The 111,552-nt window shown below is 43.0% G+C and overlaps 2 protein-coding genes and 1 long non-coding RNA gene across 6 annotated transcripts; 2 read left to right on the top strand and 1 right to left on the bottom strand.

Annotated features, from left to right (window-relative positions):
- Nucleotides 1-9,941: 9,941 nt before the first annotated feature.
- On the top strand, nucleotides 9,942-53,366 carry TOPAZ1 (testis and ovary specific TOPAZ 1). Of its 3 annotated transcripts, none has more exons than XM_077302989.1 (20): nucleotides 9,942-11,611; nucleotides 12,987-15,342; nucleotides 18,252-18,319; nucleotides 21,672-21,793; nucleotides 22,367-22,428; nucleotides 24,012-24,124; nucleotides 27,160-27,245; nucleotides 29,517-29,633; nucleotides 31,204-31,267; nucleotides 34,033-34,184; nucleotides 34,912-35,004; nucleotides 36,026-36,132; nucleotides 39,148-39,214; nucleotides 41,640-41,814; nucleotides 43,873-43,973; nucleotides 46,453-46,618; nucleotides 47,309-47,473; nucleotides 49,961-50,164; nucleotides 50,915-51,098; nucleotides 52,678-53,366. In XM_077302989.1, the coding sequence occupies exons 1-20, from the start codon at nucleotides 10,426-10,428 to the stop codon at nucleotides 52,889-52,891; spliced, it is 5,802 nt and encodes a 1,933-aa protein (XP_077159104.1). In that variant the 5' UTR covers nucleotides 9,942-10,425; the 3' UTR covers nucleotides 52,892-53,366. The 3 variants fall into 3 exon arrangements, with proteins under 3 accessions (XP_077159104.1, XP_077159103.1, XP_077159105.1); XM_077302988.1 differs by having other exon boundaries at nucleotides 9,942-11,707; XM_077302990.1 differs by having other exon boundaries at nucleotides 9,942-11,707; nucleotides 50,915-50,962; nucleotides 52,678-52,886.
- A 1,637-nt stretch (nucleotides 53,367-55,003) lies between these two features.
- TCAIM (T cell activation inhibitor, mitochondrial) lies at nucleotides 55,004-74,777 on the top strand. 2 transcript variants are annotated; one of them, XR_013225290.1, is made up of 12 exons: nucleotides 55,004-55,137; nucleotides 58,354-58,421; nucleotides 59,151-59,286; nucleotides 60,543-60,696; nucleotides 62,381-62,633; nucleotides 64,133-64,255; nucleotides 66,152-66,249; nucleotides 67,291-67,382; nucleotides 69,475-69,707; nucleotides 71,399-71,530; nucleotides 72,605-73,603; nucleotides 73,721-74,777. XR_013225290.1 is itself a non-coding variant. In XM_077302849.1 (11 exons), the coding sequence occupies exons 2-11, from the start codon at nucleotides 58,393-58,395 to the stop codon at nucleotides 72,828-72,830; spliced, it is 1,476 nt and encodes a 491-aa protein (XP_077158964.1). In that variant the 5' UTR covers nucleotides 55,004-55,137; nucleotides 58,354-58,392; the 3' UTR covers nucleotides 72,831-74,777. The 2 variants fall into 2 exon arrangements, 1 of the variants encoding a protein (XP_077158964.1); XM_077302849.1 differs by having other exon boundaries at nucleotides 72,605-74,777.
- A 10,028-nt stretch (nucleotides 74,778-84,805) lies between these two features.
- LOC143820260 (uncharacterized) lies at nucleotides 84,806-97,533 on the bottom strand. The gene is made up of 4 exons (XR_013225291.1): nucleotides 97,398-97,533; nucleotides 89,994-90,081; nucleotides 87,985-88,076; nucleotides 84,806-85,476 (listed from the first exon to the last, which is right to left on the bottom strand). It is a non-coding gene; the product is annotated as an uncharacterized LOC143820260 (long non-coding RNA).
- Between the last annotated feature and the right edge of the window lie 14,019 nt (nucleotides 97,534-111,552).

Raw genomic sequence — 111,552 nt, 5'->3', positions numbered from 1 at the left:
ACCATCTAACAAACCCACGATTGGTCAGATCTGTCATATGGGGTCGTGGGATGGAGTGAAATTCAGGGGCCCAGTAGATGCTGTTTTGTTTTGGTTGACCTTCTGACATTACAAAAATACTGGTCTAAGATCTTTGGACTGAGAGGACTCATAACTCTTGGGTTGCCTTCATCAAACTCACCTTTCAATTGGACTGTTGTTCATATAAAATTATATGCATACCTTTAATCCCTGATAAGAGTTTAGACAAGGCAGTTGAGAAATCATGCCCAAATCAGGGCTACCTCACATACTGTTTTAAAAATTGTAACTATCCAGCACATAAACACACCTTGGCCCCCATGTCTTGTAAACACTGGCCCACTGATTAGATCAGGGGTAATCAAACTGTGGACCTCCAGATGTCCATGGACTACAATTCCCATGAGCCCCTGCCAGCAAAAGCTGGCAGGGGCTCATGCGAATCATAATCCATGGACATCTAGACGGCCGCAGTTTGGCTACCCCTGGATTAGATTAACCAGGTTTATTGTCCTATGCTCCCCCTTTTTCTGTTGTATCAAAATTCTGTGCTATTCCTAATATATCAAAGCTACAGCATTATGCCTCTTCTGGGGAGACCCAACCCCTTTGTTCTTATAAATGTAATTCCCTGTGCCTTTGCATTTGAAATCTGATTTATCTGAGATTGGATTAATCTGCTTGAAAACAAGGCAGATTGCTTGCCTCTTAAAGTCAGTTTAAATTCTGCTAAGCAGTCTATTATTTAAGATTTGTAAATAAAATGACATTATTTGAAATGAGCATTTTAAGGGTGGCATATGTTTCTTAAGATATATGCCATTTAAAAATGCTCCCAAATGCTCCCAAAGAGCTTGATAGGCTTACCTCCAAACATTGTCACCCCTATCACTGACTACACATGGAAAGGCTAGGAACCCAAAGTCAATGTGTTGGCAAGGATCTTGTTTTATCTTAGCAGCATATGCAACAGGGATTCCTAACCAGGGGTCCTTGGTAGCTCTGAAGGGAGTCTACGGCCTTTCCTCTCTTGCCTTAACAGACTTAGCCACAAGCTAAGGAACTAGCTGCCTCCAACCAGAGGGCTCGGTGGGTAGGATACAGGTATAAAAGTCAAAGCGGGGAGGAGTTGGCTATGGCAGGATCCAGGGGTCCAGGCTGGCTTCTCAGCTCCTACCTTTCTACCCAGTCTATATGAGGCGGAGTCGCTATACTAGTAGTAAAGGCAGGGGGAGTGAAGGAGGGTGTGGGCGGTGATGTCATTTCCGGTGACATGTCACTTCTGAGAGGCATGACAAGGAAGGCCAGTTGGCATCACTTCCGGGGATGCTTGAAGCCCGAACATTTATTGCAGGGGCACCTCCACAGTCAAAAGTCTGAAAAAGTGTGGCGTACAATGTCATATATGTCAGGAAGTTCCTTTCCCATTGACTGGCCTCAAGCCAGTTAGTGAAGTGTCAATCAAATCCAAGAAGCTTGTGGGAGACAGAAAGATGGATTACATATGCAAACAGTTCTGAGGAATTCCACAGGGAACGTTTCCAGTCACAGTCAGGTTCCAAATAAGTTTTTTTAAATGCTTGCCACACTGATGACTTCAGAAACATGCTACGTTCTTGTCATCTCCTCTCCAGGCTAAACAGACCAAGCTCCCCCAACCTTTCCTCATACATCTTGGTCTCCAAATCTCTCACCATCTTTGTTGCCCTCCTCTGGACATGCTCCAGTTTGTCTCCATCCCACTTCAATTGTGGTGCCCAAAACTGAACTTAGTACTCCAAGTGAGGCCGAACCAGAGCAGAGTAAAGCGGTGCCATCACCCCCCCCCCCCGTGATCTGGACACGATACTCCATTTGATACAGCCTTAAATCCCATTTGTTGACTCATGTTCAATGTATTGTCTACTAAGACTCCTAGATCCTTTTTGCACATACTACTGCCAATACAAGTCTCCCCCATCATGTATTGGTGTAAATGGTTTTTCCTACCTAAATGCAGAACTTTACATTTGTCCCTACTGAATTTCATTTTATTTCGTTTAGCCCAGTTGTCGAGCCTATCCCTCATCCAAATCATTTATAAATATGTTGAAAAACATAGGCCTCAGGACAGATCCCTGGGGCACTCCACTTGTCACTCTTCTCCAAGAGGATGCTGAACCATTAACAAGTATCCTTTGGGTACAATCTGTCAACCAGTTATTGATCCACCTGACAGAATTAGGATCCATACCACATTTTACCAACTTGTCAGCAAGAATATCATGTGGAACCTTATCAAAAGCTTTACTGAAATCCAGATAAACTATGTCCATGGCATTCCCCTGATCCAGCAAGGTAGTCATTTTGTTGGAAAAAGATGAGGTTGGTCTGACATGACTTGTTCTTGCAAAACCCATGCTGAATCTTCGAAATGACAGCTCTCTGTTCCAGCTGCTCAAGGACCGACTGTTTGATGATCTGTTGCCAGCCACAGATGTCAAGCTGATGGGTGGTAGTTAACCAGATTCTCCTTTTTCCCATTCTTGAAGATGGGGACAACATTCGCTCACCTCCAATCATCTGGCACCTCACCTGTTATCCAAGAAGTGTCAAAAATAATGGACTGAGGTTCAGAGATGACATCTGCAAGTTCTTTTAGTATCTTTGGATGCAGTTCATATGGCCCAGAAGACTTGGTTTCATTTAAAGAAACTAGGTGTTTATATTTTGCCTCCACAGTGATCCTAGCCCACCATTCCCATCCCGCCTGTTGTGATCTTTTTGCCACACTGAGCATTATTTCCCTCACTAGGGAAGACTGAGGAGAAATAGTAGTTAAGCAGTTCAGCTCTCTCTTCATCATCCCCTACAATTTCACCCTCTTGGCCTTGCAGTGGTCCTACAGAGTCCCTACTCTTTTTCTTATTTGAAATATAACTAAAGAGCCCTTTTTTGCTATGTTTAGCACTTCTTGCTTGCTCACATTGACCTTTAGCTTTTCTAACTCTCCCTACAGTCATTGGTTATTTGTTTTTACTCATCCTTGGTAATAAGGCAATAATCTTTCCTTTGTCACCTTTCATTTCCTTCCTTCCTTCCCCTTTTCCCTGTTCTCTATTCCTCTTTCTTGAATCTCTTTGTCCTGTATCTCATGCTGGTTCTCCAGCTGCTTTTGAGATGCTAAAGACTATGGGAGGGTGAAGAATCTGTAAAGGTGGAGATGAGTTCTACCCACCTCTCATTAGGTCGAGTCCATTGTTGCCACTTAAAGAATAATGGTCATCAGAATGCAGTAGAAAGAAATCATGGTGGTTGGCAGGGACCCTCATTATAAAAGGTAAGTACAAGACAACTTGGGAGAGACAGAGAGAATGGAGGATTTGTGCCTTCCCAGCCTCAATCAGAGCAAGCTACCTGACAAAAATGCATTGCATTGAGGCTGCACATAGGTCCCGTATATATCCCCCACCACTTGCTGGTGATAAGTCCACAAACTAATATGATCTGGACAACAAATAGACAATGCATAAATATACCTGACATACATTCAAAAAAGTTTTGCTTTTAGCAGAAATAACCATAAAAACACGTACAGACAGACATTAACAATTCTAAGATTTTTAAAATCATTACAATATAATTTGTTCACTGAATGCTAGCAGGGTTTGTTTTAAAGGTGATAAAACATTGTTCATAGGCAAGCAAGATGCTGAAGGTCGTTCTGGTTACTTTATAGATAAAGGGATACTGTTAGTGGCACGTGGGCAAATTGAGAATGCTTCAGCTTTTCCGTGTGAAAAAAAACTTTACAGTATTCCTGCTGTGAAGACAAGAAGTTTTAAAGTCACAGGCTCTTTGGAGTTCATCTTGGAATAATCAAGTCTGGTTTAATCTATTCATCAAGTAATCAGTAATAGTTTAATGTATTCAAATTCACTCTGTGTAAATAGGATGGTAAAGAAAAATTAATCAATCAGAATAATTCTAGCATTTCAATGTACTCTATTATTGCATACACTGTCCTATTTAAACATATTGGCTGTAATCCAGAAGCCAATTAAAACATAAATATCTAAATTTAAACAGATTATAATATATCCGATTTGATCATTTCCCCTCAAATTGTCCCAGCTGGAAAAGAAATGACCACGATCTTTTCAGATCTTTTCAAGAGCTGAACAGAAATGCTAGCCAGAGAATTCCTAAAAGTGTAGCAGCCTAAACCCACACCTCTACAAGACCATTATTTTAAAAAGAATTTTACGTCAGCCTTTCTCCTGAGCATCTCAGGATGCTCTGAGCATTATACTACTATGCTGTGAAAATCTGGTGTAGGAAAGCGACAAAGTTAATAAAGTAGGTTTTAGAGATACTATAGCAGGTGTTTCCTGCAGAAAATGGGAGGGATGAAGAACATAAATCTAATTTTCAATGTTTATAACCCCAGGGGTGATATTCTGTCATTTCTATTGCCAACTGTGCTAAAGCTCAGTTTAAAGTCAAACTGTATCACACTTGATCCTGCAGAGTGTGTCCAAGCCTTCGCATTCTTACACAAATGCAATGTGTTAATGGCCGCCTTCCGGCAAAGCAAATGCTTAGCCTGTGCCCTTCAAAGGGTTTGTGAGAGAACCTTACCCTGCTGTCTTCATCCTTAATTGGCCTCCACTGTGGGGAGCAATTAAAAATAAATGGCAGCTTGCTGAGCTGCTAGGAGGAACGTTCAGCAGTTCTGAACACGACTCTGCTTACTTTGGTCCAGAATCTATAACACAGACAGAGAAACAAAAAGAAATAATTGTGTCAATGCTGTTCTTCGGAGACCTGTAAGATTGGCCTTAAAAAGAATTATAGAACGCTTGTCCAATGGAAGTGAAATAATGTTTTTTTTTAAAGATCAAGGTATACTCCCTCTGTCGATGATGGGGTCGAGTTCAACATGAGTTCAAAGGTATGCTCAGCTGCTCACTCACTGGTCTGACGCTTGCACTCGAAAGCTCACGCCCTGAATAAATCTTTGTTGGTCTTAAAGGTGCTACTGGACACTGATTTTGTTGTGCTACTTCAGACCAACACGGCTACCCATTTGAATCTGGCTGATCTTAGGCAGGCTAAATTTCCAAAAGCCCAGTGTCGCCTTAAACATGAAAAACATTAATTCAGTTATGAGCTTTGTTGAATCACAGCTCACTTCTTTAAACACATAAGAGAGCCTGTGTAAGTGGGAAGATCACATGAGGGTGGGAAGAAGGTGTTAAGGCGGACAGGGAATTTCATCATGACCTTTTCAAGTATAAACAGTGTAGAGGGAAAAGAGGGAGAAACATAGGTATGAATCTAGTCATAAAACAGCCAAAGTCTGAGATGGAACTGCAGGTACAAATAACAGACTGTGAGAGAGATCAGAGGTTCGAACTGGTAAGCATGGAGGTAATTTTAAGTGAACACTTATAGATACTGGTATAAAGTTATAGTCTAGTAAAACATGCTAAGAACAGCCAGTCACAATTTCCCCTGCTGGTGGAAATGCACATGCACGGCAACTCTGTGCATACGCGTTAGCATCATCTGGTGGCCAAAATGCACATGCGTGTTTACGCGCAGCTGCCGTGCATGCGCAGCGCCCGGGCCGCCAGCTCTCCCCCATCCCCAGAAGTGGTCCTCAACCAGAAGAAGGTTGGGGACCACTGCTCTATATGGCAGCCTTTTAAATACTTGAAGATGGTTATCAAATCCCCTCTCAGTCGTCTCCTCCCCAGGCTAAACAGACCAAGATCCTCCAATGTTTCTTCATACGTCTTAGTCTCCAAACTATATGGATAAGGTAATACTAAGCCCTTTTCTGTCTGAGCACCAAATATACCATTTCTTTGGTTTTGGGAATTCTTTTAATACCATATTTGGGTGATTTTGAAGATCTGCTCAGTCCCCAAACATTTACCTCTAATTAGAATACACTCTTAACCATTGCCACAGCCATTGAGTATCCAGTAAAACTTTTGAATAAAAAGGTTTTAAGACTAAGACTTTAAGATAGGACTCTGGTGGGCATTTTAAAGAAAGGAGATAAAAGTTTGGATGCTACTCCATAGAAATCTCCATTCTGTGCCTTTACAGGGTTGGATCCAGCCACGCTTTTCATTCAAAGTATACCCAGAGCCATCTTGGTGTAGTGGTTAGGAGCGCTGACTTCTAATATGGAAAGCCAGCTTTGATTCCCTGCTCCTCCTCCACATGCAGCCAGCTGGGTGACCTTTGGCTCACCACAGCACTGTTAGAGCTGTTCTGATCAAGCAGTAATATTAGGGCTTTCTCAGCCTCACCTACCCCACAGGATGTCTGTTGTCGGGAGAGGAATGGAATGAGATTGTAAGACGCTTTGAGACTCCATCTGGTAGAGAAAAGCGACATATGAGAACCAACTCTTCTTCCCAAGTTGATGAAATTAATAGCACAATACTCCCTTTAACCTGAATTAACTATTGGGTTCCATAAGATATAAGGGACTTTCATGGCATTACAGAGTAAATTGCAGCTAATTATATTATTGTGGAGTCAAATATTATAGTAAGGTATAGTGAAGATTGCATTCAGATTAATAAAGGGCATTGTTCAAGTAAAAAATGAAGCTAAGGTATGAAGCACTGTGAGTATATAAAGATTCATACGTGCAAGACTGCCATGGTGTTTTATTCACTCATGGAATAAAAAGTTCATTCTTTTCTTCAGAATTTTGAATAAGCACATTTGTGATTCGTGGGGGGGGCCAACTCCTACATGGCACACCAGTATGGCACCATCTAGTGGCACCCTGGTAAAACTATTGGAAGAGTTCTTTTAAAATAATGTAACATGCCCTTTGAAATCAGAATTCAAGAGTTGTTTCTACTCAACAAAAGAAATTCAAGAGTGATCGTTCAATTGCTCTCTTTGTTTATGCAGCATAATAAAAAGAAATCCTCTAAAAGAGATACTGGATTGGATCCAGCCAGCTTTTTCACTCAGTTCATCTCTCTGCTGCAGCTCCATCCCACATGCAGTCTCATCATCCCCAGAATTGCCTTTTTGGGTGGTCCAAGACTACCCCATACATCTTTGTTTGCCAGTAGAAAAGCTAGTTGCATCCATTCACATGGGTTTGAAGTGTATGCATTGGCTGCGGTGGCATGGTACCTCTCTGCTTTTAATTGTTTCTGTGTTTGCTTACAGTCGATGCATGTAATAGTAAAACAGCAACAAAATTGTTACTATCAATTTCACCTTTCAAGTGGCAAGGCATGAATAAGGACAATGGTTTCAGGTGGGGCTATGTGACAGGTGGAGCTATGTTGACTGCCACAGAAGATGACCTTCATCTAAATGTAAACAAAAGCTAATGTGTCTCTTTAGCTTTTGACACAACAGATCATGCCATCCTGTGGAAATGTTTGTAGGTAGTAGGATTTAAGGCAGTGGTCCCCAACCTTTTTACCACCGGGGACCACTCAATGCCTTTTACTGAGGCCCGGTGGGGGGGGGGGTAGTTTACTCCTCTACTCTCAACCACTGCCTAACACTCTCTGATCACTATGGTAATGTTTAAAATGTTTATGGTAATCCCTTCAAAATAAGATACAGACACGCCACAACAATGAACATAAGGAACATTTTATTTTCATGGACATTTTAATTCATGACAATGACAAATCAATGGGAACCCTGAGCTTGTTTCTCTGCAACGAGATAGTCCCATCTGGGAGTGATGGGAGACAATGACACCCGAAGTGTGTTGTAAAGGCCCAGGGGGGGGGGGGGAGAAGGCGTCCTTCGGGGCCCACCTCCAATTAGTCGAAGGACCACATGTGGTCCACGGCCCACAGGTTGGGGATCGCTAGTTTAAGGGATGTGCTTTGGAGGAAACATTGGTGGGTTTAGAGCTTTGAGCAAGGATGTGAGTTATTTACTTATACCCTACTTTTCTCCTCAAAGCTTATAGCAGTTTCCTCCCAACAATTTTATTTATTCTTTGATTTATATACTGCCGCTCTCAAAGACTCATGGTGGTTTACAATAAAATAGTAAAAACACAGAACCCTTAAAATCCCTTAAAAAAAACCCTTAAAAAAACACAGAACCCTTAAAACACATTAAAACACGTTAAAAGATGGCTATTCACTGGAGTGAACTCTCCATCTCCTCCAACCCACCCACCCACCCTACAATAAGCCTGTGAGGCTGACTGACTAACACAAGTTGGTCCAGTTAGTTTCCATGGCAGAGTAGGGATTTGAACCTGGCTTTCCCAGAACTCAGCCCAACACTGTCTCTCAAAGTGAATGAGAATAGGAAATACATACAGTGGATGGTCTCATGGCATAATTGGATAAGCCAGTCTTTTTCAGCCTTTTGACCATGGGGATATCTTTACCTTTTATACTCCTTTACTTCAAAATAAGCCTAAATTTCTTATAATATACTGCAACAAAACATTGACTTCTTGCATATTCAGACTTCTAAATCATACTGAGAGCCTAATGTCAGTGCTGAAACCCAGGTTTGATGTTATACCCATTTTTCTCCCTAATGTGGACCCAAAACAGATTACAACATTCTTCTTCCTCCACCATTTTACCTTAACAGCAACCCTGTAAAGTAAGCTGTAGTCAAGAGAGTGTGACTCGGCCAAGATCCATGGCTGACTGGACATTCAAACCTAGGTCTCCCAGACCAGCAAACCTTAATTCCTATTGCTCAAGAGCACAGGTTTCTTTGTAATTTGGGGGAGGAGATCCATGGGACCTATTCACAAGCAACGCAGCAAAATCAGAGTCCTGTAGCACCTTTAAGACCAACAAAGATTTATTCAAGTTGTGAGCTTCCAAGTGCAAACACTCTTCCTCAGACTAGTGCTTGCACTTGAAAGTTCACACCTTGAATAAATCTTTGTTGGTCTTAAAGGTGCCACTGGACTCTGATTTTGTTGTGCTGCTTCAGACCAACACGGCTACCCACTTGAATCCACAAGCAACACATTTATTTGTCAAGAATTTGCATTTCATCAGTACTCAAAACGCTGAGCAATAAATGTTGTAATTATGACATGAAATGTGCTTGTGCCACTTCCAACCCCCTGAGGCCTGCAGATTCCCCCTCCCACCATTCACACAACCATCAGAAGCTGGGGATAAAGTCGCTGAGCTCTTTCGCCAAAGCACAAGGCGCGGAACGTACATTTATGCTGTTAAAACTACGGGGGGAGGTACGGAAAAACGGTTGCACGGCTCTCGCTGCGCAGAATGCCCTTTTCTGGACACCCTTCCCTCCAATTAATTGCAGGCGCAACTTTGCGAGACCACCGCATAAAAAAAATGGGAAAGTCCTTGTGCATAGCACAAAAGCATAATCCATTCCCACGTGCCGCCGCGAGACGAGGGCTTAACAAAGCAGCCTCATATTAGCCCTTCTAAACAGAGAAGAGAGCAATGTTTGCTACTATTTGGGGCGGGGGGAAGAGAGAGAAAGCCCTTCATCGGCGCTCCCTCCCTGGAAACAAGCGCCGAGGCAGGTTTCTAAAGCAGCCCACCCTGCAAGGATGCGGGTCGAGGACGGCCAAGTCATCCCTTCCCCCTCCGCGCAGTTTCCAGCGCGCGCCGAAAAACGACCGCCAGGCCCCCGACGGCCGCCCTTTCCCCGCAGCTCGGCTCCCTGAGGCGCCTGCGTGCGCCGCCCCTCGCCGCCCCTTTCCTTCATGCGCTTCCCCGATTCGGCCCCTGGCAAAGTGAGTGTGGGACGCCGAGGGGTGGGGTTACAAAAGGCGGGCGGAGAAATCCTCCCCGGCTCGTGGGAGGCGTCGGGCGTCTGTGGGGCTCCGCCGGGGTGGGCCTGCGCCGTCGTGAGGGAGGGGAGGCCGCGGGGGGCTTTGCCTTGTGGGGGAGGGAGATTAGTTGGGCCGAGGGGCAGTGAGGAGGGGCGGCGTGGGTGCCGCTGCTGGGCGTGGTCCGGCCCTTCCTTGGGAAAAGAAGGCGCTCCAGTCGGCCTCGGCGGCCCCAAAGCGGGTCAGTGTGCTGGGAAGCGCCTCGCTCGTGCTGGGGCGCAGGGCCCGTGTGCATGGGCTTCTTGGCTTATGCAAGGTCTTTGCGGGCAGGCGAGGCTTGAGGGGCTCCAGTGTTGTGCGCTAAAGTCCTTGGGCGTTTATAGCTGCCGCTGTGGGGGTTTTTTTTGTTTGTTTTTTTAAGTCTCAAAATTGAATTTTAAGTTGAGTCCCCCTGGGGAATGCTGGGAGTTCCTATTGGTTTTAGCTGAGACAGTTTGCATGTACTCAGTAAGCAAAAAAGGGGTTTTTTTTTAAGGAATAAGTTGCAAGTGAGAAAAGCACGCAAGAGGGAAAACTCATTTGGTCTGAGATTTCCTCAAGAGTGTAATGCTCCATCTATTGCCTCCAAGATGGTACAGAAAGGGCAGAAGGGTAAGCAGGAGCAGACTTCTTTCTGCCTAGTGCCAGGCTTAGGTGTGGGAGTTCCAACTAAGCAGCTATTGGCCTGTTTTGAGGAGTGTCAAAAAGAGCAGTCTGTACTAGAGCAGCCTAGTGACTTGGCTGAGCCACCTACTCCTAATTCTGAGGGTTCTTTAGTAGGGAAGGAGGAGGAACAAAACAAGGGGCTTTTCTCTAAAAGAAGTAAAGTGAGAAGCTGTGGGGAAGCTGTACCAAGAGTACAGGACTATGAAGCAAAGGTAAACTTTGCTGTGGACGCAAACCTGAAGCTAGAGGAGAGCTTGGTAGAAGAAAGACATTCAGAAAAAGCCACCCAGAGCATGGGGGGAGAGCAGCATTGTGCTGCTTCTAAAACTGCTTTGCAAAAAAAAATTGCATCGCGCCGTAGAGAGAAAAGGTGTAGCTCCTTACCGGAAATGAGGGCCTGTGGAAAAGATACTGCCTCAAAGAAAAATCGTACATGCTCCTTGCTGGAACCTAAACCAAGCATTTCAAGTTGTTTGGAGAGAGGAAATAAATACGAGAAAAAAAGGAAGAGAGCCTTGTCAGAAGCTTGCACAGAAATAAAAAATAATATAGAAATGGATGGGGGGAGCCCAGCAATAGAACCAGACACTCCGGAAGCAATAGGGAAAAGCAAGAAGCGGTCTGTCTCAAAACTGGGATCTTGGCAGATATCACAATATGTCAGAGAAAGGAGTAGATTGGCTCACCCAGAGCAGGAGTCTGTTAGGAACCAGGACACAAGACAAAGGGCAAAGAGGACCCATAGATTGGCAAATTTGGGACTGGTGGTGCCTTGGAGGAAAGAACAAGCCTTGCAGCAGACATATAAACGTTCTGTGGAACTGGCGCAAACAAAATCTTGTGAGGATTTAGAATCTCTGAAAAAAACCAGTAGTTGTTTGTTGGACAGTGTAGGATGTTTAGAAGACAGTAAAAAGTGTGGAAGCGTAGCAGTACAGAGAAGGCATAAGATGGTAACCAGAGCTTTACTGAAATCAAAGATATGTGAAAATGATAGTGAGAAGCTAGACTGGAAGGAGGAAAAGTCTGTGGCTATGGAGATTCCCAGGATAGGGACACTAGAAAAGACAATGGTTATGGGACAGATAATGGATTCTGCACCTACAGAAGGTCAGTTAATTGCCAGGGTAACAGACAGCAATGAGAAACATGGGAAAGATGGCATTGTGACTTCACCTGAACTAAAAATAAAGATCAAAACATCTAGTAAGAACACGTTCCCTATTCCCTCTATAGTTGTTTATCTTTTCCTAATTGGGCTTGTATTTTCCCTCTGTTATATTGTATTTTTATCAATCTATCTTACTGTCTTTTCAGAATCATAAAGCTGTAAGGAAAAATCACTTGGATTCTTGACTTGGGACAGTGTCATTAGGAAAAATTAATGGAACTAGCTTATGAAATTTTGTTGAAACATTTCAGAAAGTGATGTTTTTTTCTGCAGGAGACAGTAAAATGCCATTCAGATGTGTGAAAAACCAACTTAGAGCTCATATTGGGAAGTTATGCTTTTTGCATTTGCAAAGAAGCCATTAAACTGATCACTACTTCAATTTTTTTCATGTTAAAATTAATTTTGAAGGTGGCTGAATTTCTGGCTAGACTTTTTCAAGACAAAATTTGCATCTGTACGGAATAATGTGCTTCTCTTGCCAACCCCCAAGTATGGGGGCCTTTTTTGGATTATGATTTTCCTTTTAACCAATCAGTAGTAGTTTTTTCTTCTGTTTTAAATTTGTTTAATTTATGTCTTAATCAGTTTGATGTATGGTTTATGTCCAGGTCCTGTCACTTCTATTACCTCAAATACCTGCATTTTTAGAGTAGATAGGACATTTCTGTTTCCTGTGTATCTGGATGAGAATATTACTATGTCATTAAAAGTCTGACGTTTGAATTTGTTAAGATTAATTAATTTAAGAAAACGAGAGGCATAAATTATCCTGAAAATGCTATTGGAACAGATGAGTAAATGTTGGATATGAAACACAGGCAAACCCAGTGGTTATACTTGGTCCAGGCTTGTACATGGTGTGCTTGCTACCTTTTGCTAATATTTATTTGCATTGAAAAATAGTCTAATTCAAATTTTCCTGGGAAAAGCACATTGCTGTTGGTTTTTCAGCTATACAATAAGAATAACAGTGTGAAAATGTATTTGATTTTGGTTTCAACTAAGTTGTCTTGATGTACAAAATTTAAGCATCAGTTGGTTGACTGTTCTGAAAAAGCTTGTAAAATTGTTCTGTTAAATCTTTATTTACCAAATATCATCTAGCCGTAAAAATATTGCTTACTAATTAATGCCACCCCTATAGGTTTGAAGCTGGTGCTTTAGATATAAGCTAGCTGCTATTAAAATTTGTAGTTCATGACATACCTTTATAAAATGTGTATATATATGTAAACATGTCTAATTTTGGTGACTTTGTATACTAGAAGATTTGCATTACTCATTAGATACTTCTCCTTTTTTTAAAACCAGGAGAGCAAGAGGCAGAAATTTCAAATAGACAGTATGGAAAGCTGCCAAAGATTGATCTAAGTGTTTCTCAAGATTTCAGTTTACCGAAACTGCTTGTGCAGTCTGCATGTCTTCAGATAACTAACTTAAATGAACCTGAACACAAGGATCCTGTCTACTATCGTTGTGAAAGGGAGGCTGCAATACACTGTGGTAGTAGTTCCTTTCCTGTTACGAACTCCAAATGTCCACAACTTTGGGATATACAAATAACTGAAAAGAAAGTGGGAAAGGGCACACTGGTGGTGTACCAGGATGACAAACTCAGATGCCTTACTAAGCTGAATGACTCCCCTTGCAGAGTAATAAAGAACCCAGTAGTGATATTACTTGATTGCAGTTACATAAAGGCACTGTTAAATTCTACAAGTAACCAAACATTTCAAAGTTATAAACTTCATTGTGAATTCCTGCATGTTACACCGAGTCAAAGGAAGGATCTGTGTCTTAATCGAGGCATGGGACAGAATGATTTGAATAGTACCTCTAACATAATGCAAGCTGGAAGATCATTCTTTCAGACAAACATATTGGTTGGAAAAGGAATGCACCAAAACAGGAATACGACCCAAAGATGTCAAAATGGAAAGAAGCGATTTAGGGAAAGTGAATGGAGTTTGGAATATAAAAAAAACAGTAAGAAGATAAAAATAACCGAGGACCTGGAAAGATCAGCAGTCCAGGAAGTTCTTTCAGACATGGACCTCTGCAATGAATACAGACTACAAATAGATGAAAATGCCGTAGCAGATCCTTCAATAATTAAAGAAGAACTGAACTATAAAACTATTTCCTTATCTTCATTTGGCATGCCTGATTTCCTTCTACAGAGACATGCTCAAGGACATCAAAATCAACTTGTTTCCTTGCCTAGTAATAAACAAAAGAGGAAATCACACTTTGCCTTGTACAATGCAAATGACTTGAAGTCAGAGTTTCAGAAGGAAAATGGTGATCTTGTGTCAAAGACCATAGAACCACACACAGACTTCACTAGAGTGAAGGATGATTCTGTAGTGGATAAACTGGTTGGTGAAAGAATCACCAACTGCAGCAATAATGTTGGCTACCCGCAAAGTGGGAAAGCAGCACCCAAAGGGAAAACAGTGAGTAAAACTGGGAAGATACTACAGTTCAGCTGTCAAAGAATAGTGCCATTTTCAGGTAAAAATATTTGGCCTCGTGAATCATGTGCGAGAACCTCCTTGTGGTTTTGTAAAGATCATGTGTCTGGCTCAGAATTTTTAAGAGGTACGGATTCTTTTGCTAACACTGCCCAAATGGAGCTTCATAAACTGTTGGTAGACACTAGCAAAGTGTCTGCAATTGAAGCAGAGATTTGTAAAACAGATCTTTCTGTTGTAATTCCGGATGCAGAATCTCAAACTGATACACCCAAACATTTCTCAGGGATTGGAAATAAGAATAGAAATCTCTCTAATACGGGAAGGCCTAAACAGTGCCTATCTAGGGTGACTAAAAATGCAAAGAAATGCAAAATGACTTTGAATTCAGTGAAAGATATTAAAAATGAAGAAAGTGTGGCCAAGATAAATGTTTCCACAGGTACTCAGAATGACATATTTGTAGACAATAGTAAAAATAAGACAAAGTCATTGGTGCTTAAACAAGAAACTGCAATTCCACAAGTATTAAAACTATCGAGCACGGGGAACTTGTCAAAATACAGAATACCTCTGCTTAAGGACAAGGGTGCATTGAGAAAGGAAAAAAATTGTTATAATCCTCAGAACATAAGTGCTGCTACTGTAAAGAAAGACAGAAGTAAGAGGAGTTCATTTGGTTCTGAGCATCAGTTCCACTCTGAAAAGATTAATGGCATTACTGTGGTTGCAGCGGAAGAACATGCAGACCGATTTGGCAGTAGTGTTTCCGGAAGCTTTCCTAGGGCGAATAGTGTTTGTAACAAAAATCTGGCAACTTCTCTTGAGAATGATATAGAATCATCAACTTTGAAAGATATTTCTAACTCTTTGAGTATTGGATGTACAAAGAAACCAACAGAGATCCCTGTATCTTCTGAAATAAATAAAGATAATTGGAGCAATACCTTGGTGCAGGACAAAGATAAGTTTTGTGCAGATGTTCTTAAGGCTTATGAAGATGATGCTCTTGTGCTTGATGTAATTCAGGATGATCCTGAACTATTTGGAAATACTGATGAACTGTCAGTCATGGGTTCAAACGTGCATGTTACTGACAACAATTGTAGCATTACCACTTTCTCAGGAAAACTGGAGGTAAAGTTAGAACTCCCTCCACTTTCAAGAAGCAGCCTCTCGAAATTCAGACCCAAGTGAGCATATTTCAGTTGTTTTTATGAATAATTTGTATACATAATTAGTATATATATATCAAATCATAAAGTTGAACTCTGGTTAAAGCACACTTCCGTTCCAGGCCTTGTAAGGAGGCCATTCCTAGTAACAAGATTTTCTTGTCACTGATTTGAGGCTGTAAAAAGATTTCCACTGGATGTAGGTAGCAGCTAGGGACTACCATTAAATAATTGATCTTACTGTTTTTATTGTTGGTTACAAATGTATTACTAACTGCTGATATAAACAAAATCTGATTCTCCAGTGACAACAAATTATGAAATCCAAAATCCATCAGACTGGAGGGGGGGCAGGATTGTAGAAAAGTCCCTAAAATGGGTCTTGTAGCCTATATGATTACATTAAATTGTTTTGACAAAGTTAGTACTTAATGATGCTGTGACATTTAGAAATACTTTTAATACAGAAGGGAGGAAATAGTTACTTTCATATAATGATATGAAAGGGAAAACTGCTTTCTTATTCCATTTCCTCAGTTATTTTTATCTTAATGTTACATGCATTTGTTTTGTACCAGTTTTTCATTTGAGCACTTAAGTCAATACAGTATATGCAGCGCTGGTCTAGTCCAGGGGTGGTCAAACTGTGGCACTCCAGTTGCTGATGGACTATAGTTCCCATGAGCCCCTGCCAGTATGTCCATAGATACCTGGGAAGCCACATTTTGGCCACTGCTAGTCTAAGATCTGTTGGTCTGTTATGGAGACATGGAAAAAGATGGTATAAGCTGTTTGGGGTCCACATTGGTAAGAAAGGGGAGATAATTGAAGTAAATCAGGAGGGAAAGTAAAAGTCAATCTATATGCTATCCATTATTTTGCACTGGGAATCAGCTTTTGTGTCATTCAGTCGTTTTTATTGCTCTGATATTTCCCTTATCTTAATATATTCAAGATTTTCTTCTTGAATGACTAACTCACTGCAGACAGGCAAAATGAAGTATGCATCTTACAAGCAAAACTTAATGCATATTTTTAAATCCTGAATCTGCTTCTCCAGCTTTAAAATGGTTGTTCTTCTGACAGTCAGATGATAATCTTTGGTTAAGTTTGTGTTAATTTACTGTGCCAGTTGCAGGAAACAAATACGCAGTTACCTTTAATAGTTTTATATGAACGTAGCCATTAGCTGAGCACTGTTTATTAGTCAATGTTGAGAAGTGGGATTCTCTTCACACAGAAATGGCAAGTTTATTTAGTATATTTATACATTTTAAGATATAGTTTCTATGATTCTCCTAGGCCCATGACTTCAAATTAATTTTTTTTAATTTTAAGATTCTACTATAGCCATGTGTATGGAATTGAGAGTTGGAACTAATATTAGTCTTTGCAAATTTCAGTAATATAATAGTTAAGAGAGCCAGCATGGTGTAATGGTTAAAAACTGTGGCCTCTAATCTGGATAACCAGATTTGATTCCCCACTCCACAAATAATCAGCTGGGTGACCATAAGCTAGTCGCAGTTCTCTTATGGCTGTTCTCGCACAGCAGTTCTCTCAGAGCTCTCAGCTCCACCTATGCCACTGGGTGTCTGTTCTTGGAAGACGAAGGGAAAAGTGTTCATAAGACACTTTGAATCTCTTTTGGGTAGTGAAAATCAGCTCTTCTAGATGAAGGCTAGAAATGGCCAATAAAACTTAATATCTGCTGCTCTGAATTGCATTGACTTCTTATTAGCCCTTGTGGGAACATTTCTCAGTGAACATTTCTTTATCCTCCTTGGTGAAAGTTGGAAAAGTGACACTGCAGGAATCATTTGCAGTGTATAATTGATTGATGGATTATGGAGTCATCAGGACTGTATGTTTTTTGACAACTTAGTAGTAAACAGTTGCTGTTTGACAAGTGTACAGTTAATTGTACTGAAAAGACTTTTAGTGATACTTGACATTCTGCTTTTCTGTTTGCTAATCTTGAGTTTTACTAGGCTCAGTAGGCAATTACAAAGTGATGAGAGCTTAATGGAAACCACAAAGAGTTGCATGTATTTGAAACACAGAATATTTTGCAATGTGTGTAGTGTAAAAAATATTTCAAGTTCTTAAGCACTAGGTTACTAGATGTAAATATTGTACATTCTTAACAATAGTTAATGCCTTTAGTTTGAAGCTGAAGTCCCAGGAGAAAAAGAGACTTCTTTAACATGGCTACCCATTTGAATGTTCCAGTAAGATTTCCTTTTGCAAGTGGGACTGAAGATTCTTGTTGCTGGATACTTTATTCAGCATGATAAAATATGGAAGAGTGCAAGGAAGCAAAGTGAAAGAATATGTGCTGGGATTGAGATTTATGGACATAGAGTGCTTACTGTAAATTATGTAACATATAATTTGATCTCTTCAGAAGTTTCTAAGAAATTTTTGGCCCTCATATATCCCTTTCCAGCCAGTTACCCATTTTCTAGTGATTGGATTGTGCTGTACAAATTGGCTAAAAAGCTGAGTGCAATTGAAGTCTACTTGCAGCGCAACTATTTAATTCTGATACTGCCATCCTTCACAAAGTTACCCCAGTCTAAACCAACTAACATCAATATGATGAGACTAGTTTGCATAGGATTCCATTGTGAGGCACCTTCTTAGCTGGTGTTCCTACCTGCAAGATTTTGGTAGTTATCAATGTTTGCCATAATGACTGCTGATAGTGGGGAACCTGTTGTGGGATCGTGGCTGCCACAGCCTAAGTAAACAATAGAGGGAATAATCCCCAGGAGAAAAACTGGGAATACAGATTATGACATAGCCATCCTCAGCAGAGAATTTTTGTGCACTGCTCAGAATGTTTTAACTAGTTTAACCTTATCTGGTTTAGAAAAATTCTTTTCCCCCTTCATTTGTACTTTATAAAATGTACTTGTTTGCAGAGAGAGTCCTGTTCAAGTGCATGATACGCAGAGGTCTACTACAGAGGTCTCTGCTTCATTGACAGAAGGTAAGAACACGAGTTTTATAAATGCAGAATTTGAGAGAATGTAGAAGCCTAAAGGATTAGATTCATCATGCCAAATAGTTCTTTTACATGGTGCTCTTTCATTATCTGATTTAGGGAAATCAAAAGATGTAGCACCCCCCCACACACACACACACACACAAACGTGAAATTAAATATTAACATGTCTGTTTTTCTAAAAAAAACTCAAACACTTTTTTTGGTTTTTTTCCAGCTTTGGCATATACTGGAACAAATCTGGGTTTTTCAGTTGGATGTCCTAGAGCTAGAATATACATGCATTGTTCTGTTTAGCTATCAGAAGAAGGTCACAGATATTGCTGTCTGTTCTTCTGCATAATTCGAGTGCCAAAAATTGTAAAAGCAAAAATATTTCACAGGAAAAAATTTATACAGGTCATTCCGATCATAGCTAATTGACTGCATAGTACCAGTGTTATTGAAATGATTTAGTGGTAATTAAGTGTATGCAAAACGTTCTGTAACTGCATAGATAGTAGCTTAGAGGCTTCAACAAAGTTCTGTATTGCAGCTTCTTTGGACTTCTGTACTGCATTCCTATCCACTCAGTAGTGTCCACGCAGCCAGTAGTTAAGGTGGAACTCACAGGCTAATCAATAATTGCTAGACAGTTGATATTTATTGTAAATGTAACAGATAAAAAGGTGTATCACTGCTGAGGTAGAACATTTCACATCTCAAGCGTCAGTATAATAAAAGCTATATGATGAGAACTTGAGGCTTTGGCACGTGAACAACAAGATGGCAATAGGATATAGATATAAAGACACAAAAGGACATGGGGTAGAGCAGCAAAAGCCACAATTTGGCCTCTGAAGCAGAAAATTTTATTCATTTTTGTCATGCATCACTTCTGTATTTTAATGATGCAAAGTAAATCCCTACTGATTTATAAATTGTATTTCAGATCTTTTAGATCCAAAGCACAGTTCGATCAGACCAGTGCAAAAATTTAAATATCTGGTTCAGAGACCTGAAATGTTTGTGACAAATTCAAAAGGCTACTGTATATAAGAAAACAAGCTCAGTTTCAACCCAGCAAGCAAGAAATTGCTAATCGCTTGGAGTTTATCTTCTTACTTGATTAGACTACAGTCAGCCTATATAATTCAGTGCTGAATTACACATCCATGGTAGATCCATGATTTGATCTAAAGTTTTCTCTTAAAAGCAATAACATTCCCTTAACATTTAGATTGGAACCACAGTGCTGGGCAGGGGGAACAGGGCTGTAATCTTTATCCTTTTACCATCCTACTTCCCCCTTAGAAATCACCTGCCTTCCAGCTTCTATTAGCATTGCGGATGGGGGTGGGAAGAAGTACAATAAACCCTCCTCACAGTGCTGATTCTTCTCCACCCTCACCTCCCCAAGCAGGTATTTTTGTTGATAATGATAATGTCAAATTAGTTTGCAGATTTCTCACATAACATGTGGTTTGGCTCTCTGACACAATGCCAAATCATGGTTTTGGCATTACATGGACAAATGAGAGGGGGAGAACTTTTATTTATTTTATTTCTAGTTTGCTTTATAAGACTACTTTGGGCTTTGAAAGGGGCAGCAGGCAGGAGGGCGTGAGAGGGTGGCCGTGGCTCCCTTTGGCCCACAAAGGGAGTGGGAAACCCCCCCCCCGGCGGCGGCACTGCTGCAGGAGGCTCCCTTTGGCCCAGGAAGCACTGTTGCTGCAGTGAGAGTGCTTCCCAGGCTAAAGGGAGTGGGAAGTTAGCTCCCCCCCACCGGTGGCAACAGGCCTTTGCAGCCTGCAGGGAGGCTCCAAACTCCCCCCTCCCTTGGCTCCCTCCCAGCAGGAGTGTACCTGTGGGCCGCAAATCCCTGTTGCTATCTCTCTCCTCGTGGGCGACAATGGAGGCCGCAGCCACACGGCTTCTAGCAGGCAAGGAGGGAGGGTGGGAGCTGGAGGGGGAGGGCCAATCAGGGTGGACCTGGACGGACAGGGCCCCGGACAGTCTCCTCCCAGGAGGATCTTTCCCTAACAAACAAAATATTTAATTCTAATGTTAGGACACCCTTGGTCCATTCATAATGTACAAGCTTTTTGACGCTTGATGCCATCAGGTGTATGATGAACAATTGGGCAGTATCAGTCAGTGGTTTATTATTATCCTAGATCAGCAGACAAAAACAACTGTAGCAGAATTGCACACCATTCATTCAGACAGCCATTTAATAAAATCATATCATTTATATAAATATATAAATAAAACAGTAAAAGAGTACTGTAAGTCAGATAATTTCTTCTCCTGTGATAACACATGCTGCAGCACAGAAACTGTCACCAAGGAGAAGAGAAGTGTAAAAGTGATCAGTTTTACCTGAGAATTTTAAAAATATTGGCATAATATATTGAGTGCGAATATCCTGGTAAAAATGACAACATAGAAGCACACGTTCAATAGATGCTACCATTCCTGACTGGCATGGACATAAGCATAACGTATAGGGAATACATGCATACCTTCCTTCTAATAAAGCAGATGGAATGGCATTGAACCGAGCTCAAGTGAAAAATCTAGTGTTTTGAAGAGCCCTGCTTCCAACCTAAGTAAGGCATTAGATATACAGCGAGGCACTCCAAACAAAGATCTAAAATTTTTAGATTGAAGTACTTCTATTTTTCTATAATTGTACAAATATACCTGTGCACTGTATATAAGCCGTGATATTACCTTTCCTTGCAAGACTTTCGAAGCATAAGGTGTATGTAAACATGCTTTTGTGGAAAAGATTCTTAAAGTTGCTGTGGACCTTGTTTGAGCTTGGTCATTTACTTGTGTTAGCTGTTTTTTCCACAAGCCAGTTAACTGGAATACTACTCTTAGATATTGGAACGGTTCAACTGCTTGCCATCTGTGCTTTTTGAGAAGACATTTTGTTTTTTGAGAAGTTAATGGTTAAGCGCTCCTTGTCACGGTATTCCATGAATGCCGGAAGAGCTCTTCTGAGCCCTACTTCAGTGTATGAGTATAGCTGTATCATCAGCATACAATAACGTGGACCTTGTTCTTCCTATTATATTGGGCAGATGGAAATCTGGGTTTGTTAGATACTGCACCATGGAGTAATTGTGCAGTAATGTGTACAATTTTAGCTGTAGCCCAACAATAAATTCCACATTCAGTTACAATGTTGTTTAGGAAATGGACCCTTTCTAAATACTGATAAAATATTATGGCTGACCTCAAGTTAATCACTTCTTAATTTTGCTATAATTTAGCAATATTGGGGGGGAAGCTCTACAGAAAACTCTGTATAACATATTGCATTTCATTTTCCCCTCCCCTGATTTAGGTGATGGAGCTAAATCAGATTCTCTAAGCAGAACCAGTTTAACAAGAGATGCAAAAGAGTTGTCTTTTAAAGATGGACAGTTGACTGAATTGGAGGATCTTAGCAGGAGTTCTGACGTAAAGGTACATAGGCCATTTGTTGCTGTGGCAGTAGCTGACTTCCTTGAAGAGATTTTAGAAGTTTCAGTAAATCTGTTTCTTGAACCCAGGGATTCATTAGGAGGCCAGTTATAAACCCTAGTCAGAATATAATCTAGAGTGATTCCTTACTTTCTGCTCTAGGAGAGCACGTGTGTGTAGCTGTACTGTCAATTTAAATTGTTCTCTGTAAATCCAAATTAAGCAGTATGTGGAAATTAAAGTTTAATAAAAGCAGATAACTATGGTTCAGGATTTCTTGACTAGATGAGGTCATAAATAGACCCAAAATTGTAAGAAAAGACAAATAACTTTCCTTCTACATCTGTGGGTGTAACAGGATGGAGTAACTCTTAATGTATTTGTGCAAAAAAACAGTACAGTAAAGAAAGTATAATATAATGTTTGCTCTTACTAATGTGTTAGAGTAATTTTGCAGTACAGGGAATTGGTTGAAAATAAGTTACACAGTAAACAGGACTGGTATAAATTGTGTGATACAGTATGGAAATTCATTCTCGTTCATTTTTAACTGAATTTGTATTTTTCATTTTACAGTACAAATTTTCAGAAGAAATGACTGCTGTAAAAGAAAAAGAGATTCAGGAAACTAACAAGATGTATGTATTCTTTCAAGCAATAATACTTAAGTAGACTAATTTGCATGCCGAGAGCAGCATGTAACAGCTTTATCCTACCAAAACATTCTTCAATCTAAATGTCAACATTAGATAAGTAACTGTTGACTGTGTGACTGCTTGTTGCATCTGTCTAGTTCAGGGGTAGTCAAACTACATCCCTCCAGATATCCATGGACTCATTCCCATGAGCTCCTGCCAGCAAACGCTGCCAGGGGCTTATGGGAATTGTAGTCCATGGACATCTGGAGGGACACAGTTTGACTACCCCTGGTCTAGTTGCTTCATTTATAACCTCCATTCTCCTCTTGCTCCTTATCAGCTATGGATGGAGGCAAGCAGGAAAGGAAGCACGAGGCATTGTTGCCCACCTGCTCGCTACCTCATTCACTCTCCATAACTCTAAGTCTCTTTTCATCAAAGGATTTGTGGCTTCTGACCTCCGGGAAGGGAATGGCAAAACACCCTGTATTGAGTCTGCCAAAAAAACGCTAGAGGGCGTCACCCCAAGGGTCAGACATGACCCGGTGCTTGCACAGGGGATTCCTTTACCTTTATTGTCTTTTAATGTTTTATTCTGTGAACCGCCGTGGGTTCCTAGGAAATGCGGCGGTATACAAATATGAATGAATGAATGAATGATCATCAGAAGTAGACCTCTGCAGGGAGTAAGTCATGGCAGATGCCAAACTCTGTTAAAATATGATGATGAGCATGAGAAGAGCATCATCGGCATCCCCTCACCTGTAGAGGACTTTTGATCAACAGCGCTTTAGCCCAGGGGCTATGAGAAGCAGACAGCAATAGGTCATCTTTGCTTTAACGGAGGTCGCATGATGTTCAGTTCAGTGCAGTCCACAGTTTAAATGCTTGGGGTTGCACAGTATTCCAACATTTTTGTATTGGAAAGATCTAGGACCTTAGACCCAAACAGAGAAGTAGCTGCAGATAGGAGTGTAGGTGGGGTAGCTGCTTACTCATGCTGCCCTTCAAGTACAGTCATGCTGGTCACTTCATGTAAATTAAACACATCCCACATTCTACCACACAGGTTGTGCTGCTGTGTAATCTTTTCTCATAATTCATGAATGGAAAGTTTAGAGTTCATAAGGTGAGCTTAGTAAATAACTGGATTAGATATTATAATTAAAGTAACAGTTCTGTACTAAGGCAAGTGTGAAAGATTAATTCTAGGAATCACTCCAAAAGCCTCTAATACATCTGACTGAAGAGGGTTTCTATTGACTCCACCTGTTTAGTCAGGTGAAGAGATGCTTGGACCATTGGTTATCTTGCCTAGAAGAGGCCAAAAGAAACTATTAAAACACAGGGTAGATAGAACCTTGTGTATGGCAACTTCACCATCTCTGGTTTATCAAGGGCAGCTAGGAGGAACTCCAGCCCAAAACGTTGGCACCTGTCACTAGAAAATACTGGTCCAAGGGACCAGTGGTCTGAACCCCTTTTAGCTCATGGGCAGGTGATTTGTTTGCAAATATATTGTCCTTCAGATTTGAATGCAGAGCATAAAGTTCCTGTGTTTACATGAGGTGTTTTTTTGTTAGTGAGAATCCTGAACATCAACATGTAAACCTTGATCAACCAGAGTTGCCACTTCCTCCTGTGAAAACAGCTGCTCCCCAATGGCAAGGCACAGTAGCAAAACCATGGATGAATGGTATTGTATTGTATTGTATTATTTCCCTATACCCCAATGCTTAGTTTGCTATGGTGGATATTTTGTTATTCATGTGCTTTACCCATCCGGAACAAGCTGTGGATTAGTGTGCTCTCTTCTCTGCCGCTCATGTATTTCGGCCTAAGGTTTAGAGTCGTCTTAGTTTGCCATGATGTCCAAAGCCAAAATGGGATACTAATTAGCAGCAATCATAAGTTCTGTGCAGATGAACCACTTGTGTGTTAACACAACATGCAGGGAGGGAAACCAGGCTCCAGAAGCTCATCAAGCTTTCTACAGTGTGCACGTGTGTGTGGAGGGAAAGCCCATATGTGAGTGCTGTGCCCTGTCATCAGCACTGCTTAGAAAATAACATTTCTGTTGGAAGGGTATATGCACAAGCACTTAATCCATGTGTTTGCACCATCCAGAGTGCGCTTTTGCCCGCTCTCCCTCCTTGCATTGTGAGTCAACATACAGATGTTCTATGAAGAAGAGTTGGGTTTTATACTCCACATTTCACTACCCAGAGAAGTCTCAAAGTGGCTTCCCGTCCTCTCCGCTCAACAGACACACTGTGAGATGGGTGGGACTGAGAGAGCTCTAAGAACAGCTCTAAGAGAGCCATGACTGTTCCAAGGTCATCCAGCTGGCTGCATGTGAAGGAGTGTGGAATCAAGCCCAGCTCTTCAGATTAGAGACTGCTGCTATTAGCCTCTACACCAAACTAGCTTGCTTGTTTCAGATTCACAACAAACATTGATTGCTGTGGATCAGAAAATGGCAAAAAGAATCCATTTGTAAATGGGGATAAGGAAACATGAGGCCATAGCACATTTCAGGTAGGCAGATTAACCTGTGAGCTGTGCCAAAGGGTGTGTGGGCTTTAAATTGCTGTCAGATAAGTGAAATACAACTGAAAAACACTTCCACCTGACTCCTCATCCTCTTTACTAGAAATGTTTTTTGCACCTATATTTTGTTTTCTTCTAAAGGCTCTTGTACTCTGTGGTTGTTCCTGAGTTCTGGACTTTGCTGTTACTAGTCTGGAATAGCTTGATAATTGGTTGGGAAATATAATACATGCCTTTGGATTATATTAGATCTCAGAAGTGTAAGCAGGGTCGACTAGGGTTGTGCACGGCGTCCTCTAAATTGGCTGCTCCGGGCTGCCACAGCCAGCACCTCACCACAGGGGGGGGGGAGGGAGGGTGTGCAGCTGCGCATCCTCCCTCCCCTGCGCGGAGGCGCTGGCTGCAGCAGCCCGGAGCAGCCGATTTGGAGGACGCCATGCGCAACCCTAAGGTCGACCTTGGCAAGAATTTGAATGGGAGACCTCCAAGGAGCATGAGGAGTCACGATGTGGAGGCAGGCAATGGCCAACCACCTCCGGATGTGCCTTGCCTGCCTGCGTGACAATCCTTGGCTCGCCCGGCTACACTGCACACGCCATACGATACATGAATAATAGTAAAATAAATGACTGCACAATAAACTACATTGTTGGCTTTCCTCTAGCTCAGTGGGAGGGCAGTATAGAAATTAAATAAATAATAAGATTAAATATGTTGCATAAATTATCAGGATTATCATTACCGAGTCAGATGCACATAGCTAGTTTAATGGGCTAAGGGAATTGAATTCAGATTTATTCATGGAAAGCCCTTCACCCCAAGGCTTTTGAAAGAAAAGTGTTTTAACAGCTGTATTATACAGCATGTGAGTGCACTTTTTAAATAAGAGCTCCACAAGCTGAAAAGCTAAGCAGCTCAGGGGATCCTAGTTACTGTTGTTTTTTGTTTTTGTTTTTTTTTTTTGCAAAGTTCTGTTTTCCTAATTAGACAGTTATTTGACTAAAAGTACTCTTGCACAAATTTGGGGTGTGGTCCAGCTTGGTGTAGTGCTTAGGAGTGCCGATTTCTAATCTGGTGAGCTAGGTTTGATTCCCCACTTCTCCACATGCAGCCATATGGGTGACCTAGCAGCCTCACTGGATGTCTGTTCGAGAAAAGCAGCACATATAAGTAACAAATCTTCTTTTAACGTTCTTAGGAAAAAGTAGCAAAATGTCCATTGCTTTTATATTGTATCCTAAGTACTTGAAACAGAGCTCTGGATCATGCAATGAATTTCAAAATCTTAACAGTCTCTCAGGTCCAGTTAGTATTGATTGAATTATCAAAGCTATTGTTCATACCTTGTCATATTTCTAAGATGTGAAATTACAGAATTCCATGATTATTCTTTTGATAAACACAGAAGTGTGGCATCAAGGGGCCTGTGTGAAAATACATGACTGGCAAACAGGAAGCTTAGAGGCTACTCTGGCATCTCCAATTAAAGAGAAGCCGATAGATGGTGATAGACCTCTGCCCCTGGAGAGCTGCTGCCAGTCTGAGTAGACAATACTGAGTTTGATGGATGCAGTATGAAGCAGCTTCATATGTACCATGTCACTTGGAGGAGGGCAGGATGCTGTTTCCATTGGCTGCAGAGGAGAGGACATGCAGTAATTGGTTTAAACTACAAGTACAACGATATAGGCTAGATATCAGGGGGGGAAAATTTCACAGTCAGAGTAGTTCAGCAGTGGAATAGGCTGCCTAAGGAGGTGGTGAGTTCCCCCTCACTGGCAGTCTTCAAGCAAAGGTTGGATACACACTTTTCTTGGATGCTTTGGGCTGATCCTGCGTTGAGCAGGGGGTTGGATTAGATGGCCTGTATGGCCCCTTCCAACACTATGATTCTATGAAATTCACCTGCATTAAATGACCTCAGCCGCCATAGTTTTGAGGAGGACTCACTTTGTTTCTTTGGGTAGGGTTGGCTGCATTCTTTGGAATCCTGATAATGTTGCCACTTCTAAAGTTTTTTTTTTATCACTCATGGTGATTGAAGAGTTTAAAACCTCAGTAAGACAGAAATTAAAACAAATTGTCAGGTTATTTCTGGGGGGAAATTATTGAAAATCAGGAGTAACTTTTGCAACTAAGTAATAAATTTGGCGATTTTATTCAGCATGGCATTTATCTTAGATTTCAGATTCTCCTGGAAGGGTCCTCTTACCCCTTCAACTTATCCCAGTAGTAGTGGATCTTTGCAAGCAGAGAAGAATACAACAGTAAGTCCTAAATGCATTAATTCTTATACCATAAACTTCTGGCAACTCTAAACATTTCAAATTTTAACAAATGCTTAACTTGCGGAACAATTTTAAACTGGTAAATACAATTAACTTGATACAATGTCACTGTCGGCTTGTAGTATTTCCCCCCTCCTTCCAGTGACTGTAATTTGTTATCTCATTTTTAAGATTATATTTCTGGGTATTGGGATATAGTTGTGAATTATTTCTATTTTTTTTTTACGTTTACTGGTCTAACCATTTAGGAATCCTGCTTCCCCATGTTAATGATTACAAGACATTAGACGTGTCTCCTATCCTTTGAGCCTGACATTCCTATTCTAGCAAAAGGCAACCTCATTTGCTCCTTTCATCCTATCAGAAAAAGCACTTTAGACATGCACAGTAAGACTTTTGAGCATGCAACAGGGGAAATATCATGCTTGCTCACACAGGTGTCTTCACAGTGGCTTGTTAGACATGGGGGAAGACTGCTTTTGCAGGAATGAAACTTGTCAGAAGTCCAGCTTGCCACATTCAAAGTTAGTTCTAGCTGTCTGCCAAAGTCTCTCACCAAACTGATAATGGAGGTTCAGACTAGGATGTCATCAATATGCTGATGGCACCCAGCTTTTCTTCATGGTGGACAGCCAGCCTGACTTACCCTCAGACTCATTACCCGGATGTCTGGAAGCAGTGACGGACTGGCATAAGCAGAGCTGTCTGAAGTGTAATCCTTCAAAGACCGAGGTCCTGTGGTTTGGTAGGAAAGGTCCAGGTGAGGAAGCGGGACTGCCCTACCTGGAAGGAGTACAACTATGAGTTGCACACTTAGCCAGGAACCTTGGCATGATCTTTTGACACTTTCCTTTCTATGGAGGAACTGGTCACAACAGCTTGGCCCCAGAACACCAAGCCACAGAAATTCAGGCAACGATCACTTCTAAGATGGATTTCTGCAATTTGCTCTACACAGGGCTACCCTTATCCCTATCTGGAAACTTCAACTGGTACAGAATGCAGCAGCCAGGGTTTTACAGGAACACCTTGGAGGGCCCACATCCAGCCCACACTCCCAACAGCTGCACTGGTTACCAGTTGACTACCGGATCACGCTTAAGGTTCTGGTAATCACCTTCAAGGCCATATGGCTTGCCATTGCCTGTCTCCACATCGTGACTCCTTGTGCTCCCTGGAGATTCACTGGTGGGTTTAAGTGAATGGAATTAAAGGTGATTTTTACGGATTTCCCCTTCCTGCAGACATCCAGCTCCCCTGTTGTCCAGGAACAGCATTTCAGGAGGCTTTTTGCATTGCAGCAGGAGTTGGGAGGCGAGGGAATCATGCATCAAACAGCTTCCTTTAATGGAGATATTCCATAGGACCTAAATTAAAGTGTCCCCAATTCCAAAGAATACAGACAAGCATGTGTAGCAAATGTCACAGGTATTCCCTCCACCGACTAATGTGCAGCAAGAGTTAGCAAATCACCTCCGGATGTGCCTTGCCTGGCTGCATGACAATCCTTGGATCTCCCGGCTACACTGCACACGCCATATGATACATGAATAATACTAAAATAAATTACTACACAATAAACTGCATTGTTAGCTTTCCATATCAAGTTCAGTCTCTTAAATATACTTACAATGTACTTTTTTTTTGCTGAGCAATGGTTTTTCTAAATAGAAAAGTTATTTTTAGGACTGCTTTCTGAAAACAGCATCTAACAGGACTGTGACGAGCCCAAGGTCTCCCAGCTGGATGCATGTGAAGGAGCGGGGAATCAAACCCGGCTAGCCAGATTAGAAGTCACTGCTCTTAAACACTACACCGAGTAATGGAATGTTGCTAAAGGAAGAAATCAAAATGGCAATAATTAAAAGTTCACCTTGAACACCCCCTCCCAGTATTTTCAAGTTTTTTTAGGTATAGATCCCAGTTCTCTTAAGATATTACATACATGTGTCCCCAATTCCAAAGAGTACAGATAAGCATGTGTAGCTCTTTCTTGCTGTATTTTCCCAACAAACCTATGATGTATGTTAGGCTGGGAAAGTTGACTGGCCCAAGGTCACACAAAATGCTTTAGTGGGTAGGTGGGTAAGCGATTTGAGCACATGTCTCTCAGGTCCTAGTCTCCCACTCCATTCCACTCCACTGTGGGTTGTGCATCCAAGAGGCACCTGAAGCATAAAGAACAAGTATTGCTTTTCAAGTATAAACTCTGAGAGAAAACCTGGATTCTTCTGTTCTCTTGTGTTTCAGACTTGTTTGGGGCTGACTCTACCCCGTGGATATTGCCGGTTTTATTTCAATTCATTGAATGGCTGTGTGAAAACAAAGTGCTGGTATGCACATGTTCTAGAAGCTGGAGATGCAAAGGTAAAAATATTCTTGAGAGAAGGTGAAAATTTAAAGACTTTGTTCTTTGTATAAAATACTTCCTTCCACTGAGAAAGCACCAAAACAGAGTACAATTAAAAGTCACAAGATGGTAGGCCAAGATCCAAACTTCATTAGCCCTGTAGCACTTGAATCTGAGAAATCTTCAAGTTTAACATACAAAGTATGGTTTGCTTTCTCCTTTCTTTAAAGGAAGAGAACAAACCATAGTTTGTCAGGGGGGGAATTAGAAACTATGATTTGCCATGGAATTGGAGTGTAAGTAGGAAGCAGAGAGGCAGTACTCGAGACCTGTTCATGTAAATAACAATCTATGGCTGTAATTGCATCTAGACCATGTGTCAGGCAAACCAGTTTACAGCTGCCATATAATTTGGTCAGATTCCATAGTCTACGTACAATGGCCCTCTGTTATAGCTATGATTTGTCAATTCAGATATTATCATATAATACTAAATACCATATTTAATCTTCCTTAATCATGGTTTGACATGATAATCTGAATTGAGCTTGATTCTTTAATGTTAGTATTTCCCAAATTGGCAAGCAGCTGTAATAGGAAGTGAGTTTGGCCAGTAAATACAGAGCTGAATGTGGGAGTGCCAGATTTAGAACTTCAGTGATAAAGGTGGCATTAGAAAAGCAAATCATGATCTTTTAGCCTAATTATGTCAGATAGTGATGATAATGTTGGTCTGCACACTAGTAGAAATGATTTATTCTTTACACCTCAACATATGTACTTCTGTTAGTATCTAATATGTCTCAGATTTTCAACACAGCTTCATCTGTGGTTACATAAACCCACAGATCAGGGCCATGCAGAGGAAGCAGTTATTCCTACAAACTTGGTGGAGCACCCAGGTTTGCAGAAAAATCTGAGAACAGTAAACAAAAGGAAGGGTAAAATGCCCCAATCCCATGCCTCCGTCAGTCCATTGTCATTTGTAGAGGCCATATGTGGGAGACAAAGGAGGTGGAGGGGAGAAGACAGTCCTATAGGTGTCTGGAGAAGAGTAAAAACTACCACCACTCTGCTGAGTACTGGGGAAGAAGATAGGCAGAGTGGGGGTGAATGGGAAGAGAACAAACAAGTTTCCCTCCCCCATGGGCAGGTGAGCAAGTGAAGGCGGGCAGGATTGCCCTGGAGCTACCGCTGTCCCCTTCCTGCTGTGAGGCAATGCTGTATATGTGTGGGGAGGGAAGCTTAATGGGGAGGCATGAGAGTACACTGCCAAGGCAGATGGGTGACATCTGCAGCAGTAGGGGGCAGTGGGACAGGAAGACAGGTGTCAGGCAAGTGATTGAGCAGAGCTGTGCCCAGAAAGCCTTGTCCCCTGTAAGTTGCTTGTGGGTTTCTGCCTGTTTGGATATAATAATGAGCCCAGCCATTTCTTTAGTGAACGTGGCAGCATGCTCTTTGTTTGCTAGCTAACCTATGAATTGATGTTCGTAATTATAAACCAGGATCAGTGAACGTTAAATTGTAATAATATGTTTCTGTATAGTACAAGCTTGTAATATATTTGTTTCCCCCCCCCCTTTCTAGCTATGCAATAAAATACTTAAGAAATATATAAGTATGGGTGAAAAAGTTCTTCTGCAACGGGCAGGTATGATACAATGCATATATTTACTGTTTCAGGATGAGCAGTATTTTGGGCTTGAAGGTTAATGTACTAAAGGGGGCTTTGTGTTATGGCGGCGGACTAAGGAGCTTCTTTAGTAAGCTCCACCATCTGTTCTGTTCTGGGGCTGATAAGCCAGGCGACAATAAAGTTTATCTTTAACTCCCACCTGCTGGAAAGCAGGTGCTCAAGCAAAAGATGCTATTTGAGGCGGAAGAGTCATTCTTTTGCTCCCAGTTAGCTGAAGACACTATCACAAGAAGGGAGGAGGCTCGCTTTGAATAAGCATTAACGGCTGCCCACCCAACTACTCTATTTTACTATATTTCTTTTACTTTTATACAACTTGCTGTATTTTGTCTAAGCTTATTTCTGCATGCTTTCCTCTTTTGAAAACCTTTTAAAACTTTGGAATTCAAATGAACCATCTCAAGCTTTTAGAATATAGCCAAATACGTATCTGAATGTTGCAATTGGATTAATTCTTCAAACAGGGAGTGAACTATTCATTGAATAACTCATTTTTATATCACGAATTGTGACTCTCAGAAGCACAGTTAGTTGTACTGAATTTCTGAACTTTGGCCAAAGCTATGCAACTATTCACATCTTAAGGCTTATTGACTTCCTTTATAGAACAACATTAGAGTCCCGTGACACCTTTACGACCAAAACCTTAGCATGCACACTTCTTCAGATGCATTGAAATGGAAGTTACCAGTCCATACATATAGGTAGAATGCTAGCAAATTAGCATACAAAATAATTAAGATGTTTAACACATGCAAGGACCAAACAGGAATAACAAGCTAGTTCATTTGGATCTAATTCCCTAGGGAGGAGGGCTGTGAAGCAAATAAATATATCAAAATTGGAGATGGATATGTAAATGTACCCTTATTAATTATGGAACCAGCAGAGATTTATTCAAGGTATAAGTGTGAATGTACACAAAAGCTTATGCCTTGAATAAATCTTTGTTGGTCTTAAAAGTGCCACTGTACTCAGACTTGTTGCTTTAGACGAATGCAACTACCCCCCTGAACCTTATTAATTGTTGAATACTTAATTGTGAAATGGACTAAAATTTTGTTCTGTTGCTGCAGACCAACACAGCTACCCCCTTGAATTTATTTACTTGTTATTGAGACCCACAGGGGATTGTGCTAGTAAAATTAATAGAGCAGTACAATACATTCCGTCAACCATGCAATGATATGGGATTCCAGAATTAGAGAGTTTAGCACCCTAGGCACAATAGACTACATACCATAAACTTTATTTAGAGAAATGTTAAGCTGTCTCTCCAGGCACCTGCCCACGGTGGATTATGAAACATTAAGCCTATACTTCTGTATATAGTAGGGGTGGCTCATGTTGCTGGCAGGAGCTCCAGTGAACTGTAGTCCATGGACATCTGGAGAGCCACAGTTTGGCCACCCCTGGTATATAGCTTATTATGTAGTTTCCTTAACACTCAGTGTGTCACGTTAATACTTGTACTGTGCTTATGTTCGTTCTGGTGGGTCCAGGTTTTTAAACTCTTAATGCATTGGTTATTGAATTCCCTGTTGATTTTTTTCTGGGCTGAAATAGTCTTTGTATCCTACACCTGACAATAGCGAGGCTGCTGCATTTTAGATGAGATGAAGTTTCCTGACAGTCCAGTATAGAGCACACTACAGTAATCTAATCTGGATGTAATCAGGGCATGGATCACGGTGGCCAGATCACACTTTTCAAGGAACAGCCAAAACTTTTAGAAGGCACTAAATGCTCTAGAGAAGATCTGGTTCTCCAATTGTAGGCTAGGATTCAGCAGTACCTCCAAGCAACGAATGAGCCCCTCCAGGGCAGTGCATCCCCCTCCAGGACAGGCTTACCCCTCAGGTTGAGCAGCCTTGTCACCGTACAGCAGAACACACCACAAACAATACTCTTATTACAAAATCAGAGGAATGGTGTAGCATATACAACAAGGAAAGGAATGAAAGCTGCCTAAAATGTCCAAGCATTAACGATGACCCTGTTATAAAAAGACCTTCCCAAATAATTCCAGAATGTTAAAAGGGTAGGAGATTTCTTGACCATGTCAGGCAGTCCATTTCACCAGGTGGAAGCCATAGCAGAAAATTTTTATCTTATCTATTGGCAGGGAACATCTCCAAAAGGCTTTGCACACTGAATGAGAGTATCGGGGGGGGGGGGGGCAACAGCAAACAGAGCACAGACTCTTTGAATTGAGTAGAAATATTGCTGTTAAAATTGGTCTCTAAATTTCTGTCTGAAAACATCTGTTCCTAGGTAGCATGCAAAGGAACTTCGTACATATAAAACTCTTGGGTAGACATGTTGGCACATTTATTTCATTCCTTGAACAAGGCTGGAAACACTTGAGTAGATTGGTGCATATTTGATTCAGTTTGATTCAGTTTATGATATTAACTGTTATCACTTCCTGAGTTTGGGCAATATTACGAAACAATAAAAATTAAATTGGCATGAGAGGCTGAGAGGTTCAGTTAATTCATCGCTTGAGTGAGCTAGAGCTACTTATTTTAAAATCAAGAATATACTAGAAAAGTTGCTGTAATTTTCTTTAAAAAAAGATGAATCTGACATGGTTGTTGCTTACAATGAGCATTGAAATATTGCTGATTTACAGGAAATAACCTGGACTTGTGAATGAATGGGGAGTGTTGCTGTAAGCACTAAAGTCCTCTCATATGTAAATTGCTTATTTTCTTTAGTTCAAATATTTACAGATTACTACAAAGACGTTACTCAAGGGGTGCAGTTGGATTCACAAATACTAAATGACTTGTTAATATCTGTGCTTCAGTGCTGTTTGTTGAAAGAATTATTTCATATACTCCGTACCTGCCTACTGATTAAAGTTCTGGTAAGAGATCTTCTGTAACACTTTAAAAGTCTTTCTGACTCATTTTCGGTTACCATAATAAACGCTTACTTCTATTTATTTGGGTATTCAGTTCTAACTTTAAGACAAGTTTTAAAAATAACTTGCTTTTTTATTTGTGAATGCAGCTCCAAACTAGTCAAAGTTGAAGGGTGGGTTTCTGTAATTTGCAACCTGATTTCTTTGACATTGAATAATCTCTTAGAAATAAGTCTCTAGACCCTTCTGTTGAAATATAAAGGGAGAGGCATTTATCTGCAGTAAAAGGGACTAGACTTTTAGAATGAAAGCTGGGAACTTTAAAAATACTATGCATGGATCCAACTGCAGATTTTTTTAAAAAAATGAAAAAAATTCAGTGGCTGGAAGGGGGGGGGTGGCATCTGCAAAAATAATGGGGCAGGGAAACTGCAGGAAGCCCCCTCTTACTGCTGTGCTGTATCTGGCACCCACAGAAACAGTGTTGAAACCATACAGCGCTGTTTTCCTCTGGAACCTACTCATGTCATGCTCCAGAGCAATACTTGCTCTGTATGGAAACCTTATAGCTTACGTGAATGTAGTTATTTCCCACAGCTTGCAAATGGCATAAATCCTCAGTATGGCATAAATCCTCAGCTACCTCAAAAATGTTGCTACTTTAAATTAGGGTGCTTAGTTGCTTATACTTCATCTTTAGCTCTAATGTCCAGGCTTTGTTTTTGTCCAGCCCACCGTAGACGTGTTCCTCAAAGTGTTCGAGCACGTGGCTTCCATGAAATTAAAAGAAGTAATCCCTGAGTTAATTGACATCTCTTCTAAGGTATGACAGATTGTTTGAGTTCTTCATAAGAGTTGTAAAACTTTCTGCTCTAGTGATTCTGCTATTTCTACTCATATCTGTTTCTACTCACCCTCCAAAATGACATTTACAATGATATTGCCATCTTCCCTCCCTCACACTCAGAAGTGACTCCTGCTAGGCCATGTGTCTGGTGCCCATTACAGTCCATGTAGTTAGGGTTACCCCAGCCCTGTTTGTTGTGGCCAAGCAGAGGCAGCTAGATGGCTGGCCTAACCTTTTCAAGCCCCCCTCCTCCCCTTTTGTAGTTTGGAACCGATACTGATCTCTCCTGCCACATGAGGCTTGGGCAAGAAAAAAAGCTTGTACTTTATAGTCTTTGTATTTGCTCTGCTAACTGGATTCAGTTATTGTATTGTGTCACGCAAGACAGTGTATCCAGTAGGAAAAGAGAAAGTTCTTTGAATATGGGTAGGAATATTTATCTTGTTTTGCAATATGGCTTGACAGACCAGAGAGATTGCTCTATTAAAGTTTTAGGTCCCCAAGGTAAGGGGAGGTGTTTTTCTGAGGAATGAAAGGGTGGGGAAATGTTGGACTGCTGCTGTATAGTATTTTATATTGGCAATGAATTTGAAAACACAGTTCAGCTACAGGGAGCCAGGTTTGTGTGCAGAGCTTAGGCAGATTTCATTGGAGCTGTCTGTACCATGTTTTTAAAAGTCCACACAGATATGCATATTGGAAAGAAAGAAATTGGAATGCACTATATCTACAGTACCTGTTTCCTATCACTTTATGATGAATTCAGCCTTGGCTTTATGCTAGTCATGGTACAATTGGCATTAGTTAAGAGCAAGTTGCTAGAATCCGTGCTGGGCACTTGATTGATATTGTCGCTAAAGTCCGTGCAAATTTATGCATGTAATTCAGCCACCAGGCTTTCCACATCTTTTGACACGACTCAGGACACTCTGAGCACTAATTTTTAGTATTTCAGGAATGTTTATATTAATTCACCTTGTTTTGTTTGATACAATAGTTTGCTGACAATGGAATGGTTCTTGAATATGAGCATTTTGGCTGTATCACTAAGTTCCTTAACCAGCTACAAATATCCAGTCAAGAAATAACTATTTTTATATCCAGGTATGTACTTAATGCAGTTGTATTGCAGCTAAACTAAAATGTATTTAGACTAGCTAAAGATGTAACTTCGTTTATATTTTCCAGCTCTCTGTGTATGTGTGTGCACACACATGCAGTGCTCTCATGTTGCTTCTGACATATCGTGAACTAGTGAATTAATGTTCTCATAAATGTGACCAAAGTATGATAGACTTAGTTGGTGGTCTTAGCTTCCTGGGAGGTTTATTTAGATCTAGAGCCCACTGGTGTGTCTTTTTTATGGTCTGTGGTACCCATAAAACCCTTCTTGACACCATATTTCAGACAAATCCACTTTCTTCCTGTCCACATTCTCCATTGTCCAATTTTCACAGACATCCTCTTTCTCCATGTTCTGTCCTCACAGTAACCTCCTATCCAGAGTTTAGGTTGCGCATCAAAACATTTAGATATTGTTTTGATAGATAGGTTTAGATAGATAAGTTGCACATCAAAACATTCCTTTTAAATGGTGTGGTACACCATTTTCATGATCCTCACACTTAACAGCTATGCTATAATTATGAAACAAGATGTTTTTCTTAAATTCTCCCATAGCCCCAGTAATCAATGTGAATTTAAAGTATAATCTCTGATGCCTCTTCCTTTTGTGAGTCCCACATCTGGCATTTCTTTATCGATATGGATTAACAGTCTTGATTATAAGATTTTGAGCACCACTTTATTTGCATGATAAATTGATGCAGTCTTTGACTTCTCCTTTTTCATCATAGGGTTTTTGAGGTAAGAGATGTTCAAAACTGGTTTACCATTGCTGCCTTCTGCACGGTATTAACCAGGGTTAGATGAAGTGGCACTGCTGTATGAAATAGTCTCTGCCTGTGTCAACCTTCCACAATTGCTGCTGCTCGGTAGCTACCCTTCAAGAATTCCTCTGCCCTGTCTCCATTGATATTGTCTATTCTCTTCTGCTGATGTGCCGTTGATGCCTGTAGGGACTGGATGCATCTTCTCGTGATGTCTCAGCTGTGACCATTCCACCTTGACTGTGCTAGGAGTTTAGCTTCTTGACAATATTGCTCTCAGCTTTGCTGACACACACAAAACCCCTCACTACATTAAAGTATGGTTCCAAGGGGGAGTAAAACCTTGGGGAAATGTCTTTCCATACTTTGTTACGAGCTATTCTCATCTAAGTACATTTTAGTATAATAATAAATTTATTTTTATAGCCTGCCCCTCTCTGGTTGACTCAAGGTGTGTAGCATCAGATAAAATAACAATACCAATACAATAATGCATATGTTACAATTTAACAATTAAATAATTAAGTTTTAATTTTTAAAAAATCTTTATTAAAACCACCTACTTTATTGTTTTAGACTACTGAAGGGGAATCCTGTTAAATTGGTGGAAGGTGGGTTCTTGAGCAGAGAGGCCAGCGTCTTCATGGTGCTATTCCAGGCCTCAACTATTTTGCAATTTGGTGCTTTACTGTGTTAGGAATATGATATTGATGGTATGATGATATAACTTGAAGTTTTAAAACACCCTGAGGATTCACGTGAGCCTTATTTGGGGTGCAACTTTCAAAAATAAATAAAATGTGCATGTTATAAAATGAATTATTTGAAAGGGAAATAAATTCTCTTTGATTATTTTTGGAGCAATTTACTTTTGAAGCAGTGGGAAGTGAAAACTCTGAATTAGAGGAAGAACCTAACAAAGTAATTGTCAAGAGCTGTATATAATTTCCTGCTGTTGTCTCAAAGAGATCTAGAACATCTCATGGAAACAGGTGTGCAGGAAGCAGACAGGGCAGGTATTTCAAAAACAGGCATCTTCTTTTCTCCACACCAAAAAAATAAAAAAAATAAAATAAATTACAGAAATAGACTTCTCACCCTATGTCCTTCAAAACTGCTGTTTAGAGAAACTCTAAGCACCATTAAGAGCCTCTTGTGGCGCAGAGTGGTAAGTCAGCCGTCTGAAAGCTCTGCCCATAAGGCTGGGAGTTCAATCCCAGCAGCCGGCTCAAGGTTGACTCAGCCTTCCATCCTTCCGAGGTCGGTAAAATGAGTACCCAGCTTGCTGGGGGGTAAACGGTCATGACTGGGGAAGGCACTGGCAAACCACCCCGTATTGAGTCTGCCATGAAAACGCTGGAGGGCGTCACCCCAAGGGTCAGACATGACTCGGTGCTTGCACAGGGGATACCTTTACCTTTACCTTTAAGCACCATTATGTAGTGACATCCCAGAATATCTTTTACATTAGTAATATTTGGAAGTACACTTCTAAAAGTTACTATAATCACTGTCCTGTAGCTAACCACTTATGTTTCCCTAAAAACAAGAGTTTTCATTGTAATTCTCAGCAGTACATACTTGGGCATGTGTATTATCTTGTAGTATGTGCTATTTGTGAGATGGGTAGCATTTTTATGGATTTCTGTAATTCATTGCAAGTGCAAATCTTGTGGAAGTCCATCACACTATGAAGTAGGAATTAAAAATCTACATTGGCTTATGCTCAGTGAACTACCAGCTGAGCACTGATTATTTTCTACATGGCTGCATTCGTCCATGAGGAAGGTTATTTGTGGGACCACAGAACCCACATAGATGAGCTGCTGTGCAGGCTATGGAGTTGCAATTTGCAGAGGCAAAGCTTCCTCCTCTCTCTTCAATCAGTGCAGAATCACTGACAGAAGGAAAAGGAGGGGGTAATCTCACTTTCTCCTCACGGCAACATCCAGTCCACACGTCTGTTCATGCAGATCCCTGGACTCTAAGAATAATCTTTCCAGCCGATCAAAAAAGACTGAATGGGAAATGAGAGGAACACAAAGGAAACCAATTTCCTTTCTCTTGGCAGATCCTTGAGAAACAAGCAACACAATGCTTGCAGCTGGGATTTTTTTCAGAAATTTCTTGCCTTAGTATGAAAAAATCTTCCGTGTCATGTTCTCATGGTTTATGTAGAACCCTAATGTAAGAATTCACAACAGCAGGTGATACATGTTGTATTCTTAAGATTTCAGGCAAGACGTGTGTTCAGGGCTGGCATTTGTGACTTCACTTCAGCAATAGCAGAATTTCAGGTAACATATTTCTTGTTTCTAAACAGACTGAAAAAATGTTATTAAAATATTGGCCAAATTATAGGGAAGAAGGATCTACTTCTGTGTAATACACTGGAGTGTTAAAAATAATTGGCCAAGATAGTGGTTCTGATTAGTTCAGAATGTATTTGTAAAAATTGGGGGAGTGTATTTTTCCTTTCGCAGATGTATTTTGTGAAGATCAAAGTAACTGGAAAACAAGATGTCTTTCCCTGACTCAGGACCAAACTAGAAATGACAGTATCCCCATGTCTGACCCAGGGATGCCATCCCCATTTTAAATCTGTCCCCCCCCCCTCCCATTTTGGGGGAAACAAGTCCCTTTGGTGTAGTGGTTAGGAGTGGCAGCCTCTAAACTGATGAGCTGCATTTGATTCCCTGCTCTTCCACGTGCAGCCAGCTGGGGAATGCAGTCCTGTTAAAGCTAGGGTTGGGCACTTCGACAGCTGTTCCAGCCCGAAGCAGCCAGTGCCGCGGCACGGGGGGGGAGGGTGGCGCCTGTGCCGCGGCACTTGATGCTTCGGGCTGCAACAGTCACTTTGGCGGCTGAAGCACCCAACCCTAGTTAGAGCAGTCCTGTCAGAGGTCTCTCATCCCCACCTGCCTCACAGAGTATCTGTTATGAGGAGAGGAAAGGAAAAGTGCTTGTAAATTGTTATAAGACTCTTTTGCATATTGAAAAACGGGGTATAAAAACCAGCATCGGGTTTTAAAATGGCAGCTGTGTCCCCAGGTTAGAGCTGAGGAAACTATCAAACCTAGCCTGCCTCTCATTATTAAAGCCTTTGTTGTTAAGGGTACAGGCGTGTGCAAGTACTCAAGAGCAAGAGTACAAAACGAGTCAGGTCAGCATGTCATTAAAATCAGTCCATTTCATCTTTCTACGGATACTTGTTGACTCAGTTGTAGGAGCAGGTTCACCTGATTTCTACCATAATTCCAGGTTATTCAGCCTTTGCTTTCGTGATCATAGCTTTATTCTAAATGTTTGTACTCCTGTGTGTGAGATGGGTGCCACTTGTGCTTTGGTGACTCTTGTGCAAGTGGATTTTGTTCATCTTGTTCTTAGTTGTTAAACAGGAGCTTGAAGGTGATTTTTTTTAGTATGCATGAACTGTCCCTCTTGAGAGTCTGGCCTGCTGGAAGCTTCTTTGGAAATATTAGGTTGCATATATTGGTAAAATTTGAGGGGAAAAAAGAAATAAAATATAAAAATAATAAATGAAACTTGCATTTGACATTATTACATTTTTCTTCTACATCCATAAAAAAGAAATTAACAACTCTACCTTCTGAATTAAATTTTTATAATACAACATATTTAATTGCTTCCCAAGATTACCTATTTTAACCATTTAAAACTTTTCAATATTTAGTAATTCCCAATTGAGTTGTTAAAAATATTGATTTGATGCATTTGCCGATTTCATGGGATTGTGGAACAGGGTAGGGGGGACTATTGTTTGAGGTGACAGAACAGTCAGTGTAGGAAGGACCTTATAAAAGTAGCTTTGGGGAGAGAAAAGGGAATGTGATTGTAAGCTGCTTTGAGACTCCTTCAGGTAGAAAAAAGCGGCATATAAGAACCAACTCTTCTTGTGAGCTGAACCATTTAATTGTGGCATTGCTCCTTTGGGAAGTAATCCTTCCTGAACAGCTCTGTTTTGCAGTCAAATGACAGAAGTGTGGGGTGTCCTAATAGCTTCAGGCCGATTGTCCCCCAATGTCAGAGCCCATTCCGAAAGGTAGGAGTTTTCAGGGAGGACCTGAGGCAACAGAGAGCCACCTTGGTGTAATGGTTAGGAATACAGACTTCTAATGAGCCGGGTTTCATTCCATGCTCCCCTACATGCAGCCAGCTGGGTGACCTTGAGCTCGATAAAACTGTACTGACTGAGCAGTGATATTAAGGCTCTCTCAGCCTCTCCTCCGTCACAGGTTGTCTGTTGTAGGGAGAGGAAAGGGGAGGCGAATGTAAGCCGCTTTGAGACTCCCTTCGGGTACAGAAAAGCGGCATATAAGAACCAAGTCTTCTTCTTCAATTAAAAGTCTTTCTTTAGACATTCTCCCTATTCTTTATATGGTTAAGTATTTGGAATGCTGCTTTTGTGAACGTTTTGATTACAATGATTCTTATATAGTCATAATTTTCCATTTCTCAGAAACAAGTTTGTTGCAAATGTATTATATTTTGGGACGATGTTGAACAGATTGTATAAGACCGTGAGAGGTTTTGTGAAGTTTGCTAGCAATATACTAACTAAGAAGGAATTAAAAGCTAGTTATTGAATTCAGTTTCTTGTTTCAGTTTCAAAGTGCAATTGAACTGTTTATTTTGTCACATTGGTTTTAAAGCTACAATATATGTATACAATTCCTTAAACATTTTGTCATTTATGAACAGCATTGTAAAGAAAAAGGAGACTGGGCAAAACTGGGAACTGTGTACATCCATGTGAAGAGAGATAGTGAAAATGTTGATGATCGTGAAAAGTATTCGCTGTTCGTTACTGACATCCTGATCAATGCCGTGAAGGAAGGAAGGCCAGGTGTTCCTTTTTGTGAATTTGCAGCTGCAGGTATAGCTTGTATAAAAATTACAAATTGTTCATTGAGCAGTTATTTTTAGAATGGAGGAGGGGTGCATACTGAAGCATAAATCATCCAAAGGCTACATTGCCCTTTATTACTGGTAGTCTGCCTGGGCTTTATCCCCAGCCAGGAAATCACTTGGTGGTAGTGATGGAAGGAGTCAGGATCCTTCATAAATTCTGATTCTTTGCCTGCTTTATTCCATTCATAGAATCATAGAGTTGGATGGCACCTCCAGGGTCCTCTAATCCAGGGGTAGTCAACCTGTGGTCTTCCAGATGTCCATGGAGTACCGATTACCATGACCATTTGCTGTAAGGGGCTCATGGGAATTGTAGTCCATGGACATCTGGCGGGCCACAGGTTGACTACCCCTGCTCTAATCCAACTCCCCTGCAGAATGCAGGATGCTGATCATTTAAAAATCCAGGGGAAACTCCTTTCAATTAGGCCATGACTGTTGGGAAGAAACCAACATTTGCCCTGCCTAAAGTCTCTATGAGATACCAGCAACAGCTGATACAGCCTCCACCTTGTTGATGTCAGTGGTGTGATGAAACCTCATGCAATACGAAACCAACCATGGCCAAAATACTTACTCCCAGATTTACTCCTGCACCTGTAAAAGGAATATTTGAGGGACTGTTGCTGTGGCACATTGTTGCTGCCATAACTAATATATAATCTCTCTACAAATGATGTGGTGGTTGTTATTCTGAAAATAGTTGGATTGTGGTTAAGGCATCACAGGCTGTATTGGAGATCTCAAAGAGCTTGAGAGCGCCCCAGGGTCTAAAAGAAATCCTTTCAATTTTAAAAGTGGAAAATAACCTCAAAATTATTGTTACATTGGCTCTGACATTAGAATACTGTCTAACAAGAGGAATACTTGAAAGGCATGACACAAAGAAGGATAATAGTACAAAGAAGGATCTGCTTTTGTGATGACCTCTAGTTTTGTAGTGCTAAAAAAGTCACCTTGTCCTCATGAGTTTTGTATGATTTGATCTAATTTACAAGTTCTGGCTTGCAGTATTTGCTCTTTAAAGCTGGCCCTATCTTAAGAGAAAAGCAGCCATGCCTTTTAGCCTCCAGAACTAAAAAAAATATGGATCCAAAACATTTAATAAAATGAGCCTTCCTTATAAACTCAGACATGCAACTAAAGGTAAAGGTATCCCCTGTGCAAGCACCGAGTCATGTCTGACCCTTGGGGTGACACCCTCCAGCGTTTTCTTGGCAGACTCAATACGGGGTGGTTTGCCAGTGCCTTCCCCAGTCATTACCGTTTACCCCCCAGCAAGCTGGGTACTCATTTTACCGACCTTGGAAGGATGGAAGGCTGAGTCAACCTTGAGCCAGCTGCTGGGATCGAACTCCCAGCCTCATGGTCAGAGCTTCAGACAGCATGTTGGCTGCCTTACCACCCTGCGCTACAAGAGGCAACTATAAAGCAGCTAATTCAGACATAAGCCTAACACCAGCCCAAAGCCAAATAAACATATTTTCCCCCCTTAACACCAGTAGCAAGTGTTCTAAATATCCCCCCCCCCCCAGGGATCACGTTTGGCACAGAAAAGAACTTTCTAGTCTGAAACTCTTCTCCTTTGATGGCGAGGGAACTCAGAAAGGGGTCTTTGATGCAGATCTTACTGAATAGGCATGTTTGTACAACAAGAGGAAGTCCTTCATCTATTCTAGACCAAGCGAACCGGAGTGGTGCCATAGCTAGATGGTCGGAATAGGATCTGGGAGACCCAGGTTCAAGTACCCACTCTGCCATGTGAGCTCACTGGGTGACCTTGGGCACCCTATGACAAAAAAATAGGGTTATTGTGAGTTTAACATGGAGAGAAGGAGAATCACAGAAACCATTTTGGATCCCTATTGGAGAGAAGGACAGGATATAAGATGAAATGAGGGTTCAGCACAAGGAACTTTGTAGTTTCAAGTAACTGGTTTTACAAATATATAAACCATTCATGAAAAATATTTTCAAAAAAGCAACACCTAGTGACCTTGTTTTGTTTTGTTTCTCCTTCTAGTAAATGCAGAGCTACGGCATAATGAAGCAGACAAAACATTATTGGGAAGGATTGGTATCAGTGTTTTATATGCTTATTATAAAATACATCTATGGCTAAAGGTACTTTAGTAAACTACAGTTATAGCTGAAAGTTCTACATTGAAAAAAAGTAGCCATTACTCTTGAGATGTGACCACTTGAGATTTGGCCCCAGTGCGCAAAACTTTTAAAAATACACTTTAAGGCTGTTTCTGCATGGTAAGGATCCTTGGTGCTGCAGAGGCATGCATATTAATTAATTAAAATATTGGCAGTGGAGCCTCTAAATGTAGGAGGAATTTGGTGTCCCAGCATAACAGATGCAGGGTTAGAAGATGTATATACTACTTATAGTCTTCATATAAGCAGGTCAACAGGTCAAATTTTCTGCGTTTTTCCTACATCCTTTGGGATATTTGTGATTAGTAATGTGTTATATTTTATCTAAGGAAAGTATTTTTGGGATTGTGCAGGTATGTTTCTATGATGTTTGCATGTGCATGCAATGAGTTTTATAACATTTGATGCTTTTCTTAGCATATCCTTGCTCTTAAAATTCAATCCCACTGTTTTTTCCATTCAGTTATGCCCAGCTTTCTTCCTTACCACAGCCCCTGTCTCACATGGCTTTTGCCCTCATCATAATCTTTTTGAGTTTTCAAAGGGGGTCCTTCCTTCGGTTATCCTAGGGGGTAGCTGTGTTTGTCTCTTGCAGCCAAAATAAACTGTAATCTCGTGGCAGCTTAAAGACGTAAAAATATTTTATTTCAGCATCAGCAATTGTGGGCTCTATACCAGAAAAAATGTATGCTGCCATGACATTGTATTGCTTTTCAAAGTGCCTCTAAGCTCCTGTTTGTTAAAGTCTATATTTGCATATGCTGATGCTTTAGGATGTTGCTAATCTCATGCAAATTTAATGTGACTCAGAATAATGCTACTGGACTGTACTTATAAAACATTTCATTTATGAAACTAGCAGTCAGAGATTCTAATTTCTGAAGGAGAGATTGAGAATCATGTTGGAAGTAGATATCCATGTTGGAACTTATTACTTTATGGGATGGACATTAGGTCCTTAAATTATCCTTTTGTATGTCAAAAGAGCTGTGATGACAAGATCACCATACTTTCCCTACCCTAATGTGTGTACCTCCCAAAATTATTCCCAGATAGCTTTGCTCAACCTTTGATCTCCGGAAGAAAACAAAAAATGTATCTTGCCAGGCTTGCAATTTTGACTTAAGGAGAGGGAGAAACTGACCAAAAGCTGTAAACCTAGACACAGTTGCTGAGTTTGAATAATTTTAATATCAGAACAAACTCTTGTCTTCATATGAAGCAAAATAGAAATTTTGGGCACAATCTAGTAAAGTTAGGCAATTTTAATTCCCCTTAGCTTAGATGGGCAAAGTTTAAACACATGTATGAAGCCAGTGGGGTAAAGGCACTTAACTATGGTTGAAGCTTTCTCAGATGTAGAAAAAAATGTACAAATATATCTTGACAGAAACAGTAATTTGAAATAATGGTGTGCTGAGATATTGCCAAGACAAGAAACTTTTGTATTACATCACAGATAACACTGTGGGCCATTTTGCACGGGGATCTTTGTTGCAAATTGGTCACTGAATGAAAAATCGCCATTTAAAATAGTGGAATTCGTCGTTTTGCACACCTGGCTTTGTAGTGGAATCAGTTGCGTTTTTTAGCGTTTCCCACAGGCTTCCGGTCTCGGCAGAAATCGCTAGAAAGGAAGCGCTATTGCCAAGCTCGTCCCGCCCCTGGCCGTCAAGCAGCCAATGGGCAGCCGTTAGCATGCTCCCAAACAGCCCCTTTCCCTTTAAGAAAGGTTTTTTAAAAAAAAACAGACCCATAGCAACGAATCTGTGTAGATTCGTTGCTACGGAGAGACCCATCCAGCTGCCTAATGTGAGCTGTCGTTTGATTGTATGATCGTTTGCACGCTGCCTCGAGTGATAAAAAAAAATCCCCCCCCCCTTCTCACGGGCTCGATTTTCGGCTGAATTTATGTGTAAAAAATAAAGGGACTTTATTTCAGCAAACGGGCTTTTAAGTGGTTTGTGCTTAGTGACTAAAGGTGAAGGACTGAAGCCAGGGAAGCCTCTAAACAGAAAGAGGCTCGCCGGTGCGTTTATCCCCGCTCGCTCCGAGAAAAAAAAATGGCGATCGCTTCGCCGGAAGTTTGGAGTAGAGAGCCAGGGGGAGGGACTTTGAAGAACCAGCAACAATGGTAACGCACAGGTCTTTAGCGCTAGTGTTGCAGATTGGTTGCAGGAGTGTATCGCTATCCGGAGGGTGAATCCACTTTTCTGGATTCCCCTGAAAGCGCCACAACGAAGCGCTTTTGGCGGATCGGTTTCAGGATTGTTGCAGATTGTCTACGACGTCGTGGGTTATGGCAAATTAGTAGCGTTTCCAATTAGCAACCATTGTGCTATTTTGAAGCCGTGCGAAATGGCCCTGTATATTCTTAAGGGAAACAACTGATGTTATAGTAATTTTCATTGTATGTCCTGCTTTGCCCCTTTTATCTTAGGCCAGAAAGGTACTGGACACACTTCATGCTTTACAGATACATTTCACATATTTGAAAGGGCTTATTGGGCCAGAGCGATCTGCACCACGATGTGAAATTGTTAATATAGCTGTGGAAGTCTTTCTCAACAGTGGGAGCCTGGATGGGGCAGTGTGGATACTGAAAGGCAAGTTGCTGGGTTTTAACAAATGTAATGAGGCTTGCAATTTCATTGTGTGTTTAGATTTAATAGCAATTCCATAAGGTTGCTTACACATTTGTAGCTGAAGCAGATGCTAAAAAATGCACCCGCTTTCTGTTTCTCATTGCTGACCTAGGTTTGGAAAATAGTTAAAATACATTGAAAAGACTATAGTTAAAAGGAAGTGGGGGGAACAACTCAGTCATTCAGAGAAACCCATATAATGTAATGGGTGGTGTGTCTGATCTAAATAGGTTGGTCCTAATAAATGTTGCATATGCAAGGATTTCATTCTTGAGTTTGGTCTCAATGGAGCCAGGAAATACAGGTTTAAATCTCCATTTTGTGATCAATAGCTGTCTGTCAAACTGTCTCCTAAGGTGGTTGTGAAAACTATTGTGGAGACCCTAGATTATTTGGAAGAATAAAAGACTGGTACTGAATGTTCGAAATGAATAAAAGGCTGGTATTGCATGTATTTTATGTTTGTTGGGTGGAGGAGTGTTGGGTCCAGGACACTTCTAGAAAAGAAAAAGGTCTTTCCAGTGTTTTCCTAATCAGTTACGATTCAGTGAGATTAATTCACAATTCAGTGGGATTAGTGCTATATAGTATGCAAAGTACCATGTGCACATGTCCCCTTGACATATTTTAAGGTAGTATTAATCTCTCTAGAATCAGAATGGGTGATCAACACACTGTCATGGCCTTGTGACAGAATAGATGTCCTGAATAGACATAACCTGCTGTGTAAGATAGCATCTGAGTACATCACTAAAAACCGTTGCAGAGAAGCATTTGAAGTCTTGCGAAATCTGCCAGGCTTTCAGAATTCTTGTGGTAAGTGCTATTTTATGTTTTCAGTAGCTAGTGAGTCTGTATGGCTTTCATTCAGCTGTCACTTTGACTAATGCTAAAACAGGATGATATTATTTTTATGTTGCAATTGCTTGTCCTGGATTGGTTTATTTCATTAGATGGAATTTGGCAATTACGTTCCTTCCTCCGCTTCTAACTTTATCTCTACTTTCTTGAAGTTTATAGAATTAGGAAGAATTGGGAAGTAACATTCATACATTTTCTAGAAGCCAACAAAACAGCACACACTTGACAACACCTTGAACAAGATACGGAGAACAAAGGCAGAAAAACCCTTTGAATGGCAGTAAAGTGTATGTGATGGACTGTTGCTTCACTGCCACTGATAGAGGGGGTTTCTGCCTCTGTTCCCTCTATCATGTCTTGTTCTCAAGTCCCATCCGTTAGAAAGGCAAGCAGCCCTTCAAGGGGAGGAGCGTCTCCACAAGAAAACTGATGTCTGAAAGGGCAGATGACATACTCCAATGGGTTCTTAAAAGAACTCAAATGTGAAACTGTTGCTTATAACTTGTTGCTTATAACTTATAACAAGTACTTATAACTTGTTAAAATCAGCTACCAGGTTGGATGCTGGGAACTAGCAAATCTCACCCCAATTTTAAAAAACTGATCCAGAGGGAATCCTAGAAATTATACACTAGTTAGTCTAACATCTATTCCAGGTAAATTAGTTGAAGTGTTATTAAAGGAGATTATTAAGCACATTTAAGAACAAAATCTGCTGAGGGGAAATCATGGCTTCTGCAAAGGGAAGTCCTGATTCCGCTACCTCTTGGGGGTTCTTGGAGCAAGTTAACAAGCAGGTGTCTGACTAGGAATCTGCAAAACTTAGGTTTGAATCCTCCCTCTGCCATGGAAGGTTGCTGGGTGACCTCGGGTCAGTCATGTACTGTCGGCCTGGCCTACCTCACCAAGTTGTTGTGAGGATAAAAAAGAATGGGAGAATGATGGAAGCAGCTTTGGGTCCTCATTGGGGAGGAAGGTGGGATGTAATAAATGCATAATAAAATATCAGTGTGGAAACCAGTGCTGTTTAATTTGTTTATAAATTATTTAGAATTGGGGCTGAGCAGTGCAAGAGGTTGTGAAGATCTCTTTAAATTGGGTGAATAGGCAAGAATGTGTCAAATGCAGTTAAATGTGAATAAGTGTAGCATATTGGAACAAGAGATCCTAATTTTAAATATGTATGTAAATTATGTCTGAACTAACTGGGACCAGCATTGAAAGAGATCTTGGAGCTCTGGTGATACTTGCTTTTCCTGTCCTGTATTACACTGCTAGTAGAACTTAAGAACAAGATCTGAATTCAGTAGCACCTTAGAGACCCATACGTTTTCCAGGTATAAACATTTGACACTCAAAGCTCTCTTGGTTGCTGTTATTAAGAAGCACAGAAGGATAAGAACTTGGGGGATCAGGGAAGCTCCACAGGGCAGAGACAGAAGTTAGAAGAACAGCTGGGGACACCCATTCAAGGGAATGGTGCCCAAAGTTCAGTAATCAATCAAGTTTACCTGAAGTGGGTGCCAGCTTCTTAGTATTGAGGGCAGAACTGGAAGCCAACGTGGTATAATGAGTCCTCAACAGAAAATCAGGGCACAAATCTGCTCAGCCATGAAGTCTGCTGAGTTGCTCTGGGGCATACTGGCTAGCTTAATGTATAAGCCCCAGGTGAGTAAGGAGGGAAATGGGATCTTCCCATGTACATTGCCCTAAATTCCTTAAGGAGAAGGAAAGATGAAAGTGTGATAAATTCACTAGTTCTGTATACCAGAATGGGAAGTACTGTTTTATTGCAGAGCCAGTTTGGTGTAGGGGTTAGGAGTGTGGACTTCTAATCTGGTGAGCCAGGTTCAATTCTGCACTCCCTCACATGCTGCCAACTGGGTGACCGTGGGCTCGCCACAGCACTGATAAAGCTGTTCTGACCGAGCAGTGATATCAGGGCTCTCTCAGCCTCACCTACCTCACAGGGTGTCTGTTGTGGGGAGAGGAAAGGTGACTGTAAGCCATTTTGAGGCTCCTTTGAGTAAAGAAAAGCGGCATATAAGAACCAACTCTTCTTCTTCTATATCTTTGTATTTTTCACCAAAACTTGCTTCCATTTAGCATGTATAATGACATGAAAATATGTAGTGTGTACGTACATGCAGTCCTTCAACACATCAGTGATGTGTCCAGAAATCAAATAATATCCCAAGTACAAGGAACAAGACTTTGTTGTGATCCATTCATGAGGATTCATGAAGTGTCTGAAGGAAATAACTTCATGATAGAGTGCAAACTGTATGCTGTAGTTGCTGCTGTAGTTTCTGCCATTATGTTTTAAAACCAGGAGTTTTTTCTTAGAAAAATACTCATTGGTGTTACTTATGGAATGATCTCCATAACTGGTGCATTTCAGTGTTAACATGTTTACATCATTAACATGATTTCCTCTTGCAGATAGTCTGGATGTGTCCCAGTACAGCTTTCTGTTTAACAAACTTTTAGGAGCTAGTACAGAAAGCAAGAGCCTTGTAATATCTTCAGCTGTAATAGATTTTATGCTTGCGAAGAACATCCCTGTTGACTTTGAATTACTTAGAGCATTCATCACAGCACTGGGAAGAAGTAATCTTTGGCTTAAAGCAAGGACATACTATAAAAGTAAGATCTGTTTAAAACAATGCTTACTACCCTGAGTGATTTGAAAAACCTTACTTTAAAAAAAGCTGAGATTGCAGTGTGATCTACAGTTGTGCATAGATAGCTATCAGTATTGAAGGATATTGCACCTATTATGATGTTGATGACCTAGTTGAGTGTTCTAAAGTAACAACTACTGAGATAGGGTGGAATATAAGTTCCAATATAAATAAATAATAAAGTGACTGAACCACTGAAAAACAATATCTATTGTGATAGATTTTTTGCGATTAATTTGTTAAGGGTTTTTATGGCTTCTTCTAGGAAGCATTTCATATACATGACATTGCCCGACAGACCCATATGTTTTCACCTGCCCTTTTAGATTAGATCTACTGTCTGATCAAAGTTGAAGAGAGGAAGAGACCAAATGGCACATTATGAAAAAGCAAGGAAGTTACTCCTATTTCCATCTGCTAAGAACATTAAATTAGCTGCTAAGATAAAACTGTTCTGTGTTCACTAGAAGCCCATGTCCTTCAGTGATAGAAAAAATTAAGTTTCTATTCTAAAATCGCTTAAATATTTTAGAAGACTTATATCCCAACCCTTGTATATTAGTCAGAGACATCAAGGTAGCCAAAAACAGACTACTATAAAAACAAAAAGTAAATTACATCATATTTTAAAAGAGATTTAATTGAAAACAGATGTGTGGTGTTGAGGTAGTACAACATTGACTTTTCCTTTCACTATTTTCCTAATTTTTAGGTGCTTCAGCATTGGGTTGCTACCCACCCCTGGAAGGAAACCTGTACCGTAAGCTTCTCTTGATTCCATCTTATGTAACGGAGGTTGAGATGCTGTTAGCAATTGAAATCTTTTTGGTTTCAAACGCTAGTAGTATACAGAGTCCTGGTGCTTCTAATCAGATACTTCAAATAGTATTGAAGAGGTTAGTACGAGACCTGAACATGTGATTGGCAATGTCCCAATGACGTCTTGTTGCTTGTGTGTCAGTTTGCGTAACCCACTGAAAACAATCTTGTAAAATGAATTTACACTAGCACTTTGTATGAAGGCAATAATGTGATAGATGCATAAGGATTTGGGGGGGGACACCCAAGAACACCAGCATTTTAAGAGTGAGCTAGTCATTTTGATTGACAGTAAAATGACTGTACATGCCTTAGCACAATTGCAGTAGTAAGCATAAAAGGCCTGCTATACTGGAAAGCTTGAAGGTTGCCATTGCCAATTAACTCTCCCAGTAAGGTGTAGTCTAAGCACTTCCTTTTGTCTATCTTACATGAAAGATGCTTACCGAGGGAGCCACATACAGATAGTACTTCAGGATACAAATGGCAAGACATCTTGGTGGTAATATAACCTGCTACGCTAAATATGCAGCAGTTCCTTTAAACTTTAGCTTCCATTAAATGGAAGCGCTCCGTCATTTGCATGACTTGTTTGTACAGCCTCAGATTGTACATCATAAAAACAAATGCTGCAATCAATTTGTCCAGGACGGTGTTTACACCTCTAGACTACTGTGTTCATGCACAATTCTTGACTCATGAAAACTTATTCTTCAAGAAATCCATTAACCTTTAAGGTGCCACAATACTTTTTTGTCTTGGTGCTCACAGTAACCTTCTCCTCAGCAATCTTACTGCCAATAGACTTGTCAGATTCAGGTGGGTAGACATGTTGGTCTGAAGTAACAGAACAGATTTTACATCCAAAGTTACTGATAGGCTGTGTTGTTCCGTTGAAAATTGTATAATGTTAGAGTGTTATAATGTTCCATGTAAAGTTATGCAGTGTTCTGTGTAAACCGCCCAGAGCTGTAAAGCAACGGCCCCCAACCTTTTTCTGGCCGGGGATTAGTCTGTGAGGGGGGGGGGAGGGCCGATCGATCCCAGTGCAGCGAGCACCGTGCTGCGGGGGGGGAGAGGTAGGCACAGGCACCAGCGGGCACAAACGCAGGCGCAGAGCTTGAATAAAACTGTATTGGTCTTAAAGGTGTCATTGGATGCAAGACTTGTCAGGGTTAGTGCTCATTGCTAGTATCCCTCTCTTCCTTTCTAGTCATTTTTTAGTACTTAATGGTAAGTGCTGAACTAGACATTAAAATATTCTGAACTACGAATGATTTATCATCCGCAGCAAATACCCAGTTATGTGAGGCAGGGGAGGGGAAAATACAGTACTAGGTGATATAATACATTTTACCAGCAAGACAAGGCAGCTAAAGCATGTTTTAGGCAGTGCCTAGTTCTTCCTTCAGCTGCTGATACGTCACAAAAACTTTCTAAAGTGTTTTAATTTGAGAGAGACAAGAACAATTCATTCCTTTGAATCATTTAGTCCCTGCTAACTAAGAAGGTTGTGTTGCATTAGTTAAAATTTGTTTTTAGCTGTTTTCACAAATATGGATTTTAGAGAACAAGATCTACCATTCCGAAAGATTGACAAATAAGAACATTGACACACAGGTCCTCATTTTTGTGACTCTGAAAAATCTCTTGCAGATGCGAAAGCAACAGTGTGCGAACCAAAGATGACTATCAAAGTGCCGTGGAAAGGTTAATTCAAGCTACTCAATTAGCTACACCAAAGCTTTTCTTAAAGCATTTGACTGTAAACGTTAACCAGGAGGAAGTTTATAGTTTGGAACATTCATGGGTACTTAAATGGTTGAAAGAGAATATGAAATGGGCAGGGAAAGTTTGGCTTTTTCCGTAGTCATTGGTGTAAAAACTTCAGTTAAAGTTAATCGTTCAGCAAAATGAATCAATAAATGCAAATTCTGTTGTGTTCAGTGTCTTGTATTTTATTTCTATACTTTGACCTTTCAAGTTCTAACACTTGCATAGATGACAGTTTTAACAGTATCTTGGCAATGCATAAGCAGTGTCTGAAAGGAGCCCCCCTCCCCATTTAACGTCACCATGTATATTTGTATGATTCTATCAGGAAATCTGATACTGGCACACTGCTAATGATAACACGGCATAAAATATAGAATTAAAAAGGCTTTTGTCATGGCATCTTTGTCCTAATAGTAAGCATGCAAAACATATAGCCAACTCTAGATAATTTAACCTCTTTTCATCATTTGGTAAAGATAAATTGGTAGCAGGAACTGAGGCACTGCTGGCTGAAATCTCAGTTCTTTTATGAATTTGCTAATCTCAGATTAGCCCTACCCCTCCTCTATAATATAGATTACATCAGCGGTCGGCAATCTTCCGGCTGCCATGGCCTGCTGCTTCTGAGTAAGGGGAGAGGGCGGCCCAGGGCCCCGCACACGCGTGGCAGCCCCAGCACAAAAGCGCATGTGCGGACTTGCCGCATGCGCGTTTGCGTCTGGTGGCGCAAACGTGCACGTGCGGCAGAACTGCAGCGTGTGCACATTTGTGGTCCCGCCGGACACAAACACGCATGCGCGGCAGTCCGCACGTGTGCATTTGCGCCGCCCGCGGCTCCCTCTCCTCGCACCACCAGGCTGCCAGCAAATCGGCCGCCAAAGCAAGAAGGTTGAAGGTTGCAAGAAGGCTGCCGGGGCCGCAAGCTAATTGGCCGCTTTGGCAGCCAATTTGCTTGCGGCCTGGCGAGCTTCTCGCTGCGGGGAGGGGGGAGGGGGGAGGGGGGGAGGAGTCAAGGCCTTTGCGGCCTGGCGCCAGGCCACATGGCCCAGGGGTTGGGGACCATTGGATTACATAATTGAGCTACCTTGCAGAATTGTTGTTGGATCATAGAATATTTATGTGTTCAATGCGCCTTATACATAATATGCGAAAACCATCCTGTTAAGTCTCATACACAAAGGAAATTGGTCTCTAACAACTATATTTTATGTAGCCTATGCCCATTTTCACTGCTAGGTGAGATCTTTTAGACACCATTGAAGTTATACTACTTTTTGGATTATTTGGAGATTTTACCAAGATATTAGTTATGGGCATTTCCACACATCGAAAAAAATAGTGTTACACTAGTGTAATGGCGTAGCACTAAATATTAGCGCACACCTCCAGCCATTCCTCACCTTGCTGTCTCGCTTCCATCTGCCACCTTTTCACACTCCTTACACTTCACATTGACTGCTGGAAATGGTGGAAGAGAGCAGCGTGCTTTACACACAACTCTCTTCCACCTGTCAATCAATCGTGGCAACAATTTGTCAAAACATTTCAATGGTACTTCAAAAGTATGTTAACCTGCAGCAAAGTAAAGTGGAAGGTCAGTCAAATTTATTCCTACATAAGCTTAGGTGAATTAGATCTCACTGTGCAAGTTGCATGCTATGAAATGCGAACTTTTCACAAAGATTTTATACCAATGGAAGGGGCTGAAATCACAATGTTGAAAAAAATGAATCCATGCATGAAGGACCCCCAGAGCTGTGGCTGAAAGTTCCAGGCCAGTCTCAAAGGTGATGCTGCTGGGCTGGGGGGCTGAGGTTGACAATCATTGCTTAGGGCTACCAGTCAGCTTAAAGGCAGAAGAGAGCATGCTTGGCCCTACCGTGTATCACCTTGCTCCCAAAGGAAACTGGGGTTAAGCACTGGCTTGGAAATAGCGGTAGGTTTCTAGGACTGGAGGCTTGCCCTGGAGCGTGGTCGAAATTTTATAACGTGAAGGGCGATGCTGTCCTCCTGGGCTTTCCTTTTTGGAATCTCTGCTAAAGTAATCAAAACCTATATCCGCGTGAAGCAGCGGCCCCAAAACACCCTCCAGGGACCCAGCGGCCGAGGGGGCTCCTGCCCACGCGCAGCGCGTGCAACTGAGACGCCCGTTCCCCCCCCTCCCCGCGTGCCGGCGGTGACGTCAAGGTAGGAGGGGCCGTGACGCCATCGGCCCCGCCCGCTGGGAACCTCCCGCAGCTCAGGTGCTCCTGCGGGCCGAGGGGAGGCAGCGCCGCCCCTCCCGGGGGAGGCGATGGGGGGGCAGCCCCTCCAAGCAGCGGCGGCCCGTCGCCGGAGGAGGTAGGCTGGCTGGCTGGCTGGCTGGCTGGCTGCCGTGAGGGGCAAGGGGAGGAGGAGTGGGGTCAGTCGCTGGGGAAAACAGAGCCTGAAGTCGTGTCATTTCGACCCTTGCCTCATTCCTGCTTTATCTCTATGACAGTTTTCTATGTTAATCTGCCCATCACTGAGGCTCACCCTGCACGAAACCCCCCAAAGGACATTTGTTTTAAGCAGGCCTCTCGCCTCGTAGCCCCTCCTCACGCTGTTTGGGAAGGTCCACGCCCCGTGGAAATAATTGCCTGAAACTTGGAATCAGGCAGCATATTATTATTATTTTTCGCATGGAAATGCTTGTGTAGTGATGATTGACGTGGAAATATGCTTAGGCACCAGCGTAGTCGTTCAGGGGTCCGGCCCTGTGCTGGGAAGCTGCTGCTCTGTTAAAATGTAACTTGTTGCCCAGCAAAACAGGGTGTGCTGCTGCTGCTGCTGCCTCTTGCCAAGTCTGAGAGGCTAACATAAGATTCCCTTAAGGTCTCTTTTCCCACAGGGGACTGATTGGCTTTGTTCTGGGCCTGTATTTGCTTGAGCGTCTCTCTGTCATGCCCAGTAAAGTCTCTAGAAGGCAGAGTGGCACTTGTTTACAATGCGATCTGATTGCATAAAGGCCGCTTTTCACACTTCCCTGTTTGCACTCATGGCCAGAGTCTGGCCTCTTGCTCCAGTTTTGAGCCATAGCAAAACTTTTTATGTTGAGGAAGGTTGGGCTGGCATGGGGAGTCAGTACAGCACTGGTGTTCTTGTTCATTTAAAAGCCAAGGTTTCTCTTTTGTCTCTCACTCACCCGGTTTAAATGGAATTGCTTAGTCTGTTCACTGAGTATTTGAGAATCGTTTTGTTACATGTTGGTCAGTGAGGTGGTTATTGCGTAAAGGGGAACTAAAGCAAGTAAAAAGGATTTGACTAAATTTATGGGATGCAATTCCTAGATGTGTAAAATCTTGTCCTTTGCAAGCTGTAAAGAAATCTGATTCTGTTGTGTTACCTTATAGTATTTAACGATTCAGCTGTGAATACTTTTTATATTAAGACTCGGTTTGTTCTGCATGGCATTTTCCCATTCTGGGAGATGTGGTCAGAAGCATCCGACTTGGGAAACCTGGTTCTGCCAGATTTTCACTGCCAGAGCAGTCTTATGCAGGATACTCTAGATCAGGGGTAGTCAAACTGCGGCCCTCCAGATGTCCATGGACTACAATTCCCAGGAGCCCCCTGCCAGCATTGGCAGGGGGCTCCTGGGAATTGTAGTCCATGGACATCTGGAGGGCCGCAGTTTGACTACCCCTGCTCTAGATAGGATCTCTTTAAACTGCCTTTGGTGAAATAAGGATTAAAATGTTCTCTTGTGGCGATTGGAAGATACACTGTTGCACATCACATGTTCTGAGGATATGGAATATGGTGCCTTCCATTTTAAGAGGCCAGATTCAGAGTTGTGGAGTTGCATTGTGGAGATGCTCCACTCATCTCTGTTCAACACAGATTTGTTCTGCTGACCAGAAAGGTCACGCTGGAGCTCATGTTAGGATTGTTTGATGCTAACAGGAGTTCACCCTTGAGAAATAAAACTAGGATGTAAAGTTGGTTTTTAAAATGTCACCTAAGCCTCTGAGTATCTGGGCACGGGGATTTTCTTTCCCTTTTAGATTGGACTTGATAGGGAAAAAATTCTCATTAAAAACTTTTCAATATTAAAATTGAAACAGAAATGTAGTAGATAGCATGTCAGATTAGTATCTGAAGGGGCCTAGTTTTGAATCCCTGTTCTGCCCCAGAAGATTGCTGGGTGACCTTGGGCCATTCACATACTCTCCACTTAACCTACCTTGCAGGGTTGTTGTGCAGGTCAAATGAGGAATAAGAGAATTATGTAAACCTCTTTAGGTCCTCCTACTGCAGAGGAATGTGGTTTTTAAATGATGAATTTGGTTTTTGTTTTGTTTTCAAAATTATGGCATGTCAGGAAATAACATTTGAAGGATTCCCAGGGGAATGCAGCATTTTCTGATTAATGCAGAGTTCTACCTTGTGGCACCAGTGTGTAACTCATACTCTTTGTATATATTAAAAAGTAATTCAGTAGTACCTATTCCATGGGGAATAGCTCTCCAGGATCTCAGACACAGAAGGGTCTTTCCCAAGCCTTTAACTGAAGATGCCTTGCAGTGGAACCCCCTTGTGTGAGGGGGGCTGTGTAAGGACAGTAGCAGTTCAGAAGTGTAGAGGTGTCATTGTCTTCTGTTCATTTATTTTTTTTTCCTCCAATGCTCACTGGTAAATCAAACTTAACCTTGGAAAGCCCCAAATTGCCTTTGAGAAACCCAATTCGGCTCTGATATATATATGGGGTTTCTCAGCATCATCAGATGAAGTGTAGATGGTTCTAAACACTTGAGGTGGTAGATTATAAACCAGTGGTTCTCAACCTGGAGGTCGGCACCCCTTTGGGGGTCGAACGACCCTCTCACAGGGGTTGCAGCAGGGTGAGCAGCTTGGCCGGCAGGTGGGAGGGGGGAGCTCCACTGTTGCCACTCCTCCTGAAGACACCCGCCAATTTATATACAATCATGAACAATGGATCTTCACTCCAATAGTCAGCTTCAGTTTAATTTCTATGAAAGAACACTTGCATAATTGTATGGTTGGGGGTCACCACAACACGAGGAACTGGATTAAAGGGTCACGGTATTAGGAAAGTTGAGAACCACGGTTATAAACAGTTACCTGGGGGGGGGGGGTCGTAATGGCTGGACAAGGACCAGTGAACTGCAGCCCACTCCAGTTAAGATGGAGGTTGGTTTTATATCAAATGAGAGAGAGCAGAGTCACAGCTGTCTAATAGCAACTCTGCAGGGCTTCCAAGGCAAGAGACAGACAAAGGGGGTTAGCCATTGCTTGCCTCAGCATAGCAACCTTGGACTTTCTCGGCAGTCTCCCATCCAAGTACTGAGCAGAGCAGACCCTTCTTCACTTTAAAGATCTAATGAGATTGTGCTAGTTTGGGCCATCTAGGTAAGCATGGTTGCCCACAGGGAAACTGACTAGACTGAACAGTGCTTTCCTTCTAGTCTTGTCAGATCCTCATTGTAATTGTATGGGGCAGCACTTTGCTGCTATAAGCATGAACACTGTTTTTAAAACATATATTAACATAAAATATATTACTATTTCTTATAGAAATTTAATGACAGTTTGGAAGCAAGATTAAATACTGAGATGTTTTACCATTGGGGAATGGTGAGAAGGTAAGATGCAAGTATTCCTCAATTTTTTGAAAATCTGGATATTTATTTGTATGTTTATTTGGGAAAGTGTAAACTTTGTTATTTTGATTTTGTTAATTAATTTTGTAAACTAGAAATACTGCTTGAGGGCCAGATGGAAATGCTTTCTCACAGTCCATGTTTTTTCTCTTCTTTCTTTATTTCAGGGTTTCGTGAAACCCTGCGGATTCTTGATGGCCCTGGAAGGGTTTCTCAAATGGGTGGCAGTTAATTTATAATATATTTTTAACATTTGTTAAACATCTATTGGGTGATATTACTATATATGGTCATGTTGACCCACCCAGCCCTCCCAAAATGGCCAATGATAGACCTAAGGGGGGTGGGAAGGGGTGGGGGCCCAGGTGGGCATGTACACAGCTAAGTTTCCTAAATATATTCTGTACTAAACTGATTTTAGTCAGTCCATCAGTTCCCCAGGCTAGGTCAACATTTATAACATGTGTTAAAAACAGGATAGGACAGTCAGTGAAACAAAGAACAAGTAAAAGGGAATTTGGAAAATGGGGAATCGTTGTAGCCACATTTGGGAACAGTGCTCAGGAGAGCCACAGCTAGCTTATTTGACAGCCACATATGTCTCCTAAGCTACTGAGGGGCTATCACTGTACAAGGCCAACCATGACTATGGCCGGAATGTGTTGTTGATTGAAGTGGCTAAGTTGTTTACTTAGGCTCTTGTTTACTTAGGTTGTCTCTCGAGAAATTACCTTTGCGGGCTTTTATCCAGGTGAGAGCTTTATCAGGGGCGGATGCTGTCAATGCCCTGCGGCCGTTCTATTTTGCTGTACATCCAGACTTCTTTGGCCAGCATCCAAGAGAGAGGGTAAAAACACTTTTTCCTTGTGGTTTGACAGTGTTTGATACCGTATAAGCATCTAATTTATAACGTAGGAGTCTTCGTATGCTGGTGGTGAATTTGAAAGTTATGACCACAAGTTTTGGTAAAAATGCTTTTGTAAGGACTTAGTGAGGAGAAATGTACTAAGAAAGTCACATACTTCCATCTGCTGCCAAATATTAACATCAGGGGTCATTATTATATGTTGTACCTTCCTGCCTGAAATTTTATCTAGTTCTATCTGTTCAGTACTCTAAAAATGAGCAAACATGAATATGTTTCATGTTATCACTAGGGGCAAAGCCTGTTGCATTCAGGAATAAATGGGTGCTAGATTGGGGGGGGGGTTGAAGAACTCTTCGGACAGCCTCCCCCTCCCCCCAGGACCTGGAAAGGCTGCAGGCAGCTGCTAGGGAACTCACCAGCAGGGGCAGCTCTCGTGCAGCAGGGAACTCCAGCCTCCAAGCCTCAGAGCGAAGTGGAAGGAGGAGGGGGTGGTCAGGGGTGGGGGACAGAAAGCCATTGGCTGGCTAATGGACAGACAGGTAAGTTGGATGGAGGAGGAGGCACCCAGGGGCGGGACAGCCACCCTGTGTGTGTGTTAAACACTGAGTGGCACTCAAGCCATGAGACACGCTCCTCCTCCAAGCCCTTACCAGAAATATATTATGTGGAACAGCTGGTAGTTTTCAAACTGTGCCTCATTTTACCTTGGAAGCTTATGTGGGGCTTCTCGGTAATATATATGTATTATTCAGTAATATTATGTATAGGCAGGCAAGGTTCCCTGGAAGTGAGCTAATTTACAAATCTTATCTTGCAATACAAATGTTAGAGGGGTGTGTTTTATATGTTTTTTGATGTGGAGGCATAGTGCGGTTCAGCAGGACTGGCCAGTGTTTTGTATGAATTTTGGGTATTTGGGACATCCACCAGAATTCTTGGCAACACACTGGGTCTCTGTGGCAAATAAATTAATATGCAAAGTATTTTCTGAAGGTAATACTGTCATAGTTGTCACACAGATAAGTAATTTAAATCTTGTCTTCATTGCACTGAGTACCTCTCTGGTACGGTAGGATACAGTATGGAGTATACAGAAATGACAAGATGCAATTGCGGAAAATCTTGTTAAACAGAGTAGTTGTTTACATCTTAATATATTATGATGCGAGTCCTGCTTGCTTGAACATACTTGATGTTCACATCAAAGTAATTTGTTTTCGGTGGTTTATTTTCAGGAAGTCAATGAAAATTCTTTGAAGAGGTTAAACGGATATTTGGAGAATCTCCAGAAGCCAGGCTTCAGTTCTTTTAAACCAACCCAACTCACTTTTTATGTACGAGAGAGAGAGCAAAACCCTTCCAATGCCCAAGAATCATTTGGGACTTCAGGTTGGTTTTGTTGTTGTTTTTGATTTTTTTTCCCCTCTTGTGAAATTAATGTTACATGACCCTTTAATAACTTTTGAATCCCTGGACCTCATAAGGCACAAATAGAGATTGTTTGATTGTCATCAAAGTCAGTAGGCACTAGAAGGCTCTGTGAATGAGATCAGTCCCCTGCAGCAGTGGTCCCCAACCTTTTTATCGCCGGGGACCACTCAACGCCGGGGACCACTCACCGGGGACCACTCAACGCCTTTTACTGAGGCCCGGTGGGGGAGGGGTAGTTTACTCCTCTACTCTCAACCACTGCCCTAATGCTCTCTGATCGCTATGGTTATGTTTAAACATCCCTTCAAAATAAGATACAGACACGCCACAACAATGAAGTGTGTTGTAAAGGGCTGGGGGGGGGATGAAGTAAAGGGCCGGGGGGGGGGGGGATCCCCACAGGTTGGGGATCGCTACCCTGCAGGACCTCAGACCGTTCCATAGAATTGCAAGACAGAGCTTGTTCCACCAGGCCTGGAAATAACATCCAGAACATGCTGGCCTCCCTGCCTAAAATCCACCCAATTAATCTTTCAAGGATTTACTATATAGCAACCCCCTCCCCAGTTCTAATGGGAGTAGGCAGCTTTTAGGTAATCTAAATCTTATATTGTAAAGTCTGAACTTCATTTATTTATTTATTACATCTATATACCACCCTCCTCCGGGGCTCAGAACAGTTTACATGAAACAGAGGGGAACAGGAACAATACAGTCAACTCAGTAACAATATTATTGTTATTGTTATGTTATTATTATTAGAATTAGAATTTATTGCTCACCACTCTCAGCAAAGCTGGCTTGTGGTGGGCTGCAAGATAAAATAAGTAAAATACAAATCTCCTAAAAGCCCCCCTAAAACACAACAGTTAATAGAATGCAACCCAGCAAGAACACAATGGCAGACCAACTCCCCCCTCCCCACCTACCCCTACTGGGGGCCAGGGGGAAAGAGCTGGCCACCATTGTTAGAATATGGTGGAATACCTTCCCTCCTTATATATCAGATGAATGACAATAATAACAGCAATAACAGAGAGAACAGTAATTAATAACCTCAAAATTTTAACAGTCCCATGTTTTTTGGGGTCAGGGCACTTGATTCACTGGGTGGGGGGAAATTCAGGGGCCCAGTAGACATTAGTTTCGGCCGACCTCAACCAAGTGCCTGGCAGAAGAGCTCCTTTTTGCAGGCCTTGCGGAATTGTTTTAGCTCAGTTGGGGATTGGTGGTATACATATATAAAGGCAGTTTGTATATTATTTCTCCCCTTTTTTGATAGTACAGTACATGAAACTTCAGTATGGCTGTTAGGTAAACTAATCGAGCTTTGCTAGGAAAGCAAAAGTATGGACTTGGAATATTCATCCAGCCTAAGGCTGCCAGGTCCACAGCTGAAAATTGGTGGGGAGAGATAGATGATTTGAGGTTTGGTCTGCTCCTGACTGCCAGAAGCCCACCAAGAGTTTTCCTAATAGATTAAAAGGCCAGTCTGTCCATGAACTTAGTGGTTGAATTACAGTAGAGGGTTAATCAGTAGCTGGGTTTGCACTGGTTGTTACCTAAGGATAAAGACAATATCATTGTCCTCTGTTGACTATTGCCTTGTTTGTGTATTGCGTGCTGTGATTGTGTATTGCAGGATTTCGAGCAGTCAGTTTTACTTTGCAAACCAGGGACTTGCTAAGTACAGTATTGGACATCCTGAACTCTTGCAGCTTATCTACTGAGCATGTGCAAAGCTTATATGGCAATGTGGAGACTCTGTCTAACCAGGGAGCACAGAGAGCGTTCCAAAGGCCTATCAGATGGGACAAGACGTATTACTCTTTTACTGGGTTCAAAGATCCAGAGGAAGAGCTTGAACAAGCTCAGAGGATGGAAACTACTCTGAGGTATCAGGTTTTTTTATAACAAATATTTTGCATTTTGTACATTTGACTTACCATTGTCAAAAATGAAAAAAGAATTTAACTTGCCATTAATTCTTACCCCTTTCACATTAAGATTGATTTGATGAGAAAAGTAGAGTATATTTTAATAAATTTTCCCCACCCCAATATCATTAGTGTTCAATGAGAGAGCTGTGACAGGACTGCTCTGTGAGAACAACTCTATCAGGACTGTGATGAGCCCAAGGTTACCCAGCTGGCTGCATGTGGAGGAGGAGTAGGGAATCAAACCCAGCTCTCCAGATTAGAGGTCACTACTCTTAACCACTACTCTCTGCACACAGCTGGCTATGGGAGACCGGGGCTGAAATCCCAACTGTGCCATGGAGCTTGCTAGAAGACACCGAGTCAGTTTCACCCTCTTGGTTGTAAAGCCAAACAGAGGGGAAGAGAGTGATGCAAGATACCTTGAGCTCCTTGGATAGGGAAGGGATAAAAATGTGCTAAACCAGTGGTTCTCCACCTTCCTAATGCTGCGACCCTCTAATCCAGTTCCTCATGTTGTTGTGAGCCTCAACCATAAAATTATGCAAGGGTTCTTTCACAGGAATTAAACCGAATGGCATGAAGAGCTATTGTTCATGATTGTATACAAATTGGTTTTTTTCCGGGGTTTCTCAGTTCAGTTCTGCCTCTTGTCCCACCAAACTGTGATGCCACCTGGAGCGCCTGGCGGGAGACTGCACTGTGCTGGAGGCACTGCTGGAGTGGCTGGCGGCCGAGCATGAGCACCTGCAGGAGCAGCAGCAACAGGGGCAGCACCCCACCCCCGCCAAGCTGCTCGCCCTGCCGCGACCCCTGTGAAAAGGGTCATTCGACCCCCAAAGGGGTCCCAACCCCCAGGCTGAGAACCACTGTGCTAAACTAATAGGGAAGGACCACCATGCATTTTGTCATAAGACATAGCCACGTGTACAATGTGAAGGGCAATGGCAAATTGGGATTTACCCTAAAGAGTGTGACGACATGGTATGGGCTTCTGCTTCTTTTTATTAGCTGTGTTCCCAACAGCAGCATAAGCATCATGAACTGAGGCAGAAATGAGCAGGGGGGAAAGAGGGAAAGCTTCACCTGCTTTATTTCTGCCTGTTGGACTGCTATTAAAGGCAGAACAGCAGAGGCATCAAGCATGTTTGTGCCTCCCCTTTTCATACAAGCGCTTTTGAGGAAGAGCACAAGATGGAATACAGAAATTGCCAGAAAAGCAAAACACTGCCGACCTCAAAGGCTGTAGCTGAATATCAGAATAAAAACCACATAAATGTTTCTATGCTGTGTAAATGTCATTTGATTCTCTGCTCCTTCCTTACTGTTTTTAGTATGTCTGAGCACTTCAGTAACAAACTTTTAAGCAGCAACTTAATCTCCTTGCCTAATTATGCAGCATTACTGCTTTTTTAAAAATGTCCTGATTATACATCTTATCTCCCCCCCCCCCCAAGTTCCTGGCTATACAATAACGAGGAAAGTGCTGTAAAGAAGCTGAAGAATAGTTTGCCACTCCGGAAAGAACTGGACCGCTTGAAAGGTGAACTTTCGCATCAGCTGCAGCTCTTTGATATTAGGTAACAAATGAACTTCAGGGTACTGAGTAAAAAAAAAGAAATGTGTGGGTAGGTCACATAATGGGCAGAACAATACAGTCAGCAGTAGATTAATTTCACGTGGACCTATAAACACGTGCTCTCTTGAGAGCCAGCATGGTTAATCTGGAGAACTGGGTTTGATTCCCTCTAATCTGGAGAACTGGGTTTGATTCCCCAGTTCTCCACATGCAGTCAGCTGGGTGACCTTGGGCCAGTTTTCTCAGAGCTCTCTGTTGTGGGGAGAGGAAGGGTGGGCAATTGTAAGCTGCTCTGAGACTCGTCCGGGTAGTAAAAAGCTCTTCTTTTCTCATGAGGCCACTGTGTACAGTAATAATACTTATCTTTTGGTGTCAGCCTCTGATTCAAAAGTATTCCTTGTTTGACCTGCTGCTTGTGACTTTGCACAAGCATCCTGAGCCTGCAATGTCCATAGGACAAGCGCCTTAATAAATTCTGCAATAAATTGAAAGTTCCATGTGTCAGGTGCTCTCTCAGCGGTTTTATTCGGGAAATAGTCGTAGGATCACAACACTGTTGAGTGATCATAGTGGTCAAAAATTCTGATACTGGGACCTAACTATAAAGTTAGTGCTGCTTTTTAAAACACTAACCATCCTTCACCTTAAATCCAAGCCTGTATTTCAGTTCAAATAGCGCCTACTGCGGGATTGGAGTTAGAGTGCTGGTCTGGGAAGATGGTTGGAAAGATGCTGTCTGGAGCGACCTTGGGCTGGACAGTATCTTTCAGCTAAATCTGTGCCACCTGTGAAGTTAAGAGGGTGAAATCCTAAGTGGATCACTCCCTTTTCCACAGACTCAGATGAGAGTTTGTTTCGGGGAAAGAGGAAGCTTAACAGTGTATTGCTGCTTCTTTTCTATATCCCCTAAGTAGCTTCTCAGTCTGGGGCTGGGGGAACAGGCTTTGAGAAACAGACTGGGCTATGCTTTTGCTTTACATAAGACTCTTCGAAGAAGAGTTGGTTCTTATATGCCGCTTTTCTCCACCCGAAGGAGTCTCAGAGTGGCTTACAATTGCCTTCCCTTTCCTCTCCCCACAACAGACATCCTGGGAGGGAGGTGATGCTGAGAGAGCCCTGATATCACTGCTCGGTCAGAACAGCTTTATCAGTGCTGTGGTGAGCCCAAGGTCACTCAGCTGGCTGCAAGTGGAGAAGGAGCAGGGAATCAAACCCAGCTTGCCCGAAGTCTGCACTCCTAACCACTATACTGCACTGGCGCTCGCTCTCTCTCTCTCTCTCTCTCTCTCTCTCTCTCTCTCTCAGTGCTGGATGGAACTTAGCTAGGAAAGTGTTATAACCAGCTGCTGGATCCTAGGTTTACTTGGAGATGCCATAGCGTCCATTGGGGCTTACTCCCAAGTAAGCCTGCCTTGTATTGTAGCCATGAATTGAAGGCCCTAGGCTTCAGATGCTGCTGTTCACAGTCAAACATAGGGAAATGTCTCATGTATACAACTCTTTCCTTTTCAGTTCAGTATTTTTTTTCTTTCTTGCCTTGGCAGCGGATCACATAGACAGGGGTAGTCAAACTGCAGCCCTCCAGATGTCCATGGACTACAACTCCCATGAGCCCCTGCCAGTACTGGCAGGGGCTCTTGGAGATTGTAGTCCATGGACATCTGGAGGGCCGCAGTTTGACTACCCCTGACATAGACATTTGTTTCTAAAATATCTATTTGCACTGTAGGCCCCCATAAGGTATTCGTGGATCACACCTGCAGAAATTTCATTCTGCTTGACTGTCAACAGCATCTCTGAGCTGCCATTGACCAACTTGCGGTGTTCATCTTGTGTGCCTAAAGATGCAATTTTTAGAGAGGTTTTTCTTTTTTTACAAAAAGGTGTCTTGTTTTAGATGGCAGAGGAGCTGGGGTATTGCTCATCGGTGTAGCCAGCTGCACAGTCTAAGTCGGCTGGCTCAACAGAGCCCAGAAGCACTAAGGAATGCAAAAGGTATATATATTTTTTATGCTACCGTTTTGTTCATAGAGTCATAGAGTTGGAAGGAACCTCCAGGGTCATCTAGTACAAGCATTTTCCAATAACAGTTTATTCATCCTCTTCATAAAAGAAGATTTTGATCAGATAATAGTTCAGAACTTGCTCCAAGTCTGGCAGAACCTTTTTCTTTCTTTCTGGGCAGAGCTCAGGATGCTGAGAAGCCCAACGCACGAAGCCTCTTGGGCTGCCTTCTTGACAGTAGTTCAAGGGCTAGACTAGGATCTGGGGAGACTTGGGTTCAAGTCCCCACTCTGCCCAGCATGTTTGCTAGATGACCTTGCACCAGCTGATCTTTCTCAGCCCCACCAGTCTCACGGGGCAGTGAGGATAAAATGGATGGCAGAAGTTGTCAACCTTTTAAAAGTGAAGATAAAACTTTTCAAATAAATAATTTGACTTTTTTGGATGACTGTACTTCCCGTACAATACTTTGGTTTTAGCTAATTTTCTGACATACAGTTGCAGGAAGGAGGGGAACACTGAGATACTTAGTTTCCAGCATGAGACGTCCTGTAAACCAGTGGTCCCCAACCTTTTTGTCACCAGGGACCAGTCAACGCTTGACAATTTTACTGAGGCCCGGGGGGGGGGGGGGTAGTCTTTTGCTGAGGGATGTTGCCGCCGCTGCCTGAGCCCCTGCTCCACTTTCTTTCCCGCCAGCACCCCTGACTTTCCGCCACCTGCTGGGGGGGGGCACTGCCAGCAGCAGCTGCGCAGTGCCATACCAAGGGGGAGCCCCAGCCATGGCGGCTGCTGGAGAGCACCAAAGGTGAGCCGGTGGCAGAGTGTCAGGGCAGCACCCGAGGCAGCAGCCGGGGAGAAGGACAAGGCCCAGTACCGACTGATCTACGGACCGGTACTGGTCCCCGGACCGGGGGTTGGGGACCACTGCTGTAAACATTTGGGAATCCCTAAGCTAACTCTCATTGTTGTGAAATTACAAACAGAATGGCTGCGGATAGAGCCTAAACACCCCATCCCTCTTTCTAACAGGACGCACAGTGATATTCACCGACCGTTCGGGCATTAGTGCAGCAGGCCATGTTATGCTGGGAACGATGGACGTTCACCACCACTGGACCAAAGTAAGAACTGGGCACTGAGAGATGACTTCTTTTGCTGTGACACTCCTCTTGTATTCATATGTCTGTGAGCAAAAGAGAAATTGAAGGAATTCGAAGAAGCTGGCAATTAAAGGCCACCGAACCAGGTGGCCACACTGTTGTCAAAATCTGGTCCTGATTTCTAAAATAAAATTCAGTGGTGTCCCTTTCTGCTGGAAAGTGGAGCAGTGTACATGTTTGTTCATTAACACTTTCTCTTTTCAGTAGACCTAAAATATAATGAAACGATAATCAAATACTTCATGTTGTTTTTAAAAATTATATTTATTTATCTGTATTTATATACCACCCTCCCTTGTGGCTCAAGGGGGGTTGACAAAAAACTTGAATTAGTAACAGCACAGGTAAGTTTGATAACTATCAACAATCATAATACCATCAGTCATAACATAGTATAACCTAACATGTTCAGGTGGCAATTATGGTCGCAGTCCCATAGAGAAGATTTATCTGGGTGAGAGGGGGGTTCTGGAGGCCCAGTAGATGATATCACTGGCCTCAACCAAATGCCTGGTGGAAGAGCTCTATTTTGCAGGCCGTGCAGAACTGTGATAGTTTGGAAAGGACCCAGATCTTTTCTTGGAGCTCAGAGAATGACCTGGCCCTGGTTGAAGCCAAACTTGCTTCCTTGGGGCCAGGGATCACTAGCCAGTTGGCATTGGCTGAGCATAGCGCTTTTGGGGGGGCATAAGCAGAGAGATAGTCTCTCAGGTGTGCTGGATCCACACTGCGTATGGCCTTAAAAGTAATTACCAAGACGTTCAGCTTGATCCAGGATTCAACTGGTAACCATTGCAGTTGTCGTTTGCGGGTCAGGGATAAGAGTAGGCCCGTGTAGAGCAACTTGCAGAAATCCAGTCTAGAGATGACCATCACATAGATCACTGTGGCTAGGTTATCCAGGGTCAAGTACAGTGCTAGTAGTTTGGCTTGGCACAGGTGGAAAAATGTCAGCTATGCTACTTTTGTGACCTGCTCCTCCATGGAGAGAGAAACATCTAGAACACGTCCAGATTTCTGGCAGAGGGAGCCACTGACAGCTGTACTCTGTCCCAGTTGGGTAGTCACACATCCTCACTTAGACCCTTCCTGCCCTTCCACCGGACCTCTGTCTTTGAAGGGTTGCACTTCAGACAACTCTGCCTGAGCCATCCCATCACTGCTTCCAGGCATCTGGCTAAAGATTCTGGGGGTGAATCCAGACGCATCCATCCATCAGGAGAGGGGTGGTGCCGGCACACATGCAGGCGCAGAACACTGTGCCTGTGTGCGGGCGCCAGGTTGTGTGCTGCGGCTGGCACTGCCCCTCTGCCCTGCGCCGCACTGCTGGCTGCTTCGGGCTCGAACGGCCGCTTAAGCATCCTAAGTACACAGCCCTAGTTGATGCTAACCGAGGCTTTGGTTTAACCATTTCTTGAATACAACACTAGACAGGAGTTTCTTGTCTGATTAAAACAGGAACTGTGGCTAAGATCTCGGTGAACGTACCTCTTAAGTGCAGTGAAGGCAGAATTCTGGTGGGGGGGGGGCGGTCAGTAAAAAAATCTCACCGACTACATTCCATTGTCTAGACCACGATCACAGCTGAACAGAGCACCTGCTCTTTCCTACAGCTCAGACATTAAGCACTAAGCAGCACTCGTGAATACGAAGCCATCATGTTAGCTGGAAGGATGGCACAGATGCCGGCTGTCTCTTAGCAGTGGCAAGAAGCTGGCAGGGCCAGAAAGGGAAGGAAGTGAAGTCCTACTCCGCCGAGGAAAAGCTCTTCCACCTGCGGAGGTTTTCTGCGGGATCTAAGCCAGCATTCACCCACCTCTGTTGAAGAGTGAAGCATTAAGTCCTCCTGAACAACACTTGATGGTGATAATAACATTTGGAGTGATTAGGATAGATGTATAAAAACAACTCAGTCGTTGCTTGTTCTTCAGAACTGTTGCCTTAGCCTTTTGGTTGCAAGCTTAATGCTGAGATAATCTATACAACATTAGCGAGTTGTTAGAGGCTTTGGGGGGCATTGTCGTGTGCTTAAGGAACTCTTTAATGTGTGCAGATCTTTGAAAGGTTGCCAAGTTACTCCGCACTACAGAGGAAACTGCTGCTTTTGGAGGACCGCATAAGCCATCTTCTGGGAGGCATCCAAATAACATACATCGAAGAGCTGCAGCCAATGCTGACCCTGGAAGAGCATTATGCTATCCTGGACGGCTTTTATAACAGAGTGCGCAATAGCAGGCTTCCATTTCACCCTCGCAGCCTGCGTGGATTACAGCTGATTCTGGAAAGGTGCGTTGCTACAAAAATAGGCTTTGTCAAAGAATTGACTGAGGTTCCAGGCATTTATTTTGGCCGTGATCTAAGTACTCCTTTCTTTCCAAAAGCAGCCTTATGCATAAGGGGTTTCTTTCCAACATGACGTAGCATGAGGTGTGAGGGCTGCTGCAGCAAGATCATCCACATACTGTGTTTATACAGAAATGCTTGTTGCTGGTAGACAAGGAGAGCTTATTTACAGCATGATGCAAAATGTGTTTGAGCACTTGGAGTTCTGCAACTTTATTTGCATATAAATTTTAAGTGTGGTGTTCTCGGAATACAAGGCAGGTCAGCAAAAAGACATTCTACACGGAATTAAGCACACGCATACACACAGCCTGTCTTTCTGTTAACTGAATATTCAAAGTGGCATACATGAAAATAGTTTTAAATTGATTTAAAATAATAAAAACCCCATCCAAAGCAGCAAATAAATAATTAAATAGGCCAAATTAAAGCCCAACAAAGGCATTGGAGGAGACCGAGCAGGGATTCTGGTGGGTTTTTTGGGGGGGGGGAGGGTGGTCATCTGGGCATGTAATTGGGGTCCTTGAGGGTGGTCAGGTAGTTGTGAATTTCCTGCATTCTGCAGGGGATTGGACTAGATGATCCTGGAGGTCCCTTCCAACTTTATGATTCTATGAGAAAATAGTTATAGTCTTTTATTTTAAAGATGTCAGTACAGACACCCAGTAATCAGGCTTCTGAAGGGAGAGTCTGTAATTGGATAGCCCAAACGAGGAAAGTCCTGTCTCTAGGGGACAATTTTCCATGCTTCTGGAGAAGGTAGTTCTTCAAGCTTCCGGAGATGATGTCATCATCATTATTATTACTTATTGCATTTATTCCCTGTCCCTTCCCGGAGCCTCAGTGAGCAGGCAGTTTCCTAAGGGAGAAGGTGCTGCTTCAGGTACCATCCAGCAGGATCAGTTCTGCTAAGAAACTTTTATCTGAAGAAGGAAAAAATTATTAAAGGTTAAAAAGTTTATTTGAAGATATTTATAAACTTATAGAATACAATTTCATATGTGTATGTGTATTTGTTTTTCAAAAAACTTTTTAACCTTTAAAAATGTCTTCAGATAAGTTTCGTATAGTTTCTAGTATAGACTACATACGTTAATCTGTTTCATGGTAAGCTTTTTCATTTGAATCCTCTTTTTAAATGCTTCTATAGGCTCATAATACTATTAAGGTTAACTTAACATTATTTTGTTTCTGTTTTTCACTTGATACGCACTTTACGTTTGAGAAAGCTCTAGTGCAAGGTGGCCAAACGGCGGATCTCCAGATGTCCATGGACTACAATTCCCATGAGCCCCTGTTGGGGGCTCATGAGAATTGTAGTCCACAGACATCTGGAGAACCGCCGTTTGGCCACCTCTGCTCTAGTGAAATGAGATCTATATTATTGAATTGCCTTCTGTTTGTACATATTCATTATATTCCAAGATCTTCTGGATACTATTATTGATATTTATACACAGTGGTTATTGCCTCATTTTTTCTGTCCTGTATACTGTGTCTTATATACTGTCCTATATACCCTTCTTTGTATTCTCCATGCCCCTGTAGTATGCAGAACTCAGCTTAATGTGCCATCCATATGTTCAGGAACAAAGATGAGCTGGTTTGTGCTATTTACTGTCTCTGAACTTCAGTGACAGGTACGCACCAAGGCTGCATGAACTTGGGCATTTCATCATACCAGCAGTCTGTGATCCAGCAGCCCTCCAGTGGTTTATCATCACCAGAGCCCAAGAAGCAAGAGCTAATCTGGAAAGAAAAGAAGAGTAAGTATAGACACGCTGTTCATGTTGTGTCCTGAGCTCATCTTTGAGTTTCCAGAGAGAACTTTGCAAAGAGGCATGTAAAACGTTAGCTTCAGCTAAACCAATTACTCACAACCTTGACCCTGATCTGGAGTCCCACCAGTAGCCAATGTAGCTAGTGTGTGTGTGTGTGGGGGGGTCAAATATGTGCCTTCCAAGGTGTCCCCGTGAGGATCTGTGCAGCTGGATCCTACACTAGCTGTAATTTCCGGGTCAGGGCCAAGGGTAGCCCCAGGAAGAGTAACAGTAATCCAGCCTGAAGGTGACTGTTGAATGAATCACTTTGGCTAGATCTCTCAGGGCCAGATAGGGCACTAGTAGCTTCGCCTGGTGCAGATGGTAAAATGTCTGGTGCACTACATTTGTGACCTCCATCTTGATCAATAAGGAGACATCAGAGGTCATCCCTAAGCTCTTGATGGCACATGAAGCTGTTAATTGCATTCCATCAAGCCAGAGTAGTCATGCTTCTTGTATTGGACCTCTGTCACAGCTTCTGGGCATTTGGCCAAGGAATCTGGGGTGTATTCTGGCCCATCAACAGATAGAGCTGGGTGTCATCAAAGTACTGTTGCTTCCCTAGCCCGTGCTCCTTGACCAGCTGTGCGAGAAGGCACGGATAGATGTTAAATAATATCAGGGAGAGAATCACACCCTGTGGCCAAACAACAAAGGAGTGGACAGCAGTGCGATTGTTCTTCCCTCTGTCCCCAACCTTGGAGAAATTAGGTCAACCACTGCAAGGCCAATTCCCATATCCCCCCATTGGCGAGGCAATGAGACAAAACCTTGTGATCATCTGTGTCAAACACTGTCATGAGGTCCAGTAACAAGCAGCGCTGACCTGCCTTGGTCCAGCTGCCTCTGGAGGCCATCTGTGATGGCACCACCTTCGTGGCCATGCCAGAAAGTGGACTGGAATGGGTCCAATACCAATGCTTCCTCCAGAAATGTTTGAAGTAGTAGAAGGCAGGGTTGAAAACATGAACCAATTTAGCATTTTATTTATGACTTGGGGTGTGTGTGCTATTTCAGATTAATGGTGCTTGAAAAGGAACTGATTAAGGCTTCCACAGAGAGATTTTCCCTGCAGCAGCTGTACAAGGAGCCCAGCGTTTCCAGCTCGCAGATGATCCGTTCTTGCAACAGACTGCTGAAAGAGTCACTGCCCTACCTGCAAGGCCTGCGTCTCTGCATTTCCCACTTCTATTCAGTGCTGCAGGATGGAGACCTCTGTATTCCCTGGAACTGGAAAAACTGACCTGCCTGCCTGCCAAAGATTCTTGTATATGTGTACAAGAAGATGAACTCTGGTACAAATTGCGGATTAACTTACTGAAGTAGGGTTGGGCGCTTCGGCTGCTGAAGTGGCTGTCCCAGCCCAAAGCGCAGGGGGTTAAGGGCGGCACCAGAACCACCACCACCCCTGCGCTGCGGTGCTGGCTGCTTTGGGCTGGAATGGCCTCTTTGGCATCCAAAGCGCCTGACCCTGTAGTGCAGTGCACATTTTTATGTTCTCCGAGAGGTTTAAAACACACTGCCTTCGAGAAGCTGCAAATGATTTATTGTTCAAGGCAATCTATTGAAAGGATGCAGTTTTAAGACTGAATGGTTTTCTGTACAAAATCTTGAATGAATGAGGATATTAATGGAAAGGATTTGTTGGGAGACAGTGCTAGAGAAAACTTGAATTAACTGTAAAAAGCACAAGTTTTATATATATATTATAAAATGGTGACTTATAACCTGAACCTTCCCAGTATGGATTTTAATATATAAGAAAGGAAAGCGTGCCTAATGGTTAAAAGTAGTGATTGAACCTAATTTGTGATACAAATTTCCTTCTCCCTGAAAGCTGGAAAACTCACATTTGAACCCATCCAGTGTTGCCCAGTGGTTTAGTTACATATTCATATATTATGAGTGTGATGAGAGAATATTCTTTAATATAATTTATTTTACAAAATTATTGTACAGCTCAAGGTTGTTTTTTTTTTTTTTTTAATGTTGAACTTCTTACCCTTTAGACCAGGGGTAGTCAACCTGTGGTCCTCCAGATGTTCATGGACTGCAATTCCCATGAGCCCCTGCCAGCGTTTGCTGGCAGGGGCTCATGGGAATTGTAGTCCATGAACATCTGGAGGACCACAGGTTGACTACCCCTGCTTTAGACCACCTACTTTGCACATAACTTTCCAGCCAGAGTTACGAGTATTTACCTGCCTTGCGCTCTTCCTTCCATATGGGATTTTCAAGCTGTTACCTTTTGGTGTTTTTTTTTTTAATTCCCTGGTTGGTGATTCTACAGGTGTACTGATGGGGAGGACCCCTTGCAGCCCAAACCATGCCGCATTCATGCAACCAAACACTAGAACTCCACCAGAAACATGTAAAACAACTAGAGAAGAGCTCCCATCCATCCTTTCCCCCTTTTTGGGCACATTCATATTTGGGCAAAGGACAGTCTATCCCAGGGGTGGGCAAATGTATGGCCCTCCAGATGTCCATGGACTACAATTCCCATAAGCCCCTGCCAGCAAATGCTGGCAGGGGCTTATGGGAATTGTAGTCCATGAACATCTGGAGGGCCACAGTTTGCCCACCCCTGGTCTCTCCTGTCCACCGTGTGGATGACATGGGGACCAACGCAGCCTGATTACGTGATCTAAGGAAGTCAGGTCCCTCAAATGACTGTGTTTATTTAATCTACGTGTCGGTGCAGTCAGCTAATGGTTTCACTCCCAGGAAGCGGGAATGGGGATAATCGCGGCATGCTTGCTTCCACTATTGTACGTGTTTCTACACAAGGGGAAAGGCATTATTGTGAATCTGTTCACTGCAAAAATGACGGAAGCCCGCAGCCTCAGAGGTCCCCAGTGTAAAATTCAGCTGTATATTTAAAACTCTTTTAAGATTCAAATTTGTCTTTGGTGTTAATGGGAATGTCTCTGTGTTCATCAGAACGGATGAAGTCTCTGCACGGGGGGAAGGGGGGGGGAACGTGGCTGTCAACAATAGAATACTTTGGTGGCATTGGATGGCACCCTAATCCACGCTGGATGAACCCAAATGTTTTGCTGCTGCTGGCTGTTAGTAATGTGGTAGCTCAGTTGTCCTGTAGTTGAGATTGTTAAAAACGGCTTGTGATGAGATGTCTGTGTTTGTTTTTTTTCTTTTTTTCAAAAATAAAATTGGGAATCCGAAGGTAGCGTGGCTGCATATGGTTCTTCACGGCTGGCATAGTGTCAAATTTTGTTGGCATAGGGATTTCAAATAAATCTATTGCCACTTAAAATTCTGCACCAACCTCACCTGGTGTGCATGCTGGAGGGCCCTCTGTTGGATACATTTAATAACTGGTTATTTAGGAGTCACACAGCTTTGGCCAGAAAGCAGTTAAACCAAAAGTCCTCCCATCTCCGTTATGCAGCCCCATTGGATTAAAATGGTGAGTTCACCAAGTACTTTTTCCCAAAAATGTTTTGTTTTATAGATGATGGGTTGCAGATAAAATTGGATTTCTCATCAGACCTATCGCGTAGTGCAGGGTGATACTCCTACACATCACAAAAGGATTTTTTTTAATGCTCTTGCCAATATGAACGCTGACTTTTCCTGAAAGCTCAACAAAACAAAATCAGAATCCAGTGGCACCTTTAAGACCAACAAAGATTTATTCAAGGTGTGAGCTTTCGAGTGCAAGCACTCTTCCTCAGATTAATTTTCCTGAAAGCTGTAATTTCAATAGTAGCTACTAGTAAACAGCTATCATTCTATAAAATGACAATTTTCTGTTGCAGTCTTTTAACTATCATAAATTCAGGTGGGTAGAAGTGTAACGTTTTGCTGCAATAACAGATATTCAGTTTGGTTTATTTAAAAAAAACACACACACAAAAAGAGTTATGTACTTTTAAATTAGGACTTCCTAAGATATCACTAAGAGCCTCTTGTGGCGCAGAGTGGTAAGGCAGTCGACATGCTGTCTGAAGTTCTGCCCATGAGCCTGGGAGTTCGATCCCAGCAGCCGGCTCAAGGTCGACTCAGCCTTCCATCCTTCCGAGGTCGGTAAAATGAGTACCCAGCTTGCTGGGGGGTAAACGGTAATGACTGGGGAAGGCACTGACAAACCACCCCGTATTGAGTCTGCCATGAAAACGCTGGAGGGCGTCACCCCAAGGGTCAGACATGACCCAGTGCTTGCACAGGGGATACCTTTACCTTTACCTTTTTAAAGGTATCACTGGATCATGAGGTAGCTTTCAGAGCTCTCTCCATCTCGCCAAACATTCAGTAGAAAACGCGGAGGTGGGGATATCAGGGCACAAGTGCTTTGGTGGTCTGTAACAGGCCTGGTGTGTCCTACCAAACTGTGTGCTGCCCACAGCTATGAGTTAAATCTTGGCTCAGCCAAACAGCTTAACTTGGGTGTTGTGTGTCCAGCTGTCATCCCCATGGAATGGGAAGGAAACCTGTGCACAATATCTGCACCCTGAGCTCTTTGAAGGAAGGGTGGGAGAAAAACGTGGAAGATGTCAAGGGTTTCAGTAAACCGCCTGGTTTGGCTGTGTGTGCCGAATGGGATGGACTGGGGCCGTCAGACAGGCAGTAGTTTGCCTGAGGTCACTGAGCAGACAGGCCTTGAAGCCTTCTCAGCTGCATGTGTCACTCGGCTGCATTTAGTTATCCATACAAAATAAGGCTGACTGCACAGCTGCCCAAATGGAAAGCGAGAAATAGTGTTGCTTATTTTACAGATGAACAAGCTCAAGATTCCCAACTAATTTCACGACTAGTTTTGCTGTGGGAGCTCAAGCACTCCTTTTGCTGTCCCCAGCCTCGCCTGTAGGGGGCAGAATTTCCAAAAGAATCCTGGAGTTGCAAGGCAGGGCCATCACAGAGTTATGGTAGACCATGAGAGAAAATCAGAGTCCAGTAGCACCCTTAAGACCAACAAAGATTTATTCAAGGCGTGAGCTTTTGAGTGCAAGCACCCTTTGTCAGACTCGTCGTTGCACTTGAAAGCTCACGCCCTGAATAAATCTTCGTTGGTCTTAAAGGTGCTACTGGACTCTGATTTTATTGTGCTACTTCAGACCAACACGGCTACCCATTTGAATCTATCCTCATGAGAGAAAAGTAATCCTCCATTAGGAAGGGTCTGCTCCCATCCTGAGAGGAGAAGAGCAAAGCTGCCTCACCCATTTGCCAACAAGCAACACGTGCTGCAGTGGTCAGACTTCCTGGGGGAAGGGTCCTGCAGGCTGAGCTAGCTACTCGGAAGCCTTTTGTACACCGAAGGCAGTCCTGGGAGTGAGTCAGGAACGTTATCAAGGTTTGCCAACCTGCATCCAGGCCAGTAGAGGGTACTAGAGAGGAAATAGGCTTAGCAGTCAGTTCTCTCTTAACCAAAAACATGTGTGGTTGCTACTGCAACTGGTAAAAACATAGGCAAAAAGAGATTCTCAGTGGGTCCCTTATATTGCTTTATGACCGCTTTTATCTCCAAGTGAGAATTCCTATTGACCTTAAAAGAAATGAGGCCCTGACTCTGCTCGGCTGGTTGCCCAAGACCTCTTTGGGGACGTTTCGTTTTTAGTAGATTCTCAGACCTGCAGCGACTGGATGAATGATTACATGTTTAAAACAAGGAAAGGAGCCCTTCCAACAGCTGCGCAGCTGGGGAAGCAATTCTCAGCAAATACCAATGAAAATGATTCCATGGCAATATTTTCCTGACGTGCACCGGGATGCGCAGCTATGCCACATTTATTACAGAGCCCGATTGTCCCCGGGGAAAACGAGAAAAAAACGAAGTCTGTCTCAGGTTATCATAAATGGAGAATTGATAGGCATCCTGGATGGCTCGTTGCTAAGCAGCAGCTAGAAGTGGTTGCTCATAATCTAGTTTGCTTTAAATAAGGTGTGTGTGCAAGGGAAAGGGTAGGAAGCATCTTGATATGAATTCAGGGGCAGAGAACCACTGTGAGGTCTGGGAGGCTCCGTTTTAACTGGTCTGCTGGGTCTGCTTATTATACTTCTATACCACCCCCTGTGAGGCTCAAAGTAGCTTTACACAACATGGGAAGGATATTACATGGAATCATAATATCAATAACTCACAACAGTGGGTTCCAAGTTGAATAGCAGGGGTTATAACCATTTAAAATACAGCAACAACTTTCATAAAGTCTAATATAAACCCTTAGGGAGGTCGGCTTTCCTCTGCCTTGGCGTGTGTGTACTTTGGACGGATACTCCAGTCCAAGAAAGTCGCTGGTATTCCGGACAAGGAGCTCTTTCAAAAGATTTGCTATCTGCCAGTCAGCTGCCTGGAGGTGAAAAGGGGGAGGGGGAACTGAACTTTGAGACTGGAATCTTTGAGACACTTGCCGGTTGTTGAATTGGAGAGGAGAACCACAGACAGGACCTGGTTCTTTATCCAGTTGGGGACACACAAACAGGAGCTTGGAGTGGGGTATCCATCACTTCCTTCTTCCAAGACATTTGTCTGGATCGGTTGGGGAAAGCCATGAGTGGTCTCCAACCAGAGAGAATAGAGCAGTGGTTCCCAACCTTTTTATCACTGGGGACCGGTCAACGCTTGACAATTTTACTGAGGCCCAGGGGGGTAGTCTTTTGCCGAGGGACATTGCCGCCACCTGAGCCCCCGGTCCACTTGCTTTCCCGCTGGTGCCCCTGACTTCCTGCTGCCTGCTGGAGGGTGCTGCCAGCAGTAGCTATGTAGTGTCACGCCGAGGGGGAGCCCCAGCTATGGCAGAGTGGCAGGGCAGCCCCTGAAGCAGCAGCCAGGGAGGAGGACGGGGAGGAGCCACGGCCCGGTACTGACTGATCCACGGACTGAGACCAGTCCCCGGACCGGGGGTTGGGGACAACTGGAATAGAGCACCACTCACAGAACTGGGCTTTGCAGCTTCCCTCTCCCTAGTAGTCCCATAATGTCCCCATTCCTCCTGCTACCCAGGAGAATGCATGATACGGGGGTCAGTATCATGGGAGGAATCAGTGGAAACAGCAAAAGGAGATGCACAAACCTTGAGTTCAGAATCCAGGAGACTGAGGTTGAAATCTTGCTCTGCCATGAAAACTTACTGGGTGACTGGTTGAGCCATTTGTACCTAACCTACCTCAGAGAATTGTTGTGAGGATACAATAAGATTAAAAGATTGGTCTAAACAGCTTTGGGTCCCCATTGGGGGGGAAAGGCAGGGTATAAGTGAAGTAAACATAAGAACCGGGTAAGGTTCACTAGGCTAAGGACAACTGGCCCAAGTCATCCAGTGAGCTTTATGGATGAGAGGTTGGGCGTAGAACCTGGCTCTCTCACATCCTATTTCAGCCTCTTAATGACTGCAAAATACTCATTCCTCAACCTTACATGCTCATCTGTAAAATGGGGTTAATGCTGGCCTACCTCCTAGGGTGGTTGTGATGCAAAAATTAAGTTTCAGAAGCAAACTGAAAATTAGATCCATTTAAAAGGTTGCTTTTATGTTGCCTTTGTGCAAGCCATCCCTCCCCCTCCCCCCCCAGCAAAATATGACTTTAGGGACCAGAAGAGAGCACAAGGAGCTAAGCTGGGACTCGGGACGATGGTTTCTGTGGCAGCTGGAGCTTGTTTGGGGGGAGGGCGCCATTCAAGAGTCTCTCATTAACAATGAGCTTACAGTGGGCTCGAAAATTGGAGAGTGCCTGGCGTGCCAAGGCCAGCTGCCCTCGCTTCCTTGCTCCTCCCCCACCCCTGTGCCTAAAAATAGAGATAATCAGGTTTCAAAGAGGAAAAGGAATGGAAAGGTCAAGTGTCACGACCTCCGCTCTGTTCCGACACTGCTTTTCTCTCCAGCTCGGGTTGCCTTCGCTGGGCCTCCCTCCAGCAGCAGAGGACTGGCTCCAGCTCTGCAGAGAACGGCTCTCTCTGAGCCCTTCCTCCTGCCTGATTGGGGCTGGGGGTTTCTTTGGCTGGGGGGGGGGATCTTTGCCTCCACCGCCCTACACCATCTTCACTTCCTGCCTGTCATTCTGGATGCCTCGTTTGTTTGTTTTTTAACAAACTTGAAAAGCCCACTCTAATTATAAAGTGTCTTTTGTGAAGGGCTCAAGATTGTTTAACAAAGGGGCAATTTCTGTGTGTTACCAGAGCGGATGCTAGAGGAGCAGCTGCTGGGCACAGTCTGGGGGTGGGGGGTGGGTGGGCGGATCTAGGATCAGAAGCCAGAGGTGATGCTTCCATGTTGAACACAAAGCCCTTGGTCATCAGAATGTCCACACCCCAACAGCTTGTTAGGGGAGCAGATGAAAACCCCAGCTTTAAACCATCTACAGATTAAGTGGATTTCTCCACTTCTTGTCTTGAATCACTGTATCAACATTCCCCCAACCCAACCGAGGGTTGTGCCAGGGGCAGGGGGCTGCATGACTATGATGTAGTTCAAAAACCCAGTCCAGTGAGGTTGCAACTCTATGTTGAGACATTCCTGAAACTTTGGGAATCGAGGCTGGGGAGAGCAAAGTGTAGGGAGGGAAAGGACCACAGAGGACCGCCAAAGCAGTCAGTTTCACAAGGAAGACGTAGCTGTCACTTGGAGACCAGCTGTAATTCTGGGCTATCTGGCAGCCCTATCATTCAGTAACTACAATCTAGCTATCACATGGTTTATCTTTACCCAAGGAGCAGGTCACATAGTATTCTATCCTCTTCTGATTTATCCTCCTAGCAAGCTTGTGAGGTAGGAAGTTGAGGGACAGTGGCTGGTATTTGAACCCATATCTACTCAGGATTAGAAAAGTTGTTTTTTATATCCCACTTTTCACTACCCGAATGAGCCTCAAAGCACCTTACAATCTTAACCACTTGCACCATGCTGCTTCTACGCCAACCTGGCTTAGACTGATGCTGCTCCAACTAAACATTCAAAAACTGGGGGAATGGCTGACTCCAACACACCATTTCCCCCCAGACGTTGGATAACAGACTGTCTGAGTTTAGTCCCAGCCCCTGGATTAGTTTGGCCATCAGTCTGAGGACATGCACATACAGACACCCCCCCCCCCATTTCCACATGCAGTTCTTCCAACTTGACCAGAACCTTCCAATTTTAGTATATCTGTCTGCTTCACTCCGTTTTCCTTCGGAATTAAATTCAAACAAATGGTGATCATATAAACCAAGTTTGTAATTCCTGTTTGGTCCTTGCATCTGTTGTATGCTGTTTTGCTACTGACATTCTGCCTATAGGTATGGACTGGTGACTTCCATTTCACTTTATCTGAAGAAGTGTGCATGCGCATGAAAGTTTATATCTTGACTAAAACTTTGTTGGTCTTAAAGGTGCCCCTGGACTATGACATCACAGCACTCCCTGCCCCCCCCCATTGGATAGAGGTTGGCTGTTCATGTGATTTTAACCATTTTTAAAATTTTTGATTAATATTTGTCTGTTTTCATCAATTATGTGCATCATCATCATTATCATCATCATCATTATTGTTGTTGTTGTTGTTGTTATTATTATTATTATTGGATTTGTATACTGCTGCTCCCAGCAAGCTAGCCAATGATGGTTAACGACAATATCATAAAACAATATACAGTACAAAACTATACAACCCCATCAATAAAAACTAAACAATCCCCCAGCAACAAATAAAAATAGCGGTACACAGTAAAAATTCCTCTCCATGCAACAAACCGTTGGAGTCGGTCAGAGTAACACAACAGATAACAATAAAATAAATGAATAACAGGGGGCCATCCTGCAATGCATCCCAGCACTGTCTAGTACTGCACATCAGAGCCTGGGGACCAAGGATGGTATGACCCATCTCATACCCCAGGATCCTCTGCACGGCCTCAACCAAACACCTGGCAGAAGAGCTCCATTTTGCAGGCCCTGCAGAACTCAGAGGACCCACAGCTGGTCCAGGAGCTTGTTCTACCAGGTAGGGGCCAGGACCAAAAAGGCCCTGGCCCTGGTCATTTAATAATGCTATTGTTATTTAATAATTATTAAATTGTTATTTAATAATGCTGTAAGCCTCCCTGAGCCTATGGGGAAGGGCAGCATCGAAATACAAATAATAATAATAATTCTATAAAAATGAGAAAATTGGTACAGGAAGCGTACAGTTGAGTAAAACATCTTTCCATGTGATAAACAGATCTCAAGAACCAATACAGCCTTTCAACATGTTCGAAAAACAAAGTGCCTGAAATTTGTGAATTCTACTAATTTAACATATTTCACATCTCTTGTTTTTAAAAACACCCTTATCTTCTTGAATTCTCATCATTATTTTCTAGTCTTTTAATTCTGCTGACACTGTGATCCTCATTACTCAGGATTAAATTCCCCGGGACTCAACAGGACCTCTTTCAAGCTAAAGATGCTTCAAGCCTCGTGCGATTTGTATCAGGAACTCCCTGAACAAAACCGCTGAATGCATGTGGAAGGTGAAGAGAAAGCTGGAAGGAGTTAACCGACTCTAACTGAAGAAAGGAGAGCTGCTCTGTGTTTTCCAAGGGCCTGAAACAATAGCCCTGAGCTGTAGGGCCAGCGTCATGCATTCCATCAGCATGTTGTCTCCAAGACTCCTTACAGGGCTGCTCGGAGGACCCCCTGACTAAAGTATTGCAAGAGAGGGCAACTGCAGCAAGTTTGGACTTGCCTTCCTCCAAAGAAGAAACTCAACTGCTATTCAACTAGTCAGGTCAACACTGAGATTGTCCTTCTCCCTCCCTCCCTCCCTCCCTCTCTCTCTCTCTCTCTCTCACACACACACACACACACACACACACACACACAGTAAACCCTCTTTCTGTGTGTAGAGAGAATAAGACTGATTAAAGAGGTTGCCTTCACACATGATTCAATATCACAAAAGGCATGGAAAGCATGTTCTTGGACCACAGTCCTAGGATTCGCGCACTGTCCCCTGTGCAAAGGCATCGTTCCCGGAGGAAGGTTCGGCCAATATCTTCTCAATTTGACTTGCAGCAAACCTCGCATTTTTCTTGGCCGTTGCTAGGCAACATTAAGCTACATGCCCGCACCACTTCGCCGGTTCCCTGAGTAACACTCTTTTGTCACCCTTGAATGTTGCAGGGTTACAGGGTTACATTCCTTTCTCGGCAACAAAAGGACATCAGATATTGTCGGGGTCAAAGGTAACACCCTCCCTGCAAGGCCTGCCCCTTGACTGTAAGATAGTTTATCTGCAGATTTGTATCCCCCTCTACCCTTGTACAGGCAAATAAGTACAAAGCGGTTACAATCTTTGTCGGCGCAAGAAGGAGGAAGCAACGGAATAGGTTTCACACAGAGCTCATGCGTCTGCTGTGGTTGGGAGAGCGGAATGTTCCCAGAGGGCATACCGGAAACGCCCACTTCTGTCCCCTGCCCAGCAGCCACTGGGTGTATTTCCATGAAATAACTGTAGCCACTGAACCACCTGTGCGGCATCCCCCAAGCCCTCACGCCAGAAATGAAAGGCCATGCCAAAGTGAGTTAAAATATCTGCCAGTATTCTCACTTTGTAAACAGGTGAGGGTTATAGGAAAACATTTTCCCTTCCATTTTGAAATGCACCTACTTTCAAAGCCAGAAGAAGAAGAAGAAGAAGAAGAAGAAGAAGTCCTTATGCCAGCCTATCTTTGGCTCCCCAAAAGTCCATCTGAATGGCCAGAACTCTTTATGGTAAAGGGACAGACTCTTGGATGCACAATTCTTCCCGTCATGAAGAGGGTGTGGATCAAAAGCAAAGTGCTTTGTGGCCTGATGGAACATGAGATGGAATCAGTCACGTGTGGTCTTCTGGTGATGTCTTCTGGCATAGAAATCAGCCCACTGTGTGTGGATGCAGGGGGTAAAGGAAAGTTAATAGCAGTAGCTTTTGAAAGCATGGGCCCCTGTCCCCCTATAATGGTTAAGTTTGCTGAGGGGCCAATTCAGGCATTCATAGGTTGAGTGTGGAGTCTGTGTGGCTGTCAGACCTGAGTTGCAGGTTCTTCTCAGTTCTCAGGTGTGAAGAAGAGGAAAAAGAAAAGTTGGTTCTTATATGCCGCTTTCCTCTTCCCGAAGGAGTCTCAACGCAGCTTACAATCACCTTCCCTTTCCTCTCCCCACGACAGACACCCTGTGAGGTGGGTGAGGCTGAGAGAGCCCTGATATCACTGCTCGGTCAGAACAGCTTTATCAGTGCTGTGGCGAGCCCAAGGTCACCCAGCTGGCTGCATATGGGGGAGGAGCGGGCAATCAAACCAGGCTCGCCAGATTAGAAGTCCACACTCCTAACCACTACACCAAGCTGGCTCTCAGTGTGGAGTGCCTGATGAGAAAAGGACTTCAGCTTTACTTGACTGTGCTGGTTTATTGAATCAAGGTATTTTCTGAAGACAAGTGTTATCTTCAGGGCAAAACATGCCAGAGAAATAGTCTAATTCAAGACATGCCAGGACACTGATTTTTAAGGCTGAGGATATGTGTTTGAATCAGCTCTACCCTATATATGATCACCCACAGTTCTGTGGGCACAGCTTAAATATGCAAAGAGGAGTAAAGCACTAGCCTGCTCAAAAAAAATGAAATAATCATATTAAGAAGAAGATATGAAATAGTTTTCTTAAGAAGTTAAACAGCTGACAATTGCCTTTCCTTCCTCTCCCCATAACAGATACCCTATGAGTTAGGTGGGGCTGAGAGAGCCCTGACAGAACTGCTCTGTAAGAACTGTTCTAACAGGACTGTGACTAGCCCATGGTCACCCAGCTGGCTGCACATGGAGGAGTGGGGAGTCAAACCCAGCTTGCCAGATTAACCACAACACCGAGTTGGCTCTCATGAATCAAACAGCAATGATTCTAGGTCAGATGCTGCATTGACGCCTGTAGACATGGTTGATTGAGAGAGTGCAGAATTTTTGTTTATACGATAACAGTTACCAATACTTTAAAGAGGGAGGAAACCAAATGAGACAGGTCTCTGCCCTCTGAAATCTCACAATTTAGATGTTTGGCAGTGAGGAGGACCAAAAGGGGAACAAGGCTTACAGTGCCATTTCTGATGCTTGATCACCAAATCTATGGATATTCCTCCCCACAGATGCTCAGCCGGTGTCCAGACTCCCTCCCCAGGCACCAGGCAGAAGCATGTTCATTTCTCCACCAACAACTATGAATTCTGTTACTGTCTACTTCTGTTGGGTTTGTTGGGTTACTGTTGTTGGGTTTGCTGGGTTACTGTTGTTGGGTTTGTTGGGATACTGTTGGTTTATACAGGGATGCTACAAGGATCACTCTCTAGCACTTGAGATCCTAGTGTCTTTCAGTTGATGATTCTGAATGGTTTTAATTCGTTTCCTCTCTATCCATCCATCTCCTGCTAACATGGAGACCGAATCAGGGGAACATTTCACCTAGTAACATTAATTTGCCCACACTGATACTAGTAGTTATTCATGTGTGTTTGAGACCTTTTATTGTCTTCACTGCATGTTGGAAGCCGCCTCGAGCCTGCCTTCCTGGAGGCAATGGGCAGTGAATACTTCCAGTAGGTGGGCAGATGTGTAACAAAGGATCATTATGAACAAACTAAGTTATACATATTGACGCATCCTTTTAGTAAGGAATGGGGATGGTTAAGCAAAGGAAGTAGAGTTGCCAACCTACAGGAGGGGCCTGGAGTTTTCAGTGACCTATACCCTCAGCCTCCTAAAACTTTTTCCAGTAATGCCTTAATTACATATTTCAGTCTTTGCAGGCATTGTTTAGATTTGCATTTCAACCTCTCTCCAATTGTGCAGTGAACCGCAGCCAGCATTTCGGTCCCTCTTCTCATTCAATTCTTTCCCTGTCCATCTTGCAAGAAGTTCCACTGTGCCAAGACATTAACCTGGAGAGCAGAAAGAGTTGTGAGCTATGGGATAGAACAGTTGCCATGGCAACCGAACTGCCAGAATATCTTCCTTCATAGGCTACAAATCTCAGGGTTTTTAATAATCTGTGGATTAAATGTGATACAGAAATTGTCATTTCTAATGCAGCTCATTCATTTGAGTTAGCAATCCTGAGTTAGCGATTGTGAGGGAGTTTCAGGCCTTGTATGAGTCCATTCCTCCCTTGAGATCAGGTGCCAAAGGAAGATAGATCTCTTGGTCTGTGTGTGTGTGTGTGTGTGAGAGAGAGAGAGACAGAGACAGAAACAGAGAGAGAGACAGAGAGACAAAGAGACAGAGACAGAGAGAGTAAGAGAGAACGACGAGACAGAGACACACAGAGACAGAGAGAGTAAGAGAGAGAGAGAAAGAGAATAAGAGAGAGAGAGAGAACGACAAGACACAGACACACAGAGAGACAGAGTGAAAGAAGGGACAGAGACAGAGAGACAGAGTGAAAGAAGGGAGAGACACAGAGAGACAGAGAGTGACAGAGAGAGAGAGAGACAGAGAGAAACTAAAGTTATAAACCTTTGGTCACAAATATCGGTACAACAGGAGCCCCTCCCAGTAAGCCCAACCAGCAAGGCCTCTTTTTTTCAACCTAGTGCCCCCATTAAGAAATTGAGACCCCCTCCTACCAGTTAGGGAATATTCCACCTAGAGAAATTTCACTCTAATGACCCAGACTGAAGCAGTTCTTTCGGAACTCTTCCAGCTAATAAGCGAAAGTTCCTCATTGACAGGTTGGAGCAGTTGAGGTCCAGGCTCTAGGATATGACTGGCAACACCTTTGCCCCAGCCCTCCTCATCTCCCCCTTAATAGTAGTTAGTGCAGAGATGGCCTTTAGTAACCCCTCTGTTGTCCGTGCTTCTCCAGGAATTACCAACCCCTCAGCAGCACTCCCCACAGAAGGTGGATTAATTCCACACAGGAAATATGCTTTCACCCAGCCTCTTAACAAATTTTCAGTCCCTCAAGGAAGATTCTTTAATTATTTTTGGTACAATAGGGTCCCACCCAGGAGTGTTGGTAACCAGACCCCTCCTCACTTTGAGGGGCACTAGAGTCAGCATATTCATTTGCAGTGCACTGTCAGGCAGAAAACGGATTTTGGATTAGGTGGCAAATGCATCCAAAACAAAAGGTACATGGTCTGCTCCTGAGCAACAGCCATGAATGTCAGCTAGAATGATGTCAGGTCTCTAGGACCCATCTGGAATCTTTAGATTATATTAGTGAGATGACCAGGGCTGAGGCACTAAAAGGGCTTCTTTCCCCACCTAAAGAAGGGATGCATATCCTTGGGACAATAGGCTCTCTGGGAAAGGTGCTACTAATCTCATCAACTCCCAATTTTTCCTTCCCATCACACCCAATCAGCAATCACTAAAAGCTTGCCCCATTTTAGCAATCTGCCATCCTGAGATCTCAGGGTCATCAAAACACATGAACATCTCTGGCTTTGTCCTGGTGGAGCATTCACAATTATGATTTGGTTCTTGGGAAACTTCTGAGCATCAACCCTGGGTTTTGTCTTCACTTCAGACATGCCCATTACATGACTTCTAGTTTCTTTATCATACACACCAGTGGTCCCCAACCTTTTTATCACCGGAGACCAGTCAACACTTCCTTAAAGCTTTTCCCGTTCAACTTTGCCTTTCCTTGGGTTTCCAGAACTTTTGGTGATTATGTTGGTAAATTGCCTTTAAATTCTTTCTTAATGAAACATTGTACACATTCTAGAAGATGGTGTATTTTTTTTTTTCAATCTCTGCCCCAAGAAACACTGGAAGATGGTTTAGCTACCCTGGAATTCTTCAAGGAACTTTCCCCCCAGTTTAGACCTTTCCTCTCTAGAGATAGACCTCCAAAATCTAAAAGACATTTTTCTACTGCCTAGTTTGATTGGGAGTATAGAGCAGCTAGGAGTGAGGCTTGTTCACTATGCACAATAGATGCCCTCCCTACTGTGCTTCCTGTATGCCCGGCATCACCTTCCATGAACTTAGAGAAGCTTTTACAGCCCTCATATTTCAAGCACTGACAACGGCCATGTTAGCTGGCCATTATCAACATACACCAGTTGCCCAGTGAGAATGTATCTGTGGAGCCCTGGAAGTGGAGGGTCTTCACCACTGTGCCCCTTGTGACCTTTCCTCAATTCTCAGAGCCATGTTGTTTGCAACCATTTCAGTTAGGCTTGCCCTGCAGTCAGTGGCAGGCAAAATCATCCATCATCCAATGGGAATCATTATGTCACCTGCATGATGTCACTGAATGCATTGGCTGGCAAGATTCATGCAGAACCTTCACCTTGATGTTCAACATGCTATGTCCCTGGCAATTTTAAGGTTGTTTTTAACCTTGCTGTTCTTTTTAAATTGTTCTATTTAAATTACTTGGCCAATTGTTTTATTCTGTCGTTAAAGCCCTTGGCAATAAAATTTCACCTACCTACCTTGGTGTAGTGCTTAGGAGTTCAGACTTCTAATCTGGCGAGCTGGGTTCGATTCCGCGCTCCCCCACATGCAGCCACATGCCCCACATGACCTGGTTTGAAAACCAAAGAGTCAGAATTGAGAACATAAGAACTGTAACTGCAGATCAAACAGCAAGTTTTGAGTAAGGTTTCCAATTGCAGGAGTGGGTTGGGGGGGGGATGCCTGTTGTTTTGATAGAGGCATCGTGGAATGTTCTTTAACTTCCTGCTATGGAAAGCTTAACCTGCACACTTCCAGGCATTAAGGGACAGGGCACTTTTTCTTGGTTTTGATGAACTATTGAAAGAGAGCAAATGCCCAGTGATTTGATTCTAGGCCGGTAGCAATGTTAGCCTTGACGTGGGTAGCTAGCCAGTTCTCAGAAGCTGAGCAGGGTTGTTTAGCCTTGATTCATTCTTGGATGGGAGAAGACCAGAAGGCACTTCTGCTGCACTCTTGCCTTGAAAGTCCTATGGGGTCAACCATATGTTGTCTGCCAGCACTTTCCACCCACAAACTAAAAAAGGAGCCCAGTGGTCAGCATGGTTTAGTGGTTAAGAATGACGACGTCTAATCTGGAGAGCTGGGTTTGATTCCCAGCCCCTCCACATGCAGACAGCTCGGTGACCTTGAGCTAGTCACAGTCCTATTAGAGCTGTTCTCACAAAGTCAGGGCTTCCTCAGCCTCACCCACCTCATGGGGTGTCTATTGTGGGGAGAGGAAAGGAAGCTGATTGTAAGCTGCTTTGAAAAGCAGGCATAAAAACCAACTCTCCTCCTTCTTAAGAACTTATGAAATGTATTTATTTATAAACTTTATTATTTACTTAATTTATACCTTACCTGTGTTCCCAATAGGGAATCCAATGCAGTTTACATTGTTTTCTTCTCCCCAAGCAACTCTGTGAGGCAGATGAGACTGACAGTGTGTGACGGGCCCAAGGTCACCCAGCAAACTCCCATAATCTGCACTCTGATCCTATTGTATGTGAGTCAAACCTACAGTTGCGCTTTACAAAAATTCCCATGACTCGGAAATGCTTATGCTGGAATAAATGCTGTTTGTCTCTTACAATGCCACCAGACTTCTATTTTATTTAGTTGATTATTCTATTTTTACCACCAAGGTAGGGGAAATGAGTTCCCCTTCTTTATTTGGTCCTCACAACAACCTTGTGGAGTAGGTGAGGCTGAGAGAGAGTGACAGGCCCACGGTCACCCAGTGGACATAATGTGTGTATTCCATTCATCTCCTGAATATCTTTCACCACAGAGCTCACTGCAGCATGCAAGAAAACCCAGAAAGTTTTGTAGTCCACGGACATCTGGAGGGCCACAGTTTGACTACCCCTGGTAGGACAATATGGGATCATGAAGGCAGCACGTGACTTTATGCCACACTTTTCTTTTTTTGGAGTTGATTATCTGAAAGTTCAGAGATAAAGGGTTTATTTTAATCTGCTAACCTTGTGCAAGCAAAGCAATTGTGCCCTTGACACTGTAAGATTAAATATTGACACTGTAATGGATAAACACAGAGAGTCAGTTTGTTGACCATCCTATTACTCAAAAAGTATTTGGGGGGGGGGGGGGGAAGCAGGATTTTCTTACTATATTGGAGACTTCCTGAAGCAGCACTTCAGGCCTTAGTTTTTCAAAAGAAGAGTAGGTTCTTATATGCCACTTTTCTCTACCCGAAGGAGTAGAGAAGTGGCTTACAATTGCCTTCCCTTTTCTCTCCCCACGACAGAGGTAGGTGAGGCTGAGAGAGCCCTGATATTAATGCTCAATCAGAACAGCTTTATCAGGTCTGTGGAGAGCCCAAGGTCACCCAGCTGTTTGCATGTTGCAGCTATGTCCAATTGCAGCTCTGTCCCACTGATTGCTGTGGAGTCTGCTTTCAAATCTGTATGCAGCCTTGAAGCATGTTAAGAGTATCAACAATACCAGAGGGAGAAGGCAGTGGTTTAAAATAAAATACACTTACCCGCCACACATTACTTATCCCAGCATAGATTCAGGTGGGTAGCCATGTTGGTCTGAAGCAGCAGAACAAACTTTGAGTCCAGGGGCACCTTTAAGACCAACGAAGACATTGGGGCAGAGCGGCATATAAATGCAATAAATAATGAAATGTTTTATTCAAGATGTAAGCTTTTGTGTGCATGCACACTTCTTCAGATATGTAGAACTTTGCTGGTCATCCAACAGGCTTCAGAGTGTAACTTCCCTGACAAGATGGTTTCATGCAAACCTGTGACTGCAGCCCCAGTTGGACCCTGGGTGGTATGAAAAAGGAACCAAGAGATGGAATTGTTCTGAATTATTTTAGGGCACAATAAGGTGGTCTTGTGAATGTCAACTTAGCTGATGGCTTTCAATGTTTATATTAGTTCTGTAAAAATGTGTGTTAACTTTGTTTTCTAGAAGAAGAAGGTTGGTTTTGATACCCAGCTTTTCACTGTTCGAAGGAATCTCAAGGCAACTTTAAATTGCCTTCCTCGCAACAGACACCCTGTGAGGTAGGTGAGGCTGAGAGAGTTCTGACAGGACTGCTTGGTCAGAACAGTACTATCAGGGCTGTAAGGAGCCCAAGGTCACCCTGCTGGCTACATGTGGAGGAGCAGGGAATCAAACTCATCTGGCCAGATTAGAACCTGGCGCTCTTAGCCATACAACATGCTGGCTAAAGAGTGGTTATTATCCAGTTTGATGTAGTGGTTAAGAACTGTGGCTTCTAATCTGGAGATCTGGGTTTGATTCCCCGCTCCTCCACATGCAGCCATCAGGGTGACCTTGGGCTCCTCACAGTCCTGGTAGAGTTGTTCGCACAGAGCAGTCCTGTCAGAGCTCTCTCAGCCCCACCCACCTTACAGGGTGTCTGTTGTGAGGAGAGGAAGGGAAAGTGATGGTAAGCCACCTTGAGACTCCTTTGGGCAGTGAAAAGTGGGGTATAAAAAACATCCTACAGCCACCATTTATGGATTACCGACTGGCTCGGCATTTATCCCCCATGAATAAGTCGTTAGAATATCACTGTGAGACGTGGCCTGCCTTGAGAAGCACTTTGGCTGATGCCATCATGGCGGATCAGCCTTTACTGCCTTCTGTCAACACCCAAGCAGTGAATGAGGAAGTAATATGGGCTGCCTGTGATGTGATCTTTTTGCTGACATTTTAAATCAAAGCTGCTGTCTGCAGCATGGTGTCGGAGGCTGGGAGTGGGACTCCCCTGACACCATTTTGGTTTTTCTTCCTTGAGTAAAGAATAAAGGCATTCACATTGCCAGCACTAACTCCATCCCTCCCCCCCCCCCCCACACACCTCAGTAATGTTCCTTCATGCAAAACTGCTTTTTGCTACGGCATTTACACCTAATATTCCTAGATGATTGGTCCCTTTATTGTTTTGATGCCAGATGTCAAGGTAGCCAGCTGTTTTGAGCTGGCTATTCTCAGTTGTGTGTGTGTGTGTTTTTAACCTCAGGTAAAAATAACTAGGGAATGTTTGTTACCACTGTTCATTTTTGGGTAGGTGCACAAAAAATATGGGAACGGAAAAGGAATAAAACCTGCTGCAGAGGAGGTGTGCATCTCAGGCTGCTCCTGTATATTCAGTGTTCCTGAAGAAGAAGGGAGGGGCAGAGGTACAGCAAGAAAAAAGGATCGTGATGAGTCCTTTCTCCTTCAAATGCTACATTTCTATAAGCAGGGAAGTTTTTAAATTGGGAAAATGGAGCAATTCAGTTGGAGTTGCCTGGTCTTCTGCTATAGTGGGACACCTTCCGCCATCAACCCACCCACCCAACAACACTACTCAGTATGCTGGCAGGGGGGAAGATGAAGGAAACACTGGCATTTCCACTAAACCACTGAGTGATGTGATGTCACTTCCGGGTTTGGCTCAGAAATGACATCACACCATCAACAATGAGCCTGCCTACCATGTCCCTGCCTCCCCCAGTGTTCTGCCAGGTGCCAGCTGCTGATTGACTGGCAGCCCCAAGTGGCATCTTTTCTAGCTCCTATACTGTCTGCATGGATAAACTAGGCCTGAAGTGTAGTCTAGACCAGTGATACTCAGCATGGTGCCGGTGGGTGACCTGGTGCCCACCAATGTGTTATCAACACCCACTTCACTAGGGAAAACAGGAGCTTTAAGGGGCAGGAACATGCTAGTAGGTGTCAGGCCAATGCTGCAGTGTCACTTCTGGTGTGAACTCATAGGTGGCATCATCAGATTGCCTCAGTGCTCTGTCTCCTGGAAGCCTGGAGTGTTAAGCTGATGTGGCTATATCACTTCTGGTTTTGCTCCCAAAGTGATGTTGCAGTTCTGGTACAATCGCTGTTTCCTCCCTGTTGTCCCACTGAGTGGCGACACACAACAAGATTGTTGGGTGTGAGGTCTCCTGCCATATTGGGGGATCTGGCAGCCCTATACTTTACTGAAAAGCCTCTTCACTCAACACAAAAAGCCAGTCCTGTCTCCATTTCATTGCATCAGGAAGGATCAGGAAGGGCTTTAAAAGAACGTGGAGTCGTCATTGTGAGGTTTGGAAGGAGTGCCCATTCAGAAATGGGTTGATGTTTGGCTTGAAATGTTTGAATATTTTCTAGTTGCTTCCACCCATGGTGGCCATTTTGTGATGATGCCCACTACCCTTGGTGTAGTGGTTAGGAGTGTGGACTTCTAATCTGGCGAGCCGGGTTTGATTCTCTGCTTCCCCACATGCAGCCAGCTGGGTGACCTTGGGTTCACCACAGCACTGATAAAGCTGTTCTGACCGAGCAGTGATATCAGGGCTCTCTCAGCCTCACCCACCTTACAGGGTGTCTGTTGTGGGGAGAGGAAAGGGAAGGTGAATGTAAGCCGCCTTGAGACCCCTTCAGCTAGAGAAAAATGGCATATAGAACCAGCTCTTCTTTTTCTTTCTCAACACTCCTAAAGGGTTCACTGGTTTGACAAGTTTGAAGGCCCCTGATCTAGATGATACAGACACTGTGGGGCCATTGCTGTTTTTTATGTAACAAGTTTCCTACCTGGGTGTTATGAATATTTGAATTATAATGATAAGGAAGGAGACTTTTAGGATTAACTAGCCACAGAATTCCGATTCCAGGCTCTCTGAACTTATGGGAACTATCAAACTGTCTATGGTTCTCTTTTCAAACTCCTGGCATTTACACCCACCTTTAGTATGTACTCTCTCTGGGATAAGAAACCCACACCGCTTGGTGGAATTTTTAAAAAGAAAATCCTCTCCAGCATGCAATGCAGATTAATGTTTTCATCAGTCAGCACTTGTGGCAAATAATTTTGCCAGCCATGTCGCTGGTCAAGAACAGGGCATGTATATTGTTTAGGCCTTGCTAGAATCTTCATTTTTGAGAGCAGAACCACTCAAGGAAGTTTCAAATCAAAGAGCTGGCCATGTTTTGAGGCAGAAATGAAAGGCAGCCCATGACCCTTCTCTGGCCATTTGGATGAGGGACTTCTAGCAGGAGCTACGTCAGTGGCAGCTTGTCTGGTGGGACAATAACTTTCCCCGCTTAACACATGAGAATGCACTTTTGAATGAGAACTGGGCAATATTGAGTGTGGGCTCCATATTACAAAACATTGATGCAACACATATTAGTTGGAGCATCACCTTATGGGTTTGTTTACCACCCAGCAAGCCCTAATGTTATATTATTGTATAAATGAATTTTAAAATTTAAATTATATGACCACTGAGGAAGACCCTTAGGGTCGAAGTGCTTCTGGTCTTACTTCCATGTATTATTGCTGATTTATTATACAGCATATAATGTAGATTTAATCAATGTTTTAAAAATGTTTATTATATGCACTTGATTATGATAAATATTTGTATTTTAAATATAAAACTCTTCCTGCAGCTTAACCTTTAGGTTCCTAACTTGTCTAGTCAGGTTGGGTTTTTGTTTCCCTTTCTGGTTTGGGGGCAAAATTTATCACCACGTATAATAGACTTTCCTGTTCCTCTTCTAGTCAAAAATTGTGCATATTGATAGCCAACTGAAAATTGCATCCTTTTTCCCCGTTAAGACAAGACATACAAATTGGGTTTGGTAATTGCATCTAGGCAGAGACAAATATAGGAGATTTCATACAATGCCTGCAGCTGTTCAAAGCACCTGAGAATGTCACCCTCTCCGGCTGCCTACTCAAATGATCAGGTATCCCCAGGAAGCAGGGATGGTCTGGCACCCTTATGCCTGGATTAGGGCACTGAGGGTGGCCATCTTACCTCCCACTTTTTCACACTACCAACTCAGAGGAAAATAAGCAGGGGTGGGCGTTAAGTCCAGTTCTCTTCAGAAATGGTAGCCTCACAAGAACGCCATTCTTGAAATGTGCATAATTCATAGTCATTTAGTTTGTGTCGCTTACTCTAGCTTTGGTTAGTCAAGGGAAGAAAAAAGAACTGTGCTAGGCAATGAATTCCTGCCTCAAGTCTGGAGGGTTCTGAGCAAAATGGTCTCAGGTGTGACCTCATTCTCCCTCTGACCATACCCTCCCTCTTCAGGCTCCACCCCTCAGATCTCCAGGTATTTCCCAAACTGAAGTTTGCAGTCCTGCTAGGGAATGAGCCTGGGACCTTCTATGCACAGTACTTTGTGAGATCGGTCTTAATCCCAGCAGCTTTCTTTTCCTGTGTTCTTCATTCCTTGGCTGCTGCTTAATGCCCCCTCCTAGAAGAACCTGGCTCCCCTGTACTCTCTGCAGCTCATGCAGTGGCGTCTCTTAAGTGACATCATTTCCTGGCCTTTATTTACTGAATTTTCATGCAAAATGCCCAAGGCAGGAAACAAGGAATAATAAAACACCATAAAGACCAATAAAATGCCATGTTTACTAAAGCTTTGACAGTATACTTCAGTTTACTATGCTAATAAAACAGTAAACCTCTTGGTTCCTAAAACTTGTAAAATAATTTTAAACAGTTTAAAAAATAAATGTTTTTAACACTTCTTTTAGGACTGGGCTTAGCCAGGTTTCCTAGATAGTGTGTAATTAGGGTGGGCACAAAGTTGGAATTGAGCAGAATTTTCTTCTTCTTGCATTTTTGTGAAAATAGATAGAAGAATAAGAGTTGGTTCTTATATGCTGCTTTTCTCTACCTGGAGATGTGCAAGAATTTGTGGTGTATTTGTGGGGATGTGAGTCCCCAGGTGGGAGCTGGGAATCCCCCGGAATTACACTAAAGAGATTGTTTCCCCTGGAGAATATGGCTGCTTTGGAGGGTGGACTCCATATCGTTAAACTCCCCTGAGGTCCCTCCCCCTCCAACCCTGCCCCCTCCTGGATCCACCCCCAGAGTCTCCAGGCATTTTTCAACCCAGAGCTGGCATCCCTATGAACAGCTGTAAAGAAAACATTCCTGTGATTAACAGTCCAGCCACAGGGGGCCAGTGTTGTTCTACATAAACAAAACAGAAAGCCCCTCTATGGTTTAAGGGTGTTAGTAATATAGACTATTCCTTGCCCCATTAAGGACATGCAGAAAGCTCTTTATTAATACCTTTCAGCTGAAAAAAAAACAACCCACAGAACAGCTATGCTGGCCAGCTGCCACTGAAGGAAGTGTCCTAAGGCAAGCTGCTAGAGGAAGACTTAAAACTTTGATCAGTGAAGTGGTAGGATACATGCGGGTGTGGCGGGGGCTCAGTGGTAAAGAGCTATTGGGAGGGGGCCTTCCCAGGGACATCTGGTTAGCTACTGTGGTAAGCAAGAGGCTGAACTAGCTGGATCTTTGATCTTCTTCAGTGGGTTTTTTTTTTATAATGCTCATAATTAACCAATCACAAATGTCTTAATCATAACAATGGAGCTGTCCTCCCCCTCAAACAGCCTTCATTCAGCAGAAAAGCCATGCTGCATCCATGGAAAGATCTTTGAACCATCTTTCTGTCCTTAACCTTCCCCCTCAATTTGGCTCCATACCGCTGTATTTTTGATGGCGAGGCTGAATCTTTAGAAAACAGAAATAGCTATCCTTACTATAAGCAAGAGTCCCATGGCACCTTAAAGACAAACAGCCTTTAAATTCAGCATCAACTTTTGTGGGCTACGACGTGTCATTTCTCCAGATAAAACTAGATTCTCTTGCTTTATGTAGCTTGGTCCATGAAAGCATCTGCTGGGACAGAATATTGTTTGTGTGGCAACAGATTGCAAACCGTGTGCTACTCAGGTGTGCTGCCTACTCCAGGGAAATTGTTTAGCCCCTCTGGAACGACCCTCCAGTCTGTGTTTTCCCTCCAGTGCTGATATCCTGTTCCTGGTCAAATCCTAAGTCATGTACCACTAGTTCCTTTACTGCCATTTCATTTGTATGTTTGTAACCACATGTCTGTTAATACTGAACGTGGATAAGAATCAAACAGCTGAAAAACCAAGCCCTCTTCTATTGATCCTTCTTTTTTTTTATGCTTTGGATTTTTTTGCCAGCATCATCCAAACTTAAATAAAACAAATAGAGCCTGGTTGAAGAATGATCATTGCATTTATTATTGCTAATAAAAGTTTGGCTGTCCTGAAAATGACCTGATATGACTTGGAAGGTAGTAAGTAGCCCAGTTAATTACATTTTCGGAGAGTGGCTGTATTGGTCTGCAGAAGACCAGCTAAATACTGGGCCATTAAGGTTCTCAGGGTATGAGTTCTTGAGAGCATGGACTCACAAAAGTTTATACCAGGGAAATCCTGTTGGTCTCTAAAATGCTCCTGGATTGCCATCCCATAGTTACAGGATGCCTTGAGGTTAAAAATGCTTATCAGATAAGATAAAACAAAAGTCCAGTGGGAGTTTAAAGCTTAAAACACTTATTTCAATTTGAGCTTTTGTGAATCACAGCTCATTTTTTCAGATACAGGCAGAGTTACTGACTAAGCTCTTTACACAATCCCAGGTTATTACAATGTGTTATTCATACAGCTCCATCACAGGGGAATGAAGGCAAAAATATACAGGCCTCTGTTCTCTACCAGTGATCTAAGACTTCTTCTTAGCAAACAAACTCCTCACATGTGCAGAGGCTTTCCCTCTCCTTTGATTATTTTATTGGCACTGTGAAAATCAACCCAAGCTCTGACTCAGATTAAGCCCTGGGGTTCCCATTAGCACATGTAAATTACCAGGGCTGCATCTCCTGCTATCCATTTGCATGCAAACCCTGATGAAATCAATGGGAAGTCCAGCCTTAAAATCAATGGAAGAAGGTAACTCGAGTCACAAAGACTCCTGCAGCACAATTTAGCCCAAGCAAAAATGATACATCCAAGACTTCAGAAAGCATCCATTTGACTCTGGAATCCTAAAATAGTAAAAAATCATTCTCTTTACTAATCATTTGACTTCCTTACCCGAGTCTTTTCTTTTCTTCTTTTTTTAAGCAGCTTAGATTCATGGCTACAGGAACAGGATCCTTGATGAAATCTATGGAGTTGTCACCAGTCACTGATTAAACCAGGAATAGCCAATGCCCTTGCTGGGCGTGAATCTCCATGTGCAAAGCAACCTATCACTTAATTGTTCCTAGAATAATTACTCTATTGTCCATCAGGCACAGCAAAAGAATACTGGTAATAATTAATGCAAGAGGGCAGGACTTTAAATTTTTATTGGATAAAGCTGACAGTAATAATGACTGAATCTCAACCCACACTTAAAACCACAAGAGCAAACAAAATAAGTATACTGAGCTGAATCTTTATGCTGAATTGCATTTAACTTTTACATGGATTTAAGGAAATGCAATCACAAAAATGTTTTCCTGGGTTTCTTCTTCTAATTAGACATGCTTTTTAAGGGATCCATTCTAAGCAGTTCTACTCAGAAGTAAGTCCCATCTTATTTAATGGGGCTTACTCCCAAGAAAACATCTTTAGGATTACAGCCTCTAAGTAATAATAAATCTATCTAGGAATACTTCTCAGATTTCCGATATGATGTTTCAAGACCGCATGGGAGTGCAAATTTTTACTCTTTGTTATTTAAACAGAACATTTATTACTTTAAGGCTTTACCACTTTCTGTGTTGCTGCCATTCATGAAAGGGTTCAAAGAATAAGACAAGATTTTGTTCTTTCTAAATAAACTCCGGGCAGCTGCATGCCTTTCCCCCAAATGTTTTCAAGGGCCTACCAACTAGGTTTTTGAGAAGCACTGGATGAGGCTGTAAGATTCCCTTCTACCAAGGCTTCCTCCAAGGAGAATTTTCTACAGAGGAAAACTTTATCCATGGGTGGAAGGCTTTGCAGTAGAGTATCATGGGATTTAGCTTAGCAGAATGCAGCTCCAACCCAATGAGATAAGGAGAAAGATTCCCTTTTGAATTAAAACAAGGCACCAACTGCCAATAAAGTTTTCCTACTGCTGTAGATTGGTACACAACCCACAAATTCAGCCTTTAGGCTTACACAAAAGTCTTAAAAACAGGAAAAAGAAGATTGTTACAGTCCAGTTTTTGTACAGTTATACATTCAAGATTTCCATGATATATTACATATTTTGAGGTGCTAAAGGTTTTCTGATTGTTTGCTGTCTGGCTGGAGCAGCTAAATATTTGCATTAGTTTATGATTACCCAGAAACCAACAATGTTATGTATTTTGGTAGGATGGGCATTCATTATTGAACTTTTCAAGTCGCCTTTCTACCTTGAAGGAACTCAAGGTAGATTACAACTTAACATACAACAAAATACATTGAAATTCTATTCTAAAATACACTGAATAACAATTTAAACAAATTTAAATTAAATTAATAGATCTGGATACTAAATTGTTCTGCCATATGAAGTGCTTGCAGTGGAGAGGATTAAAGAATCATAGCTCAGCTATACAGGAATCATTTGAACATCTATTAATGTAGCAATTTAACAAACTATCAAAGTAGTTCTATTAATGTTATTTAATAAAGAAGACTCTTAGACTATGGAACATCTATTCAAATAGATATCCCATGGCAGCTTTGATCTACAATTAAAAAAACAACAACCAAGGACATTTTACACAATGGTAGCAAACTATTGAACTTGGGTGCTGGAGAAGACTCTTGTGAGTCCCTTGGACTGCAAGGCGAACAAACTGGTCAGTCCTAGAGGAGATCAGCCCTGACTGCTCCTTAGAAGGCCAGATCCTGAAGATGTAACTCAAATACTTTGGCCACCTCATGAGAAGGAAGGACTCCCTGGAGAAGAGCCTAATGCTGGGAGCGATTGAGGGCAAAAGAAGAAGGGGACAACAGAGAATGAGGTGGCTGGATGGAGTCACTGAAGCAGTCGGTGCAAACTTAAATGGACTCCGGGGAATGGTAGAGGACAGAAGTCCTGGAGGATCATTGTCCATGGGGTCAAGATGGGTCGGACACAACTTTGCACCTAACAACAACAACAACAACAACAAGCAAACCAAAACATATAACAATGTAGTTATTTACTAAACTGCATTTCTTAGCTACAATGAAAATTAAAATACAGATGGGGAAAAGTCTGTCTCTTCGGTGGTTTTCATACTTGTGAATGACGTCACAAGCTGAGAACTGAAAATGTTCCATTAAAAGGAATGAACAGAATTTGCAAAACTATTTGTGTGTATCAGTTGAAGTGATCTAGTATTAAACATTTTAAGCTTCCTTTGAAAGCAAATCCAAAGGGGTGAATTCCATGGTGAAATAGGTAAGCCCACATATCATCTGAAATCCAGGATAAGATAAACGTAATGTGACCATTTGTCTTTATTTCACTTCTCAAAAAATGTTAGCTAAAGGAGACGGTGGTACATTATGCCATACGAACAGCCAAAAGGTGGATTAGTGGCTAACCATTCTGCTTTCTAGAAAGATGGGGTGAAATCTGTGCTTTATTTCATATAATAGAAATGGCCAAATGCAAATCCTTACTGTACAGATGCTATGACATGGAATCTCTTAATTTCTGGGTTAACCGTGAATCCTGCTGTCTTGCTGTTCTTTCTTATGTATGAATGTACAGACAAAACAGAACTGCAGTCCTAAAGACCATTAAAGGTAAAGGTATCCCCTGTGCAAGCACTGGGTCATGTCTGACCCTTGGGGTGACGCCCTCCAGCGTTTTCCTGGCAGACTCAATACAGGGTGGTTTGCCATTCCCTTCCCCAGTCATTACCGTTTACCCCCCAGCAAGCTGGGTACTCATTTTACCGACCTCAGAAGGATGGAAGGCTGAGTCAACCTTGAGCCAGCTGCTGGGATCGAACTCCCAACCTCACGGACAGACAGCTTCAGACAGCATTTCTGCCGCTTACCACCCTGCGCCACAAGAGGCCATTACATCTTTCTAAACTCATTCACTTCAATACAGCCACTCTGTTTAGGATTGCACTTTTATTTAAGTGAAGCGTTTATGAGCTGAAGGGCTGGGAAAGGTTGAGCACATTGTAGTGGTATAGAAAACTGCATCTACATCACTGTTTACTAATAGTAAAATGCATCAGGATTTAAGTTTATTTCCATTGGTTCTTACAATATTACTTATCCCAGTGTCTTTTCTTTTTGTGAAGGTCCAGCATTCATTAGCCCTCTTTTATTCTTGTTTAAAGACAAATTCATCTAGATTTATAGCTGACAAAGAGACTTTTCTATTGTTTCTCAATTAACTGCCTGCTTCCCCGCTGTGGGAGGACGGTGTTGGAGCACACTTCCTGTAGCATTAAAAAACTGTGAACAGCTTCTGTTCTCTCCTCCTTTTCCCCAGGGCTCAGAAGAGGAAGGGATATCATTCTACGGGCACCGCCCATTATTCAAATGCTTAGAAACCATTTTTCTAAAGCCAGCTCAAAACAGCTTACAAAAATATGTAATTACATATTCATTTTAAAATAGAATTATTTTAAACATCCAATCAATATAATAAAGAGAAAAGCTAACCTTAATAGCAAACCTGGATTAATCATATGGCTTCTTGTGGCTTCTTCCTATTAATCATATGGCTTCTTCCTATTTAGAAAAGAGATAAATAGGGAATAACATGGCAGCGACAGCTTGGTGCGGTGGTTAAGAATGGCAGCCTTCAGTCTGGACAATGGGGTTTGATTCTCCACTCCTCCACATGTAGCCAGCTGGGTGACCTTGAGCCAGTCATGGTTCTCAGCCTCACCTACCTCACAGGGTGTCTGTTGTGGGGAGAGGAAAGGGAAGGCGATTGTAAGTCGCTTTGAGACTTCTTCGTGTAGAGAAAAGTGGCATATAAGAACCAGCTCTTCTTTTTTGCTTTCAGCCTCACCTCCCTCACAGGGTGTCTGTTGTAGGGAGAGGAAAGGGGAGGAGACTGGAAGCCGCTTTGAGACTCCTTTGGGTAGAGAAAGACCTCCCTCTGCCCCCAGTTCTGATCTGGAGAGGAAGATGTATATCAATCTTGAGTCTCAACTGATCAGATCCCTGCTATGCCAGTGGGAAAATCCTCCCAGTCTTTCAGCCACAATTCTGAGCCTGCTAAAAAGAAATGACTTCTAGCAATCGTTCTCACAGGATAGTTGCAATAGATGTATTCCCTAATGGTTGCAAGCAAATAGAATAACCGTTATAAAACACTTTTTATAGCACTGTGGTGCAGTGGCTAGAATGTTGGACTAGGATCTGGGAGACATAAGAACATAAGAAAGTAAGACGAGCCCTGCTGGATCAGACCAATGGTCCCTCTAGTCCAGAATCCTATTTTATACAGTGACCAACCAGTTCCTCTGGATGGCCAACAGCAGGACACTGATGTTGCCTCCTGGCTCTGGGATTCACCTCAGCCACCATTTCTAGTAGCCAGTAATAGACCGATCCTCCATGAATCTACGTAATCCCCTTTTAAAGCTGTTTATCTCTGAGACCATCACTGGTCTGGAATGCCACATTTTAACAATTTTCTGTGTAAAGTAGCATTTTCTTTTGTCCATCCTCCCTTTCAACTTCATTGGAAGCCCTCAAATTCTAATATTTTGGGAGAGGGAGAAAACAGTTCTTTTTGTCAACGTTCTCCATCCCATGCATAATTTTATAAGAAGATCTAATTTGTTTTGTGCCGTGCTTTTTACTACCTGAAGGAATCTCAAAGTGGATTAGAATCGCCTTCCCTTCCTCTCACCCCAACAGACACTCTGTGAGGAAGGTGAGGCTGAGAACCATGACTGGCTCAAGGTCACCCAGCTGGCTACATGTGGAGGAGTGGAGAATCAAACCCCATTGTCCAGACTGAAGGCTGCCATTCTTAACCACCGCACCAAGCTGTCGCTGCCATGTTCTTCCCTATTTATCTCTTTTCTAAACTAGAATGTCTTCAGCAAGGTTTAGATCCTCACTCAGCCATGGAAACTTGCTGAGTGACTTTGGCCAGTCACCCACTCACAGCCTAACCACACAAGATTGTTGTGAAGATAAAATGAAGGAGAAGAAGAAGAAGAGTTGGTTTTCTCTACCCGAAGGAAGCTCAAAATGGCTTACAGTCGCCTTCCCTTTCCTCTCCCCACAGCAGACACCTTGTGGGGTAGGTGAGGCTGAGAGAGCTCTGATTTTCCTGCTCAGTCAGAACAGTTTTACCAGTGCCGTGGCGAGCCCAAGGTCACCCAGCTGGCTGCATGTGGGGGAGTGCAAATTCAAACCCGGCTCGCCAGATTAGAAGTCCACACTCCTAACCACAACACCAAGAAGAGAATAATGCATGGGGCCCACGTGGGAAGCAGAGGTGGAGTATAAATAACTAAATAAATTAAATTTAAAAGTATGATCAGAAGTAAGCCCCATGTCATTCAATGGTACTTCCTGGTTAGTTAGCATATTTAGGACTACAGCCCTAGATTGCCTTCTTTCCTGGTATTTTTTGCTATGTTGGGTTGTGCTTTCAATACTCATTTGATTCAGACTCCTGGCCAATGCTGTCTTGAAGCTATGGCATAGCATCGTTCAATGTTAATATTTACTATTTTTATCTCCTTGCTTTGTCTCTCTCTGTCTGTCTCAAAAGAACCCTGAAAGATGAGGCAATCTCCTGCTGCTTTGATCGTTAAAGTCTTTCCAGTGACCAACGATTCCAAAGGAGAATTCCTAATACTTGGACAACTTTGTTTTAAAAGTAAAAAGAGAGAGTGAGGCATGGAAGGATAAATCTTGACAAATCCAAAGTCCATCCCAAACTGTTACTCCTCACTTTGAAGGAAGGAGGGTTGATATCCAGTTTTTCAACATGTCTAAAAATAGTCTAACTGGAAAGTCTTACTCTGTCAGTGGAGACTAAGAAGTATCATCTCAGGAGAGTTAAGCTAGCTAGACCAGGGGTGGCCAAACTGTGGCCCTCCAGATGTCCATGGACTACAATTCCCATGAGCCCCTGCCAGCATTCGCTCATGGGAATTGTAGTCCATGGACATCTGGAGGGCTGCAGTTTGACCACCCAACAGGGGGCACACCACAAGAAGAGAACGGTTCAAAATGAATATAGCAGCAGAAGAAAAGAAAAACCTATCCTAGGCTATAACAGTTATACAATTTAACAATGAATGTAGATGGAAGGACAGTATAGCTTATCTCTTCTTTTTAATAGTAATCAAACAACCAAAACGGACTCTAGATTTGTACCGTTTTCAATGCAGCATTTCCATCACTGGTTGTTGCCTCCTATTACTCTTTTAAGTACATAGAGTGATCAAATGCCATTGTTCCAATAGGTTTGCAACTTTTCAGCAAGAGGCCAAGAAGAGTTGGTTCTTATATGCCGCTTTTCTCTACCCGAAGGAGTCTCACCTTCCCTTTCCTCTCCCCAGAACAGACACCCTGTGGGGTAGGTGATGCTGAGAGAGCCCTGATATTTCTGCTCAGTCAGAACAGCTTTTTCAGTGCTGTGGCAAGCCCAAGGTCACCCAGCTGCTTGCATGTGGGGGAGGAGTGGGGAATCAAACCTGGCTCACCAAATTAGAAGTCGACGCTCCTAACTCTATACCAAACTGGCTCTTCAAAACTGGTTGTTTGTTAAAATGAAGAGATAAGCTATACTGTCTTTCCATCTACATTCATTGTTAAATTGTATAACTGTTATAGCCTAGGATAGGTTCTTCCTTTTTCTGCCACTATACCCAACAGAGGGAGGGCAGGTAGCAGCCAGGTGTCTCTGCATTGTTCCTGGACCAGCTCCAGATAAGGGCCCCCTTTAGCTACCAACTGCCATTGATAGTTCTACCCCCCCTTTCCCTTCCAAAGGGCACTCAAAGCACAAATTTGAAAGTACCCCCCCCCCCATCCTCTGTGTTTGCCTGGTTTCCCTAGCTATGCCCATGGATCTGGGACATTACAGACAGCTGGAGACGAGAATTTGTCTCTGAAAATACACACGTTTAACATTATGTATGTCTTCCTTCAGGCACCACACGGGATGTGTATGTAGGATATTGTCCTTTGGTAAATCTCATAAACTGGATTTAGCCTATGGGTCTTCTTCTCAAACCAGTCTTACAGCTTTCGATTCCTTTCAAATGAATATAATTTATATGCCATTATAAACAACTTAACATCTTAATAATAACCTTCAGGATTAATTCTGTTTCTCTTTCCTCCTCTGTCCACTACAGTCTTTGGGAGGAAGTCCAGTTGAACAAGCTGATTTTAAAGTAAAGTATGCATGAGTGTGCTGGGGATGGTTGAGGTTGGGGAAATCCAAAGGAAGAGCATCTCCATGGAAAGGGCTCCAGAACAAAGTAAAGGACACAAATCCCCCTCACCCATTTGTTCTTAAAGGCCCAGACGAAACAGTGGCAGTGAATTACAGGACTTGCTGACTAAAGGCTAACTCATCCCATGAGGGTTGAAAGCCACAAATAGCTCAGAGGGAAGTGATTTTAAACAAGACAGAGGAAATCAGCCCTGAGTGATCAGCCATCACACTGCACAGATCCCAAATCTCCATCTCACTGAAGCAGTCACAAAACTCTCCTTGGTACATTGTTTTTGTCAAAGATTTGCTTTGGTGTTTTTGCTAAAGACATGCTTTAAAAAAAAAAAACGAAACTACTGTAAGATAGAAGGCAGATCAGCTAGTATGGGATAGCTGGCTTCCTTGGGGGGCTGAGTTTTCAGCGGGCCTCTGCCACTCTGCCTTGAAGGTGTGCAGTGATTAACAGGTAAAACATGCAGGGAATTATCCTCTGCTAATTGTCCCCGTAACCAGCAGCTGCTAATGGCAAGGGTGCCAAGAACCAGAGTGCAGTCCCTTCTGTTAGCAAGGCAGGAGGAAGATAGGTGTAGGGCCATTCCGCACCAGGATCCATGTAGCAAATTGTTTGCTGAACAAAAAATCGCCATTTTAAATAGTGGAATTCAGCGTAACGCATACCTGCCTTTGTAGTGGAATCCAGTTACGTTTCTATCGTTTCCCACAGGGTTCCGGTCTCGGCAAAAATCGCTAGAAAGGAAGCGCTATTGCTGAGCTGTGTCCCGCCCCTGGCCATCAAGCAGCCAATGGGCGGCTGTTATCATGCTCCCAAACAGCCCCTTTCCCTTTAAGGAAAGTTTTTTTTTTAAAACACACACCCGTTGCAACGAATATGCGTTGATTCGTTGCAACAGAGAGACCCATCCAACTAGCAGGTGATGTTTGAGCTGCCGTTTCATCGTTGCCACGCTCCCCCCGAGTGAAAAAAAAATCCCCCCCCCCTCACGGGCGTGATTTTCAGCCGAAAACAGTGTGAAAAATAAAGTGAAAATAAACCAGCAAACGGGCCTCTGCGATGCTTGTGCCTGGTGACTTTAAACAGAGGGACTGCAGCCGGGGAGGCCTCACTGGGTAAACGAAGGCTTGCCGGTGTGTTGATCTCCGCTCGCTCGGAGAAAAAAAATGGCGATCGCTTTGCCGGAAGATCAGAGGAGAGAGCCAGGGGGAGGGACTTTGCAGAAACCGCAACAATGGTAACGCACAGAACTTTCCCGCTAGTGTTGCAGATTGGTTGCAGGAGTGTAGCGCTTTCCAGAGGGTGAATCCACTTTTTGGGATTTCCCTGAAAGCACTACAACGAAGCACTTTTTGCGGATCGGTTTCAGGAGTGTTGCAGATTGTCAACGACGTTGTGCATAACGGCAAAACTGTAGCGATTTCAATTAGTAACCATTGTGCTATTTTGGACGAATGCGGAACGGCCCCTAGTTTTGGCACGTAGGCTAAAGCAGGGATAGTCAACCTGTGGTCCTCCAGATGTCCATGGACTACAATTCCCATGAGCCCCTGCCAGCGTTTGCTGGCAGGGGCTCATGAGAATTGTAGTCCATGGACATCTGGAGGACAACAGGTTGACTATCCCTGGGCTAAAGGATATGGTAGTGCACAGAGGCTGGTGTTTGAGAATTCTGATCTGGGGTTACCATCTGTTCATGGTTTGCATGGATGGTTCATTTTCAGGGGCGCCATCTCTTATAAATAGAAAGCTAAATATGAACGGCATTTGTCTTTTTTGTGGAGGGGGAGATGTAGGACTGTGTGTCTGAGCAAACCTCTTTGGGTCCTGCTTTCAGCACAGTGGTGTAAACCGAGAGGACAAAGCGCTTGAGGGGACTCAGAGGGCAACCATCAAGCATGCTTCGAAAGTGTCCATAATTATAAGTCACTTTCCAGAAATATAATCCATGGCACTCTTGCTTGAATACCCCATCTGAAAACTGACCGTTTGTGATCTGTTTTCCACCCCACCTTCATGGACGAGACTAATAGAAGTGTTTTCATGTCGTTTGGATGGCTGCAACCAACTGTACATAGAAAAAGAAGACACCCTGTGAGTGAGGAGAGGCTGGGAGAGCTCTGAGAGAACTGTGACTCGGCCAAGGTCACCCAGCTGGCTGCATGTGGAGAAGCGCGGAATCATACCCAGTTTTCCAGGTTCAGCAGCTTCTCAGGGTCTGAGGAAGAGGTCTTTTGCATCATCTTTCACTGGACAGGACTTGCATTCTCTTCTTCCAGCAAATTGGCCTACAAATCCTACAGACTAGGACGGCTGCATCAAAACCTGCCTTGACATTACAAGCACCGTTGGGTTCACCACCCAAGGGCTTCTCCTTCTGACCTGTCTTCAGATAACCGTGTGTTTTCTTCCCTAGCCCAGTTTGCACCAGAGTGCCCAGAATAATCTTATCATAAATACAAATGATTCTACAAAGAGACACACTTCTGTTTAGTTACAGCTCTATTGGGGGTTGGGGGTGTAGACCAATAAGAGCTGCTCACACAGCAAATGGCCAGCCTGGCAGAGTATGGTAATACCTCTGAGACATATTTGTTCAGCAGACTGCAGTGGGTGGGAGAGGGGGTGTAGAGGAAGTGTGTTAATCGGTCCTGTTTGGGAAAGGATTTGTTGTATCTCTTGCAGTCTACTTCATCAGAAGAGTGGCTCCAGGAGGCACAGATGCAAACAAAGTTTTGCTGTCAGATGCTGCAGTGGTCTTAATCCACATTTCTAAAGCAACAAGACAAGATTTGACTGTTAGATGCAAGAACTGAGCTTCTTACCCCCCCACACACAAACCTTCACTTGCAAGTTCATTAAGCTTTGCAGATTCATTCAACTGCAAAACCGGTTAAGATTTCAATTTGCAATCAAAGCAGGAAGGGAGCTTTCCCAGAGAACATCAAGTCCCAGTTCAATTCAAACTCCTAACTCTGGATTGAGAAATTCCTTGTGATTGTGAGAGGGGAGCCTGGGGAGGGGAGCATTTGGGGAGATGATGAGCCTCAGTAATAACCCACCATCCAGAGAGCTATTTTCTCCAGAGAACCACTCTCTACAGCCTGGAGATCAGCCAGAGGAAACCTCCAGACACCATCTGGAAATTGGCAGTCCTGGTTTCAGTCCAGGCATTTCTCCTTAAAATAACTCTGCAGACTTCAAGGGTTGGCTCTAATGGGATGGGCTGCCTGAGCAAGCAAATGAAGGGGGGTGTTCTGTATGTGGTGAGCCAAAATGCATTTTCTCCATGTCAGTTCCCCCATACATAGGGGTTTATTAACACCTCTAGAAATTGACAGTGGCCATAAAATGGCAGACCAGTTGGTGCTGGCTAGAGTGTGGTTGTAGTTATCCACCAGTTCTCAGGTTTCAAAATAGCCACTGTCGGTGTGCCTTTATCTGTGGCTTAATCGGCAGCATATTCCAGTTGGTGAAGGCTTCCCTTGCTGTTAAAAACATGGGAGTAGGAGAGGCTATTTTGTCCTGACAAGTTGTCCATGTTAACTGGACATAAGGCATGGCTGCCTTTCTACCCACTGCATGTTGGGAGTTTTGGAAAGTGGGGAGGAAATTGTTGGGGGGACCTTAGGGGCATCCCCCCTCCCATGGTATCAATACGTCAAAGCCAAAGTTATTTGTAGGAATGGCTTTAAAAAATCTCAAGGAAATGTTGATGACCATCTCATTAGACAAGAGCATGTGGGGGATCCAGAAAAGACAGGACATCCGATTTCCCTCTCCTTAGGAGCTACCAGAGCCTCCCCCTTTTTCCTACTTCTTTCTTTCCTTCCTTCCTATCTACCCACCAACCTACCTTTTCTCTGCCCTCTCATCCTGACTTTACTTTTGTCCTGCTTTTCTTCACGATGGGAACTCAGTTTATCTCATTCTCCTCTTTCATTGTATTCTTTCTATATCCCTTTATTATTTGGGGAGGTGGGTTAGGCTGAGGGTGTGTGATTGGCCCCAAATCACCCAGTGAGTTTCCAACGCAGAGTAAACCAGGCTTTCTCAACCACAGTTTGGTGAAACCCAGGGGTTTCCTGACGTCTCTGGAAGGGTTTCCCAGCTGGGTGGGAGTTAATTATTTTTAATATTTTTAAAAACTTGTTAAATGTTTATTGGGTGATATGACCATGTTGACCTGCCCCCCCCCCAAACGGCCAATGATGGACCTGGAGGGGGTGAGAAGGGGAGGAGTCCCAGGTGGGCTTGTATACAGCTCTGCTTCCCAACCATATTCTGCATGTTTGCACCACCTTTGAGGTTTCTTGAAGCCTGAAGAATGTTTCAGAGGTTGCTCAATGGTAAAAAAGTTGAGAAAGGCTGGAGTAAGCAGGTGTCCTCGATCCTACTCCAAAGCTGGCTTGGGGTGTGTGTGTTATTTAACAGTAGTAGCAAGCAGCTAGGCCTGGGTGAGCCATACAAGTTGCATAGAAAGCTGCTTGACGGTTGCTGCAGGGCCTGTCTCTGATCAGCCCCCCTTCAAAGGCCAAAACAGCCCTGGAAAGGGACCTAGCACCTCCCCGTACCTTTTACTGACAGAAACTGAGAACTGAAGGTTGACAATACTGTTGTGCCTAGCAATGGGCACTGAGGGCATTGGTTTATTAAAGCTACAGGAGTTTATTTTATCATTTTGTGGGCTTTTAACCCCTCCAGTGTATTTTAAATAGATTTCAGTTTATTGCGCAAAGCTAGAGCTTTTCTATGAGAAAAGGTCTACCTGTGGCTTTGTGGCCCTGTCTCCAGATTTAACTGCCCACAGATCTGGTCCTTTTGAAATCGATGATAATCCCAGGAGAGTTATTCCATGACCAAGGTAGTAGCTAGCAGCCTGGGAATAAGTCCAATTGACCAGGCTGGGGTAGGATTCTGAGTGTTGCTTCTGCCTGCTCTCCAAATCGATAACTAGATTGGCCTCTTATAGATTCAAATGGGTAGCCGTGTTGGTCTGAAGTAGCACAATAGAATCAGAGTCCAGTAGCACCTTTAAGACCAACAAAGATTTATTCAGGGCGTGAGTAAGGAGTTCATAGTCTGACAAAGGGTGCTTGCATCTGAATAAATCTTTGTTGGTCTTAAAGGTGCTACTGGACTCTGATTAGATTGACCTCTTGATAGCACTAGATTAGATGCCAGCATCAAGTTTTTCAGAACTCTGTCACAGCTATTTTATATTTTAATTTATTATTATTATTATTATTATTAGTTTTATTTGTTACCCACCCGATCTCTTCAGACTCAAGACAGGGTGCATAACAGCGAAATGTACAGAAGAAGAATGTATATAAATGCAATATACAATAAATATTAATCTAAAACATCTAAAAAGTTATATCCTTAATTGCCTATTCTAAATTTCAGTGGCCAGGAAGGAGAGAGGGGCAGAGGAGTCTTACTGGCCCCAGATGATGTGCAGTTGGGGTTTTGATAGGGATTTAATTGACGGACATTTGTGCTTTTAGTCAGCATACAGTTAGTTACAAGTTTGGTGTATCACTGTGGTGATACATGGGGCTTCTAGAGCCCCAGCACAGCTTACTCAAGATAATGTCTACAAGCACATCCACATGATATTTATTACAGTAATAATCATGATTATGTCCAGAGTAACTCTGTGGTTTCCTCACAACACGATCCCTTAAATGCGAAAGACTGTCCATACAAAAGGCCACAGTTAAACTTGAGAATCTTTCAGGGGTTGTTTGTGGTTATTACCGTCCCTGGAGAAAAGCTGATTGTTAGAACAGGTGACCAGTATGTATTACCACAAATCAGAAGTGACTAAGCTTCAAGTTTTATTTAGAGGGAGAGAGACACATTTGGGGGTTTATTTGTCGTGCCTAATTAAATGACAGGTGTGTGGCTATCCCTGTCAGCCTGTAGGAGTGGGGAACTTGGAACTCTTTCCTTCCATGCAACGGACTTGGAATTCCAGCCAGCAAATAGAAAACAAAAAAGAGGTAGTTGAAACCAGATTAAAGATCAAACTCATTTTTGAAACTAGTTTGGCCAAATGTTGTCTATAGTAATGAAGAAATGGTGAGATTGCCAAAAGTTAGAGCCAAAAGGCAGGGGATGCGTTACTGGAATTCCCATTGTGTTATTTCTCCCTGAAAGGAACCACAGAAAAGGAACCTAATCAGGACTGATGTTAGCTCTTCTCCACCAGCACTGTTTCTGTGATAAAAAAAATACTCCTCCTGCAGTACTGTACAGCAGAGTTGGTTCTTCTATGGTGCTTTTCTCTACCCGAAGGCGTCTCAAAGTGGCTTATAATCGCCTTCCCTTTCCTCTCCCCACAGCAGACACCCTGTGAGGGCTGAGACAGCTCTGACTGTGAGTAGCCCAAGGTCACCCAGCTAGCTGTGTGTGGAACAGTGGGTAATCAAACAGTTTGCCACATTAGAAACCTGGCAACTCTTAGACACTACACCAAGCTGGCTCTCAGTGATACAGTACAGGCAAATGGCCAGGGAAAGTTCATTCCAGCATCTTCCACCCATTTCCCATGCACCCTTGTCCAAATACAGACTAGTTCCTTCCTGGCTACTTTTAGGACCTGTTTACACACCTGGAGTTTCAGATATAGAACTCCAACATCACATGTCCTAGAGCCAGCATGGTGATAGTGGTTAAGAGCACCACAACTTTAATTTGGAGAACTCTGTCATCCCTACTGACCTCACAAGATAACTGGATGGAGGGGGGGGGGAGGAAAAGAATGTGGTTGTAAGACACTTTGAGACTCCTTCGAGTACAGAGCAGTGGCTCATAAAAACAACTCTTCTTCT

The sequence above is a fragment of the Paroedura picta genome, chromosome 11 (genome assembly GCF_049243985.1).
Source record: "Paroedura picta isolate Pp20150507F chromosome 11, Ppicta_v3.0, whole genome shotgun sequence".
NCBI classification, from domain to species: Eukaryota; Metazoa; Chordata; class Lepidosauria; order Squamata; family Gekkonidae; genus Paroedura; species Paroedura picta.
This window is presented reverse-complemented; position numbering and strand designations above follow the sequence as displayed.

Coding starts and splice junctions, on each gene's coding strand:
- TOPAZ1 (XM_077302988.1), top strand. CDS start 10,426: ATGGTACAGAAAGGGCAGAAGGGTAAGCAGGAGCAGACTTCTTTCTGC. Junction 41,815..43,872: donor TTGTGAATTTGCAGCTGCAG/GTATAGCTTGTA, acceptor TTCTCCTTCTAG/TAAATGCAGAGCTACGGCAT. Junction 47,474..49,960: donor AGGCTTTCAGAATTCTTGTG/GTAAGTGCTATT, acceptor TTCCTCTTGCAG/ATAGTCTGGATGTGTCCCAG.
- TCAIM (XM_077302849.1), top strand. CDS start 58,393: ATGTTTTACCATTGGGGAATGGTGAGAAG. Junction 60,697..62,380: donor AGAATCATTTGGGACTTCAG/GTTGGTTTTGTT, acceptor TGTGTATTGCAG/GATTTCGAGCAGTCAGTTTT. Junction 62,634..64,132: donor AGGATGGAAACTACTCTGAG/GTATCAGGTTTT, acceptor CCCCCCCCCAAG/TTCCTGGCTATACAATAACG.